Here is a 144179-nt window from a genome sequence, read left to right as displayed (position 1 = left end):
CTGTTGCAGAGGATGACAGTCTAGTGTCAAGAGACATCTACTTCTTGAAGAATACAATGGACTCAGCTCTTCTTACAGCATCTGATGGAAATGCGCTGAGTGACTGGATTATAGACTCAGGGGCATCACTTCATGTATCTCCAAACAAGGAGTGGTTTACCTCTTATGTGACCACTAAAGATCATGTTCAGCTAGGCAATGGGCAGACATGTGAGATCTTAGGTGTTGGAGATGTTCAATTGAAGTTTCAGAATGGCTCTTCTTTCACGCTGAAAAATATGAGACATGTTCCCGCAATTACAAAGAGCTTGATTAGCACAGGTTTACTTGATGATGCTGGCTACGTCACCACTTTTGGACATAACATGTGGAAGATATCCAAGGGTTCTATGACAGTAGCACATGGAGTAAAGTCTGGAGGACTTTACATGATTTATGTATCAAATGTCTCTAAAAATTTAATCAATGTAACCGAGCAGCCGAACGTTTCTTTGTGGCATAGCCGGTTAGGACATATGTCCAAGAAGGGAATGGAAATCTTGTCTCGTTCTGGTTATTTGCCTGGCTTTTCATTTAATGATTTTGAATTCTGTGAACATTGTCTGTATGGTAAGCAAACACAGCAGCCACATAAGCATAGAAGCAGTAGAAGAGATACACAGTTGGCACTTGCTCATAGTGATTTGTGTGGACCTATGCCTAACCTATCTCTAGGGGGAGCTTCTTACTTTATGACATTTATAGATGATTACTCGAGGAAAGTATGGGTTTACTTTCTCAAGCACAAGGATGAAGCAATTAGTGTTTTCAAAACGTTTGTGACACTTTTGGAGAATCAGAGTGGCAAGAAGCTTAAATACTTACGCACTGACAATGGTGGAGAGTATGTTTCAAAGGCCTTTCAGGACTTTTGTGAGTCAAAAGGTATAAAACGTGAACTTACTGCTCCTTACAATCCTCCTCAAAATGGTGTTGCTAAGAGGATGAATAGGACAATACAAGAGAAGGTCAGAAGTATGTTGTCTAATGCACAACTGCCAAATGGGTTTTGGGCTAAAGCTGTATCAACAGTTGCTCATCTTATAAATAGATCTCCTAGCAAGGTTTTGCAGAAGGATTCAGTGGCAGAGACGGTATGGTCAGGCAAGGTGCCCTCATACAAGCATCTCAGAGTCTTTGGCTGTGAGGCATATACTCACGTTCCAAAGGAATTTAGGAACAAACTTGAGTCAAAGAGTAGAAAGTGCATCTTTCTAGGCTATGGTAATTATGGTGAGATGGGGTACAGACTTTGGGATCCCGAATCCATAAAGGTTATCCGCAGCAATGATGTTCACTTTAATGAAGCCAAATATCATTCTAAACTAGAGAGGGTTGAGGAGATTAGAAGAGTTGTCTTCCAAGAAGATGGACATTCACGTGCAAGACAAAATGTCAGGGCTCAAGAGGAGCAAGGACAGGATAGAGTGGAACCACAGGTTGTGGCTGAGTCTCAGCCACCTATTTTGCGTAAATCAGGATGTATCTCAGGACCTCCTGATCGGTTTGTTCCATCTATGAACTATGTCATGTTGACTGATTGCAATGAGCCTTCATGTTACAAGGAAGCAGTGCAAATAAAGGACTCCGGGAATTGGCAATTGGCCATGCAGTCAGAGATGACATCTCTGCATAAAAACCAGACATGGAAGCTAGTTAAATTACCACAGGGCAAAAAGGCTATACCTTGTAATGGGTTTACTGGTATAAGATCACCACTCATGATACTCAGCCAAAGTACAAAGCAAGGCTTGTTGCCAAGGGCTTTAAGCAAGAACAAGGCATTGACTTTGATGAAGTCTTCTCTCCGGTGGTCAAGATGACTACATTGAGATGCTTTCTTGCATTAGTTGCCATATTAGATTTGGTGTTGCACCAAATGGATGTCAAGACAGCGTTCTTGCATGGTGATTTAGATGTGGAAATTTACATGCAGCAGCCAGAAGGGTTTGTTGAGAAAGGCAAGGAAGATTTGGTATGCCAGTTGTTAAAGAGTCTTTATGGCTTAAAACAATCACCGAGGGCATGGTACCATAAGTTCCACAAGTTTATGCTTTCTCAAGGCTACAAATGTAGTGAGTTCGATCACTGTCTATACACAAAGAAGGCTAAGGATGGCAGTTGGTTGATCCTTATTTTGTATGTGGATGACATGTTGATTGTTGGCAAGCACTTGGAAGAAATTTCAGCTTTGAAGTCAAAGATGGCAAAATCGTTTGACATGAAAGACATGGGTGAGGTAAGTCATATTCTTGGTATGCGCATTGAGAGAGACAGATCAAAGAAGTTGATTTGGTTATCTCAAACAGAGTATATTGACAAAGTTTTGCAACGTTTCAATATGGAGAAGGGAAAGGCATTGAGTGTTCCATTGCCACCATATGTGAAACTTAGCAAACAAGATTGTCCTGTGTCTGAGGAAGAACAAGCTGAAATGGATAAAATTCCATATGCGTCTGCAATGGGTAGTTTGATGTATGCAATGATTGCTACTCGCCCAGACATTGAATTTGCAGTGGGAGTAGTAAGTCGATACATGTCAAACCCATGCAAGAAACATTGGGAGGTAGTGAAAGGAATATTGAGATACCTGAAAGCTACAAAGAGTATGCGTATATGCTATGGGAGTCAGGAGCTAAGTGTAAAGGGTTTTACAGACTCAGATTATGCAGGTGACTTAGACAACCGAAGGTCTACTTCAAGGTATGTCTTTACATTGGCTAGTGGAGCAGTATCATGGCGTTCTAGATTACAAGATTGTGTTACTCAGTCTACTACAGAGGCTGAATATGTTTCAGCATCAGAGGCATGCAAAGAATCAATTTGGCTTAATCGACTAGTAACAGATTTGAGAATCAAAGAAGAGATGCATGTGTTATATTGTGATAGTCAGAGTGCTATACAATTGGCTCGCAATCCAGTTTATCACTCAAAGACAAAGCATGTGGATGTGAAGTATCAATTCAGCAGGGAAATGCTCGAGGATAAGCAAATTCAGCTTGTCAAAGTTCACACCACAGAAATTCTTGCTGATCTACTTACAAAAGGACTTCCCTCAGAGAGCTTTGTGCATTTTCGCAAGCAGTTAGGTGTAGGGTAGTACATCACTTCTCTACATCTCTTGTATATTAGCTTGTATAGTAGCTTCTCTCACACTTAAAGTACCACATTGGACTTTAAATGGGAGGTTGTTGGGGTATAAAGCCCAATGTGGTCGCCCAGGTAAGTGGGCAGGCCGCCAGGTATGTACACATATTCTTTTGTAAAAACCTAATAAGAACTCACTATGCTCTACACATTACAGTAGTGCGAGTTCACCATATCGTCGTGCTCTTCTTCTCGCACTCTCTCTCACGTCGCACTTCCGCTCGTACTCCTTCAACAATGTCTATTCACACTTGAATGAATTCAACAGCTTTTTTTGTATACATTTAAGCGTCTCAATTTTAATGATGAAATGAAATCCAATTCCTTGCTTTGTTCTTTGTCATCATGGGACATGTTTAACACTACCATTAGTAACTCTGTTTCTAAGGACAAGCTTGTTTTTAGTGATGATGCTACTAGTGCTTTGCTCACAAAAAATATTAGACATTAAACTCTTAATACTAGTATGAGCATGGTAATTTGTGTACGGCTAGTGATGGTCATCATAGGCAAAGAGGTCATAGTCATAGCCCCATTCAGTCACATGATCATAATAAGTTGTAGATGTGACCGGAAAAATATAGAATTCTATCATTTCCACAAGAAAGGCCATTTGAAGAGAGATTGTCGCATTTTGCAACGTGAAAAGGGTAAATCCACTGTCAAGTCTGACCCTCCTTAGATCAATGTGAAGATTGAGGAGTTGAATCGAGTTGAGTCTCCACTAGCTAATGTGAAGATTGAGGAGCTAAATGTAGTTTTGCGTCTCCAGTAGCTAAGGTTTTTCTTGACATGCCACAACCCTTAAATGTCTTGATATTCACTGTTGACTTGAGTCAGATACATTATTGGCTTCTTAATGAGTGTTATGTGCAAAACTAGATCGTTGACTCAGGCACCAATTTCCATGTTACTCCCCATAGGGAATGGTTCTCTAGTTATGCTTCTATGCATGGTTTAGTCAAGCTAGGTGACTTGTACCATCTTGACATTTGTGGATTTGGAGATGTGAAGCTATGTATGCATAACAACACTTAGTTTATGCTTTGAGGAGTCAAAGACATGTGTCAAAAGTTGATTAAGAGCTTAGTGTCAAAAGCTGGTTAGCTTGATGATTTGGGCTATATTGAAAATCTACTTGGGTGATTTGCAAGGGAAGTTTGGTCATCTTTAAAGGACAAAACTCTAGCTCATTGTACTCTTTGTATGTCTCTTTTGTGAAAGAGAATTTCATTTATGTTGCTAAATTTCCTTCTACTGAGTTGGGGCATAGCCAATTTGGTCATATGAGTCCGAAAGGAATGAATTTACTTCAGCGTTTGGGCTACTTACCTATTTTTAATGATTCTAATTTTAGTTTGTGTGAGTATTGCATTTATGGCAAACAGACTAGGGTTACCACTTTGCCATTGAATTAGAAATTAGGAAATCCTCTAGACTTGGCACATAATGACTTATGTGGTCCTATGCCGCATACATCTCTAGGGGGCATTATATTTCCCAACATTCATAGGTGACTCTACTTGGAGGGTGTGGGTCTATCTCTTCAAGAGGAAAGACATTTTTTTTGCTATGTTTCAAAAATTCCTTGGAATGGTAGAGGCAAGAAGCTAAAAGACTTTGTGCAGTGACAAAATGGAGGAGTGTATGTCTCCATTGTTGGGTGTAAGCACAACTATGGAGGGTGTTGGCGAGGAGCCATGGCGTGCATCAAAAATTGAGAGAGAGAGAGAGAGAGAGAGAGAGAGAGAGAGAGAGAGAGAGAGCTCGACAACTTGAAAAACAAATTACACGTTGTTGTATTCATCTCTTTGTAAACCTTACAAGGTATATAACCAAATTTTCCATGCACACTTCTACAAATAACTGACTCTTAACTGCATGCCTTATGAGGCTTGTTCCCACGGGCTTGGAAACCTAACATTCCCCCCTCAAGCCCGAACTAGACAAACCCTCTCATGATACCTCGAGTTTTTGGTGTACTTGTCAACCGTGAGTTTTAGGTTCTCTCACAACCAAGGATTTCTGGTGTATCCATAACCTGGTGCTATGATAGTAAATCCCCCTTGAACAGATAGGGTGTAGGTCAAAAAATTAGCTGCCAAAAATGGAGTTTTTGGTTCACTTCCAAACCTTCGGTTTAAGGTGTGTTAGTGAGCTCTCGAAACAGGATCAAGCCCGATTTTGGCTGTCATCGTCAACTCCGAGCACTCAAAGGCATACGTAGGTTGGCGGCTGTTGTTGCACAGAGGAATTACTTTTTTTTTTTTTGTGTTTCACACTATCGATTACCAGTTGGCCACCTCATTTGAGCCCTTGGCTTTAATTGAGATCCCATTCACTTTGTGACACCAACAATTTGGTACTCAAGAGCCTTACACCCTCGTTTCAATACATGGTGCTCGATAATCGGTAATAGCACAAGGGGAGCGTTACAAAAGCTTACAGAAAACTGTGAATTCCAAATTTGTAGCATATCGGTAATTCTTTGCTCAAAGTTTAAAATCCACAATCTGTATGGCACCAAAAGTCAACAAGTTCAACGGATCCGGCTTTCATATGTGGCACATAAAAGTGAAGGGATGTCTGATGCGCGAGAATTTGTGGAGCGTCATCAAGCCGCTATCAACCGATGAATCGGGCACATCCACTGCAGTTACTAGAGCGTTATCTGCCAATGAGCAACAACACAAGGACGAGCAAGCATTAGGTATAATTTTGACATCTCTTGAAGATGATTTCTTTCATTATCTGAATGACATGCAATCTGCTAACGCTGCCTGGATACAGCTAGAGAAGGTTTTTGGTGCTAAAGCTAAGTATTCAATGACGAGTCTAAAGATGGATTTGTATTCTCTTGCTATGCATGGTGATGAAAATATTACATCTTTAGTTAACCGGCTAAAGAGTATTAAAACTCAACTTGTTTATGTCGAAGCCCCAGTACTAGAAGAAGATCTCATAGCCGTTTTGTTAAAAAGTTTGCCTGATAAATTTCGTCAGATTGTTACTATTTTAAAGGAGAAAGATCCACTACCCTCCTTGGATGGTATTATCAATTCATTGCAAGAAGAAGAATGAAGGGTACCCCGTGCCAGTTCTCCTATTATTCCTGGTCCATATACAGTCTCCAATGCAGTATCCCCCATCAATTCTTTTGATCCTTCTAGTGCCTATTTGCACACTAATCCCTACAAGGAGGGGGGGAACCCTATAAGAGGGGGGATGAGAGAGAACACACACACACACACTCACACAAGGCATGCTTGGTACAAAGAAAGCAAAAGGGACACTTGTCAAGTTCCTTCTCATGTTGCCCTCATGGTGTGCCTGAAGCCTATTGGTTGGCCACCCAAGGGGTCAAATGATAATTTATCAGATTTAATTAATTGTTTTTACATTTATCAAGTCCTCCCTCTCAAAGGGGAAAGGGGGACGCTTGTCCCAAGGTTACCCTTGTTACCTGATTTACCTCCTGCTCGTGATTGGTTAGGCCTAAAGGGGTCCAATGAGATTCAAGCATGAGCTACAAGGGGGGGTCGACCAAGGAAGCTAGGGGCATGCTTGGGGGGTATACTCTCCCACACACACACACACACACACACACACACACACACACCCTCATTGTGTGAAGTGCAAAGTGCAAGAGCTCCCTCTCCTTCTCCAAGCAAGTAGAGAGGTTGAGAGCCTACACCAACACTCTTGGCTATGGAATGCAAATCCAACCAAGAGCCATGCTTCAATGCTTAATCTTGCCATCTTCTCCATCTTCATTACTATGCTATTATCTATGCTAGCAAGAAGAGTGATGATAATTGAGGAACTAATTCTCTCTCTTATGAAATGTTTCTTCTTCCTCTTCCCTACCCTCATTCCCCGCTAGCTCTCTCCACCTTCAAAGGTGTTTGAGGTCTGGGTACTAAGGCTTGGGATAGTTAATGCTTTCCTCAAAGTTTATGTTATGCTCGTGATGCATGAAGCTTTCCATCTTCATTGCATCACCTAGGTCACAAGAAACACAAAGATTGTATTGTAACAAGTCTCTCTTGATGAGAGAAATCATAATACAAATGCCTATTGGAGGGGGGACCGGCTCCACATACATCTGGTCCTCAACTGTTGTCATGTTCTCTAAATTCTCTCTCTTGTAAAAGTATTGTTCATACCAAGTTAACTAAGTGCTATGTTTATGTTGCTACGATCAATTATGTTCACCCGCTATGCTCACAAAGTAATTTCACAAAAGTACTCTCTCTAATTTTCGCTACTCTAAAGTTAATAGGCCAATTCCATTACAAAGCACCCAATATTGTAGCTAAAGGAGAGAGAGAGAGACAGAGGAAGGGTGAGAGCAAGAGAGAGGAGGAGGGTGACATAGAGAAAGGTCACAATACATGGAAGTGTTAGAGAAAGGGTAGAGAATATGGAGGAAGACAATGGGAGACAATGGTAGTAAATGATCAAAAGTTCTTAAAACCATAGATATGAACTCTCTCTCTCTCTCTCTCTCTCTCTCTCTCTCTCTCTCTCTCTCTCTCTCTCTCTCTCTCTCTCCCCCCCCCCCCCCATCTCTTACCTCTATCATGCAAGCTCTCTCTATACTTAACATGGCTATCAATATCTATGTCTATGCAAACCTTCCTCTCAATCTAAATCTCTTCGCGTATTTATTGAAAGTCATATTGTCGGATGAAGGCCCAACTAACTTTACATAAATGCAATTATCAGTTGAACATTGACACAACTGACAATCAACCAAAGAAAAATGGTTTAATTATCCAATGTACCATTACAACGTATATTCACATCATTGCAAGATGACATTTGACTACATTCGACGGCATTACAAGGTACTTTTGACTATATTATATGATGATAGTTAGACACTCAAAGTAAGTCCTTGTTGGAGAGCTTGCTTTGATGTGTAAACATGCTATGATGCACATCCAGTCCAAAGTACCAAAGGAAGAGAAAGTAAATGTGTTTGCAAGCCATGTATGGTTTGCTTTGTGCTATGTGATCTGTGAAATCCCCACGTGTACAAATCAGACTACTTGCAATGTGAACTTCATAAGACTCTCCATTGACCTGTGAGGTAGATGTTTCCACCACAAATTTTTCATGCAAGTTTGGCTTCACAACAATGTGGTCACCTATTTGAGCCTCCATTGCAATAGCCGAGTCGATTTTCTTTGATGCTGCAATTGACACTCTTGGTGGATAATGCACCTATATTGAATATGTATTTGCACACTTTTTGATTATGTATCCTATAGCCTCCAAATTCATCATTTCAACAGTGGTTAAACTAGTTCCTTTCTTTACGGGCCATACGGTAGGCACTCTAGTAGGACATTGTGTGATTGTGTGTTGCAGATGTGCCAAGTGTGATCCACACTATTATTACAAAACCACATAAACTGAGTCTTTGAGCCTCTTCCATAGACACTATCTGCTCTGCTATCCCAAGTTCTAATCCCCCAAAATGAGGGAATAGTCGTACCTACACCTGTGTTTTTGATGTTTTTTTTGCGCTTTCCATCTTGTGCACCCAACCATCCCTGACATTGCACTCTACTGCCTTTAGGAATCCAATGAATTGGCCACATTGTCTTTTGAATTTTAGATCCTCTGCTACCAATCCCTCTTCATACTCATTGCACGGATGAATTCCCATTCTACAACTTGCTTGTGCACCTCTTAAAATTATTGCAACATTCTGCGTAAGATATTCTGGGTGTTGAGAAGCATTTCCTCCTCATAGCTCACATGTTTGATTTGTTTTCTCTTCTTGAAAACTATAACATTATTCCCTTCAAGAATAGGATGTTGATAGAGAGGAGTCCCTCTGAGATGTTTGGTAACATCTTTTGCAATAGCGGCTAGCGTGTAGGTCGCCCTTGCTCCGCTTGATGAGCCAACTTTTCTATTGAGGGTGCAGCTCCATGATACTTGCCCTCCACAAAAGCTAGCATCTTCACACTTTGAAGCAAGGCATTGGAAATATTAGACATACATGCATTATATAAGCTCAAAATCTCTTTATTGCCCTCTCTTGCTAACCAACTAGCATGCTTGGTCTACCAATTTAGTTGTGGGTACGAACGACAAATCATCCACTACTTGCACCGAAGTGGCACGTCAATTATGATAGAAGTTGTTTCTCTCAAGAAAACAAAGTAAATATTTTCTTTGGCCGTGTTTACCTCTACAAAGTGTTTTCTCCAATGAGGATATCACACATGCCACCTACTTAGCCAATTGTCCATTTGTGACAAATCTGAGTCAACCACTTTGCTCGAGGCCCACCAAGCTCGTATGTTTCTATACAAAGGTGTGGCTCTATCTTCACTTATTGCACAATGCCATAACTCACACAGGCACTTGTGCTTATCTTGAAAATTCTTGTGCATATATTGACTAGTGTGGATCTACAGGCTTTGTTCGCAATGAAAAAGACAAGAATGATCTCTACCTTCCATTATGTTGTTTGGGCCACCGTTAAATACTAGGTGGACTACTGCTCTCTAGATTGCTCATGCCTCATCGTCCATGAATCCTCTAAAATCAGCTACGAGATGTCCATTGTTGAGGAGAATGACATTCATCATTTCCCAAAACATGGTCTATGCTTGGATATCTTCTTCTTTCATCTCACATATAATCATGTTAACATGAGACATACATTCCATATAAGTTGTACTACAAGGGACAATTTGGAACTTGCATACCGACTACTTACACATGATCGTATACATGTCCATCCATTGTTATCCATCCCACAACCCTGCAAACGTGATCAAAAGAAAACCCAACTTTGTCGCAAGTCTCCACTGCCATCTTGTCACATTCTATTGATAAGCTCGACACCAATTGGGGCCCACTAGTAGACATCTTGAATGCATGGCATCTTTAACTTGGATCAGGCCCGAGGAACAATATTCCATGGAAATACCTATACCCGCTGTGTTCTTTAGCCTAAGCAATTGGGGCTCGATACCCACTCCTATTTTTGTAGCACTGGCTTCTTTCATCATATGCTTGAATCTGAATCGATCAATTATGATATCAACACTATATTATATGCATATTAACTCTCCTATTGCAAAAAATTAAAGTTTACCTTTGCATATGGAACAGTGGTTTCATCTCCTCCAAGATCAAAGAAGTTCATTGCCATCTAGTTCTTTCCCGTCTTCACGAACAATTGCTCCCATAACCATTTGTACAGCAATATTCATTTGCAAATGTCTCAAAACACTAGTAGAAGCTTCAGTGACCAAATGGGAAACTAGCTCTCTTGTACGCTGGATCAAAGATCTCAACACCCCTCTAGCTACTGAGTGTCTGTGAGTTTCCAAGTGGATGAACAAGCATGTCCAATTGTTGTCGATGAGCAAATAACAAATAGTGCAAGGATATTCTTGAAGGAGAATTAGAGTTCTTTCACAGTTGAAACACTTAAGGGTTCCGTTTGTTGAGCTCACCATGCCCACTGCAGTAATTGATATCATCAATTTTCCTGTCCATGACGTTTCATTCAGACGATTGTTTATTGCTCTAATTGGACATGTAGTATTAGTGCAAATGAAGTGTCCACTCCATTTTCTAAGCTTGATGATACTTGGATGCTTCATTCTTGTCTATACGGGTTTCATCCAACAATGACCATCATACATCTGCTCCACCCAAACCATTTTGGAGACACCATTTGGAATAGGCTCCACCTCATAAATGTATTTTCCATTATATTCTTGTGGCACTTCATCCACCCTTTTCTTGATGGTGCACCTTGAAATCATTGTGTTCAACTTGGGCTATTGGAGGCCATTGAGTACTATGTGATCGAGTGTGCTATGTCAAACGGTCCTCTTTTGAACTTCTAAGAATGTTTTCCTGAAGGTTCTCTTCCTTTATCCAAATTTCTTCTATAGAATGCTTGCTCTATCATATGGAGGGGTGGAGTCCAAATTCCCTATACTATTGGTTGAGCTCTTGTCCAAGACCATGAGAAATCTAGTTGACAAGGTTAAGTGCAATATGAAATGCATATAATTCCCAAGAGAAACACCATCTTTCACTTGCGTATGTATGTCTCCATCCTGCGTAGACAAGATAGCAAACATCTCCTTGTTACTAATTCCTCCATAATTTACAGGGTTAACAGTAATATATTGTGTCAGACAGTCTACAAGCATTGGATCATTACACAAAGTATCCACAAACAAACTAACCTTGCAAGACAAAGAAGATGCCATGACTCAAGATATGTTGACTAGTTGAAAATTGTTTAATATGTAGGTCTATTATTAGACAAATAACAACATAACTCTCCCTATTTAACTTCTCAAACATACTCCCATCCTACCTCTATTTGACCGTACTATGTCTTTATATCCCTTTCTGTATTTTATGCTCTCTCTAGGCTTCCATTATTTATTTTAAAGTGGAGTTCCTTTGTGCAATAAAATCCCTATCTTCCACCCCTTCCACATTCCTACATCAAAATATCTCCCCGTTTATCTAAATGTTCCTACCAATCCTCTCTCTTCATTTAGTCCCTCTCAATATCTAACACAAAGATATTGTCCTTTTTTTCATTTTCCTAACACCATCGCTCTCGCTTCTTTCTCACCCTCTCTTGCTTTCTTGATCTCTGTAGCTTCCACATAATCCTCCCTCTATCTCACCTAAAGATACGGAAGTCGTCAAGAGAGAAGGTATGAAGAAGGGCAGGAAAAAGTAGACAGAGGTAGATGGATGAGAGAGAGAGAGAGAGAGAGAGAGAGAGAGAGAAAGATTGGGGTATTGAATGGGAAAGATAGAATAAATTAGAAGCCAAAAGGTGGATTTACTAGAGGTTTGACTATTGTTAGGAAAAAGAGCTTAAAAAGACATTCTTTATCCCTCTATCTCACCTATCTCTCTCTTTATCTCACATCACTGAACGTTGATAGAGAGAGAGAGTGGGGGCCATATCCCTCGCCCCCCCCCCTCTCTCTCTCTCTCACACACACACACACACACACACTTCCTCTATATCTGTAACACACACACACACACACTTCCTCTATATATGTACTTGCACTAGAATAGTTGGCAAAATATTTGAAATTTAAAATTTCCAAATATTACCTATCCCTCTCCCTTACTTTTTCTCACTCTAGCAATCTCTCAATCTCACCCACTATTGTAGTGCTATGGGAGATATAGAGGAAGGGAGGGAGAGAGAGAGAGAGAGAGAGAGAGAGAGAGAGAGAGAGAGAGAGAGAGAGAGAGAGAGAGTTAAAACACCATTCCATAAAGAGAGTTAACAAACCATTACATTTAAAATAGCCTATATATTTAAAAAATACACACACTCTGTCAAACCTCTCTCCTACTCTCTCTCTCTCTCTCTCTCTCTCTCTCTCTCTCTCTCCCCTTCTCTCCTTGCACACCTGAGTAGTGCAAGGAGAGAGAGAGAGAGAGAGAGAGAGAGGTTTGAAAGAGAAAGAGAGTGCATATGATTTAATCAACAAATGAGAGTGAAAAAAACATTGCATTCAAGAGAACCTATATATTAAAAGATACTCTCTCTCTCTCTCATCCTCTCTCCCTCTCTCTCTCCCCTTGTACCACTCATGCTGGTACAAGGGGGGGGGGGGGGGGGGGGGGGGAGAGAGATCCAAAGAGAAGGTTTGAAAAAGAGAGAGAAAGAGTCCATTTTAGAGACACCTTTATTTATAAACGAGAGTTAAAAACCATTGAGAGAGAGTCTCTCTCTCATTCCATTTTAAAGACACCCCACCCTTTTTTATTAATGAGAGTTAAAAACCATTTCATTTAAGAGGACCTATATATCAAGAAAATACAATCTCTCTATAATTCAAACTCTCTCTCTCTCTCTCTCTCTCTCTCTCTCTCTCTCTCTCTCTCTCCCTCCCTCCTTGCACCACTTAGGTGGGCACTAAGCGCCCACTTGAGTGGTGGAAGGAGATAGAGAGAGGGAGGATGAGGGGGAAAGAGAGCAAGAGAGAGGGAGTGTAGGTGCTTTAAGTTTTTGTTCGCATAGAAGAATTTATGTGTTTAAATAAATGAGAGTCAAAAAACCATTGCATTTAAGAGAACCTATATATTGAAAAAATACTCTCTCTCTCTCTCTCTCTCTCTCTCTCTCTCTCTCTCTCTCTCTGCAAGGAGATAGAGAGAGGGAGGATGAGAGGGAGAGAGAGTCTCTTTCAATCCATATTAATAAATTAGAGTTAAAAACCATTGAGAGAGACTCTTTTTCTCATTCCATTTTAAAGACACCTTTTTTTAATGAGCGTTAAAAACCATTTCATTTAAGAGTAACTACATATTAAAAAAAATACAATCTCCCTTTTTCAAACCCTCTCTCCTGCTCTCTCTCCCTCTCATCCTCCCTCTCTCTATCTCCTTCTACCACTCAAGTGGGCGCTTAGCAAGAGAGAGGGTTTGGGTTTGAGTTAGAGAGAGAGAGAGAGAGAGAGAGAAAGAGAGAGAGAGCATGTGCTTTAAATTTTGTTCGCATAGAAGAATTTTTGTGCTTTAATCTGTGTAAGTGCTTTAATTTTATTCAAACTTTAAATAGTGTGCTTTACTAAATTTTCCAAGATTTTTAAATGTCTCTCAACCTCTCTTTTGCTCTCTCTCTCTCTCTCTCTCTCTCTCTCTCTCTCGTGCAAGGGGGGGGGGGGGGAGAGAGAGAGAGAGAGAGAGAGAGAGAGAGAGAGAGAGAGAGAGAGAGAGAGAGAGGGAGGGAGAGATAGAGAAAGAAAGAGAGAGGGGTTGAGAGGGAGACAATAAAAGAGTTTGGAATATTTCAAAAATATGGTTATTAATGTATTCGTTTGATGATAATTGCTTTCAAAGCATCATTTCTCATCTACTCAAGCTACTCTCTCTCTCTATCAACCCCTCTCTTGTGCTCTCTCTCTCACACCAACAAGCTCAACCACAAAAATACACCAAGCGGACATGCCATCCTCGAGTTTGAGAACAAAGAAGGACGACTCTGGCTACTCCAACAATCACGGCTCCTCAAAGGCACTAGCTTTTGGATTGCCGAGGAGATCACCACGGCACAACTAAAACACAAAGGTAGCAAACTCAAGAAAGTGCACGCGGCAAGAGCCTAGGGGAAGTGGCCAGTATACCGCAGAGGAAAGGTCCTCATACAAGAGTTTCGGTCTCCCAAGCCTCCTACCACATTGTTGGATACCACCCCCTAGCCCCATAGTTCTCATCTACTCTACTTTATTTTGTAATTTGTATTGCATCCTAAGGTTGTCCTACCTATCCACTAGATCTCACCCTAGCCTTACCGACCCTTTTTTGGTCGCACATGCTAATGTAACAACCATTACCCTCTCCTTGATGAGAGGAGACATCCTTTGTATGCATGTTTTGGTCCCATGGGTCATATTTGACCTCCAAGGATGATAACGATCTGTGTGTGTGTGTGTGTGTGTGTGTGTGTGCTATTCATCTGGGCGCTAAGCACCCAGATGAATAGTGCTAGCTTAGTGCCCAGATGAATAGTGCTAGCTTTAGTGCCCAGATGAATAGTGCTAGCTTAGCGCCCAGATGAATAGTGCTATGAGAGAGAGAGAGAAGAGTACCAGATGAATAGCGCTAGTTTAGCACCCATATGAATAGTGCTACGAGAGAGAGAGAGAGAGAGAGAGAGAGAGAGAGACAGAGACAGAGAACTTAAAAGCTTTATCCAATCTCTATATAAAGGACTTGACTTTTAATGTTTTGACATAATTGTGATTGAATCCCTTTCGTAGTCTTGAAGTAAATAAGGTATGCTCACTCTCAACCTTTCTTGCTTTCTCTCTCTTTCTCTCACCCTCCCTCCCTCTCTCACCTTGCACTACTCATTTGGGCGCTTAGGTGTGTGTGTGTGTGTGTGTGTGTGTGTGTGTGTGTGTGTGTGTGTGTGTGTGTGTGTGTGTGAGAGAGAGAGAGAGAGAGAAAGCAAGAGGAATTGAAAGTGAGAACTAAAAAGCTGGGTCAAAATTATATATGAAGGCATGACAGAGCTCGTTTTTTTGATAATTGTGATTGCATGTAAGATTTTTTAAGGTACTGTCTCTCTCTCTCTCTCTCTCTCTCTCTCTCTCACACACACACACACACACACACACACACACACACACACTCATCCTCTCCATCTCTCATCCTCTCTCTCCCTCTTCGTTCCATTCTTAGGTGGATGCTAAGCGCCCAACTTTGAAGGGCATGAAGAGGGGGAGAAAGGATGAGAGACAAATAAGATGAGATAGAGATAGAGAGTGCTTGAGAGAGAGAGAGAGAGAGAGAGAGAGAGAGAGAGAGAGAGAGAGAGAGAGAGTGATTTGGAAAGGAGAAAAATAATCAAATTTTTAAAATATCAATATTCTAAAAACATTCTCTCAACCCATCTGGCTTTCTCCCTCCCTATCACCCTCCATCTCAATCCTTGTGCCACACATATGGGCGCTCAGCGCCTACATCTCGCCCATATGTGTAGTGCAAGGACAGATGTGGAGGGTGAGAGAGAGAGAGGGAGAAAGTAGGATGGATTGAGAGAGAGATATATAGGTAAAAATGAAGAAGGCTTGAGAGAGAAGAGAGAGGTAGGGAAGGGAAGAGAGATAGAGAGAGTGAGAGGGAGGGATTGGATTTTTAATTTTAAGAGCAATTAGTGCCCACTTCTTTAACGGAGGGGGAGAGAGAGATCGAGGGTGAAAGGTAGGACATTGGGGGGGGGGGGGGGGGAGAGAGAGAGAGAGGATGAGTCCGTAGAGATTATGAAAGAGGAGGCCATGTGGATACAAAGAGAAAAAAGAGAATGTCTTATTTCCTCGCTCTCACCACTATATATCACACCCGTCCTCTTCCGGTCGCTAAAAAAGGTGAGAGAAACTAAAAACCATTCTTAATCTCTATCTCTCACGCATGCTCTTTTATATATCTTTACGAGAGGAAGAGGGTGGGGGTGAGACATAGAGGAGAGGGAAAGAGATTGGGAGTTGGAGAGAGAGGGTTGTTTAGAGATGCAGAGAGAGCGACTAGAGATTGTAGATATTGTTATGTTTTGTAGGTACAAATTTGAAGAGATTCACAATGGCCCCTATAAAGAAAGCTATTGGTGCATTTATGACGATGATGCAGTTGGGCAAGGACAAATTGATAAGACATCCAACTTAGCCCACATGAAGCCGCATGGTTGGAATATATGAGCTCAATGGGCTGCAAAGCTTCTTGACCATAGAGGATGCGGAAGGGTTTGATCTCCGCCTCTTCATTGTAGGTAGTTCGATAAGCCCACAATGCTCCATCTAGGAAGTCATCCCATAGCTTTGTCTTGTTCTTCACCATGTTTTGGATGTTTTGTGCAATGATGCCATTAGCCTTCTTTACCAAAACATTTGATTGAGGATAATAGGGTGTGCTATATCGATGTAGAATGTGAAGCTCTTCACAAACTTAACGTGAGAAAGCCCTTCCTAAATCCCGGACCATTGTCTAAAACAATCTCCAAGGGTGTGCCAAATCTGCACAAAAAATAGTAGACAAACTTGCTAATTGTCTTTTCATTCACCCTTGCTACACTTTGAGCTTCTACCCACCTAGTCGTGTAATCTATGGCCACCAAAATATTACAATTTTTCATTTTTAGTCCTAGGTAGTGGACCCATAGCATCGATGCCCCAGTTTTCAAATGAGCCATTTGCAAGGACTAATTGATGTGGACCATGCAACAAAGCACTTGTTTCCATTGACCAAACAATTGCGACAGCTTTTACACCAATTTTGAACATTAATGTGCAAGCTTTTCCAAACGTAACCATCAAGCAAAATCTTTTTCACAGTGAGTTCTTGTGCAAAATGACCACCACAACCTTCCTCATGTGTCCCTTCTAGAATGGTTGGAATCTCCTGCAAACTTGATCTTTTCCTCTTTGGTAGAGGGCACCTTCTAAGAACAAATACGAACTCGCCTTCTTGATGAGCCTCCGCTTTTGAGCCTTTGTGAAGCGTTGTGAAAACTCGCTCTCTAGGATGTAGCTCACAATGGGATCCAAGGACTCCATCCCTTGGTACCTTGGTTGCTTACCACTATTGTTGCCATGATGACCTGCACTTCTTTGTCAACACATGCAACTGCTTGTTGTGCAAGTAAATTAGTATCCTCATTTTGTTTACTAGGAATATGATACAATCTCACCTCTTCAAATTGATTAAACAACCTATGGATGGCATGGAATTTTGTCCTTAGGCTTTCATTCTTGCATGCCCAAATTCCTAAGATTTGCTTTACGATAATAAGTGCACCCCCTTTTACCATGAGACGTTGTATACCTTGGCTAATGCACATCTTCAAACCGTGAAGTAGTATGTCGTACTCTGCTTCATTGTTGCTAGTAGATCCTAGAAATTGACCTTCTCCTTCATGTATCTCGATGAAAAGAAGGGAGATGATCTCATGAATTTGAGTAAGAGCATCAACTACCACATTATATCGTCCTTTACGATACTGGAGCGTAGTATCATGCTCCTGAATAATCTCAGCCCACCTGGCCTTTCGACCCTTCAAATCAGATTGTTGTGTAAACCATTTGATTACTTTCATGGTTAAACACAATTTCAAATTGTGCCTCATACAAATAATTTCTCCAGGTCTTCAAGGTTGACACTATTGCATAGAGTTCTCTTTCTAAGCATAATAATTCTACTGGGATGAATCAAGCTTATTGCTTTCAAATGCAATTTGCCTTCCCTCCCATAAAAGGACTGCTCTAATAGCAAGGTTATTGGCATCCATTTCTAAAATGAATGGCTTCAAAGGATCAACAACAGCTAAAATAGGACTTGTAGCTAGTGCGTCCTTCAGAGCTTCAAAACTTTTCTATTGAGATGGACCCCACTGAAAAGCATTGGAACTACAATGTGGGCATAGTTTTTAATGCACCTTTGATAAAAACCTGTAAATCCCAAGAAAATCTGAAGCTCTTCTAGATTTTGGGATGTGGCCACTACCGAATGTTGTCCACTTTGGATCGATCCACGTGTAACCTGTTCGCTGAAATAACATGCCCTAAATAGTGAATCTCCTCATTTAGAAAATCGTACTTTGATTCTTTGGCATATAACTTATGTTCTCATAGCAAGTCAAACATCTGCTTGAGATATACGGTAGATGCTCTTCTTCAAAAGCACTGTACAAGAGAATGTCATTGAGGAAAATAATAACAAACTTGCTTAGATATGGTCTCAAGACGTTGTCCATAAGCATCATGAAAGTCGTTGGTACATTGGTCAACCCAAAGGGCATAATTAAAAACTCATAATGTCCAAACCGTGCTTGAAATGTAGTCTTGGGTATATCCGCAAGTTGTATGCGTACTTGATGCTACTATTTTTGTAAGTCTTATCTTTGTAAAGATACGGGCATGAGTGAGCTTATCAAATAGCTCATTCACTTGGTAAAGGGTACTTGTTGTTAACAGTTATCGCATTCAACCCTCGATAGTCTACACACATGCGCATGCTAGCGTCTTTTTTCTTCACCGATAAGATTGGAGAAGCCCTTGGTGAGGAAATTTGGTTGTAAAAAACCTCTATTAAGATAGTAAGCAAGTTGACGTTCCACCTCAGTAACCTCAGAACGGCTCATTCTGTAGGGTAGTTTACATACGGGTTTACTGCCCGCAACCACGTCTATGCCATGTTGCATAGTCCGTGTCGACGATAATCCTGGTGATAAATCATGTGGAAAAAAATCTTTATATTCCATTAATAATTTCTGTAAACTGCTAGCAACATTTGCTTGAGAGAGAGAGAGAGAGAGAGAGAGAGAGAGAGAGAGAGAGAGAGAAGTAGCTCTAGATGGAATAGAAGAGAGAAAAGCATGCGGCATTGAGGAATTGTCAAGTAAAACGTGATCTACATTAGAAAGAAAATGACACATGGAGCAACACAAGAAAACTTCTTCTATTTCATTATTCAAAGTGAGCTTCATCAGCTTTACTATACAAATGAGTGGTGAAGAAGGCACATCCTTCTCTCCTAACAACAACACATATACGCCATTGGATTCGAACATTAAGCTATTGTGCTCATAGCTACACTTAAGTGATGATCCTAAACTATGTAACCACTCTCTACCTAGAACCACATCCGCCCGCTCCATATTTGTGACCTGGAAGTTCAAGGATATGTGATACCCTTGAATTTTTAATGACACGTCTCTTACTTGAGTGTCCCGCACCTCGACATCATGATCGGTCATCATCGCTACCTTGTAACAATGGCTCTCGAAGACTAAGGCAACTTGAGCCGTTTCACTAACGTATAGTTAATGAAATTGTGCAAAGCACCATCATCCACCAAGTTTTGCACCTCGTGCCCTTCGATGGACCCATGCATACACACCAACTTATGTGGACCAAAGGTTGGCTGCCACTTGGAAGCCGTGATACATCATTCATGCACCACCTTGATGTGTGCCACCTCCACATTGGAGAAATGAGAGGAGGACTCAAGAGGCAACATTTACACCATGTACAATGCCTGCTCTTTCCCTTGGTCAACAGATTTCTCCTTGGGACAATCCTTTTTGTCATGCCCACTCTCTAAACATGTAAAACAAAGTTTTTCTTTTTTAGCCTTCTCAAACTCTTCAGTGGAGAGAGGACCCCTAGACCCCTTGGGTTTTTTAGAGGCCTCTGATGCAGCTACCAAGAACTTTCTTTTATTGTGCCCATGTTGTGTGCGTGCATTTGCATCTGTCCTGGCAAGCACATTGAGTATTATGCACTGGTCTCTCGTCGGGATCATCGTGAATATGAGCTTGCACTATTGCCTCCTCAAGTGTCTCGGGATCTTGAGTCTTGACATGCTTCTTAAGCTCTGGAGTCAAACCGCGGATAAACCATGCACCTGTTGAAAGGTATCTAGCCCTTCCAGCTTGGAAATGATACCTTGGTAGTGCAAGATATATTCCAATAGTGTTTTATGCTATTGCATAGAAAAGTTATTCCACGCAGACCAATTTCTATCCGTTTCATTTGTGGACATCAATTCTTTTCTAAATACAGCCTCAAAGGCTGCCCAAGTCTGTGGTATGATGCCGTTCTCCTTGAGAGACATCCACCATTTATAGGCATTGCCTTGCCTTCTAATGTCAAACTTGTTTTGCAGTGCCTTGACTGCATTCGGAGTGCTTCGTAGATCATGAATCCCATCCCACTTACTGAGGAATATATTCACCGCATCTTTATTGCGTTCTCTTTCCTCTTCCTTAAAAGTGGTCAATTTTGTATTTTTAAACAAACCGTCCACCTCTTTTTGGGTTAGAGAGTGCAAAGAATCTAGAGGGGGACCCTGTCCTTGATTGGAGCCTTGCTCTTGCATATGTGTATCAGTAGCTTGATGTTGCATATATTGCACTACTAAGTTTAATAATTTAATAACATTGTCATTCAAAGATGCAAATTTTTTCTTCATCACAGACATACATGTTTCATGGCACGAAACTCTTGTATATCAAGCAATTCATAGCTATCATCTGACCTTGGTGCCGTGCGGTTACTCTCCATGAGAGTATCCGACTACGGGAAACATCATGAAGATTTGACATAGAATGCTCAAAATCAAACGCACGAGTCATATTAATATCCCAATCCATGGCGGTGTGTGTTGTGCTAGCAAGAGAATAGAAGATACCTTATCTTCAACGTGGTTCGGATGATAGCAATTTGAAACTACCTCGATTGGCCGTGCCAAGTAGAAATCACCAGTAGATGAAGTCGAGGCCGAAGAGCAAGTCGCAATCTTCGTCCAAGTGCCTCAGTGCTTTATGAACTTAATACGTCCTTGGTCAACAAAACCCATTGCATGTTCGATCCACAATCCAAGCCGCAAAATTGCACATCTTTGGGGGACTTGCAGTGTTGAAAATCGACCACTTATCGATTATGTTGAAAATCGACAAGTACATGGTCTTTGTGTGTGTAGAACTCGATTCAAAATTGCTAGAACTTTTGCAATTTCTCTAAAATCTGGTTCATCTTCACCATGCTCAGCTTGTGGCCTTGAATTCCTAGGTTTTGTGTGCCCGACTTTGCTTCGCCAAGGCAATAGAGAAGAGGATGGGAAGGGGGGGTTGCCGTGGGCACCCTCCCTTGCTGTAAATTTTTCCCAAAATTTGTTCTTGTCGGCCGGCCAATGTGTAACGACACTCCTTCTTTTGGTTAAGGCTAGCGATGGCGAGCTGCCCAACGAGCCGAAGAGAAAGAGAGAGAGAGGTGTCGCTGTGTTGCTCTGCACGGGTTGCCACCACAGTGGGTTTCACACCCCTCGGGGCCTTCCGCTCTCAACGAGCCGCCCCTCACGTCATTTGGCAGAAGTTGAGCCCGGCTCTCTCTTCAACCTAAACGACCATGCACACGTCAAGAATCTCTCTTTCCTCACCTAGGAAGGCATAGAAGGCCTCCTGCACACGACGACCATCATTCTTAGAAAATAAGACGTAGCTAAATAGATTTTTGAGTAGATTACTTAATGGAGAGAGATAGATTTCACACACAAGAGATTATAGAGTAGAGAGAGAGAGAGAGTACACACGATATACGTGGTTCACCCAATGTGGGATACGTCCACGGGAAAGCATCCACTCAATGGCTTTAGCACTTCAAAAGAAGAAGTAGTTTACAAAGGGATTAAACCTTTGATAGAGCTCCCGCCTTGCTTCACTCTCACCACCTCACACTCACCTTGTTGCATCAACTTCACACTATGAAATGTATGTAGAAATGGCCTCCTTTTATAGACCAAAAGGGCTACCCTCTCTTATGAGAGACAGCCATGTGTAGCCGCCCTTGTGCGAATAAGTCCAAATCGGACCCTTCAATCCGCCCATGTGTGGCCGTCCTTGAGAAGACAAGTCTGCTTTTGAATTCGGCCATCGGCCACCGGCCATTGACTTCCGACCACCGGCCACCGGCCAACCGACCGGTTGTTTTCCGACCACTTTCCGGCCACCGTCCGGCCATAATATTCCGGTGAAAAAAAAAAGTCTCGGGGGCCTCCGCCCCCGAGGCCTCTAAAGCTGCCCCTGATTCTTGTCCGTGAAAATTTTGGTTTCCGGTGAGTGATTTTCCTTCACGCACGATGGCTTCTCCTCATAATGGGGGCCTTACAAATGTGCGCTTTTACCACAGAAAATTACAAGGGTAAATCAAGCTCCATACTTAACAATCTCCCACTTGGAGACTGATCTCCAAACCAAACCTGTGACTGCTTTCCATTCTGGCTTCTTATCCTTGAATGCCGATTGAAGATAAGCAAAAGCTCAACTTCTCCTTGTTGACCACCTTTGTAAACATGTCTGCAGGATTTTCACTTGTATGCACCTTTCCTAGCTTTAGCTGTCCCTCTTCCAAAAGAGTGCGTATGAAGTGATATCTCACCTCAATGTGCTTTGTCCTTGAATGAAAGGCTGAGTTCTTCGCAAGATGGATAGCGCTTTGGCTATCACTGTACAAAACACAATTGTCTTGTTTGAATCCAAGCTCTTCTAAGAATCTGTGAAGCCACAGAATTTCTTTGCTTACCTCCGTCATTGCTACATACTCTGCTTCCGTGGTAGAAAGTGAAACCACTTTCTGCAGCGTTGAAGCCCAGCTTACTGCTGTGCCTCCAATCGTGAACACATAGCCAGTAGTGCTCCTTCGAGTATCTTTGTCACCTGCCATATCTGCATCAGCATACCCTTCTAGAAAAATATCAGCTCCTCCAAAATACAAAGCATTTGTTGTTGTCCCTTTTAGATACCTAAGTATCCACTTCACAGCTTGCCAATGCTCTTTACCTAGGTTGTCCATGAACCTACTCACAACTCCCACTGCCTGTGCAATGTCTGGCCTTGTCCAGACCATAGCATACATTAGAGAATCTATCGCTGCATCATATGGAACTTTAGACATATAGGCTATCTCCTCTTGTGTCTTTGGACACATATCCTTCGTTAGTTTAAAATGACTAGCCAAAGGTGTAGAAACTGGTTTTGCATTTTGCATTGCAAACCTTTCTAGTACCTTCTTGAGATAGATTTATTGTCTTCTTCGTCCTGTCCCTTGATATTTTCATACCAAGTATCCTCTTTGCAGCACCTAAATCTTTCATTGAAAAAGATTTGGACAGCTCCTCTTTTAGGTCTTTGATGTCCTGCATGTTAGCACTTGCAATCAACATGTCATCAACATACAACATTAGGATGATGAATTTCCCATCTCCCAAATTCTTCGTGTAGACGCAGTGATCCAAGTTGCATCTTGTGAATCCATGATCCAACATCCATCGATCAAACTTCAAGTACCATTGTCTTGATGCTTGCTTTAAACCATACAAGCTCTTCTTTAATCTGCAAACCATTTTCTCCTTACCTTTTACTTCATACCCCTTTGGTTGAAGCATGTAGATTTCCTCCTCTAAGTCACCGTGAGGGAATGCCGTATTTACATCCATTTGCTCGAGATTTAGATCATGAGCAGCCACAAGGCTTAAGACAAGTCTAATTGAGTTCATTTTTACAACAAGAGAAAATATTTCATTGAAGTCAATACCTTTCTTTTGAGAAAAACCTTTTACCACAAGCCTAGACTTGTACCTTTTCTTCCCACCTTCTTCTTCCTTCAGCTTGTACACCCATTTGTTTTGAAGTGCCCCCTTACCTTTAGGCAACTCAACCAACTCCCATGTTTGGCTGCGATGTAGTGAGTCCATCTCCACTTGCATGCTCTTCGTCCATTCTTCTTTGGATTCATGTTGCATAGCTTTTTCGTATGATTCCGGCTCTCCAGAATCTGAGATCAAGAGATGGTTGAAGGAAGGAACAAACCTTTCTGGAGGTCTACTTGCTCTTGTAGATCTTCGGGGAATAGGTTGAGGCTCCTCATTTGGTTGACGTTGTTGCACATTGTCACCGTTTACAGTCCTTGAGTCTTCACCGTCCTCAAGCTCCATGTACTCATCACCTGTTTCTTTTGTTTGTTTTCTTCCCAAGTAATCTTTGTACATATTTTGTTCGTTAAAAATTACATCCCTACTCCTTAAGATTTTACCATCTTCAGGATTCCATAGGCGATACCCAAAGTCTCCTTCTCCATAGCCAATGAAGAAACACTTTTTGGACTTTGCATCTAGCTTTGATCTTAGGCTTCTATCTATGTGCATGAAAGCCTCACACCCAAACACTTTGAGAAATGCATAATTCACCGGTTTACCTGTCCATGCCTCTTCTGGAACTCCCCCATCCAATGCCGTTGAGGGTGACCGATTGATTAAGTACACAGACGTACTTACAGCTTCCGCCCAAGGCTCAAGCGGTAGGCCTGCATGTAGCCGCATGCTTCGTGATCGTTCCATGATTGTTCTGTTCATCCTTTCTGAAATCCCATTTTGTTGAGGTGTCCTTGGGGTTGTCCTTTGCCTCCGAATGCCATTGCTAGCACAAAATCTTTCAAAAGCTTGGCTACAATATTCGCTTCCATTGTCGGATCTGAGGCATTTAACCTTGGTACCTTTCATTCTCCACAAAGGCTTTCCACCTTTGAAATATGGAAAATACATCGGATTGATTCTTCATGATATAAACCCATGTTTTTCTAGTCGCATCGTCTATGAATGTTACATAGTACAATGAGCCACCAAGTGATGGTGTACTTGCAGGACCCCAAACATCAGAATGAACCAACTCAAGTTTTTTATTTTTTCTTTCATTTCCTGATTTTTGAAATTTTACCCTTTTTTGTTTACCATAAACACAATCTTCACAGAACTCTAAGTCCACTTCTTTCAAACCTGGTAGAAGCTTCTTTGTTTGAAGGATTTGCATTCCTTTAGCACTCATATGCCCAAGTCGGTAGTGCCACACCGCATTGTCAACTTCTGTAGTTGCTGCACGAGCTGAAGGTTGCGTACTAACAGTACACAAGTAAAGTGTACCGACTTTTTCTCCCTTGGCAACCACCAAAGATCCCTTTGAGATCTTCCACCGTTTGTTTCTGAAGGCAATGTTGTGACCTTCATAGTCCAATTGTCCTGTAGAGATCAAATTTTTGCGAAGAGAAAGAACATGCCTAACATCTTTAAGCTTCCATTCATTTCCGTTAGCAGTTTTGACAAAAACTGTACCTTTGCTGACAATCTCACAAGCTTCATCATCTCCCAAGTATACATACCCAAAATTACCTTTGGGGTAGTATTGGAAATGTTGCTTGTGTGGTGTCGCATGGAATGAAGCCCCGGAATCTACTATCCAGGAATTAGATACATTGTCTAATGAGAGAATTAGAGCATCTTGCTTTACTTTACCTGCCACATTGGCCTCCGATGTTGGCTTGTTGTCTTGAGACTCTGTCTCCTTCTTCTTCTTGGACCAACAATCCTTCTTGACGTGGCCCTTCTTGCCGCAGTTCCAACATTCAAGAACTGACTTTGTGCGTGACTTGCTCCGCCTTGAGCGATCACGACCCTTTTGGTTTTTGAACCTCTCCTTAGGCATTCCTCTTGTTTCCACTGATAGTGCAGCACTTGACGATTCTCCTGTGCTTCTCCTTCGCATTTCATCGCTTAGGAGAACACCCACAACATCATCAAACTTAAGAGTATATGTGCCAGAGATAGAATTACTTACAACCATCACAAGGTTGTCCCAACTATCCGGTAGAGATGATAGTATAAGGAGAGCTCGCACTTCGTCATCGAAATTGATTTTCACTGATCGAAGTTGACTTATGTTTGTGTTAAAGTCATTTAGGTGTTCTGCAACTGAACCATTATCTGCCATCTTTAGATTGAACAAGCGCTTCATAAGAAATACCTTATTGGATGTCGATGGTTTCTCGTAGAAGTCGTCAAGTGACTTCATCAAGTCCTCCGTGGTCTTCATCTCTAAAACATTGAAGGCCACCGTTGACGCCAAGCTTAACCGGATTGTTCCCAGTGCCTTTCGATCAAAGACAATCCATGCTTCATCTGCCATTGTTGCGGGCTTCTTCACAAGACCACCTAGTGGCAAATAGAGGTCCTTCTGGTAGAGATAGTCTTCAATCTGCATCTTCCAATGTTGGTAGTTTTTTCCGTTGAACTTCTCAATCTTGAGCTTCCCTTCCTCCGCCATAACTCCCACTCAATTCAAGGAATCATTTCCTTGAGATAATTTAGCTACGAGCAAACCTTGCTCTGATACCACTTGTTAGAAAATAAGACGTAGCTAAATAGATTTTTGAGTAGATTACTTAATGGAGAGAGATAGATTTCACACACAAGAGATTAGAGAGAGAGAGAGAGAGAGAGAGAGAGAGAGAGTACACACGATATACGTGGTTCTTCCAATGTGGGCTACGTCCACGGGAAAGCAGCCACTCAATGGCTTTAGCACATCAAAAGAAGAAGTAGTTTACAAAGGGATTAAACCCTTGATAGAGCTCCCGCCTTGCTTCACTCTCATCACCTCACACTCACCTTGTTGCATCAACTTCACACTATGAAATGTGTGTAGAAATGGCCTCCTTTTATAGGCCAAAAGGGCTGCCCTCTCTTATGAGAGACAGCCATGTGTAGCCGCCCTTGTGCGAATAAGTCCAAATCGGACCCGCCAATCCGCCCATGTGTGACCGTCCTTGAGAAGACAAGTCGGCTTTTGAATCCGGCCACCGGCCATTGAATTCGGCCACCGGCCACTGGCCATTGACTTCCGACCACCGGCTACCGGCCATTGACTTCCGACCACCGGCCATCGGCCATTGACTACCGGCCACCGGCCAACCGACCGGTTGTTTTCCGACTACTTTCCGGTCGCCGTCCGGCCATAATATTCCGGCGGAAAAAAAAAGTCTCGGAGGCCTCCGCCCCCGAGGCCTCTAAAGTTGCCCCTGATTCTTGTCCGTGAAAATTTTGGTTTCCGGTGAGTGATTTTCCTTCACGCACGATGGCTTCTCCTCATAATGGGGGCCTTACAAATGTGCGCTTTTACCACAAAAAATTACAAGGGTAAATCAAGCTCCATACTTAACAATCATCCCTCCCAAAAATTGCATGAGCATGCAGTGATGAGAGATGACCACGCCCTCTTTCCCCCAAAATTAACCTTACTCTCGTTACCAATGTAAGGACCGAGGAGACTGCTTGGGAGATCCTCCTACCTACCACCCTATAAATAAACATTAAACTCATAGTCTTTGTCCGTTTGGATCCCCCGTCCGCATTCCAAGCCATCTAGGCCCTTGGCCTAGGTCCATGACCCCTTGGGTTGCCCTTGGCCTTAACACTATGAGCATTTAGAGGAGGTGAGGGATGAGGTGGTGGAATTTCAGAACCATAATTTGGGGGTCTAAACATGAAGGGAGATTTAAGAGAGATGGAGAGAGTTCAACATGGCTTGGTGGCCGTGAAGTGGCATGTGAAAGAAGGATGGGGGTATGGATAGAAAGTAGATTGAGAGAAAAGAGATTGGGAGAGAATAGGGTCGTCATCCTCCCATTGAGAATCGAAAAAATGATTTGTGTTGGGGTCCATTGTACCAACATCGCAAAAGAAAAAAAAGGGTAAGGATGTGCACACAACATTTCAATTTTTAAGTGAATGTATGAATCACTTAAGTGAATGTGAACTTAATGAGCTGAATTTGCAGCCCCGTTGCTTGCTTGACGCTTTAGCCCTGACATAACACCATAAAAATAGACATTAGTATACATAGAGCATGCCAAACAATTTGCAAAAAATTAGCAAAGAATGGACAATAAAAACTAAGGAAAAGAATTGGCATAACCCTTTCTCCTTGAAGTTGCTGCCAAGTATAAAGGGACATGACCTCCTTCTTTGTGTTAATTTTGATAGGGCTCACAAAAGTGTAGTAGCCATTTTAGGAAAGGGAAGAAGAAGGACATGGAAATTGAGCCGTTTATTTGTGTGTGTGTGTGTGTGTGGGTGGGGTGGGGGGGGGATGGGTTTCGGAAGTCATGCGAGCCTTTTCTTCCGTGCGTTGGCACCCGCCTTGCAGCGTTGTCGCCATGCGATGTGAACACGTCGTCTGACGTGTAGGGATGTGATTCGCTATAGAGGGCGTGCATTTCCTATCGTCGCCTACTGTGAACCCGACCTAGATTGCAGTGGTATGATGACGTTGGTAGTTTTTGGCCATTTATGTGAAATGAATGCTTTCACAAGTTTAACTTTGCTAAAAACGGCAGAGTTGGTTGAAGCAAGGCTCCGTTGAGTCAGAAGACGATAAGAAACATGTTGGCGCTCAATCTACTTAAGGACAAAGAGACACGACCGCTCTCATTAGCTTTACCCCCGCACTTCACTCTTGGACATCTGTTCTAAAATTTTGGCTCAAAGAGTGAGAGAGGACTCAACTTGTCCTCTCTCTCTCTCTCTCACACACACACACACACACACACACACACACCACAGCTCCACAAGCCCCACATGATTTGCTTCTTTTGGTCCCATAGGTCATATTTGATTGACCTTGAAATCTCTCTCTCTCTCTCTCTCTCTCTCTCTCTCTCTCAAGCAAACTTAATCATTCATTCAACATTTGTCTGTGTCCTCTCTCTTTTACTTATGTGGCCTTACCTTAGGGCTCGCAGTCATGGCGGAAGCGCTTACTGCCGGCGAGTTGCCTGCAGACGATCAAAAGCACTTTGCTGCAGGCGATCAAACGGTCTGGATCGACGCTTCTCCCTTCATTTCTCAAGTTTGCAAAGGTAGGGTCTCTTCCCACTGCAGTGTTCTAGCAAGTTGTTTTTTTGTAAGGGTTTTCTTCACGGAACAAGTTGCATGTGTTTGTGCACGCGCTTGTATATGTGAGCATGGAGGTGGGAACTCACACTTCTCCTAGCCATTTGAATTTTATGCCCTCTGGCCAACATGTCTTCTGACACCCAGTACAGCTTAAATACACAAGTGGAGAGCTCGATGACATTGTCTTAACCTACTGAAAGAATTGAAGACTTTGACAATGGAGACATTGGACACAAATGATGGTTGTATTATACACAAGGAGACAATCTTGCATACACCATTCTTGTATGCTCTTTGCGGAACCTTATGGCCGAATTTTAGCTTATTGTTTTCTCTCCAAGTCCCTCATTCAATACGTTCTCCTCTTTTTAAATCGATTTGCATCAACAACGGAAGGAAGGCATCTTGACTATCCCTTGGCTCTTTCAAATTTGAGTATACTTGTATTTTATCTTTCTACTTTTAATGTTGGAGATGTCCTGTTTTTCGCGATCTAATCATTATTAAATAAGTTTTGATAGTATTTGAACAGGGTCCAAACAGTTTCAACAAGAGCTGACAAGTTGAGACAAGTTGCAAACAATATTATTTGACAAAGTGTGCAATGGAAGACAAACCCAGAGAGAGAGAGAGAGAGAGAGAGAGAGAGAGAGAGAGAGAGAGAGAGAGAGAGAGATGGATGTGAAGCTGGCAACTCAATAAATCCAGAGGCTAAGGACCCTAGTAGCAATGATATCGTGTGCCAGGTCTAAGTCGGGAAAAGCCTTAAAAAATACCCAACATAGAAGATCTACAAAATGGGAATAAAATATACTTTTTAAAATGTCTGGTGCAAACTCTATATGTGTCTAAAATCCCTACTTATAGGGTGAAAGGATGGCCAACCCACGACCAAGGGCTTGTTTGCATGTGAGAAGCTGTAAGTAGGAGCGAAATCATTTGAAAGGTAAATGTAAAGCTCTAATATCCCCCCTCAACAACAGATGTTGAGAAGTTATGGAGGAAAATGCTGGAGTCCTAACAAAATCTAGAGAACCCTAGATGACCATAGTGGAGGCTGCATTAATCAAGTCAACATGGAAGTTAATACTAACAAGTAAAAAACGGAACAAGTTGTGGGAGAGGATGAAATGGAAGTGCCAAAGATGAGCGCATCGTAGCCCATCAGCTAATGGTGAAGTAGGTAGAGGGAGGTGGAGAAGTGGTGCCCCTGAAGCAAATTACTGTGAGCAAAGGAGAAAGGTTGCCGAGGTCGAAAAGAAACCAACAATACTTTAAATCCAAAGGAACTGACATAGGAGTAGGGGAAAGGGGCAAATGACAAGGCTAGAGAGAAATGCTGGTAGCTGATATCTGTGGAGGCATTTAAGAGCAGTAGGGGAAGCTGCCTCGGTCCTAGAAGAACCATTACCATCTACATCTTTGCAACGTTCACGTTGTCTCCAAAACCATCTAGCTGTTGTATGTGCGTGTCTTCCACAGTAGGTAAAGGTAACATTAGGTCGATTTTGTTGGGTAGTAGTACTGGGCTATCCTTGCTGAGTAGTAGCTCCACTACAGCGAGCTGCTAAAGTGGTGTCACCCGCAATAGGGTCTAGGGAATCTCGTTCCTGAAGATGCCAAAAAATCTGTTGTAAAACAGATACAAGATTCTTTTGTTTGTAGTGATTACCTTGCCATGAAGAGAGAGCTCATCTCAAAGCTGATGCATGCAAGAAATAAGAGCTTGAAGAGAGGGAAATTATGAGTACTCTAGGTTGAGCAAAGTCTTCTTGAGAGCAAGATTCGTGCGGGGCTAACTACCTCATATAGGTTACAAAGGTAGTCCCAAACCTTATGTGCTTATTGCAATGTGAAATCACAGAATCCGCACAATTGATGCAAGAATAGGAAAACACCTTGCGGATGGTCTCATTTTAGGTGAGTAGATTGTGATTTAGTAGTTTTGGGTAGATCGTGTAATGTGAAGTCTATTGTCAACACACGTTACTTTATGGGCAAAAAGTGGCCATTATGCTAATTGTGCCCGAAAGATTCCTTAGAGTTCTTGGCCGGAAACTTTTTGCTGTTTTATGGCTTGCTTGAAATAAATCTGGAGTTTGAGATGAAAACTTTGTGGCCGTTGAATTTTTTTTTGTCTGCAGCAGCGAAAAAAAACTACATTGTGCAAATTCTTTCCAGTTGATCTTGCTTATCTTACCTCGCTAAGCTCTATTTTTTTTTTGTGGCAGACTTGGATGTTGGCCAATTAGTAAATGGGGAAAACTTCTCTCTTTTTGAGGCCATGTCTGCTTTGGAGGTAGTCCAGAAACATGCTGCTCATAGAATTGTCTTTGCAGTATAGCCCTTGGGCCTTAGTACATTGCTTACCTTGTGCAATCTTATGTACAGATTATGGACCCGAAGATGGATGCTGGAATGGCAGGGTCTGGTGTAATTACACTCGAGGATGCTATTGATAGTGGAAAGGCTCCCGTCAATATTAATATCCCCGAATTAGTAGATGTGATGGATCACCTTTTAGCATGTGAGGTAATTACTTTCCTTCCAGGCACTAGCAGTCGTGTGCGGTTTCTATCGCTGTACATTGACGATCATTTAAGCCTGGATATCATCCATTAAATGCACATGCAAGTAAATCTGCACATTTGTAGGGATTGTTTGAACAGAATTTAATGTTGGTGTTTTGGTGTATGCAGGCATCATGGCACAGGGGTCACTCATTGGCACAGACGGTGTTCTCTTGTCTTTATCTGCTAAACCTGGACAGGACTTCCTCGAATGCTTTGTTATATTCTTATTGTAGAACTGTTCGAGCAGTTTGTAGTATGATTCGGACAGCTATTTCTACTGTCCTTTCCAATGAGGTAGTTATTCCATTGCCAAACAAGAGATCACAAGTGAATGAACAAGTAAACATTTTGTGGGTATCATTCATGCAGGAGGAGGATCTTTTTACTTTAGCATTTGGACTTCCTTTAGAAGCAGAGGGTGATGGAAAGTGCTTGTCTGCGCTGCATGCTGTAGATGAAGTAGTAACACGGAAATTGAAAGGCAGCAAAGGTCTCATGGCAAAGAAACAGCCTGCCGAAGGTTTGTCTTCTTTTTGCCTTTCTATCTAGGAGAGTTTGCAATCCAAAGCAAAGTTTTGTGGTGCCCATTCCTCTGTTTTGGCCTGATTTTTACTGGTATCAAGAGAATGCTAAAAGCATGCGTTTGAGACTTTCTTAGCTTTATCATTCGATTTTTTTATTGACATTGCATTAAGTCTATGTTGCTGAAACCTAACTGCATATTGCTGTACCAGAAATGGAGCCTTTGCAAGATGATCCAACCTTGGAGGAAGGGTACTGTCAAGCTGTTCTATGCCGCTTGCGATTCCGAAAGGTCACAGATTCGCCTTTTCAAATCTTGTGTAGGCATAAGTGCTTGACCTTTGCATCCTATCAACTTAGGATTAGCTGTGAAAGCAGTATGTATTAAACCTAAATAAACATCATTTGTTGCCTTTTCTATGTGTGTAGGCTTTTTATCATGTTGTTGCAAACATGAACAAGGCTCAAGGACGCGGTTTGGAGATGGCACGCAAGCACATTGCCGTAGCTCTCTTGGAATTGAAAAGCGTTCAAAAGTCAACTGAATTTCTATCGCGTTGTGAAGTTGAAAGAGTTTCACAAATTGAGAAGACCACTGCTTCTGGTCGACAAGCTGTTGGGTTTGACCCAAAAGTGAATAGACGAGTATCTGCTCCCACTCCACCGCGCTCCATCAGTCTACTTAGCTGGGAAGAGGTATTTTGAAGGGTTTTTGCATGTAGTATGTGTTTAGGTTTTGTTTGAAATTTTGTCAGCAGTTTACATTTTCCTTCGAGGAAACAAATTTGCTCATTAGCATTGTTTGTGTGTTGGGAATAAGTGATGGATGTTGTGGTGCCATGCTCGCACACAACAGTAACATAGAAACCTATCTCTCACTAAAGCTCTACAAGGCTTCAAGGAATTCCTCAAAAACGAAAGACTAGGGGATTTCTAAGATTCTCACTTTAGCTTGGATGGTTTAAGTTGCCACATGGTGGTGACTTAAGCATTTCATGAGTGAGTGCATAAGTGGGCTATAAATTGTGTGTGCATAAATATATTTATGGGATGAATGTCCAGATGGATAGTGTGTGTATACAAACAGTACAGTGTGATATCGTACTAAAAAATGTGGGACTATTAAGTACTTTGAGAGAGGTGTTGTTAGGAAATCGAAAATGACACAACATTATAAATAAATATTAGTGCGATTAAATAGGAGCAACATGCAAAACGTGCGATACACGCAAGCCACAAGATGAGCTCAAGTACAACTGTGCAAAATACAAGAAAGTAGATGAGGGGAGGGATGAGGCTAAAGGAATGAGTGTGCAGCATTATCATCCTCTTCGTCTCCACCAACACCACCATCGGAGCCTTGGTCGAGTCATCCTCATTCTCTTGCTCACTGAGTAGGTTCCATTATCATCGAACTTTGCATCTCTGGGCAGTGCCACTTGGATATTGCATGTGCTGCCTACATACAATCAGGGTTGAACTTAAATGTGGCCAGCATAGAAGTCTGGCACATGCCCTTGAGGCCTCCTAGATAGTAAAGACTTGTTAGCGCACATAGTTTGAGCCTTGTTTCATTGTTGCACTTGTGTTTTATTGTGTTCTCCATGTTGTGTGGTTTGTATTTTTCTCTGCATCGGGCATCAAAGATAGCCTATTGTCATTGGCTGCCTAACGGATGGTGAATGCATTCTGTTGACTGCCGCCCGAGTTGTTCCTCTGATAAGAAGAGTCCATGGTTTTAAAGGTTTCTGGTTTTTTGGCAGACCTTAAATTATTTCATTAAACTGTTGGAAGATTTGGAGACCATTACTTCATTTTCTACAAATCTCAGCTTGGACGAGCTATTTCAAACTCTGGTGGACTTCCAAAAGCGTGAGCCTGATCTTGTACCTAGGGCATTTCTTCAGGTGTGCTTCTATTTTGGATTTAATAAATTGTTGCCACTTTTTGTTTTTTTGGTCAGTTGATCGTATTCTTTCCTTCACAGCTTCTCCTCACACAAGACGGAAAGCTTTTTGGGCGGGATAATATGTGTCATGTCCTGCATAGGACCTTCAGCTTGCCCGAAAGTGTGAATAATGAAGTTTTTCATTCGGACAATTTTGTTTCAAAATCTGGTCAGGTAAGGTGGCTTTCTTTGAGTTCTGTACTGTCTTTGATATTGACTTCGTATTTCAGGGCATCTCATTGTTTCAAAAATTTACAGCTGACCTTATATTTAGTGAGAGTTCTGTGCACCAACATGTCATGGCAACACCGGAAGCTTGGGAAACTCCTGTCAGAGTGGGGGGTTTTATTGCAGCAGGTATTCTTGTTTCCTCAAGGTCATAGTATTATGAGGCTTTCAATTATGTTTTGTGATACTAATTACCTGTTTGTAGGGTGATACATTATTTGACAGCTTAATGCATAAAACTTTGGGGTCCTTGGAAGACAAGGTGAAGAAATTATTGGTTGATTGACAACTATTCAATGTAGTTTGCGAATTTAAATGTTCATGAAGACCAAGATGTATTCCAGGAATTATGGGAAAGTGTTATTATGGGATGGACTGCCGAACAAACTTGCTGGATATCTACTCACCTTCTGATGTTAGGCTTTCAACTCCATCTGTATGCACCTGCAGAATACTGTATGATTTATTGGTGAGCTCTCTTTCATGGTCTCCACATGCGGCTGTTAAATCAGCATTGATAAGTTTTGTAGGGTTTTTGTGATGTCAGGTATCTTGATCATGCTCTACTTACAGAACTGCATTACAAGCAATTGAAGGAGAGGAAGCATCCAACAAGTGTGGAATTGAAGGAGAGGAAACATTCTACCAATGTGGAAACACAAGATGCAAGTGAGTTCTCTGTCCAGGGACATGCTTCTGATGGTGCCACATGTAAACAAAATAGTAGCATGCATTAGGGTCGAAATTAAGAACTTTTTGCGTTTCTTTCAGTAGGCTCACACCGAAGGCATCACATTCTCTGTTGTTATCATCATCAGCCAAAAAGAAGAAGAAAAGCAAGAAGAAGGGATCGATGAAGGTCACAGAGGAGGAGCTTCACCTCACTCCCCAGGGGCTTTTGCTGCAATGCTATGTTGATACATGCAAAGCTCTGTCATGGGTAAGATGATATTTTTAATTCTCACTAGTAGTATCTGGAACCTTCCATTGTTCAGTCTTTTCAAGAAGAGATTGTGTGGGTTTGTGAAAATTGTGCCAGATGATAGCAGCTTTGACAGCAGATAGGAAGTTCTCGGAGAAGAGTCAAACCATTTTCAACACAGAGCAGGAGGTGTTGCGTCATTATACATTCTCGTCTTTGAAAGAGACAGTTTTTGGTGTAGAGTGACGCTACTGAACTTGTTATTTTCTGTTCCAGAGATTCATACAGAGGTTTGACTTATTCCAGAAGGTTCCGATCCCCCAGCCATTATCATATGTTCATTACAAGAAGTTTACTAGCCAGAGGAATATACCGGTAAGATTAACAGTTTTTTGATGTCAATTAAGTGACTGATGTTCATGGCCGTGCATGTGCGCAGTGCTGGAAATGTTGTATGTATGAATTGCTTTGTTGTGTGGATCGTTTTGTTTGCGAGGCTACATTTCATGGATTCATCTAGGTGTCGTATAGCGGAGTTGCAGACTCCACATTGTGACGTTTTTGTCCAAGTTATGACCAGTTGATATTGTGTTAATCCTTTGTCTTTCATGGTGCACATGCCCTATCGACTACCTATTTTTGTGCTAATTTTTCCTATTTAATGTTTATTTTAGTGCTAGGCTTCATTATGGCTGAGTCTGCCTTGCATCTAGAGTTATGACACAGAAACTCAGTATGCAGATCTTTGTATTGATGTATGCTCTTGTGTGTGTGTGTGTGTGTGTGTGTGTGTGGTGTAGGTGTGTGAGCATACATTAGTACCTAGTTTTACACCCTATTGAGCATTGAGGAGTTAGTGGAGACGTCCTAGTATTTAGTCAATACTATGCATGATGGAGCTGATGGTTATATTGGCTTGTGGATTACTACCGTGAGTCTATACCTTACAAGGCATATCTTGGATTCATCTAGGTCTATATATACTATCTCATTATGCTAGTGGCTCTGTTTTAACATGATATTCATTGCCATGAACAGATAAAAGAGCAGTACTTTTGGTCTAGCCAATACTTCATGACCCTTCAACAGCATTTGCAAGACCTTGGACATTGTCTTGCTAAGTCTACAACGATCTCTCCCTTCAGCCGGTTGCAGCGAACAAGGGAAATTAACCAGTTGAAACATGTAGCATCGAGGAACCTCATTGTTTTAAAAATTGTGGATGATGCTGAACCGGGGGATAACCTTATGGTATCTTTTGATTTCCCTCAACACCCTTTCTTTGCTGTTGCGTCAGTGAAAAAGCTGTAGTCACATATTCAGAGGCTTTTATTAAGCCGCCAAATTTTGTGTTTTGAAATCTATTAATTAAAGTGACTTTCTTGAAAGAGAATGGGTTGTAAAGCTCATTGGCATTCTTAGTCCATGTATCAAATTGCTTCCCATCCTCTTTGTCGATCCAAATTACACGGGTGTACCATTTCAATGGCATGGTCAGCACATTGTTGCACCTTAACAGACAGGGATGCAAGAGCTGCCAACTTTTACATGCACAAATTTCGTGCTCACACCATGGACACATCAGGAACCTGGCTGTTCCTCTTTAATTGAATAAGCATGGAGAACGTGTAAATTTTTATTTTAAATCATGTACATATGTTTTCCCTTTTTGAGTCTTTATAGGTGTCTTATCGGCTTTAGGTGGTAATAGTCTCCCCCCCCCCCCCCCCCCTCCCCTCCCTCCCCTGCTTTTCCCCTTCACCCCAAATTTCTTGTTTACACCTTGGACACATCCGGGGCCTTGCTAATCCTTTGTAAGTGAATAAGCATGGAAAACTTGTAAATTCCTGCATATAATTCTGTCTTAATGTTACCCTTTGGTGTCTTTTTAAAATGTGTGTGTTTGAGAGAGAGAGAGAGACAAAAATCAAGGTAAAAATTCACTATGGCCTACATAAAAGGTTATTATAAGATCATTCTCTATGGGAGAAAATGACACTAGCATTTTGAAACATTTGTTGTCACAATAAAGTATCAGCTTATTGAACTATTTAGATCACAATATATTCCAAAAGTTTACAAAATGATGGATGGAAAAACACTTGAGGCACTATAAGAGATTAAGAGAATGTGAAATTGAATGGGAAAGATCGTGTGACCCAATACCCAATGCCCCTTTTTGAAGAGGGAGGTAAACAAATGTCGTCACCCTCTCATAAGGACCTACAAAAAATTCTTAAAAAGGAAATTTGTCATCATTAGCTTGCCATGTGGCACTAATTTGCGAGCTTTTTGAAACAATCTAGAGATGCGCCAAAAATCCAACCCTTCACTAAAGACTACTTAGGTTGGGTTCACATAAGGTGACGAAACGAATTGGAAAAGCTTGTAAACCAACAAGAAAGTGCCATGTGGACCTTGTTCACATAAGGTGGTAGAAAAGTGAGATGGAGAGTGCTACATTGTGGAAGAGAAAAAGGGGATTTGTTTTGACCCTTCCCCCTTGGAAGGTCTTTCTTCCACCCTCCACCTCGGCAAAAAGTGTCATGTTGGCACCAATCACATTTAACTAAACCTCCCCCCCTTTTGTCCACACTTGTCTCCTCTTTTTTCCACCGTCGCCCAACGTTCACATAAGACGGTGGTAGAAAAGTGCCTTACATTTTCCTCCACCAGCAATGTGAAAACATGGTTGGTAGAAGAGAACGTTTGCATGCTTTTCCACTCGGAAGAGCTCATAAAGTGTCATGTTTTTCATCGCCTCGATGTGAACCTAGCCTTATGTAGTCCAAATAGTTGTGTGCGTGCTCGTATGTGAAACAGAAGAGACCACTGAAAATAACTTTTCGTCATTGACTCGGTCCCCTCTTGGGTCGTAGGTCTTCAGTTCAAGCCTTGTTGGATAAATCTTGATGTCTCTTGGGATTGTTCCTAAGACAAAAACCTCTGTGTGTGTGTGTGTACAGCGTGTGCATGTGAGTTTAATTCCGGGAAGAGACCATGCTTTTGAGACCGAAGTCATAGTTCTACCCTTGTATTGATCGCTCTCACCAGGAGAATATCCCATCCCCTTCTTCCCCTTTCCCCTTTTCTTCTTTGCATATGCTCTCTTATTTGATGTGTTTCTCAATATGTTGTATAGTAGCCATCAATAATCGCCTCTTCAAGGATTTTCATCCTTTGTTGTCAGGACACACCTCACTTTCCATGTACAACCTGATAGTAGTAGGCTTACAATGTTTTTTTGGGAGATAGTCCTGAAGATCTTTCCAAATCTAATGCCCGATCAATGTCCTCCCAAAAGTGTCCCAGTTTTGCTTACACGAGGAAATGAAGGTCTCAGTTTCCTTCATGTAGCTTTTTTGATCTTAAAAAGATCACACTGATCAACCACAAGTATACAATTTGCTCCTTTACTTTTCATGTTCTTTATATCCTCTTGCGAGGTAGAAGTTACACTTCTATCTAAAATTTGAAATGGATGGAGCTGAAGCACTCAACTCTTGGTTCTTACCATTTGGCTTGTGCTTCCCATCATTCTCATTTGTCTCATTTGTCTGAATGTTTAATGTCAAGGCTACTACAAAGCATTGAACATACATATTACCTAGCTCCAAAAGAGAACTATTGCATGAATGATGGACTTACAAGAGTTAGTTATGAGAATTTGTTGATGCTTCAATGTATGAAAAGTAGATATTTCAAAATGTAAATTCTATTTTTCTTTGCACGGATAATTAAAAGACACATCATTGGAAACTTTGTATTGCATTGAATGTTAATCAAACGTATCCGTTGCGTTTTTAATCTTGTTAATCTTGTGACCTTTGGTAATTCAACGTTGGTAGAATCAAATTGCGAAAAAGTGAGATTCTTTTAGACAATGAGAAGGGCAAACTCTTCTATATTGCAAATCTCCAAATTAATGATCCAACCCTGAAGCCAAAAAGGAAAATCTCTAGAATAAACTAAAAAGTATTTAAGTAATAAGAAAACTATGTAAAATGAACTTACTTTATTTTCATTTTAAATAACAAATTCATATCTAGAATGCTCGAAAGAGCACCCTTTATGCTTGTTAATTGGTTCCCCTTCAACAAAAGCAAAACAAAGCTCTTCTTGCTTCTCAACATTAAGCCAAGAGCCTCACAAAGGATTCTCTATGAAGCTTGAAAACCTTTATAAGGGGTGACCAAGAACCGTTTGAGAGAGGCATTGAAATCAATTACGGTTTTTAACATTTTTCTAATGACCAAGGGAGGTTTCCAATTATGCACATTCCTTCTTTAGCATACCCTCCATTGTGTCGATAGTTGGCTCTAAAATAGGAAAAGACGATGCAAAAATGGGCCCCATTAGATATAAATTATGATTTTGGCAAGAATTGACATCATTCTTGCTTTTTGCTATCAAGAATAGTTTATTACCTTTTTTTCACTATTTTAAAATTGAAGTGGTATCCTCATTCGTCACTTTTTGGTTAACACCACCATGGCTAACTTGTGATCTTCAATATAGATGTAAGATTCTTCTGTAAGGGGTTTCCTTTTCTCTTTCAAAATTTTTGAGCGAAGTATTTTCTTATTTTGATACCATCAAGGCATCGAAAACTTTGCTTTGTATCTGCATGTCCACTTTTAGACCTTTTTTTGGCCTATTAGGCAATAAACAAGCCAATCAAGGTCCAAAAATGGACGTGAACATAGAAAGCGAAATTGAGGGTCTACCTGTTTTTTGCTTGGTACCATCAAGTTTTTTGTTTGTGGACTAGTGTCCAGGAAAAATCATTTTCACAACCAAACATGATTCCTTCTATGGATTTTCCAAGAGGAAATATTGAAAGATAGAGCAAATTTGTACTATTTTTCTCAAAATCTAAGGGAGATTTTTCCTTACTCTCAATAGGCATTTTTGAATTTTAAAGCGGCACGATTATAAGCTGAGACACACTTCTCCCAAACACTCTTGTGGACCTTCCTTTGCCCATTGTGGCCTCTCTAGACATTTGGTTCACGTGCTTGAAGACATAAGCCTCATTTTTTTGGGGGGCATTCTCTAAAACTCCACATGAAAAGACAACTGACCTAAATTGTGTCTAGAAGTTTGACAACGTTAAGGATTTTGGGCTCTTCTTTGTTTTTGCTTTGTTTTAGACATATATTTTGTTATATGAATTGAAGGCATAGCTCTTATGTTGGTTTTCTTTGTGAACATCTTGAGTGGTCTCTTTAGCTAAGTTTTGTGTTGGACTTGTAGTGGCATTGAATTTCTTCAAGTCTACTTGATAGACTAACAAACGATGTACTTCGTGAATCCTTCGGCTTATGTACGATTTTTCTTCTTCAAGATCTACATTTTACAATACATCTAGATAATCGAAGGATGAGCAAAAAAAATACAGAGAGACATGATGGATGCAAATTCCATTAGATAAGCTTTAAAAATATAGAGACATAGAAAAGCCAATTTCACCATTGTATGGAATCGCCGCGTGTTTGAGGGGGATCTGGCTGTGGCGAGCTTTTGTGAAATTATACAAGAGAGCAGAGTGACGATCCACATGATCGGAGGCAAACAAGCATCAGAGGATTGGTCTAGAACAATACATGTCATGATGACATCTTGTAATAAGTAAAGCCTAGGAGTAGCTGTGGTTTCTTTGTCAAGCAAAAAACTTGTAATCCTTTGACCCTCTATTTTGTAGATTGAATCAAGAAATTTGAAACATCTCTATAGAAGGCATTCATAAGAAGGTTTCTAGGCTCTTTCTACTTATCCACATTGCTCTCTATAGCAAGCATTCATAGGAAGGTTTCTCGGCTCTTTCTACTTATCCACATTGCTCTGCCTTGTATAACTTTGCAGACCTAGACACAAACATCTGAAAGGAGAAAACCATTCTTATCTTCTAATTTTTATCATTTTAGGTCACCTTGCCATGTTTATATCCTCCAACATTCTTTCATGGAAGTTCAATTGCAAATTCAATGTATTGAGATGAAAATTTCAATATAGCAACGTTCACTATATCAACAAGAATCAATTCCTTATGGTGCCCTTCTTTTGCACTTTTTGCCCTGATGTATCTGTAGCTTGCAATTGGAGCAGCAATTCAAAGCTATGTGTCGAACTTTTGCATATATGACAAAAGCCTTTTGGGAGCCCTTATAAAGTTAGTGACCCAAACACAAGAAGATTTAGAAATTTTCTCATGTAGGAAAACGGGGTCTCTCTCATTGTTTTTCATACAATGCATAACATCATGAGCTTCTGCTCGAGAGGCACCGCATACCTAGCTAGGTATGCGGCGCCTCCCTCACAGAAGCTCATGATGTTGAGGTAAGTCACAATGTGGGAAATATTGTGAGAATTTGTCCAAAACTTGTTGTGAAATTCTTCATCCCTTCTGCAATTTTCCTACCCAACTCATCTTCTCTTCTTGTAGAGCTATCTTCTTACCTTTCTCTCTCTATTCCTTTATTCATTCTCTCGATCCTTTAGTCCACTCTTCTTCCTCAAAGGAGTCAAAAAGTTAATCCTCTTGAAATTTAACTCCTCAACGTCTAAAACTTTCTCTTCTTCTTTCTTTCTTGGACCATTGAAATCCCCTACAATGCTTTTGAGGTATGAATGAAAACTTGATAATAATTGTTTGGTTGGCTAATAGTTAGCAATATATGTAGTTGCAGTCCTAGTCTTCAAACAAACAAACTTTGATTCAATTCTTTTAGGTTTTCCAAAATATTTTTGTTTCCCGAATTTTGCTAAAAAAAGTCTCTTTATGGAGCTTCATGATAATAAAAAAAATACCCCTTATTGGGTACATTGACTTACCAATTTGCATTCTAGTGTGATTACAAAATGCTTCGACTAGCTACGTTAATCTTTGGGTTTCCAAGGGCTAGTAGAAGATGTGCCTTGGCTCAAAGTCTACTCAACCTCATCAGTGACAAAACTAGAAGGGACCTCCACACGCGGGGGATGGGGATGGGGGTGGGGGTGGTTAACTGTTTTGAGTTACCCCCTCCCCCTTCCACATAACTTCACCTCTTTGAGGTGCAATTGCAAAACAAATGTAAAAGGCCAACCCGATGGCTATGTGTGTATGAGACTTGAATAGTCACATCAATCAATTCAACGTCTCTTTTACGATTTACCCCCCTCCGCGTGAGGTGAGGACTACCTAAGATATGTAAGAATATAAATGTATTGTCTATTTATGCTATTGTGGATTTGTGAATGTTGTGGAGTTTGTATATTGTGAAGATGCTTCACTAACCTATCGATTTTCAAATTTATTAAATAGATTCACATTTTGGGCCCATGTCTTCACTAGCTCTTGGAAGAGCAAGAAAGCGTGTGCATGTGTAAGTGTGCATCTAAATGGCATCAAGTCAAATTAGAAAGTTCTTCTTGCCATACTAAACTATTCAATACAAGCTAATTATTAGCTCAAGGGACGAGCATGGTATTACATTCTTATTCTTTATAGACATTTCTTTTGTGGCTTTATTTTCATTGAACGCTATCTTCTCTTGTTACCTTCTTTGCTAGTAGGATTAATGGTAAATTATTTTAACAAGTAATTGCATATATTTATTGTAGATTTTGAGATAGATACAAGGCAAAAAGCAAGGTGATCGATGGAGGCCGAGAGTCACAGGGAGCATGGATTGTGGAAAAAGGTCAATCAACGACCTTTCTCAACCATCAATGGTCGGTGGGAGGGGGGCCAGAACGGTCAAGTTACCTCCACCATGATGTGCCTTGCTGTGTGTTGGCTACAACTTGCAACATGGTACAGTTGATGAGTACGTGCACATCGGTGTCAAAGCACACATGCCAACGTAGAGAAGATCTCGCTTGCTGATTTGGCATGTTCCTATTGCTAGAACGGGTGCTGACGAGACATATAGCATTGGCAATGATTGGGTGTTGGATGATGGGTTTATTATGGGTGCTGATGGGGCTTACAATCATTGGCAATGATTGGAAAATTTCCATGCGCTGACTTGGCAAGGAATCCACAAGACTTGTCTAGAATTCTTTTTGCCAGTTTAACCTCAACGCCTTTGGAAGAGGATTGAGGGGAAAATTTTATCCTCGCAAACCCTAAGAGGCCATCATGGACTCTCTAAGGTGGGACCTAGCAAGAACATGTCTGACACAGGACACTTGTCTTGCCTTTTTAGTACGTTCATGTCTCCTATCCCTATGGTTGTTATAGTCACAACAAGATAGTTAAGGATGACATTGAAAGTCATGATCTATCCCTTTACACATGGAGGTATTGTGGTATATGCCGTATGATATGGAGTGCTTTTCTATGCTTTATAATTATAACTCTTTTTTTGAGCTTTAAATTTTTTTTTATTCTAGTGCAAATTAGTTCCCCAACGTATTGTAATGGTCCTATATGATCTTTAACACATTGGAGAGGGGGGAATGAGGAACACACCCAACACATACACAAATGCTTCTCTATAGTCCAAGGTATTCATATCACTTTTATCCTCTCGAAAAACACCTTCAAAAGATATAACACACACTACTAGACCACCGTTTGCACACTTCTCAACGCGCACGCGCTTAGCAAGACCTTCATTCAACACAACACACTGCCAATGATCGTTTCATCACTTGACACATACCACAATTCAATTTCACACTCTTTACACCACAAACTGTTACTCGGGCACACACCTCCATCGGCACCAACACACGCACAAAGAGTAAGAGAACAGAGAAAGGAAGGAGAGGACGGCGCCACTAACGGGGTGAATGGTTTTATATAGCTTAGTAAAGTGCTCTTACAATATCACCGCAACATCAAAATGACGAGCTCCAACAAAAAACAGCCCTTAAGGCTTTTCTTTGGCTTTTTCGATCGTTCACACTGCAAAAAGCTGAAAAAAGCCCTTAAAGAGATTAAAAAAAGGATTTTATGGGAGCCCCCGCCCTTTTTTGGAAATTTCGATTTGATTGGACCTCTTTGGCTCCAAATTTGGCAATTTATATAAGCCTCAAGGTCCTTGGATCGACTTCTCAACACACTTTCTCGCTGTCACCCTGCTACCACACGATCGAGGAGGCATTAGCACTAGCGCTAGTTCTCCCTCTTCTTCAATTAAAAAGGGAGGTCCCATAGGGGACCCTGCAAGAACAGAGGCCTATCAGGCCCATTGGCCACAGTCAGCTGCATCATTGGAGCCGCTAACAACACTGACACATGCACGGTCCGCCACGTGCGCATCCAGAGCACCTACTTCCGTCGCCCATTGGCCAAAGGCTGCTCACACAGCACTGCCATGAGCGGGATAGTGGGGACGCCATCGCTCAGAGCTCCAAAGAGGCCACACCTCTCATGTGATATCCTTAGAGGGGGATAACATGGTACCCTGAGACCCATCCCCTGAACTTCGCCTATGGGTTTTTTGCTAGCCACATGGCATGCCCACATTAGTCAGCCCCTCCAACGTTCCCCTTGAGCTCTAAGAAAGTTAAAAAAACTCCTATTTTTTCCACCCCCTTGAAAGTGTTTCCATCTCCTGCTCACTCATCGGGCCTCCGAGCCGCAAAGACCATCTGGAACTTCACCTCACCGCCTCCGAACCATGCAAGCCTTACCGCCTTTTGATTTTGCCACGACCTCAAACCGAGAGCCCCAAAACAGAAAATACCATCTAGAACTTCACCTCACTGCCTCCGAACCATGCAAGCCTTACCGCCTTCTGACTTCGTCGCGGCCTCGAATCAAGAGCCCAAAGACGGAAAAAAACATATGACACCTTCTCCAACTTCCACCTGACATATCTCGGCCACCGTGCCTCCTTTTGACGAGATGTAAGACTCGGTCAACTCCATATGATGCACTTGACCTCCTGAATCCGTGGCAAGGAAAAAAACCACAAGACGACACGTCTACCAATGTGATCTATCTGCCACATAACTAGCCCCGCGAGAAGCTTTCAATTGACCATAACATGTTCGAATAAGCTCTGATTTGACAATCTAAGAAGACTGGCATGCTCCACAACATGAGCACTTCAATCCTAGCCCCATACATCACCTCTAGGTCTCTGTCCCCAATTGCACTATTTGTCGGGAATTTGCAATGCATTCCATACTTAGGCAGCCATAACTTTCACACTGTGGCTCCATTTGAGAAGTCGTCTAAACTGACTTCTAGAGCACCTAAACAACCACATTCCAAAGAAAAATCCTGGTCCTTTTGAACACCTGGATTGCCATCCCAAATGCCCCCCTATGGAGACCTTTTGGCATGGAAAATCGCTTTAACAATACATTTCAACACCCACTTGCTTGCCCAGGGCCTTCATACCTACTTTAACAGTTCGCCATACACATGTAGATGCCCATAACACTTCTAGCCTCAACCAACTTTGGTTGCGCCATCATTGCCCAACCCCCTTATTGAACATTTATGTTCAACCAAAAGAACATTTATTGAACTTGAAAACTACCACAACACACTAATAACCAAAAGCACTCATAAACCACAAGCATATGTACAAGATATATACAAAACCTGATCTCCTCCACACACTGTTGTTCTTAGGTGGGTTGCCCACCGCCCTTGGCTACAATTTGATGCACATCGGCACCAAACCTCTGTCAAAGTACAGTTTGAGCCACACACCATTCACCCTGTGCCTAAGAAGCTTACCATTTGCTCTCACCAGCTGATAGGTCCCATTAGGAAAGGCTTTTCGCACTTTATACGGACATGTCTACTTCTTCTTAAACATCTTCTGAAAAGTAAAATCCAAGTAGCTCTCATACTTCATCACCAAGTCTCCTTCCTATATCTTTTTGTGACAGACTTTGATTGACCTTTGTAACCCGCTTTTCTCGCTGCTTCACATAGTAGTCCGCTGCTGCCTCATTGTCCATCTGCAAGGCCTCAAGGTTGACAATCCAATCTTGCAAGACCTCCTACTGAGTGGCATTGATGTGCCACATGCCCTTCAAAGCTTCTAGCTATGCATGCACTTGCAACACAACCTCTTTACCATAAACCAATTCGAATGGAGTGAAATTGGTAGCCACTTTATAGGACGTCCTCTACGCCCATAAGCACTTCTCTAGATAGCCTCCCACTCTGTCTCCTGCTTGTATACATACTTCGTCACCATTTTGATAATCTGCCCATTGGCACTCTCCACTAAACCATTGTGTTGGGGGTGATAGGGCAAAGAAAATCGATGCTGAATGGCCACCTTCTCGACCAATGCCCGCATTAGTTTGCTTCTAAACCCCTGGCCTCTATAAAAAACGAGTACCGAAGGCACTCTAAAATGGCAACAATGCAATTAAAGACAAATAGAGCCACCACATATGCATTTACCTCCTTAACGGCCTTGGCCTCAACCCACCTAGTGAGGTAGTCAATGGATACCACAATGTACTTATCGGTTGTAAACTTAGGGAGTGGACCGATGGCATTCAAACCCCACTTCTTGAATGCATTTTGAGCAATGTTGGTCCCTTGCTACTCAGCCCCTAGTCGTCTCTCACCCATGGTCTTGCATCTGTGACAAGTCTTGCACCAATAATGTACATCCCGCACTATATATGGCCACCAAAAACCTGCTCTCAAGACACGAAACAATACTTGGTCCTTACCCCGATGTCCGTTTTCTTCATGGCATTTCTCCAACACCATACCAATCTCCTCTTTGTAGAGCACTCTCCTCAACACTCCGTCTTGACCATGAATCATCGTGTCTCCACCTGCCAATGTAAACTTGCAAGCCTTTTGCACTACCCTTCTCCTTTTCAGCTTGGACAGACCCTCTAGACACTTGTCCGTGCTCAAGAAATCTTTTATCTCCTTTAATGATTCTCTACCTATGTAAGTGACTGGGACCACACATAAACCGACAACATACACCTGTACCCTGCTACTAGCTAGCTGGTCCGCCTCTCGATTTTGCTCTCTCTGGACATGCTTAAACTGGACCTCTTCAAAGGACTTCAACAACTTCTTAATGGCAAAAAACCAATGCTTCAAGGAATCCCGCTTACCTATCATTGACCTAGCAATTGCTTGAAGACTAATAACGCATTACCTTTCACCATCAATGTGGAAATGCCGAACTCCATTCACTACTTCAAACCTAAATGAAGCGCGAGGTACTCTACCTCATTGTTGGTGTGGACATCCTCCAGATCATAGGCCTTTGAGAAGATTACTTTGCCCTGCGGGTCCTGTATCACCACACCGCCTCTTTCTTTCTACATCACTCTCCTATATGCACCATCAAACCACATAGTGAACACATCTTCAAGGTTTGGCTCCTCTCTAGCTTCATCTTGCACCACCCTTGGATAAACCGGAAAATCAACAACCTTGCTAACCAATATATATGCCAAGTGAGATCGACTAGTGTGGTTGATCTTAAACTCAAATTTGGACTCCTGTAGCTCTATCAACCACTTCATTATCTGCTTCCCTAGCTTTAAATGCAAGTCCACTTTTGGTAATAGATTGTTAGATGTCAACACATAGAATTTACATACACTGAGATGCACGTTGAACTTCCTGCAAGCAAAAACTAATGCCATCACTCACTGCTCCACTTTGATGTAGGTCACCTGCCCAGGACTCATCACCCTGCTTTCGAAGTAGATAAGCTTGTAGGTTCTCCCTACCTTCTGCAACAACACTGCTCCAATAGCCACCGTACCTACCGTCATGGCAATATAGAAATCGTCCTCATGGTTGGGAGGACATACTATCGACAACTAACACAAGATTTCTTTTGCCCTGTCAAAAGCCTCTTGAGCTTCTTCATCCCACTTGAAACCATGCACTCGCTGAGTCCTCTTTTGGAGAGGATATACATACTACGACAACATCCAAAAAAACCACGACAAATACTTGAACTTATGCACAAATGAGGCCAAAACCTTGAGCAATTGAGGGAGGCTCCATCAAAACTAGATCCTTAACCTTCTCCGGATCCACTTCAATTCCATTTTGCGACACCACGTGACCCAATAGCTGTGCTGGTTCAACTGACCTCCTTCTTCATCAAGCCTTCAGAAACATAACAACAACTTCGATAAGTGCTCCGCCCTAGAGCTATAACAACCGATATCGTCCATAAACAGCCTGCTGAATGTGCCCACATACGGCCCAATTATCTTGCTCATCTAATCTTAGAAAGTAGCATAGGCATTTACCAACTTGAACGGCATCCTGTGGTAGGCAAAACATCCCCATGGAGAGATAAATTTCATATTTAGTTGTTCTTCAAATGCGACTCCTATCTGGAAATACCCTGAAAATCCATCCATGATTGAGTACCTTTCATGTCCAGCTACTTGGTTTAAGATCTCGTCCTGGAATGGCAATGGTAGCCACATTCAATGGCTTGTAGTCGACACACACTCTCCGCTTCCCATTCTTCTTTGGAGTGAAAACCACTGGAGAAACCCACTCCGACTCTTTTACAGGATAGATGATACCTTCATCCAACAGATGGTTGATCTCCTGCCATCTGTTGATCTCCTGCCAAAGGGCTTCCTTCTGAATCTCCACTAAACTCCTTAGCTTGTGTGCTTTCGACATGCCCCCTCAAGACACATGTAGTGCTTGAGGTTGTTTGTGTATTCTTCTTTTAATCAATATAACATCTCTACTCACAATTGTGAGTATGGTAAAAAAAAGGTTTTCATTTTGAACGTAAAGTGACTATTCCTCAAAATCAAGGTGAAAAGGCACAATGGCCCACATAATAGGATGAGAAAGAGTGTGCTCGATCCAGTAGTCAATGTCCCTCTTTATAAAAATAGAAAAATGATGTCAACTGTCACTCATAGTGGCATGCCTGCATATACAAATGACATTGTGTAGGTTGCTATGATTTTGGAATGATTTCTTTAAGGAAAATATAGAGAGATTCTTCAAGGGGAGTGAGAGAAAAGCGAATGAAAATGAAAGAGAGGCACCGGGGATAGGTGCCAGGTGGTGAGCTTTCATCGCAGATGCACATGGAAAGTTGGGGCTCAAGGTGATGTTGAAAGGTGGGGGCCATTTAAATGGTTAAAATAAATAAATTTAGTTCATACATAGTGCAAGGAAACTCTAGAGAGGATAACTTGAGCATAATCTTGTGCTCTACACTCTTTGCTCCTCGCAGATCATCTCTATACTCTGTCACAAACAAATTTGGTTAGGACGCACACAATTGGACATAGCCTTCTTTTTCTTGCTTGGTCAAATCCTCCCTCAACATACTGCCATTTCCTCCGCACCTATGCCATGAACCTGTGGTTGCATCTCCTCTTTCGCATGAGAGCCTTCTACGATGACACCAAACAAATCAGCATCAATCTTTAACATGTCGTCCTTGATCTCCTCCTCCTCGGTATCTGTGTAGCCTTCATCATATGCCGTGTCGGTCTCATACTCATAGCTTGTCGTCGTATCGTTGTCATTCTTGATCGCCATAGGATGGAAACGGCTCTCTTTGGTCTTCAAATCTAGCACTACTTGTCTCCCCTTCTCCTTGTCAAGCAAGGTGCTCTCCCAATCTTGCTTGGCTCCAATTGCTAGCAACCATGGCCTCCTTAAGATGATAGGAATAAGCATTATCACCTGCTTTCATCACAAAAAAATCGATCAAGTACTCAATGCCCACCACCTTCACTCTTACATCCTGAGCCACACCCAAACACCTAGCTTTAGTATGGTTAACCATCTTCATGCGCACATTTGATCTATCTATTGCCTTGACACATGTCTCCCTCATGGATGCTTCCATCACGACGCATACATGTGTTCCACCGTCTATACAAGCCTGCACCTGCATCCTCTTCTCGATGACATCATCCACAAGAGAAAGGAGATCAGCTGGATTCTCCACCCTCAAGGCCATGTTTTGCACAGCATGCACATTGCCCTTAGCTTTGGCAATCTCACGCTAACACTTGTAGACCAATGTCTCCTCGGGTTGGGATTCAAAACAAACAATTGGCCAAAAGTAATGTTAGCTCTTTGGATTTGCACATCACTTACTAGGTCATACTCGAGGTGACCACGCCCTAGCTGGAAGTATGCCTGTTAATCTTGCGGTGCCTCCTCCTCTTGCTAGCTCCGGTTGCTCTCTACCTTTGTATACCTTCTTCTTACCCTTGCAAGCTCTAGTCTCCCACTCAATCTCTGTTCCCACTTCAACTCTTGCCCTTTTATTGGTCAGAACCTCAACATCCTGCTTATCCACTCTAATAATATTGACTCTGGAAACCTCATAGTCATCTGGCGGAGCCGGCTGCACTGGATCCTTGACTGCATGCTCTCTTTGATCATTGAACTGTCCTTGCCCTCTTCCTCTACCAAACAACGGGTAAATGCCTCCACTTTCTCTCAACGGTGCGGGCAATCCTATGCATAATGACATTCTTCTCCACAATTGTAACACATACCTGGCAACGGCCTCACGTTGCCTCTTGATTGTCCTCTATCCATTACAACTCCTCCATATGCTCAAACAAATCCTACACAATAGGCACCCAATTCTGTGGCACAACTACTACTTCTTGGTTCCCATGGTTCTCCTCATGAACAACCTCTTTAGGACCCTAGGGTTGGGTAGGAATTACCACTTTGTAGCCCAACACACCCTGCTCAAGCTTCTTTTTAATCTTCTTGCTCTTTGCCCTAGCCATCGCCACTACACCATTGCTACTCTCTGGACTTTCAAAGTTGACCTTCTCCCTCTCTTTAGGATGCAGGCACACCATGAACTTTTCCAGCTTGAAATAGTCGCCATTAGCCAACTGCATGAACGCCGCTAATTCTACCCAACATACTTCAAAACGGTCTAAAAATAGATTTAAATCCTCACTTACATCTTGCATGAGAGGTTTAAGCTTCCCATCCATCTCGACTGGGGACGCCTCCTTGCAAAAATCGTGTAGAAAACGCGCCTATAGAGCTGGCCGCCTCGGCTCACCCTCCAATGCTTTGTACCATACGTTAGCTTTTCCACGCATCACCAACGGAAAATTCTGCATCTTATTGTCCTCGTTAGGCATACGCAATGGCATCATATATAACTTAAAGTCTGCAATCCACTCGTCTGGATTCTTTTCACCCGTGAAAATTGGCCCATAGCTTTGAGACGCCATGTCCACGAATGCAAAAACCTATGCCTTCGTGTCTACCTTGGAGCAATTAATGTGCTCCTCTGTAAGAGCACTAAAAGATGGAGAGATGTACAATCTGACTACTTGAAAAGGATTGTTGGTGCATATGCAAGATGCTATTTTGATTGAACACATCAAGGGTATTGCCTAGATCTTCTTCTTTTTGTAAGGCTCATCTACACAATTAGTGCATCGTGGGTTGAATGACCTACATGGCTAACATATCGAGTATCTTTCCTTGAATTTGGGCACTAAAGAGGCATCACACCTAAATTGGTATGATTGGTGTTGATTTCCTACCACTTGTTGGTACTTAGAATCCTTTTAGAGCTCAGGTTCATAGAAGGAGGTGAAGTGGCCTTGGCTTAGGTCTGGCTTGGGTAAGTTGGAGGTGTTCTGGCTCGCTCCCTACCAAGTGAAATTCTCTTTGTTCATAGTAGGAGCAAAAGTGGATGCGTGGACATATCGATCTCTAACACGTTTTGACACTTCCACTAGTTATTTATATTTTTGAAGCTGACCGCCTTCCTTCACTCTCACCACCTCACATACACCTTGTTTCATCAACTTCACAATGCACTTTGTGTGTAGCAGAGGCCTCCTTTTATAGGCCAAAAGGGCTGTCCTCTCTCATGAGAGATAACCGTGTGTAGCTGCCCTTGTTTAGACAAGCCCGAGTTGAATTCTTCCATGCATGTGTGGCCGCCCTTGAGAAGACAAGTCCACCTAGAAATATTGTCACTCTTCGTGTTCTCATGGAGGAAAGCCGAGTGGTTGTATTGTTGCTCTTTTGTGGAGTTCAAAAAAGTATGATAGTATTCTACATATAATTGTTAGAGAAGTACCAAGTGACTTTATGCTTGTGATTTTTTCAATCTATGAGATGGTGATATGTCAATTACAAATGCAAAGAGGTATTTTTATTTTTTTCGCAAACACTATTGAAGTTAAACAAGAACTTTCTTTGATCTATAAATTGAAATTGGAACAGATGGTACTTTACTTTATGCAACAAGAAGGCATTGAAGAGTTACTATTTGCAATGCGGTGATCATGCTTTTGTTGTATGCAGATGATGTAGTGCTTTTAGCACATACTTTAAATGATGCACAAGCTTATTGTTATCCTTGATGCCTTAGGGAGATGATTGTGAATGAATTCAAAACAAAAGTTACGCTTGTAAAAACCAACCATAAGGAGAAGTTATGCATTATGTACAAAAATCAGACACTCGAAGTGGTTGAGAGCTTTGATTACATTGGCTTTGAGGTTCTGAAAAATCACGTGGCATGAATGTGCTATGCATCATTTGGAAGTTACGAAGGGACTATATTATGCATTTGAGAATGGGTGTAATGCTATTCATGCCATGCTTCGTTTGGAAGTTACGAAGGGACTATATTATGCATTTGAGAATGGGTGTAATGCAAGGGATGTCAAATGTTGAGTTCTCCAAAAATACCTTTTTGACACATTTGTGATACTCTGGAGTTGAAGTGTGGGGTGGGAGCATCTCAAACTCTACTTGGAACAAGTTTGAGAATATCCAAAAGCGCTTTCTTACAAACTTTATCCAAGCACGATAATAAAATATCTCTCTCTCTCTCTCTCTCTTTCCTCTCATCCTCTTGCATTCTTTCTTCTTTTGCCTCTCTCTACGCCCCCATCCCCCCCCCCCCCCCCCCCCCCCCCCCTCTCTCTCTCTCACACACACACAAACACATTTTATTTTTTTTAGTAATGGCAGATTGAATTACTAATGGGAAACCTCAAAACGAGGAAAACCCATAGAACACGCGCGCGCGCGCACACATACACACACTTCCTCTCTTATCTCTCTTTCTTTTGTGCTCACCGTTTCTCTCTCTTGCACACCGTCTCTCTCTCTCTCTCTCTCTCTCTCTCTCTCTCTCTCTCTCTCTCTCTCTCTCTCTACGAGTTAATGTTAACAAGAAGCTCGACACTAAACTTTCTAAACATCCAATGGTTGAAGAAATAAACAAGCCATAGATTAATGGACCTTTAAGACGCAATCATATTTCTTTGTCCTTGATTTGCCAAAGCATTAAAAAGACGCCTTAACTTCAGATCTTCTCAAGAATACAGCCTTCCTATGTGTTCACACTTGCAAAATGGGAATTTGGAGGTGTGCTTTTCTCTTCTTGGCTAAATTCTTGACCATGTATACACAAGAAGATTTAGAAATTTTTTCATGTAGGAAAAGGGAGCCTTTTTCAGTGTTTTTCATACAAGACATAACATCATGAGGCACCGCATACCTAGCTAGGTACGATTGGGGACAAGGGACCACTGGCCCCCCCGCTGGGCCGGCGATCCCCTGCCCCCAATCATACCTAGCTAGGTATGCCGTGCCTCCCGAACAGAAGCTCATGATGTTGAGGTAAGTCATAATGTGGGAATTATTGTGAGAATCTGTCCAAAACTTCTTGTGATACCTCCCAATTTCAGAAGCTGCCTATGAAAAAGATAATCATGCAATCAATCTTACAATGATCACTCTTCTAGCCGTGATACCAAAGATCTTATCTTAATATCTTAGTCGAGATACCACCTCTAAAGTGCAACATTCATAGTTTTAGGCAGCAATCATGATCGTTAAAAGACAACAAAACATCCCTACGACATGGAACTAGCATATGGATCAATTTGAGCTTGGGAATTGATAATTCAAGAATTTCAATTTATTATTCAATGCTACCAAGATAAGTTCGATTTTTGAGCTACATCTTTGTTAAGTCTGTGATTTGATTCTTTATCTAGAATTAAATATTCCAATATGATCCATTTATTGATTTTTGAGGCCATACCATGAATCTATCCAAAGATGGGCGTGATTTGAATTCACAAGGATTTCATAGCTTTAAGCTATCAAAGCCTCATCTTTTTAAATCAATCAACCTAATGCAACCAAGTCATGCAATTGATCTAATTTGAAGGGCAAATAAAAATTCCATCATAAATGAACTCTTCAAATGCCAATCTTCTTTATAAAGATCCAATTTGGGTGCACAAAGATGGAGGAACATTGGCATGTTTCTCAAGTGATGTTCTGGTGAGGGATAAAGATGTTGCAAATTCTAAATCAGAATTCTTTGATTCCTTGATTAATGATTGATCAAATGTATCAATTGCCAATTCTTTAGTTTTAGTTTCTAAAGACGATTCTGAAGAATTTTGGGACACGTTATCTTATCAAGATACTTCGCAACTGTAGATGTTGAGCCTGCATTTTTCCATCCCATGGCTATTCAAGCTGAAATACCTTCTCACAGCCAATTGCATGAAGCTAAATTTTGCAAAGAAGCCTTCGAATGATGTGATGCCATTGGATTTGCAATCAAAGCTAAGTGGTTCAATTAGAAGCAAAAGTTCAACTACAGGCCTAGCTTTCCTAATGATGTGCACTAGGCAGCTCATTTGGCGCCCATAGGTGCACATTGCTTTTGCAACCACAGAATCTACTAGTCTTAGCGTACTTTGTCAAGCGTCAGGGCTCAGTTAACTAACCACAACCAGTAGTTGGGAACACCCACTGGCACAATTTTCGATAACATATTCTAGTTTTACACTTCTGAAGAATGTCCAAGACGATATCATACAACAATAATGGTGGAAGAATTGCAAAGCTGAGGATAAGTCCCTTCCTTGTAGAGCAAGAAGGGAAAATTGACATTTAATTCTAGCATGGCCTCTGGCTTAGGTTGAGGCTCTGTACGATCTGTCACATGTAAGGACGACATCCACTCATAAGATTGAAATGCTTAGGACAGGCCAGCAGAGGATAATCACTTAACAACTAGGCCAGCAGAGGAATAATCACATCGCATTTGAGAATTAGTGGCCAAGAGTATACACAGATAAGAGCTCGAGGTATACATGTGAAAGAGACTAAATGCACAGGAGCAACTTGGAACCCCTCCTTACCAGTGAGACGAAATGCTAACTTCATTGGTTGATGTACAGGTACCACCTCAAGAGCTCCATAGATGATTCAGTGGGGGCGTATTTGCCTTGAACCTATCAATGACAAAAATCATCAAGCCTTACCATACAAGAGAAGAAAAAAAGATTGAAATCTCAGCAACTAATCTCATTAAATACCCACCAGCAAAACCTACTACTTAGGCAACAATCATTTGCATTTTGAATCACCCACGCTGCACCGTCATAGCATTTAGCAGAAGCTTCTTTAACTCCATGACAGAATTGCAGCTCACATGTTGACATAGGTGTGCATGAGCAAGTCCAACAAATTCTGCTTCTAGCCATGGCTTTGGGCTGATGATTTAAATTCTGCACCAAACTGCTCATCCATTTCCTCTTCGTAATTTGCAGACGGTGAATGCCAGCTGGTATCTGAGGCAATGTCCTCATCAAATGCATCATCAATGTCTTGTGGACTATGCCATCTCTTATCTGAAATCTCCTCCTCATCAAACAGCTCATCTGTCTCGTCTTCAACGTCAGATGTACCATCCCAGCTAGAATCTGACATGTCCGATCCAGCTGACGCTTCTGGCCAACTTGGTTCAGAAGTAACCTCCACATCCATTCCAGCAGAAGCATCTAGGAAACTGACTTCTAGTCCAGCCTCGTCGGCCTCCAGCACTTCATGCCTCCTTTCTGCCTCATCTGTCTCTTGTTCATCTAAACTCTGCATAAAGTCTTCATCTGTGCAGGCTAGCATTTTCCTGAGACAGTATTTCAACCCTCTCTTCTGAAGGGTTTTGTACCTCGGAAGTATCCTCAACTCTAGAGAGTAGCTAAACAGCCTGTCAGCATAGAGCCCCATCCAGATCAGCACAACTGTATCAGCACTAGATGCTCAAAAAAAAGAAGAAAGAAAAGAGATATGACAAAGGGTGTAGGTTTTACCTGGGGAATTTCACGACCTCTTCCACTGGCAGCTTCATCACCCTCAGAGCAAAGCTCAATTTCGGTTTCATAGAAGACAGGCTGTACCTCAGTACCATGGGGAACTCTGTGACCATCAGGCCTACCTGCTCTCGACTAAAACCATGATAATAAAAAAACCTTACTGCAATATCAAGCCGCTTTTTTATGCTGCAACCAAACAAATCTGGTTGCTGGGCAAGAACTTTCCCCACTTTATTTATTGGGACTGCCGCCTTTTCAAGAAGGAATATAACCTAAAGTACAAAGATGTGCAGTTAAAGAGAAATATTACCTTCAAACGTCACAAAACAAAGGATAAAGTTGGTACTAAGAAAGTGCAATTAATCTTACACAAGGCCTGATTTTGTCATCCAAACTGTAGCTTAAAAAAGCTGGAAACTTCACAAGCACGTCGCCGATTGCTGCTTCCTGAACGCCCACATCACGCAAAAAGCGAATCTGACACAACAGATTCGTGCTATCCAGTTATTGCACCCCCAGAGGAAGAAAGGAACTGTAGTAACAATCTATACAGAACCGTTACCTTTGGAGCTATGTTGTTGCTAATACTCAGACAAAAAACTGATGGCTTCACCTTAAGTATTTTTCTCAGACCATACCCATCAATTCCTAGGAAGTAGAACAGCTTAACAAGTGGTTTCCAGTCTTCTTCAATGCTGCAAGCTATAAGTTGAGGCCTGGATGCAAGTACTTCCCCTACAGTCAAGTCATCTAAGCCAAAGCTTTTCAGATAGTCGACCTGCAAAAATAAAAAAACTCGCAAAACATCGCGGACATTAATCTAAAACAAAGGTCTCCACACCACATACTTCAGTTGGAATTTCGAAACAGACACAAAAATAGACTTTATACACATTAGCCTCCGCTGCACAGCTGACTCTATGCGAGGATTGCAGCAAAGGCTAAGGTGAATTGGGTAGGTAAGGCAGGGACGAGGAGGGCGATGCAGGCAAGCAGGTCGTGCTCAAAAGCTTAGGGTTCAGTTTTCTCTCTGTCAATTTGTAATCTCTAACCTTGCAGGGTGTGATGTCATTTTGGGCATAGAGTGGTTTCGCACGTTAAACCCATTGTCGCTTGGGATAAGCTAACACTTTTCATCAAAGTTGTACTCAGTCTATCGCTCATTCGAGACGAGAGCTGGATTCCCTCTCATCTCTGACATTTAGACAAAGAGAGAGTTACATCAAGGAGCCCAAGTGGCAATCATCTATGTCACCCCCACATCAAAGAACTTTGGTATTTTTGACACACTTAGTGAGTTGTTTGCAAAGTTTGAGCTTCCTCCCGAACAATATAAGGATCATGTCATAGACATGTAAGTAAGTAACCACATCATTTGAACAAGGCTAATGAAGAGAACCTAGAGCGCCAACCTAGGTGAGTTGTTCGATGGGGGTTTTATGCGTCCCCATGTAAATCTTTTTGCTGCTGCGCTTTTGTTTGCTCATAAGAAGCGTATGAATAGGCGAAGGTATTTGATCGACTTGAAGAGTGGCTACCACTTCTCACAAGTTTGACGACATAGCCTAACCTATTAAGGGAAGGCGGGGGGGGGGGGGGGTTAGGGTCCATTGAAGTGGGCAAGCTGGACAAAAGACCAAGCCCTAAAACCTACGCGTGCTGCTGACATGGAAAATTTTCGGCGTTGATGACATGGCAGATGTACGGCTAAGTTGGGCCAGTTTTTGGGTGGCAGCTTTTGAGAAGTCACAGATTTTAGACTTGCAGCTTTTGGGGGCGCGGGGCCAGTTTTTGGGTGGCAGCTTTTGAGAAGTCGCAGATTTTAGACTTGCAGCTTTTGGGGGCGCCCAATTTTCACGGCCCCCTCGTATCTTTATGTATGTGGACAGGGCTCCCTCTTCCGTGGATAAGCTTGGGAGCATCGCGGAGAAGGAGACCCTTGACAGCTATATACAATCAAGAAAGAAATACCGAAAAGGGCGCTAGTTCTTGGGGCCAGTGCATCTAAAAGCGGAACTCCGCCGCTTAGTGTTCACTCTCCTCTTCTCTCAAATCTTTGAAAGTTCAGTTGTTGCAGTTTCTCTCGTGTGTTGCTATTGATTTCTTGCTTGGGTGCCATGCCTATTACATAGGCATCAGAGCCCAGAAGAATCCGATCCATCTTCTTTAGCACACATGGGTTCTAGCAATGAATATGATAGCGAGGACAATGTTCCACTTGGCAAATGAAAAGCACTCCAATTTCACCAAGGGAACAGAGCGAACGAATGGAGATTCCAACAGGAGCAAGCCGGAGAGGGGAACGGCAAGTCCCCAACCGAGGATCTCAACAAGGAGTACAAGCATCAACTCCTAATGTGCAAAACGATTGATCAAGTGCTCCAAGGACTTGAACTACGTGAAGTATTTGAAGATCAATCACTTGATGAGGTTCACTCTCGATGGCAAGGCGCCATCCACTTACCTCTCAAGCCGGCCATGAAGACCAAAGCAAAGCTGGGTACAAAAACGCAGAAACTCTACTCACAAGAAGAGTTTGACGATGCTCTTGAATAAAAAGTCAGTCAGCTGATGGAAAGAAAAGCACTCTCGGAAGAAAAGCAAGTCAGAGGACTATCCTGGCTACCTAGGCTAGAAATTGACTTTTGAGGCGGCTAGTGAATCCAAGAAGCGTGCTAGCATCTCAGATGACCGCAATTGTTCTTTGTCTTCGTCTTCAAACAGTTCAGACAGTGCCTCTTCCTCTAGAAAACAGCCCGGAAAGAGGAAAAACGAAGTAGGACCAGCACGTGCTATATAGCACAACCCAAAGAAGATTGTAAGGGACCTGTCCTACCGACAGAAATTCTGCACAAAAGGACAAAATTGCCATACTGCCTATAGTGGAAACAAAGGCCAAAATGAGCCCAAATCGAAATTCTGAGCAAACCAAGCTCTACGAGTATTCTCTAAGTATTTGTCAACCGGCTGACGCTCACCAAAGCTCACCCGAATGGAGAAAGTGAGCATGCGGGTGCTGGTGACATTGGGGACTATGCTTGGGAGGACGCAACCTGATGTGATACCAATTGTTGGAATTAGGGTTGTGGGGAAACACACACAGCTTGGAGAAGATGAAGAAGCTCAAGGAACACAACAAAGAGTGTCTTGCTTAGTGCACAATAAAAAAATAAGTGACCCTAGAGTGATGGGCGTATGTACAATGCATGGGGGAGAAAACCTCCTAGTGAGGGAAAAAATGCCCCGACGGTCCTAAGTGTGTTAACAATCATCACTACCACATACATGGTAACAAGAGGGGGACACCTCATCTTCTTCAAAAAGTTCGGACAATGATTCCCACAATTTTTGATACTATCTATGGTACGAAGCAGAACCACCTTATGAGACCGACTCAATATGACTATTTGGAAAAGAAGAAGAAGACCAAAGAGTTCAAAGATGGGGGTCAAGCCATACGGTTTGACACTTTTTCAATCTTCAAGGATGCTCATCAAGCTCTTGCCTACATACAGCAAATCGACACCGCTTTCTCTGGAGGTTGCTTCTCAAAAGCCTCCAAGGTAGGAACGACGACATCTTTTCTTAAAGATAACGCTCAGACATGGTGGTCAACCCTACCCTTGCATAAGATCCGAAAACATGGGTAAAGTTCAAAAGACTGTTCACTTCGGCATGGTTGACTGAGGAGTATGAACAAGACATCATTATGGCTTGGAACCATCTGAGGACGACAAAAGAAGACACCTTGGCTTCTTATTGTAAACGGTTTTGGGATACCTTTTTACTAGTTGCTTCTTGTCGGAAGATGAAGCAGGTAAAATGATTTTGTTGAGCTTTACCAAAAGAGATCCAATGGGACTGTTTGAAGCAAAAGTCCAAGAGCATCCAGAAGCTCATGGAACACACAAATGATAGTTTTGCCATGCATTCAAGCTCCTTGACTATCCATCAAACAAGCTAGTGTCCAAGTCAACAGGAAAGAGTCTTCCGACAAGAAACAGAAGAACAGTAAGAAGTAGAAAAAGAAACACACATGCCCTCAATTCACAGTAGAGCAGCATGCAGAGTACTTCAAAGAGGGCAAGTGCTATGGTTTTTGTGAACATAGGGGCACATTCTTGCTAAGTGTCACAAAATGATGACCTGGTGTAACAGACTTGGACACTCCAAGTCAAGAATCAATCGCGATAGCACCAAATAACCACTTCAAAACAATTCACGGATTACAATGGATTTACAGTGGCCCGGCGGAGTTCCGTGCCTAGAGATATTGGCCCCAAAGAATGGCGCCCCTTTCGGTATTTCTTTATGTATTAAAATCAATGTCAGAGTACAAAGAGCGGTTAGGGTTTCACTCTCAAACTCTGCGTCCAGATGCTCTGAGAAGTGAGGCCCTCACCGCATATTTAAATGTTACAAGGGATGCCCAAAAGCAGAGCCCCAAAAGCTTGAAAGCAATAGCAGATTCTCTCTCTCTCTCAATGAGAGTAAAAATAAAGCATATTCTCTCTTCCAATTTCCTTGCAAAGCCAAAAAGCAGGGATTTACATCGCTCAAAAAAAAAAAACCACCTCTGCGATTTTCGGAAATTAGGGTTTGCAAGAATTTTAGGGTTTCTGGCAAAAATAAGGGTTTCTGTTGTCGGTAGCCACATCATCACTTTGTGACATACCCCCCTCTTGAAAGCATTGTAATCGACCCCGATTACGCCTGCAAAACCGACAAAAGCCATAAACCATCTTAGCAGACAATGACTGTTAGTACCTACGTACTAGGGACACACATCTAGCACATGTACCAAATCGACAGTCACATCACACGACATCACAGGACATCACTAGACATCACATGACATCACATGACATTCAACATTCATTCGTATCTTAGACCATGATTTATCGGCAATGTAGCTAGCAATCACATCTAGGTCCAATCAAGACCTCATCGATGTCCGATTGACTAACCCCTTTTGCAACCATGTCTATTCGAGATCAATCAGGCCAAAATGCTGCAGTCATTTCATCTATCAGTTTCTGCACTCAAAAGAAGTCAAGAACAAATCAGTATCATTATCAGGAATTCCATTACATAAAGTCATCTAGTAGAATACTGTCAGCTCTCAATATCCCTGAAGCTCAAAGAGACATCAGTGACTTTAGTATCAAAATCAAGGCATCTGTTGACAAAGGAGCGGAGCGACTCCCCTCTTGTGCATCCCACTGCACCAGAAGGTCCGTAGTATCGCATACTAAGCTTTGGAAAAAGCCTCTCCTTTCCCTTTTTCTTTCTTAGGCGTGCCTTCTCAAAACGTAAGAGCACCCAATCATCCTCCTTCAATTTCAAGTCGCAACGATGGCGATCCGCTGGCTTTTTTCTGTCGTTCTTGAGACTTCTGCAAAGTCTCGCGAACTTTGGCAAAAGCCGTATCCAAATCTCGCGAATACTCATCCACTTCAAATATCTAATCTTTCGTGCTCAGGAAGGATGGAACATTTGCAGCACTTTCAATAATCTCAAATGGCGTCTTGCCCGTCGAAGAGTGTATCGTGTTATTGTAGGCAAATTCCACCAAAGGTAAGTTCTTTTCCCATTGAGTCTTCTGATCTGAGATACAAGACTTCAATAAATCTAAAACCACTGAATTGGCAATCTCAGATTACCTGTCAGCCTGCAAGTGGAACGATGACGAGATGTCACAAAACGAGAGCGTACACGAGCACTTGAAAATCTGAAAATTAAAATACTTTGCAAATGTGAGAGAAGGGAGAAGATCGACACAGTATTGGGGACCAGAAGATGGGCTGGTCCCCCCCCGTTAAGAGTAATCTTTTATTCAGGGAGAATTCGTATACAAGCACGAGAACCCGAGGAAACCCCTCCGTTCTCTAATCTTAGACCCGAAGGTTGTGCTTTCCTGTAAAGGGCTTGGGCACAAGGCCGTTCCTTCCCGTAAGGGACTTAGGCACGAAGCCGTACTTTCCCGTAAGGGACTTAGGCGTGAAGCCGTACTTCTCGTGAAGGGCCTTCCCGGAAGACGGGAGATTCCTGCAAAACAAACCACACAAACACGCGACAACAATTCGTATGGCGAATCCACAATAGATACCTGTCGCTCTTGCGCGGGAAAAGCGGCTTCCATGCTTCGTAGTCTCGCGATCTCTTGCGGCAGAGTCTTCTCTTGCTGATGTTGGTACCTCCCGTGAGTGAGGGCATGTGGTGCTTTTATAGCTCCCTGGCCACGGCACAAATAACTGCTCGCGTAGAGATCGCGACCGGTTTTGTTTGTTTTGTTTTTTTGTTTTTTTGTTTTTTTTTTGTTTTTTTTTTGTTTTTCTTTTTTTGCGTTGTTCTACCCGAAATAGGGAGAGAGAATTCGTTGGCTGGTTTTGTTGCTTTATCTTCTAAGTGGCTGCCCACTTATTAAGCGGGCGGCCGGCATATTTTAAAATTGGTATGAACCTGCCCAAAAACTCAATAAAACCTTATAAGTTAAAACCAATGCATTTAACAACACTTCCCAGGCGTCCCTGGATGCAACCACATGCACGAATGCAATGCAAACATAGATTCCTCGCGAGAAAGCGTCTGCCTTCCCGCGATTGTTCCTGCTTTTCGTAAAAAGCTTCATTGAACCCATCTTTATTCTTGTGCTTGCGTTCTTACGCGAATTTTCTTACTCAGTTCGGATTTCCTCCTTAGCCTATGGGATGCCCCTTACTGATGCACCCGTCACCCATCATGTGACACATCAGGGGCACTCGTAACCCGGCCCTTTCCACCGAACTTACGAAAACTCCTTCGCGATGTTTACCGTCACCCATCAAATGACACATCAGAGTTGTCCGTTCTTGATGGCAGTTCCTGTAGCTACAATCTTTTAACAGTTCTCAGTGCACACAATAAAATATCCTAAAAAAGAGATTAATCATTAAAAATAAGAAAATAGTCCAATTAGCAACATCCCTCTGGCTTCTAAACAGTTGACCTCAATTGTAGTGCTTGGACATATACCTCCAGTATCCTCGGGATAAGCTACTAATTCCTCCTGCGTCATCCACTGAGCACCTAGATTCGAATAGTTCTTAAACTTAACCAAATACTTCCGTGTTATCTTTCCGGATTTGAGAGACCACTCCTGATGACTTACTATCTGCTCCGGTTGAAGTATTTCTTCCGTTTCCTCAACCTCAGGAGGTTCCTCAACACTAGGCTGGCTTGGAGGCGGTCCCACATATGGCCGGAGTAAACTGACATGGAAAGCATTATGGATCTTCCAATTAGGCGGTAGCGCTAATCGGAACGTGACATCATTTACTCGCTCAGTGATCTTAAACGGCCCATAATAACGGGTAGAAAGTTTTACCACCTTCCCCTTATGAGACGCTTGTTTCTTAAGTCTTGCCTTCTCAAACTTGAGCAAGACTAATTGTCCGATTGTTAAGTCTAGATTCCTTCTGTGCTTGTCTGCAGCTTTCTTATGCTTTTCCTAAGAGCGTAGAATAGCTCTCCTAACTTGCCCGTAGGTGTGTCCAAGTCCCGGACAAATTCATTGCTGCAATGATCTTATCCTTAGTTAAAAGGATGGGTGGAAGCAAAGGCTTACCATATAGAATCTCAAAAGGTGCTTTCCCTGTCGATGAGTGTATGGTATTGTTATACGCATACTCGACAAGAGGCAAATATTTCTCCCAGTCAGATTGCCGGTCTGACACATAAGCTTTTAACATATCCAATACTGTGGAATTGGCTATCTCACTTTGCCCGTTCGTTTGAGGATGGTAGGCAGATGAAAAATTTAGATTTGTACCAAGATTATCCATCAAGGCACGCCAAAAATTTCCTGTCATACGAGGATCTCGATCGCTCACAATAGACTTAGGCATTCCATGATGCTTAAAGATCTGTGCTAGAAAAACCCCAGCCATATGATCTGCTTTGATCGTTTTCTTGACTGGTATAAAGTGTGCTTGCTTGCTAAACCTGTCCACAACGGTCTAGATCGCGTCATTTCCAGTCTGAGTTCTAGGGAGGTCCATGATGAAGTCCATGGCAATACTTTCCCAAGGTTCATTAGGCACAGGCAAAGGTTCTAGCAACCCAGGCATCTTATGCCGATCATACTTCACTTTTTGGCAAACCAAGCATTCCCTGACATACTTATCAATGTCTGCTTTAAGGCTAGGCCAAAAGAAATATCTTTCCATTGCTAAGGTCGTAGGGAGAATACCCCGATGACCCGCATAAGGCGAAGCGTGTGCTTCATCCATGATCTTCTTTCTTAATGGTTCCGCCACACATATGGCCTGATGGTGGTAGAGATAACCGTCCCGAATGGAATAGAGAAACTCATTCTCTCCACGATGTAGCTTTCCCCAAACGGTGGAGAAGTCTGGATCATTCGGATACAAATCCGGTAGTGCTTCTAATTCTTGATGATACACCGAAGTGATAGCGTTCACCCTTGGCCGCCTAGACAATGCGTCCGCGACCACATTCTTACTCCCAGCCGTGTGAAGGATCTAGAAGTGAAACATAGACAAAAAGTTTGCCCATCTCATCTGCTTCTCAGATAGTTTCCTTTGCGTAAGAAAATTTCGCAAACTCTGGTGATCAGTCTTGATCACAAAATCCGCTCCTAGAAGATAGTGCTTCCAGTTGGATAAGGCGTGAATCACAGCCATGAGTTCCTTTTCGTAGATTGATGCATGCAACTCTGCATCCTTAAGCCGTCTGCTTTCGTAGGCCACTGCATGGCCTTCTTGGTTTAACACTGCTCTGATGCAATCGCCTGAAGCATCGCAGTGAACCTCAAATGGTTTTCTTAAGTCAGGCACTATCAAAATAGGTCCATGGCTTAGCAAGTACTTGAGCCGATCAAAAGCTCCTTGTTGTCTCCATCCCCATCTGAAAGGAATCTTCTTCTTTGTCAAGTCATAAAGTGGTCCTGCTACATGAGCAAATCCTCGAACAAACCTTCGATAATACGAACATAATCCCAGGAAACTACGTACATCATGTACCGTAGTGGGAATAGGCCAATCTTCTACCACTCAGATCTTGGCAGGATCCATACTCACTTGATTGTGAGAGACTATATGGCCGAGATAGTGTATCTCTGAGAGAAAGAACTCGCTCTCCTTTGCATTCACATGCAACTCATGCTTTTGCAATTCTTGAAACACTAAGTCCAAGTGCTTCCGATGTTCCTCTTCTGACTTAGAGAAGATGAGTATGTCGTCAAAGAATACTCCCGTAAAAGCTCGATACGGGCTGAAAATGCGGTCCATCATGCGATTGAACGTCGCAGGAGCATTTGTCAAGCCAAAAGGCATTACCAAAATTCATATAGTCCAAAGGTTGTGCAGAAAGCAGTCTTGTGGACATCCTCAGGGGCGATCCGTATCTGATGATACCCACTCTTTAAGTCTATGCGACTAAAGACACTTGCACCCTGCAACTTATCAAGTATATCATCAATCCGAGGGATCGGAAAGCCTACGGGATGCCCCCTTACTGATGCACCCGTCACCCATCATGTGACGCATCAGGGGCACTCGTAACCCGGCCCTTTCCACCGAACTTAAGGAAACTCCTACGCAATGTTTACCGTCACCCATCAAATGACACATCATAGTTGTCCGTTCTTGATGGCAGTTCCTGTAGCTACAATCTTTTAACAGTTCTTAGTGCACACAATAAAATATCCTAAAAAAGAGATTAATCATTAAAAATAAGAAAATAGTCCAATTAGCAACACGAGAACTGCAACCGCATGCCAATGTTCTCCCAAATTGCAGTCCAAAACAAACTCATAAATCTGGGGTCTCTGTCGGAGACAATCTAAGACGTGCCATGTAATCGGAAAATCATCGTGATCATTCTGTGTTCTCGGGAGATCAAAAATGAAATCCATTGGAATACTTTCCCAGGGGCGGGTGGGTATGGGTAAAGGCTGTAACAATCCCTGTGCCTTATGCCTGTCAAACTTGACCTTCTGGCATACTAAGCAACTGCGCACAAACTCTTCCACATCCTTTTTGAGTCTCGGCCAAAAGAAGTATCTCTCTACCCCCTTCATGGTGGTATCAATGCCATGGTGACCCGTAAAAGGTGGACAATGCCATTCAGTCATAACCTTTTCCCTCAACGGCTATGTAACGCACAACATGGTTTTTCTCATCAAGTAGCCTTCCCGAAGAGAGTATCCGGCTACTGTCTCCCCATCCCGTATCCGTGTGAAAATAAATCTGCAAAATCTGTATCTTTCTCATAAATCTGTGCTGTCATTTCCGGCCTAGAGAACAATCGGCTCTCGTAAGCAATGACATGGCCTTCTTGCATTAAGACCGCACCCAGACTACGACCACAAGCATCACAAAATACTTCAAATGACTTTTGCAAGTCCGGCAAAGTCAAATCTAGTCTTGTAGTAAATTTCTCTTTCAATGTCTGAAAGGCAGTCACCTCTGTGGATCCCCACGAAAAAGGGACTCCTTTCTGTATCAAGAATATGCAAAGGGGAAGCAACCTCTGCAAACTTTCAAATGAACCGTCTGTAGTACGAACACAGTCCCAAGAAGCTTTCAACTTCATGGACATTCTTCAAATCGGGCCAATCACGGATAGTGTCTATCTTGGCCGGATCCATTTGCACTCCTGTTGTGCTGAGACAAAGTGTCCCAAAAAAAATGTATCTCTGAAGCATATGATCTCTGTGTTCTGCTTCATTCTTGGAGAAAACAATGGTATCATCAGAGAAAGTGCCAACAAATAGCCTGTACTCTTGAAAAATCCTGTCCATCATCGGGTTTAAATGTCGCAGGAGCATTGGTTAAGCCAAAAGGCATCACCCAAAAAAAACTCAAATTACCCATAAGTCGTCCGAAAGGCTGTCTTATAGACGTCTCCCGACGCGATTCGGATTTGATGATATCCACTCTTCAAGTCAATCCTGCTAAAGCACGAGGATCCCTGTAACCTCTCGAGTATATCATCGATCCTAGGAATCGGAAATCTGTTCTTGATCAGGATTTTGTTGAGAGCGCTATAATCGATGCTTATTCTCCAAGAGCCGTCTTTCTTCAAATCCAACAGTGGAGAGCAATACGGTGAAGTACTATGCTGGACAAGACCCTTTTCCAAGAGGTCTTTCATTGGGTTCATAATCTTTTCATTTTGTACTCGACTCACACGGTTCGGTGGCCGGTTCGGTGGCGTGCTTTTAAGTATCAAGTCAATGGTCTGATCTTCAAGCCCTCTGAAAAACAATCGGCATGAGTGTGGAGAAAAATCTTGGCGTTCTTTTGATCAGGTCAAAACATATTCAACCTTTATGCATCGTTCAATTCTCTCCCAAAAGAATCACTAAGAAACTGAAGTTCATCAAGTACAATCTCTAAGCCCTTCATTTATCAAAGTTGCTTTCTCGGCCCGGTAGTCAACCACGGCGTAGCTCTTGTGGTACCAAGGGATCCTGAGTAGAACGTCACTCGCATGCCCTGAAAACCCCTGTCATTGCAAACGAAGTTTGCCAATGCTCGGTGTAATGGCAACATCCCATCCAGGTGCCAGTCGAACTACCTCCGCCTGTGGCGTCAGTCTGTCGGGCGTAATTCCAAATCGAACCGCCAATTCCAAGTGAAAAGAAGTTGGCCTTGGCTCCTTCAAAAGAGCTTCCTAATTCTTCACTTTACCCAAAGAGCGGCAAAGTTTGTACTTTCAGTCATTTGATTCGGTGCAGGTCCCACGCTATGTGCTACCAGTTCTGCCTTTTCTGCCACGTTCCTCAGCTGCTCTCGAACTCTCAGGCCAGTCATCGTCTTTATCATTCTGTTCTTTCTGTGCCTTTTTAGGACACTTCGCAGAGATATGTCCATGTTCCCCGCATCCAAAGCACTTCCCCTCTCTGATGAAGCGAGCTCCCTCCTCAGGAGTAAGCTTGGGTCGTGCATCCTTTTTCTCTGGGTTGCTCTTTTTCTTTCTACTTTCATTCCCAGAAGTCTATTCGGCTCGTTGTGTCATGGCCTCATCTGTGGGTAGGTCAGACTGCCAGAGTGAACGGCAAAGCCCCGCTTCGCATGACTCATCAACTCCTGAATAGAAGTTGACTTCTGTTCCAAGAAGTGATCTTGGATTTCTGTAGGTAGACCCAAGGTCAACCGCTCAATCTGTTCTCTGAACGAGATCTTCTTGAATGAAGAGGCGGGTAGAAAAGAGCTCCAGAATCTTTCACAGTAAGCATTGATTGTATCTTTCTTGGTCATCCGAAGATGGTTCCAAGCAGCTCGTATATCTCGTTCATATTCTTGCGTCAACCAAGAAGAAATAAAAAGATTCTTAAATTTCAGCCATTTAACTAGCGCAGTCTTGTTTAAAAGAAGCGTGGACTACCAAGTACGAGCATTCCCCTTAGAGTAAGAGGCAGCTCTCCGAATCTTGGAGTGCTCTGAATAGCGTCCTCCCGCGAAAGCGATGTCAAACTGCTGTATAAAAGACAAAGCCTTCGAAGTATCTCTGAATAGCGTCCTCCCGCGAAAGCAATGTCAAACTGCTGTATAAAAGACAAAGCCTTCGAGTATCTGAGTATCCTGAAAAAGTATCAAACTTGATCGAGTGGCCACCTTCCTTAAACTCTCGGACTTTCTTGCTTTTATCTTCGAGAAAGTCATACCGGTTGGCTTTGTAAAAATTCTTCTTGTTGGCATAGAAGTTTCCATCATCAGAATCTGAGCTGTCTGTAGACGAGTCCTCAGTAGAACTGCCAGGCTCTGGGTGAGATTTAGCCTTCTTTGCCTTTTTCTTGCCCTTTCCGAAGCTTTGTTTCTTGCTTCACTTTTTACCTTTTCTGTCTTCTTCGCTCAAATCTGAAGAGCTAGAAGAACTGTCAGAAGAAGAAGAAGAAGAACTGGGTACTCCTTCAAATCGGACATGCTTCTTCTGTTTCTTTGCCTTGTCAAAAGTCAACTGACGACCCAAATATCCCGGGAAGTCAGTGCTTTCTTCTGCTTTTTGCAGTGCTTTTAGGCTCTCTTTTGCGCGTCAAAAAGCTGAGCGATCCGTGCATCAACAACTTCTTATAATTCCTTCTCTAAATACTGTTTGTGATCAAAACGTTTCTTGAGAGCGGGTTTCAGGGGTGGTGTAGTGGTTTTCTGCCACTGCGTATGTACTTCTTGAAAAGAAGTCTCGCTCATATATTTTACCAATTTCGGATCCTTCGCAAAACTGAGCATCATCTTTGTTGCATCGCCGATTAATTGACGACGCTACATCTCTTTTTGCTCTGCCTGAGAAGGCCGAGGTGGGCCATACTCTTTGCCGGAATCTTCGTTGTGATCCCTGCCCGCATCTCCAGATGCAGAGGGAGTCGACTGATCCTTGCGTAAGCCATAGGTGCCGCGGAAAAAAAATTGGGGATCGGATTTCCCGTAGAAGAGAAATCGGCCGTGCTCTGATACCACTGTAACAGACTTGGACACTCCAAGTCAAGAATCAATCGCGACAGCACCAAATAACCACTTCAAAACGATTCACAAATCACAATGGATTTACACTGGCCCGGCGGAGTTCCGTGCCTAGAGATATTGGCCCCAAAGACTGGCGCCCCTTTCGGTATTTCTTTATGTATTAAAATCAATGTCAGAGTACAAAGAGCGGTTTAGGGTTTCACTCTCTGACTCTACGTCTAGATGCTCTGAGAAGTGAGGCCCTCACCGCATATTTAAATGTTACAAAGGATGCCCAAAAGCTTGAAAGCAAAAGCAGATTCTCTCTCTCTCTCTCTCAATGAGAGTAAAAATAAAGCATATTCTCTCTTCCAATTTCCTTGCAAAGCCAAAAAGCAAGGATTTGCGTCGCTCAAAAAAAACACCCAAAACAAACTGAACAAAAAAAAAAATCACCTCCGCGATTTCGGGAAATTAGGGTTTCTGGCAGAAATTAGGGTTTGCAGAAATTTTAGGGTTTCTGGCAGAAATTAGGGTTTTTGCTGTCGATAGCCACTTCATCACTTTGTGACACCTGGCATGACAAACTTGATGACATGGCACTTGGATTTTGTGTTGACTGCTGACGTGGCAGAACAGTACGAATTTTTGTGATTTGCGATGGCATTGTTGACGTGGCAGTCTGTACGGATTTTCGCAAATTGCATTGGTGGCTTTTTTGCCGGACCAGTTGCTTTTGAATCTATTTGTTTTTAAGTTTATTCCTTTTGGACCAATTGCTTTTGAGTTTAACAGCTTTTGGCATCCCTTGTAAGAATAAAAGGAGCCCAAGGGCTTCACTCTCCAGAACATCTGGACGTAGAGTCTCAGAGCCGATGACCTGCAAAAGTTGTACTGTGATTAAGCATTAATTATAAAGAAATACCAAAAGGGGCGCCAATCTTTGGGGCCAATCTCTCTAGGCACGAAACTACGCAAGTGAACTGTGATGTTAAAGTTATGAAGTATTTTAAGTGATTCTCTCGTGTGTCGTGTCTGGTTCTCTGTTTGAATTGCCAAAGCCTGTGACAGTAGTATCAAAGCATCAGGCGTGTGCTTTTCTCAGAGTATACCGGTCCTATTTGTTTTGTTTTGTTTTCGGAGTCGTGTCACGTGCACATCTGACCCTATGTGCATGTGGACAAGCTACTTCAGGTCTAGGGTTCAGGTCAGCTTAGGAAGTGTTCTGGCAACTTTGTAAGTCTGTTCGCAGGCCGTGCATGTCTAGGCACTTAAGAGTAGTTGCATATCCTCTAGTTGCACACAGCATGATCAACAGCATTACAGTCAGTACCCATCAGGAGCATTTTACAGTGCACAGAACCCATTTTCCCTATTTTAGCCATTTTTCGCTTATTATTAATAAGTGACTTTATTGGGAAAGTGAGTAGGGCAAATTTGCTAGTCTCTTTAAAAGAAACCTAACGCTAGCACTTTATGGCAAAAGAAGTATTTACACTTGCAGTGCACCTTCTCAACAAGACCGGTAGGACTACCTAGCATTTTCCAGCCATCAAGACCAGACAGTGTTTTTCTACAGCAGATTAGCCTTGGCGTTTTCGACAGTACCACATCAGCCGGGCGTTTTTGCAAGTTGCAGATTGCCCTAGTATTTTGCAGTTTCTCAGCGTTAGAACATCCATTGCATCGGCGATTTCTGTTTTCAGCAGTTAGACTACCCAAGTACAGCCCTAAACCTCGCAGATCCCACCTTCCCGCAGCAGATCCTCGCCGCACGGTCAGATCAACCCGCTGTTCACAGATTTCAGCATCTGCGTTTTCAGCGCATCGCCGTCGCATCGTTGCCATAACCGTCCTCACCGGCACAGCGTCAGAATTCAGCAAATTTGCAAATTTCAGTCCCTAGTATCACAAATTGGTGACGTAACATGCTCGGACGCACAGGCAACAGGGGGCAGAATCCCGAAAATTGCGCTACATTGCTGACGTGGCAGAATCTCAGAAATCACGCTGACATACTGCTTGAGTGGAATGATTGACGAAATGACTGCAACATTTCGGTCTTGATAACCTCTATAGACATGATCGCAATAAGGATTACTTAATTCGACATCAGTGAGGTCCGGGATGGATCCAGATGTGATTACTAAATACACTGCTCGTGTAACTAACTTGGACACCCCAAGTCAAGATTCTGCCACGTCAGCCTGTCGGTGCATTTTTCGATGGCTGCCACGTCAGCAGTTTATGTGTGTGTGTGTGTGTGTTCGGGTGGCTCTGCCATGTCACTAGTTTGTGACATACCCCCCTCTTGAAAGAATTGTAATTGCCCTCGATTACGCCTGCAAAACAGACAGAGGCCATAAACTGTCTTAGTAGACACTGACTGTTAGTACCGACGCACTAGACATGACACATCTAGCACTTGTACAAAACGACAATCACATCACAGGACATCACTTGACATCACAAGACAAATCACAGAAAAATTCATTCCAAATCTCAGACCATGACCATCGGCAACGTATTTAGAAATCGCATCTAGATCCATTCCGGACCTCACTAATGCCCGATTAACTAATCCTTATTGCAATCATGTTTATAGAGATTTATGAGACCGAAATGCTGCAGTCATTTCGTCTTTCAATTCTTGCACTCAAACAAGTCTAAGTACAAATCAATCATATTCATTTTCGGGAATTCCTGTCATAAAGGCATACAGCAGAATACTAGTCAGCCCATTAGTATCCTGAAACCCAAAGGGGACATCAGTGACCTTATTCAAAAATCGGGGTAATCTGTTGACAAAGGAGCAGAGTAACTCCCCTCTTGTGCAAACCCATTGCACTAGATTCACCCTTGCTGAATTCGGGGTTCTATCAGAGTAGACTATGCTAAACCGAATGCTTCAAGGTAAAGTTCCAATCTGAGGAGTATCTGCTAGGTCCTCCTCCTCCATCCACTACGCATCCAATGCAGGATAGATCTTGAATTTAACCAAGAACCGCCTAATCGCTTTACCTTTTATCTTTTTGTCCTTGTGGTGCCAAAATCTGTTCTAGAACGAGTATCTGTCACAAGACGGGCACAACGTGCCAACGGAAAAGAACAGACTGAACAGACTTTTAGCACTTCAATAACAACTGAACTGAAAGAGAGCGACGATACGCGACACGGAGTGGCGGGAAGTCCACCCAAAGAGTATTGGCCCCAAACCTTGGCGCCCCTTTTGGTATTTCTTTATATTGCATCATTAAAGTACAAGCCGGTACTCCATCCTCTGCACCTTCGTCTAGAAGCATGCCCAAGAATGAGCCCATGGCCTCATATTTAAAGGCCCTAGGCCCAAAAGCAATTTACATGAAAAGCCTTCAAACTTAAAAGCATCTGGTCCAAAAGCAATGCCCCAAAGCTGTCAACACGATTTACGAAATCCATACAACTGCCACATCAGCAACACAAATCGAGGAAATCTATACAAGCTGCTACGTCAGCATGTCAACGCAATTTCCAGGCTATCCGTACAACTACCACGTTATCAGTTCCTATGTTGTCTTTTGTGTGTGTGAGGGTCCAACTTTATTTTAATTCCTTTATGTCACTTGGGCCCCTCGGACAGGGTCCCATAAGTTGGTAGGACTTCTTCTTCTGTTGTTGCTTGTTCTTCTTAGGATTTAGGCCCCTCGGCCGGTGATCTGCACAGTGGCTCCGTTCTTCAGTGGCTTGACACGTCAGCAGTTTGTGACATCCCCCCTTCTTGAAAGAGAGTAATCGTCTGCGATTACTGTATATCTGCAAAACAACTCAAGTTAGCTCAAAAATTTTCAAGGCTCATTCCGAGGGATAATCAGTTTGCTTTTTTTCTTGTTAAGGAGTTGGCTTCTCCTTTCGTCCAGGTCGGAACTCTTGATATTCCGGCGTAGTAAAATTAGCCATCACAGAAAGACCACACTGATCTTTCACGGGTGTCTTGATGTACTAAAATTACATACCCAAGCAATCTCATCCAATTAGGAATATTTAGTGGTTGGCACATCACAATGGAACACAAATGCTCAAATATGCATGTTACAAGACATATAAACATAAAGTCGCCGATGAACACTCCCCCCGCAAATAACCATCCAAGTCTGGGCCATGAGCTGTTCAATGACTCCCTCGTCACTCCTACCGCAAATAACCTAAAAAGGTTCAGGCCATGAGATATAGAGGCCTTTTACAATCAAACGCCCCCCAGACCGCAGCCTGCGTCGTTTGGAGGTGCTGAGAGTAACCACTACTCAAACTACTTGATACCCCCCCCCCCCCCCCCCCCCCGTAAATAACCATGCAGGTCCGGGCCATGAGTAACAACAACAATACTCCCCCCGTAAATAACCACAAGGGTCCGGGCCATGACTTTTCAATCATTCAATATTAGCCAAGAAATCCCGTCATTTTAGGAAGGATATGAAGAAGGTCGCTAGACCTGAGAACACTCCAGTCAAATTTGACGGAAGGGGAGATATCCCGAAAGCTACCATTTTCATCCGACAATTGCCTTTGCAAACGGCAATTTCTCAGAAGAATCAAAGATGAGACAAGTGACCAAACACCTCAAGCGGGTTGCGAGTACTTGGTGGTATACCAAAGTTCTATAAGGAATTCAAAACAAGACTTGGATTCAATTCAAGGCTGAATTTTCCGACAAATTTTTTTTCTCTACACTTCAAGGAAGGCATCTAAGAAGATTGGGATCAGTTTGCGCAATAGAAGCACGAGCAAGTTATGGATTACGTGAACAGGTATTGGTTTACTCTCTCAACGGTGGCTGTAACAGACTTGGACACTCCAAGTCAAGAATCAACCGCGACAGCACCAAATAACCACTGCAAAACAAGTCACAGATCACAATAGATGTACACTGGCCCAGCGGAGTTCCGTGCCTAGAGATATTGGCCCCAAAGACTGGCGCCCCTTTCGGTATTTCTTTTTATATTAATCAGATCAAAGTACAAGAGAGTGGCTAGGGTTTCACTCTCAGACTCTGCGTCCAGATGCTCTGAGAAGTGAGACCCTCACCACTTATTTAAAGGTTACAAGGGATGCCCAAAAGCAGAGCCCCAAAAGCTTGAAAGCAAAAGCAGATTCTCTCTCTCTCTCTCTCAATGAGAGCCAGTAAAAAGCAAGTTCTCTTTTTCTCTCTCTTTCTCCCAAATCATAGCAAAAAGCAGAGATTTGCGTCGCTCAAAATTTCCCCAGTAAAAAAAAAAAATATATATATATATATATATATACCTCCGCGATTTTCGGAAATTAGGGTTTGTGGCAGAAATTAGGGTTTGCAGGTTTTTTAAGGGTTTCTGGCAGAAATTAGGGTTTGCAGGTTTTTTAAGGGTTTCTGGCAGAAATTAGGGTTTCTGTTGTCCGCCACGTCATCACTTTGTGGCATACCCCCCTCTTGAAAGCATTGTAATCGACCACGATTACGCCTGCAAAACCGACAAAAGCCATAAACCGTCACAGGCTGTTAGTACCTACGTACTAGGGACACACATCTAGCACATGTACCAAATCGACAGTCACATCACACGACATCACAGGACATCACATGACATTCAACATTCATTCGGATCTTAGACCATGATTTATCGGCAATGTAGCTAGCAATCACATCTAGGTCCAATCGGGACCTCATCAATGTCCGATTGACTAACCCCTATTGCAACCATGTCTATTCGAGATCAAGTAGACCAAAATGCTGCAGTCATTTTAGCTATCAGTTCCTGCACTCAAAAGAAGTCGAGAACAAATCAGTATCATTATCAGGAATTCCATTTCATAAAGTCATCCAACGGAATACTGTCAGCTCTTAGTATCCCTGAAGCTCAAAGAGACATTTGTGACTTTAGTATCAAAATCAAGGCATCTGTTGACAAGGGAGCGGAGTGACTCCCCTCTTGTGCATCCCACTGCACCAGATCTCCGACCAAGCTGAATTCTGGGTTCCGTTTGGAGTAGACTATGCTAAACCAAAACATCGAGGTAAAGTTTCACAATCCGAGGAGTATCTGCTAGGTCCTCCTCCTCCATCCACTTCGCATCAAATGCAAGAAAGTTCTTGAACTTAACCAAGAACCGCCTTCGGACGTTACATTTCTTCGTATCGTTATGTGCCAAAATCTGTTCAGGAACAAGGATCTCCTCGTTTTCTTCCACTTCGAGTTGCTCATCAGGCTCCCCATCATCAGGCAAATCACCCTTAACAGGTTTCAAGAGACTCACATGCAATGCATTGTGAATCCTCCAAGTATCTGGCAGTTTTAATCGGAAGGAGACATCATTTATCTTGTCAGTGATCTAGAAAGGTCCGTAGTATCGCATACTAAGCTTGGAAAAGCCTCTCCTTTCCCTTTTTCTTTCGTAGGCGTGCCTTCTCAAAACGTAAGAGCACCCAATCATCCTCCTTCAATTTCAAGTCGCGACGATGGCGAACCGCTGCCTTTTTCTGTCGTTCTTGAGACTCCTGCAAAGTCTCGCGATCCTTGGCAAAAGCCGTATCCAAATCTCGCGAATATTCATCCGCTTCAAATATCTAATCTTTCGTGCTCAGGAAGGATGAAACCTTCGCAGCACTTTCAACAATCTCACATGACGTCTTCCCCGTCGAAGAGTGTATCGTGTTATTGTAGGCAAATTCCACCAAAGGTAAGTTCTTTTCCCATTGAGTCTTCTGATCCGAGATACAAGACTTCAATAAATCTAAAATCATTGAATTGGCAATCTCAAATTGCCCGTCAGTCTGCAAGTGGAACGATGACGAGAACTGCACCTGCATGCCAATGTTCTCCCAAATTGCCTTCCAAAACAAACTCATAAATCTGGGGTCTCTGTCGGAGACAATCGTCTCAGACGTGCCATGTAATCGGAAAATCATCGTGATCATTCTGTGTTCTCGGGAGATCAAAAATGAAATCCATTTCAATATTTTCCCAGGGGCAGGTGGGTATGGGTAAAGGCTGTAACAATTCTTGTGCCTTATGCCTGTCAAACTTGACCTTCTGGTATACTGCACACAAACTCTTCCACATCCTTTTTGAGTCTCGGCCAAAAGAAGTATCTCTCTATCCCTTCATGGTGGTAGCAATGCCGCGGTGACCCGTAAAAGGTGGACAGTGGCATTCAGTATAACCTTTTCCCGCAACGGCTGTGTAACGCACAACATAGTCTTTCTCATCAAGTAGCCTTCCCAAAGGGAGTATCCAGCTAATGTCTCCCCATTCTGTATCCGTGTGAAAATATCTGCAAAATCCGTATTTGTGGCATACTGATCGACCATATCCTTGAAGCTCCTATGATGTATCGCAGAAATAGCCAGATCCAACGACTTCCGAGACAAAGCATCTGCCACCACATTCTTTTGTCCCTGCTCATGGACAATCTGAAAGTGAAACTCTGACAAGATGTTCGCCCACCGCATCTGCTTTTCCGAAAGCTGCTTCTGTGACAAGAAGTAGCGCAAACTCTGATGGTCTGTAAAGACAGTAAAATGTGCTCCGAGTAGGTAATGCCACCACTGAGTAAGAGCATGGATAACAACCAAAAGCTCTTTCTAATAAATCTGTGTTGTCATCTCCGGCCTAGAGAACAATCGGCTCTCGTAAGCAATGACATGGCCTTCTTGCATCAAGACCGCACCCAGACTACGACCACAAGCATCACAATATACTTCAAATAACTTTTGCAAGTCCAGCAAAGTCAAAACTGGTCCCGTAGTCAATTTCTCTTTCAATGTCTGAAAGGCAATCACTTCTATGGATCCCCATGAGAAAGAGACTCCTTTCTGTGTCAAGATATGCAAAGGGGAAGCAACCTCTGCAAACTTTCGTATGAACCGCCTGTAGTACGAACACAGTCCCAAGAAGCTTCCAACTTCATGGACATTCTTCCAATCGGGCCAATCACGTATAGTCTCTATCTTGGCCGAATCCACTTGCACTCCTGCTCTGCTGAGACAAAGTGTCCCAAAAAGTGTATCTCTGAAGCAGATGATCTCTGTGTTCTGCCTCATTCTTGGAGAAAACAATGATATCATCAAAGAAAGTGTCAACAAATAGCCTGTGCTCTCAAAAAATCATGTCCATCATCCGGTTAAATGTCGCAGGAGCATTCGTTAAACCAAAAGGCATCACCAAAAAAACTCAAATAACCTAGACGTCTTCCGGCGCAATTCGGATCTGATGATATCCACTCTTCAAGTCAATCCTGCTAAAGCACGAGGATCCCTGTAACCTCTCGAGTATATCATCGATCCTAGGAATCGGAAATCTGTTCTTGATGGTGATTTTGTTGAGAGCTCTATAATCGATGCACATTCTCCAAGATCCGTCTTTCTTCAAATCCAACAACAGTGGAGAGCAGTACGGTAAAGTATCAGACTGGACAAGACCCTTTTCCAACGGTCTTTCACTAGGTTCATAATCTTTTCATTCTGTACTCGGCTCACACGGTAAGGTGGCCAATTCGGTGGCGTGCTTCCTAGTATCAGGTCAATGGTCTGATCTTCAGGCCCTCTGAAAAGCAATCGGCATGAGTGTGGAGAAAAATCTTGGCGTTCTTTTGATCAGGTCAAAACATATTCAACCTTTATGCATCGTTCAATTCTCTCCCAAAAGAATCAGTAAGAAACTGAAGTTCATCAAGTACAATCTCTAAGCCCTTCATTTATCAAAGTCGCTTTCTCGGCCCGGTAGTCAACCACGGCATAGTTCTTGTGGTACCAAGGGATCCTGAGTAGAACGTCACTCGCGTGCCCTGAATACCCCTATCATTGCAAACGAAGTTTGCCAATGCTCGGTGTAATGGCAACATCCCATCGGGTGCCAGTCGAACTACCTCCGCCTGTGGCGTTAGTCTGTCGGGCGTAATTTCTAATCGAGCCGCCAATTCCAATTGAAAAGAAGTTGGCCTTGGCTCCTTTAAAAGAGCTTCCTAATCCTTCACTTTGCCCCAAAAAAGCGGCAAAGTTTGTACTTTCATTCATTTGATTCGGTGCAAGTCCCACGCCATGTGGTACCAGTTCTGCTTTTCTATCTGCCTTTTCTGCCACACTCCTCAGCTGCTCTCGAACTCTCAAGCCTATCGTCGTTCTTATCATTCTGTTCTTTCTGTGCCTTTTTAGGGCACTTCGCGGAGATATGTCTATGTTCCCCGCATCCAAAGCACTTCCCCTCTCTAATGAAGCAAGCTCTCTCTCCTCAGGAGTAAGCTTGGGTCGTGCATCCTTTTTCTCTGGGTTGCTCTTTTTCTTTCTACTTTTATTCCCAGAAGTCTGTTCGGCTCGTTTTGTCATGGCCTCATCTGTGGGTAGGTCAGACTGCTAGAGTGAACGGCAAAGCCCCGCTTCGCATGACTCATCAACTCCTGAATAGAAGCTGACTTCTGTTCCAAGCAATGATCTCGGATCTCTGTAGGTAGACCCAAGGTAAACCGCTCAATCTGTTCTCTGAACGAGATCTTCTTGAATGAAGAGGCGGGTAGAAAAGAGCTCCAGAATCTTTCACAATAAGCATTGATTATATCTTTCTTGGTCATCCAAAGATGGTTCCAAGCAGCTCGTATATCTCTTTCATATTCTTCCGTCAACCAAGAAGAATCAAAAAGCTTCTTAAATTTCATCCATTTAACTGGCGCAGTCTTGTTTAAAAGAAGCGTGGATCACCAAGTACGAGCATTCCCCTTAAAGTAAGAGGCAGCTCTCCGAATCTTGGAGTGCTTTGAATAGCGTCCTCCCGCGAAAGCGATGTGAAACTGCTGTATAAAAGACAAAGCCTTCGAAGCATCTGAGTATCCTGAAAAAGTATCAAACTTGATCGAGTGGCCACCTTCCTTAAACTCTCGGACTTTCTTGCTTTTATCTTCGAGAAAGTCATACTGGTTAGCTTTGTAAAAAAAAATTCTTCTTGTTCGCATAAAAGTTTCCGTCATCGGAATCAGAGCTGTCTGTAGACGAGTCCTCAATAGAACTGTCAGCCTCTCGACGAGATGTAGCTTTCTTTGCCTTTTTCTTGCCCTTTCCAAAGCTTTGTTTCTTGCTTCGCTTTTTGCTTTTTCTGTCTTCTTCGCTCAGGTCTAAGAGCTAGAAGAACTGTCAGAAGAAGAAGAACTGGGTAAGCCTTCAAACTTGACACGCTTCTTCTGTTTCTTTGCCTTGTCGAATGTCGACCGACGACCCAAATATCCCGGGAAGTCAGTGACTTTCTTTTGCTTTTTGCTGTGCTTTTTGTTTTGCACGTCGAAAAGCTGAGCAATCCGTGCATCAACCACGTTCTCCAGTTCCTTCTTCGTAGATTTCTTGGAGGCAGAAGGTTTCTTGAGAGCGGTTTTCGGGAGTGGTGTTGTGGTTCTTTGCCACTCCGTCTGTACCTGGTCTGGTTCATATATTTTGCCATCTTCGGGTCCCTGGCAAAATTGAGCATCATCTTTGTTGCATCATCAATCAATTTACGATGCTCCATCTCTCGCTGCTCCGCCAGAGTAGGCCTAGGCGGGCAATACTCCGTGCCTGAATCTTCGTTGTGATCCCAATCCGCATCTCCAGATGTAGAGGGAGTCGACTGGTCCTTGCGTGAAGCCATAGGTACCGCGGGAAAAAAAATTGGGGATCGAATTTCCCATAGAAGAGAAATCGGTCGTGCTCTGATACCACTGTAACAGACTTGGACACTCCAAGTCAAGAATCAACCGCGATAGCACCAAATAACCACTTCAAAACAAGTCACAGATCACAATAGATGTACATTGGCCCGGCGGAGTTCGTGCCTAGAGATATTGGCCCCAAAGACTGGCGCCCCTTTCGGTATTTCTTTTTATATTAATCAAATCAAAGTACAAGAGAGTAGCTAGGGTTTCACTCTCAGACTCTGCGTCCAGATGCTCTGAGAAGTGAGACCCTCACCACTTATTTAAAGGATACAAGGGATGCCCAAAAGCTTGAAAGCAATAGCAGATTCTCTCTCTCTCTCTCTCAATGAGAGCCAATAAAAAGCAAGTTCTCTTTTTCTCTCTCTTTCTCCCAAATCATAGCAAAAAGCAGAGATTTGCGTCACTCAAATTTCCCCCCCCCCCCCCCCCCAAAAAAAAAAAAAAAAAAAAAGACTTCTGCGATTTCCGAAAATTAGGGTTTCTGGCAAAAATTAGGGTTTGCAGGTTTTTTTAGGGTTTTTGGTAGAAATTAGGGTTTCTGTTGTCCGCCACGTCATCACTTTGTGACAGTGGCTCCATGAGTCCATTCTTGAGTCTCTCTGAGAAAGAAATTGAACGAAGGACCTTTCCCCGAACTTCGTAGATGCATGCACATATATCCGCAAGATACGTTGCAACGGATGGTGGAGTCAACCATGCAAGCTGAAATTGTATACTTCAATTGTACGAAGAATCTAATCCCCATAGTGGGATGGGAACCATAGAACACGAAAACAACAAAATTTTGTTCTCTCTCCTCAAAGGATACATGGCTATCCGGAGAAAGTTTTGGCGTAAGAAAATTCACTCTAAATCCCAAGAATTTTGAACAGAAGACCCTCAACATTAAGTGAGAGGGCAAGTCTTTCATCCAAGTTAAATCTTTGAGGAAATCATAAAGCGTGTTTTGCTTTTTCGCACTAGGTATGCATATGTCTAACTAGGTCCGATCATTTTTGAGTGTTTATGAGAGTAGAGTCAAGTTGAAACATTGTTTTATCTGATCAATTGGTTTGCTCAACCAGCTGGAAGATCACTAATCAATCTGGTAGCTGGAGGATCACTAATCAATCTGGTATCTGGTAAATCTCCACCAGATTACTTGCTATTGCGTGTAGGACATTACGAAGAAGGAACCATTCCAAGCTTTCAAGTAGATAAAATTTTTCACTAAGCTTAAGTACCCTATGAGCCCTCACCCCCTACCTGGTAAGGGAAGATATGGAAATGCTTTTCACACAAGTGAATGAACACTCTCATTATGAGGGAAGGAGCAAGAGCCAGCTACGACCTGTGCTCGAGGAATTCCACGATTGAAATCCCAACTTACTTGATGAGCGGGTTTGCTCTCAGATCGAGTCGAGGGATTATCACATTGAGCGTTTTCGCTCTAAGGATCTTCAAAAGCAGAGAAATCTTTCGAGTTAGCAAAAGCTCTAACACAGCATGAGTATTATGCACACCTTCGGGTACATGGATAATGCATGAAGATTGAAATCCCAACTTACTTAATAAGCGGGTTTGCTCTTAGATCGAGTCGAGGGATTATCACATTGAGCGTTTTCGCTCTTAAGGATCTTCAAAAGGAGAGAAACCTTCCGAGTTAGCAAAAGCTCTAACACGGCATGAGTATTATGTACACCTTCGGGTACATGTGAAGATGTAGACCTTGCTGTCAAGGTGGGTCGACTGTAACAAACTGCTAACGTGTCGAAACCCTAATTCTGTTGAAACCCTAACCCTAAAATCAAAAACGCTAATTTTGTCCGAAACCAAAATTTTATTGAAACCCTAACCCTAAAATCAAAAACCCTAATTATGCCCAAAACCCTAATTCTGTTGAAAACCTAACCCTAAAATCAAAACCCTAATTCTGCCCGAAACCCTAACCCTAACCCTAATCCTGATTTGCTGATGTGGCGCGCTGACACGTGGCTTGCTGTACGGACACCATCACTATTTTCGAAAAGCTGGCAACTTTTGGCATTGCTTTTTGGACCAGGAGCTTTTGAGTTTTGAAGGTGCAGAGTTTGGAGTACCGGCTTGTATTGTGTTGATGCAATATAAAGAAATACCGAAAGGGGCGCCAAGGTTTGGGGCCAATACTCTCTGGGGTGGAATTCCGCCACTCCGTGTCGCGTGTCGTCTCTCTCTCTTTCAGTTCAATTGTTATTGAAGTGCTAAAAGTCTGTTCAATCTGCTCTTTTCTATTGGCACGTGGTGCCCGTCTTGTAACAGTGTTATCAGAGCATCAGGCGTGCGCTTTTCTGAAAGCATACCGGTCCTACAAAAGAGCAGACAAAGCTATTGGAATTTTATTTGAGATATCTTCACCCTCCAACCCAAACTTATTAGCCACTCCCACACTTACTTCATCGCGCATCGGGCGCGCTTTTGTCTTCACCGCTCATGTCTTACAGGACATAAGCCATTAAGATCACTTGCAAGAGAAGGATCCAAGATTTGTTTCGAGCTGCTGTTTTTCTCAGAAGCAGTGCCATGCAGATGTTGATATCTACAGCTACCAAGCAGCACACTCCAAGGACTTGGCAAGCTTTCAAGAAAATTTTTGCCCGAAGTTATATGGTTTCTGACATCTTCCTTCAGAGTGCAACTTTTGGAAGAGTGGGGTATCCTGAAATGCTTGCCATGGAACCCTAGCAGATTATAACTTGAAATTTCTCGATATCTCTCAGTAGATGTTTCTTCTCGAGCATAATCTTGGTGGTTCGGTGCGATTGCTATCTTGGGACTACCATCGCCGCCAAAGAAACACTGTTTGTCCAAGAGCTGATGGACCATGTTGTGCTCGGCTACGACCTTATGAAAGAAACCTAACCCTAATTTTTGGTGCACATTTCAAGATGGAAAGTCAATCGACTTATGTCGAGATTGCTTTTTTAAGTTTGAGTTCTGTTTGATCTTGTTTGGTGATCCTGTTTGGAATTTGTTTGAAATGGATGGTAACTGTTTTGAACCTGTTTTGGTGTCGATTTGAATTGTTTGACTCTGGTTTGATACTGGTTTCAATGATTGGTGATTTTACTCCCGGGTGGAGAAGTGAGAAATATTGTTTTGGTATTGTTTGAACCTCAGAACGACGCAGGCCGATGCCTGGGGAGCGTTTCGTTGTATGTTTGAAAACCTCCGAACGACGCAGGCCGATGCCTGGCGAGCGTTTGGTTGTATGCTTGTAAAATAATTGTTGTTGTGACTCCCGGCCCGGACCTGGATGGTTATGCGGGAGGAGTATTAAGAAGTCTGAGCAATGGTTACTCTCAGCACCTCCAAACGACGCAAGTTGCGGTTTGGGGTACGTTTGGTTGTAAAAGGCCTCTATATTCCCGGCCCGGACCTTTTTAGGTTATGCGGGAGGAGTGATGAGGGAGTCGTTGAATATCTCCCGGCCCGGACCTTGTTAGGTTATGCGGGAGGAGTGTTCATCGGTGGCTTTATGTTTCTATGTCTTGTAACATGGATATGTAAGCATTTGTGTTGCATTGTGATGTGTCAACCACTGAATATTCCTAATTGGATGAGATTGCCTAGGTATGTAATTTTAGTGCATCGAGAAACCCGTGGAAGATCAGTACGGTCTGGGTGTGATGGCTAATTTTACTACGCCGGAATATCAAAAGTTCCGATCTGGACGAAAGGAGAAGGTAACTCCTTGATCAAAACAGCAGAAAGGAGAAGCTAACTCCTTGATCGAAACAGCCGAAAGGAGAAGCTAACTCCTTGATCGAAACAGCAGAAAGGAGAAGGAAACTCCTTAATAAAAAGAGCAAACCGATTGTCCCTCGGAATGACCCTCGAAAATTTTTGAGCTAACTTGAGTTGTTTTGCAGATATACTGTAATCGCGGATGATTACTCTCTTTGAAGAAGGGGAGATGTAACAAACTGCTAACGTGTCGAAACCCTAATTCTGCTGAAACCCTAACCCTAAAATCAGAAATCCTACTTTTGCCAAAAACCCTAATTTTGCTGAACCCTAACCCTAAAATCAGAAACCCTAATTCTGCCCGAAACCCTAATTCTGTTGAAATCCTAACCCTAAAATCAAAAACCCTAATTTTTCCCGAAACCCTAACCCTAAAATCAGAAACCCTAACCCTGATTTGCTGACGTGGCGGGCTGACACGTGGCCTACTGTAAGGACACCAACGCTATTTTCGAAAAGCTGGCAGCTTTTGGCATTGCTTTGTGGACCAGGAGCTTTTGAGTTTTGAAGGCTTTTCGCTGTAATTGCTTTTTAGGCCAAGGGCCTTTAAATATGAGGTTAGGGCTCATTCTCTGGCATGCTTCCTGGCGAAGGTGCAGAGTTTGGAGTACCGGCTTGTACTGTGTCGATGCAATATAAAGAAATACCGAAAGGGGCACCAAGGTTTGGGGCCAATACTCTCTGGGGTGGAATTCTGCCACTCCGTGTCGCGTGTCGTCTCTCTCTCTTTCAGTTCAGTTGTTATTGAAGTGCTAAAAGTCTGTTCAATCTGCTCTTTTCTATTGGCACGTGGTCCCCGTCTTGTGACATCGACTATCAATCGAATTTTTTTCTGCTAACCAGAATGGGATGAGCCAATGAGACAATTTCCTTTTCAAGACGTGGAATGGCTTTTCAAATACCTCTCTTGAGCGCCTTTTTGCGAGCTATGATATTTCGACATGAGAATCTCTTTGTGAGATGTGTTCGGTTGCTCTCAGTTTCTCTACTGAGAAGGGGTTTTCTAATGGTCATTGATCATCGAGTACGCCACGGGGATTGACCACTAAAGTAGCAAGTTATGGTTGTAGCATCCGCTTCTCCATAAGCCGTCAAGTACCATTGGCATACTGTTAGTATGAGCATGAACTCTTATGTTTGTGAGTTCCAAGATGAAAGAATTGCCTTAACCATATATGGGAGAACATCCTTGAGATTCAAAGTAGGTTCGCTCTACTATGAACCAAGTTCGAACATACATTCCGAGAATGCTATGGCTAGAAATTTATCTACCTAAGATTTTGCAAGCCGTCATTGATGCTTGCAAGGTGAAACATTTTTTATAACCTCCACGAGGAACAGACGAAGATAAGCATCAAGAAGACATTGCGATCTTCATATTGGACTAAATCGGTGTCACAAATTGATGACATGGCAGTACTGCCCGGACACACGTGGATTGACTGATGACGTGGCAACATGTACGGATCTTCCATGAAACGCGCTGACCAGCTGGTAGTACGGACGCTTACAGGCTGCACGGATTACTGACGTGGCAACAATAGGGATGCCCGCTTTTTTTTCTGGCATGCTGACGTGTCAACTGTACGAAATTCCGCAATTTGCACCAGTGCTTTTTGTTGGCAGACTTTTGGAACAAGTGTTTTTGGGACTAATTGCTTTTGAGTTTATTGCTTTCGGGGCTCTGCTTTTGGCATCCCTTGTAAGAATTAAAAAGCCCTAAGGGTCTCACTTCTCAGAGCATATGGACGCAGAGTCTGAGAGCGGAGGTTCCCGACGGGAAGTAACTTTGCTCAAGATTTAATATAAAAAGAAATACAGAAAGGGGCGCCAATACCTCTGGGCACGGAACTACGCCAGGTCGTGGTGCCTCAAATTGAACTATGATTTAAAGTTTTGAAGTGTTTTCAGTGAATCTCTCGTGTCGCGATAGCATCTAGACTTGGAGTGCCCAAGTTGGTTACAGTGGTATCAGAGCATGGTCGATTTCTCTTCTACCAGCAAATCCGATCCTTCTCCTCGCGACACCTATGGATTCCAAAAAGAATCAGTCGACCTCTTTTGCCACGATTGAGGTGGGAGGAGGCTATAAGGAAAATTTAAGCGGCTTAGCAGAGAACGAGTACGGGCCACCTCGGCCCACACAATATGAACTCTTGGAGATGCAACGTCGACAGCATGTTGACGAGTACACAAAGCAGATGCTTCAGTTTGCTAAGGATCCCCAGTATGCAAAATTTTTGACCCAGCAGTCGATGGCTGAAGTGCATACTGGCAGAAAGCCATCGAGCCACCAATCAAACCGGCAATCAAGAAACCTCCTATTCCGAGAATGTTTACTGAAGAAGAACTCCATGATGCGGTCCAGACCCATATCAATCAGCTTCAAGACACAAAGCCGTCAAAAAAGCAATTGAAGAAACGTACCAAGGGAATTGATTTCCCCGGTTACTCGGGACAAAAATCCACTTTTGAAAACGCCGGAAAACAGAAGAAGCATGTGCGCTTCGAAGGATTGTCCAAAACTTCCTCGTCTTCTTCTGATAGCTCGGACAACTCATCTTCTTCTGGCTCGAGCAATGAGGACAGAAAGGACAAGAAACAACGGAAAGATCATATATTTTATGCAAAAAGAAAGCACTTTTACGAAGCCAATCAAAATGATTTCCTTCGACGACAAGGGAAAAAAGGCCAAAGAATTCAAAGAGGGAGGACAGGCAGTAAAGTTTGAGCACTTTTCAAGGTTTCGAGATGCTCCCAAGGCTTTAGCCTTTATCCAACAGTTTGACATAGCATTTTCTGGAGGCCGCTATACAGAGCACTCCAAGTTCAAATGGGCAGCATCCTTTCTGAAAAGCAATGCACGGACATGGTGGTCCACTCTTTTGTTAAGGAAACAAGCGCCGACAAAGTGGTTGAAATTCAAGAAATTCTTTATTTCTTCATGGCTCACACAAGAATACGAATGAGACGTGATTATTGATTGGAACCATATTCGGATGGTCAAGACAAAATCTTTGGATTCTTACTGTCAAAGATTTTGGGAAACTTTCCTACCTACTTCATCCTTTGAGAAGATCAGTTTTAAGGAGCAGATTGAGCAGTTTTGTTATGGACTTCCCAAAGAAATTCAAAACTACTGTCTTGAAAGGCGAGTCCATACAACAGTTGATGGGACATGCAAAGGGGGGATTTGCTATACATTCGGGTAACTTGACTTACCGATGAGATAACTTTCAAAAAGTCATAGCAGAAACAAACAATAGAGAGATAGACGACCTCCACTGACAAAGACCAAAGAGATGAATATTTCAAAGCAGGAAAGTGTTTTGAATGTGGAGAACAAGGACGTATCGTTACAGGGTTCCCCCAAAAGGCACAAGAATCAAACGACTAACAGATTGGAAGGACAACAGGACGAGGCGATACTCGTTCCAAAATAGATTTTAGATAGAAAATTATAGATGAACTAGCATTATTTTGCTTTATGAATTTATGAAAATAAGACTTTTTGGAAGATGATTTTGAACTTTGAATAAAACTAACGTCTGATGAAAGAATCTGTTATTTCTAGACAGAGAACATAATTAAGAATGAGATGATGATTTTGGAGCAGTGACAGCTCCCGAATGAACCTGATAAATGAATCACTACCAATTCTATGGAGCTGTTGTGCGCACATCAAGAGTTCCTGCGGTATGAGATGGCCACACAGCTGGAACAGAATGATTGGACCACCTTGTTCAATATGAACTTAGTGATGGATTGGGATCCCCGGAAATGATTAGTCGCACACGATAGTGCTTGAGGCGAATGATTCTTGCACACGACAGTGCTTGAGGCGAATGATTACTCGCACACGACAGTGCTTGAGTCGAAAATCTCAATAGAAATGATCACAATATGGGGTTAGTTAGTCCGACATCAGTGAGGTCCGGAGCGGATCTAGATGTTGTTACTAATACGTTGTTGGCAGTCATGTTCTGAGATTTGGAATGAATCTATGTGATGTGATCTGAATGTGATCTAGATGTGATGTCATGTCAGGTGACTGTCGTCTTTGTACAAGTGCTGGATTTGTGTCGTCTAGTGCATCGGTACTTAAGAGTCAGTGTCTACTGAATTGGTTTATGGCCTCTGTCTATTTTGCAGGTGTAATCGAGGGCGATTATAATTGACGTGGCAGTACTGCACGGACACACACACATGGACTGATTGATGATGTGGCAGCATGTACGGATCTGTCGTGAAACGCGTTGACAGGCTGGCAGTACAGACTGTTTACGTGGCCACTGTACGGACGCTCGCTTTTAGCGATGACATGCTCACATGGTAGCTGTACGGAATTCCGCAATTTGCATTGGTGCTTTTTGCTAGCAGATTTTTGGAACAAGTGTTTTTGGGACTTATTGCTTTTGAGTTTACTGCATTTGGGGCTCTGCTTTTGGCATCCCTTGTAAGAATAAATAAGCCCTAAGGGCATCACTTCTCATAGCATCTGGATGCAAAGTCTGAGAGCGGAGGTTCCCGACGGGAGTTGTAACTTTGCTCAAGATTTAATATGAAAAGAAATACCTAAAGGGGCGCCAGGTTTTGGAATACCTCTGGGCACGGAACTACGCCAGGCCGTGTAGCCTTGAATTGAACTGCGATTTAAAGTTTTGAAGTGTTTTTAGTGAATCTGTAACAAACTGTTGACGTGTCGACCTACTGACGAACGGAGCTACCGGCCGAGGGGCCTAAACCCTAAGAAGAACAAGTAACAGAAGAAGTGTCACAAAGTGATGACGTGGTTGCCCGAGAGCAGAAACCCTATCCCTAATTTTTGCCAAAAACCCTAACTGCTGAAACCCTAATTCTGGAAACCATAACCCTAAAACCTGCAAACCCTAATTTCTTCCAAAACCCCTAACTGCTGAAACCCTAATTTTGGAAACCCTAACCCTAAAACCTGCAAACCCTAATTCCACTGCCAAAAACCCTAAAATTGCAAAAACCCTAACCCTAACCCTAAGGGTAGATTTCCGCGTTTTGCATTGGCTGATGACGTGGCAAGCTGTATGGATTTCCGTGATTTACGCTGGCAGTTTTTGGCTTTGCTTTTGGACCAGAAGCTTTTGAGTTTTAAAAGCTTTCTACTGTAACTGCTTTTTAGGCGAAGGGCCTTTAAATATGAGGCTAAGGCTCATTCTCTGGCATGCTTCCTGGAGAAGGTGCAGAGTCTGGAGTACCGGCTTGTACTTTGATGATGCAATATAAAGAAATACCGAAAGGGGCGCCAAGGTTTGGGACCAATACTCTCTGGGGTGGAATTCCGCCACTCCGTGTCGCATGTCGTCTCTCTCTTTCAGTTCAATTGTTATTGAAGTGCTAAAAGTCTGTTCGGTCATTTCTTTTCTATTGGCACCTGGTGTCCGCCTTGTGACATAATCTCTCTCTCATGTCGCGACAACATCTAGACTTGGGGTACCCAAGTTGGTTACAATCAGCCTACCTTGAGTAAAGGCAAGGAACAAAAACTTTCTACTAGTGAGATGTTGCCAAGGAAGACATCCTCACATCAAATTAATGCTCTATGATTTGGGAATTCCTATGTAGGAGGACACAAGAGGTTTGTTATCCTCAGGACTAATAGCGCAAGATTACGCACAAGTACAAATACCTAGATTGATTTCTAGAAAGATTATTCTTCTCGAGGTTGAGAAGGCGGAATTATGTTAACAGATTCTCAGATAAGGAAACTTCTGATCTGTTGGAAAGATGTGAATGACAAGTGCCTATGTAACTCGTAAGATTGATGATTGGTGAAGGATATCCTCGATGTACTAGAGGAAGGATATGAACTGGTAAGGTAAGTATTGAATTATTGTATTTTTGTTTAATTTGATTTTAAGTTCTCTTTTGACAAAGGACAAGCTCAACTCACCACTCACCATTGAGCAAGATCTATAAAAAATTTGGTTTCTGTCACAAACTGCTGACGTGTCAACCCTAAAGAATGGAGCCAACTTGCAGATGTTGGCCGGGAGGCCTAAACCCTAAGAAGAACAAGTAACAGAAGAAGAAGTCCTACCAACTTATAGGGACCCCGTTCAATGGGGCCCAAGTGACAAAGGATTAAAATACAGCAAGACCTGCGCGCACGCACACACAAACTGATGACGTGGCAGGCTGTACGGATTTCCGTGATTTACACTGGCAGCTTTTTGGCATTGCTTTTGGATCAGAAGCTTTTGAGTTTTGAAGGCTTTTCACTGTAACTGCTTTTCAGGCCAAGGGCCTTTAAATATGAGGTTAGGGCTCATTCTCTGGCATGCTTCCTGGAGAAGGTGTAGAGTCTGGAGTACCGACTTGTACTGTGTTGATGCAATATAAAGAAATACCGAAAGGGGCACCAAGGTTTGGGGCCAATACTCTCTCGAGTGGAATTCCGCCACTCCGTGTCGCTCTCTCTCTCTCTCTCTCTCTCTCTCTCTCTCAGTTCAATTGTTATTGAAGTGCTAAAAGTCTGTTCAGTCTGCTCTTTTCTATTGGCACGTGGTGCCCGTCTTGTGACAGTTTCTCCCCGGGAAATTCAGTTGAGGACAACAGTTTATGAGTGAGAGGAATGTTGCTCAATCAGCTTTATCTAACAGAAAAATAATCCTAAATGAATCAGCCGCCCGCCTAATAAGTGGGCAGCTTCAATATAAATAAAGCAACAGAAAAGCTGGGGCGTCCCCCCTTTGGCCAAAAACAGCCAGTTATCTCTCCCTCCTCTCTCTAGAATTGGCGCAAGCTCTCTCTCCCCTCTGTCTACTTTTCTAGCCCTCCCTTGCCTGCTATTGTTGCAGAAGGTCATTTAGCTATTCCTGCTATCCCAGGGGCTTATAAAAGCCATCTCGGTGCCCCCTCTCCCACAAATGTGCCAATGCTAAGGAACATAGATTGTGCCACTCCCGAAGCAAGAGAAAGAGGCCAGCGCTCGCAAGGAGGAGAAGCTGCTGCAGATTTTAATCATGAAATCGACGCCGCAGGTTATGCCCCAAGCGCTCTGAGGAACGAGAGCCAGATCAGCCCAACGGCTTCGCACCCCAAGTTTGGGAGTAGATCCACGGATCTCAGAGTGATAGGCTCTCCAATTGGGATCCGGAAGTTGAAATTTCCAAGGAAGGACTTCGCGTCCAGGAAAGCATAGTTATTGTGCAACAAGAGGACTCTAGAAACAGAGTCGAAAAGAGTTGCACGGAATGCCACGGATGCCATGCCCTAAGTCTGAAAGGTGAAATCCAGAGGCAAGAACTTTGATTCTCGAGGATTCGGGATAAGGAACAGAAGTTCCTTGGATTAGGGTTCTGCCCTAGGAATAGGAAGCCGAGGCTTCCAAGAACCATCGAGTCTTATTCTAGAATAAGCGTGGTAATGCGTTCGGTTCAAGTGCTTGTATAGACTTCTCCCCGATAATAAAGATACTTTTATGCGGGGGACCAGCCCATCTTCTAATCCCAGTATTGTGTCCATCTTCTTACTCTCTTTCTCTCTCTACTTCTCTCTATATCCTCTGGCTTCGGTAATAAGTGATAAATTCTCTTTATCCGAGTATCTTTTATATTGTTATGCGCTCCCATTTGTGACATTCCCTCTCCACCAATAGTCTTCAGGAGCCACCTTAAGCAAGTGGATTGTTCTCTCTTCTAGGTGAAAGCTCCCTGTTAGCTCCGGTGCAGTGCTCTGTAACCCACGTGTATCTTGGTGATGTTAGTTGCCTCTTCACCCTCATCTTCGCTACCAACTGCTCTTCACCTTCTGTTCCTCCATTACCTCTTGATGTCAGATTTTACTAGTTGGCGCCGGGCGGGCATCTGCCCCACGCCAAGCTTCTCCTAACTCCTCACGAGTCACTGTCATCTTCACCGCTGGTGGCTTTGTGGCTTGGGTTCTTGTTTTACAATTGTCGAACCGAAGTACATACGTTCCAGAGGCTACTTATATCCTCTCTCCACTTAGCTTGCCAAGGCACTTTTTACTCTCCTTAGGAAAGTTTTTTACCCTAGCGCTCAGTCTTTTTCAGTTTGGCCATGTGCCTAGTTGTAGCTGGTTTCACAGTTTTTCCGTGTGCTACCTACGGGCCTGCTATGTAAACAGTGATGTACTTGCTCTTAAAAGAGGCACCAATTGGGGGTTCTGAGAGATTTTCAAGTAATAGAATCAGCCTCCTTTCCTGTGTGTGTGTGTGTGTGTGTGTGTGTGTGAGAGAGAGAGAGAGAGAGAGAGAGAGAGAGAGAGAGAGAAGTGCCCCCATCATAGAATTGCCCTACCCAGAATCTTGTCAAATAAGTAGGATGAATACCTAAAGACACAATAAATATTGGAATCACATCGGGCTATTCACTTGAGATGCTATATCTTTAACAAGAAGCAATATTATGAGATTAATGCACAAGCAAAAATGTACCAAAAAGGTTATATGGTGAATGAAAGAAGACCATACCTTGCTGTACATTTCGTCCAATGGAAAATGACCAAGACATGCTGGAAAATTATACACCATCTTTCCAAAATTATCTCCTTGAATACCTAGCCGAGTGTAAAAATCAATCCGCCCTTGCAGCTCTTCCTTACGACATGTCAAGACTCTTGAAGATCTTCTAATGACCCACCCAATCCAATCATCTCTAACACCAGCACTTTTCATCAACTCCACACTCTCACTTAATTCAGGAATAGTCTTCTCTAATATAATTGGATCCCTTGTCAATGCTGCACCAAGGTCTCTTCCAGTCACGTTAATGCTTTTAAGCCACTTGATTTTTGGCTGCAGAATCCCTTCATGATCCTCCACCAAGAACACTAATCGTGCAATTTTGGAAAATGTGAACCTGTGGTTTCTCAGCCATCTGCAGATGCAGAGATTGTAATTAAAGTTTGAATTGAGAGATTCACCAAGAGGCAAAGGTACTAAAGCCCAGGTCATCAAATGTGCTACATCCCAACATTAAAAAGCGCTTTAAAGCAAAATATGCCCCAGAAAAGACTCAGAAAGATGTAAAGTCAGCTTTAATGAAGGAGAGTTGATAAGCCTATACCTTACTTTTTTCCCTACCCCAGCTTGTTCTATGTAAAGACGAGCCCGATACGAAAATGGTGCATTTACATGCTCTGGCACCTTCTTCATAGCAGCAGCTTTGATCATGACAAGATCTACAAAGTCTGGCATGCTCTTGATAATGGCCCTGGAGATGGTGGGCCTCATCCGGACGGCCTTCAGAGAGCCCATTAAAAGCTCCTTGACAATTTCCCGCCTGTGCTTGAGAGTTTTTATGAGCCACTCCTCCCTTTCTGACAATCGAGGGCGATTCTGTCCCAAGATCAGGGTTTGCAGAGCTTCATGAGCAGTAGTAATCTTTTCCGGATTCCCAAAATATGCAGCAAGATCAAGGGCTGAGTTTTCTGCAAAGCTCTGACTCTCACCTGCTACTGGAGATGATAATGATAAGGAAGATGACGACGATGGTAATGGTGAACATGGAGCTTCTAATGTTGATTGGTCTTCTGCGAGATGTCTCTCCGCCAACTTCAAACTTGGGTTTCGAACAAATGCTAATGGGTCTTCGCTCAGATAGATATCTCGTGACTCTAAATACGTGTTCTGCCCAAATGCAGGAGTTATAGGATTCTGTGTTACTGAAACTATAACTCTTGGCTTCTGCAGCTTTTGCAGGCTGAGAGCACCTCTCTGAAGAGAAAGTGGAGAGGGAGGTAGAAGCAATGCAGCCAATTTTGCCGGGAAAAACGTGTCTAAGCAATCCATGCAGGCGAAAAACGATGAGGCCTAGGACGGCGTTCCTTCTCAGGCAAAGAGCTGTAGAATGAGCTCGGCGTAATTCTCAGATTGGGGGAAACAGGTTGGATAAATGAGCACCGTAGATCGCAAGCAATAACCTTTGCCTCCAAATCTCCAACTTGTTAAAAAGTAATTAATGTCACCTTAAAAATGTTATCATTTTAAAGTGCAATCCCATAAAACTAGTCTAAGCAAAGCTTCGAACAGCTTTTTTTTATAATTAAGTTGTTGCTTTTGCTTTTTGAAAAAAAAAGTTATAACTTACTGGTAAACCAAAGTAACTTACCGGTACACCTAACTATAGAATGGGACAATTGGCTATACTTGCTACCTACTGCTCTGCTTACATTTTATTCATAAGTTCGGAATATTCCTCCTTCCCATCATCAAGTAACACGTTCAAGTGCCAATGTTGAAACCTCCCTCTCTCATCCTCTGCAAGGTAGCACAAAGGATTTGATCATGCACGGACACAGACCTCAGCCCTCAAATCGTTTGCATAACCAACCCACCATCCACCTAATACTGTCAAGCTCTGCAAACCACAAAGAAATTATACTTCCGTCAATAGCAGGTCGTTGGGCATCATCCAAGCACTTTTTGTGCTTTCTGATGTCGGCCAAGGCAGTGCCAAGCACAACATATTTTTTCTCTCTCTCTCTCTCTCTCTCTCTCTCTCTCTCTCTCTCTCTCTCTCTCTCTCTCTCTCTCTGCACTGCAATCGGCACCTCCACAGCCAATCTCACTATTTTTTGCATATGCCAAGATTTGCCATCATTTTCTTTTTCAAAAATCGTAGCACCTACTGGGTTAAAACTATAGTGATTTTATCTCAAGTATCCACCAATATACCTAACTGTGTACTTGAGATAAAACTTTCATTTCAAAGAAAAAGTATGCCCTTTCCTTTTCCCTTTCTCCTAGGCCCAAGGGATCTTTCAATATTCCCCTTAATGATAACTTTTGGTGTCATAATAACTAATATATAATTCTCCTAAATGATTTTCTCATGTTCAAATGATCATTTAATATGGGGAAGTACCAGGGGAGAAAAAGCTAGAATATTGGTTAGGTTGGCACACCGATCACAATAGGGATCCAAAGGAGAGAAGATAGGGATCCAAAGAGGGGGCCATCTGCAAAAGAGCAATGTGCATTAATGGGCTTCAAAGACCCTAAGATTCACCCCATTAAGACTTCCAAAATGCTAAGGTTCCAAAATTCAAAGGTAATGTCCAATGGCCAAAGTGTGGGGGTCATGGGGAAGACTAAAAAGTCTTCCCACATCCCTATGAAGGAGGGGGCGAGCCATATTAGTAGGGGATGAGAGAGAAACACACACACACTCTTTCAAGCTCCCTTTACACAAAGAGCATAGTGGACACATGTCAGCTTCCTAGCCCAGTTGCCCCCAAGGTGCATTCAAATCCTATCGGATGGCCATAGAGGTGGACCAATGAGAATTAGACTATAGTAAATTTAGTTTAATTCATTTAAAAACACTTGATAAAAGAACCAATAGAAATTAAGCTCTCTACAAGACTATTGGACAGTCTCCCAAGGGGTCCAATGAGCATTCATCAGTCAAATGGCTTGCCTTATTCCTATTGGCCAAAAGACTAAGAGGTCCAATGAGAGTTTAATTACATTATTTAAATACCTAAAGCTCTCACAAAAGGGGAAAGGGGGACACATGTCACAAGGCTATTACTTATGCTTCTTAATTGTCGTTGGCTAAGCTTTGCAAGGGCCGCCATCATGTGCAAATAGCAAGAGGGGTCGATCAAGAGAGAAAAGGGGCTGATCTTTGCAAAGCATTATCACACACACACACACACACAATCTCATGTGTGAAGAAAAGAAGATTATCTCCTTCTCAAGCTTTAATGGAAAGCTCATCATCTACTCCAAGCTTGTGAGAAGGGAGGCCTACACCAACAACTCTTGGCTTTGTGATGCAAATCCAACCAAGAGCCAAGCTCCAATGCATGCTCATCTCCTCTACCATGCTAATTACTAAGCTATGCTAAGCTATTAAGAGTGATTATGTGAGGAGATATACTTCTTTCTCGTAAGAATACTCCTTCTTTCTCTCAATCTACTCTCCTACCCCGCTAACTCTCACCATCTTCGAAGGTGTGTCAGGTCTTGGGTCTGAGACCGTGAGGGAATTGATGTTGTGTTTTCAAGTGTAAGCTTGACGCTTGAAGCTTCCAACTTCATTGCACCAGCAAGTTATTGAAGAAACACAAATATTGTATTGTAAAATGTCTCTCTTGATGGGGGAAACCTATAATACAAAGCCTTTTGGAGGGGGGACCGGCTCCATGTAAATCCGGTCCTCAACTGTTGTCAATAGCTTAATTTCTCTCTCTTTTGAAGTATTGTTCATGCCTATCTAACTAGGTGTTATGCTTTTATTGCTCTCTCCATCCAAGCACTCTTGCTATGCTCATTAGGAATCTAATCTTAATGAAATGCTCACTATGTCAATCTTATTTTCCGCTACACACAAGTTACTAGACCATTAAATGTTACATTGGTATCAGAGCACAAGGTTTCTCCTTTCTTGCTCAAGAAGAGAGGTCCTCAAGCTAACTATAAATGGTTGGTATTATTAATTGCAATTAAGTAAGTAGAATAGGGATTTTTCAGCCTTGCAGTGCACCTGCTTCATGCAGATAACGGGGCATCACCGTCAAGACCTATGGTCTTAATAGTGGAGTCCTACGGGGCTTGCCTACGGCTTAACCACTATTGAGCTATTAGAAGCTTGATATGAGCCGGTAGTGTTTTAGTGGTGAAAGACCCTCTCTTCTATTCCTTGCAATTAATGATATTCGAGCCACGGATACAGGAGCTTGAATGCTTTTCTAAATGGGTTAAGAGGAGTAGCAACCAGGGCTTGAAGTGCCAAAGTACACTTAAAACTTTTACACCTAAAAGTTGTTAGAATGACTGACAATAGTAAAGAGAGTGAAATTAATGTTGATAGCTTTGATTTTGCTAATGAACAGGCTACTAATGATGCCCCTATGCTTGTTAATTACCTTGTTACTAGCTTCAACAAGCCATCGGCAATCCATCCCTCCAAAGTGAAGTGCAACGGCAGCTACGTGCTCATAGGATTCTCCAAACTCCCCACCAAGTACCTAGGAAGCCTCCTTGTGAGACTTCCAAAAGAGGCCTCTCTCCGATAATGGAAGAAGAAGAGGATCTGTATGAAGGGCTCAAAAATCTACTACTTGACGACGCGTCTCCTTCCCAAAGGAAAAATCAAGTTTCAATGGTAGAGCCCCCACCAAAAGAACAAGAAAGAAGTGGGTCTCCTGCCACCTCGATGGAGATGGTTCCACGAAGACGGCGGGCAAAACGCTCTCCAACACCCCCTAAACGGAGAAGACCATCACACACTTCTCTACACTATAATTCAAAGAGGGACGACAGTAAACAAGAGAAGAAAAAGGCGAGAAAGAGGTCACCCTCTTCTCCATCTTCTTTATCCTCTTCCTCTTATGAAGAAAGTGATGGTGCAGACAAGGAGGAACAAGGGAAGAAAAAGGCAAGAAAGAGGTCACCCTCTTCTCCATCCTCCTCAAATTCTTCCTCTTATGAAGAAAGTGATGGTGCAGCTTTCGAACCACCAAAAAGAAGAGGCCATAGGAAATCCTATGCCGCACGGAAGAGATCGTCCAAGCTCAAAAAGTTCAAAGAGGGAGGAAAGAACATCTCTTTCCTTACCTACGATGGCACCTTTGGTGCTATGGACAAAGTTTTGGCCTTCATCCAACAATTCGATGCAGTGTTTGGAGATGAGGGCTTCACGAAGTCCGCTAAGCTATGCCATGTAGCTATGCATTTTCAAAAGTTCGCCAGGCAATGGTGGTCTAGCCTACCGACAAACGGTGAAGCTCCATGAACATGGAAATCTTTAAGAGCTTCCATCATGAAGCAGTTTTTGGCTACCGATGCCAAAGACAAAGTACTCACCAAATGGTGAAGCTTGAAGCTCTCTCCCTACAAATCTATTCACAATATATGTAGACAAGTTTTGGGACTTACATCTCAAAGCCACTGTCTTCAAAAAGATGGATGTTGGAGAGCAAAAACAACAATTTTGTGCGGGTTTAAATGAAGATATGACGGAGTATGTCAACTCCCAAAGGCCACACACGATATATGTGGTCATACACCATACCATGGTGGCTTCACGAATCAATTTCCAACAAGGGGCTAAGAGAAATCTTAAGCCCACGGAAAACAAGGACCGTAATAACAAGCCCAAGGGGAAGGCCAATGTCCAAAAAGTCTCCTAAAGGCAACGCCAAAGCTAAGGAGGAGGGAGTTTATAAAGGCAAAAATAAACTCTCTCATGAAGAACTTGAGCACTATCATAAAGATAACCGTTGTTTCAAGTGCGGGGAGCAAGGGCATGCCTATTGTGCTTGTCCCCACAAGAATACATGAAATGAGCCTCCCAGAGCTACCTTGGCCGAAATCCAAGAAGAGGATGCTCACCACAAAGGATCTCCTCTATGCCATGCTTGGGGAAAGGTAAGAGAACATGATGCTTTTATTCTCTTTGACCCTGGTTCTACTCACAATTTCATATCCACAGAGTTGGCCACCAAGCTAGGCATCCAAGTTTATGAGATGGGTGTTACCATATACATGTGGTAGTGATGTGTGTGAACACACTAGGACCACCGGGGCATTTTTTCCCTCTTTAGGAGGTTTTTTTCCCCGTGCATTGTATATACGCCCATCACTCTAGGGCTATCTATCTTTTCCATTGCACACTAAGTAACACACTCTCTATTGTGTGCCTTGAGCTTCCTTCGTCTTCTCCAAGCTGTGTGTGTCTCTCTGCAACCCTAATTCCAACAATTGGTATTAGAGCAGGTTGCGTTCTCCCGGGCTTAGCCACCAGCTACTCCAGTACACACATGCTCACTTTCTCCGATTTCAGTGAGCTTTGGCGAGCGTTCGCAGGTCGACAAATACTTCCAGAGGGCTCGTGGAGCTTGGCCTGCTCAGATTTTTGATTCGGGCTCATTTCGGCCTCCGTTTCCACTACAAGCAGTGCTGCACATGCTATTTCGTCATTTTGTGCACAGTTTCTGTCAGTGCTATTTTCTGCATAACAGGTGCCTTACAGTCTTCTACGGTTTGTGCTATATAGCACGTGTTGTTCCCGCTCTGTTTCTCCTATTTTCGGGCAGTTCTCACATCAGGTGTAGCATTTACCATGGCTGACAACAACAACACAGATGTGTTCAAGATGTTTGCTGCTGCCGAGGACAGGTTGGATGGGGACAATTATCCTTTGTGGGCTTATATGATGCAACACGTTCTTGTGTCAAAGGGCATTTGGAATATTGTGCAGGGCGTTGATGTACATCCTGGTTCTCAGGATGTAGGCGATGTTGAGGATGCTGCAGGTCTTGCTGCAAGGATTGCTCCTATGACAGTTGTATGCCTACGACAAAACAAGCTTGTTGGGATGTTAAGGATGCGCAGGCTCATGCATTGATTGCGTTTTCTGTGAAGCGCACCATTGCTCCTCACATCTGCTCAGCGAAATCTGCAAAACAGGCTTGGGATATTTTGGCTGGTCTTTATGCAAGTCGCAATGAGGTTAAAATTGCTTTGCTGCGTAAAGAGCTGGAATCGAAGATTATGCATAAGGAAGATAATATGGACACTTTCCTTGCTAGTGTCAAGGATATCGATGAGCAACTTATTTCTGCTGGAGAAGTCATTTCAGATAGTTCCTTTGTGCAGACTATTCTTGATGCCTTACCAAATTCTTACCAGAGATTTGCTTGTACTTGGAGACTTATGACCCAAGGAAATCTAGAAGTTGTCAAGTTCGATGTATTATGCACATTGATGTTGCAAGAGTCACTTTTCAGAAAAAACAGGACTAGACAACGTGCAGTTGAATAGGCTTTTATTGCTTCTCAAAGAAAGGATGGTAACAACAATGCAACCACTTCTTATGGTTCTGCTGTGAGTGGCAAAACTTCTGTTCCTAATGCTTCTACTGGCAGCACTTCGTCTGGCAATTCTGGTGATAAGGGCAAAAAGAAGATGCGTTGCCATTATTGTAAAGCTAATGATCACTTGATCAAGTTGTGTCCTAAGTTGAAGGCCAAAGAGGCTAAGAAGAAAGAGGGTGGTTCCACTGCAAATGCTGGTTCCACTACAAATGCAGCCATTGTTGAGTCTTCTGTGAAAGGAGACTGTGTTGTTGATGTTGATGCAGAATGGGCTTTTAGCACAAAGTGTACTTACAATCCTACTGTCCATGATGCATGTTTGTCAGTTGCTGCAGATTCAGATGTGTGGTATTTTGACAGTGGTGCTACAAAGCACATTACCTCACATCGTGAATTGTTCACCTCTCTTGAGTCTGTCCCTCATGGGAATTCTATCACTTATGTCAACAATGCCTCTTATCCAGTTCAGGGAGTTGGAAAGATTGTGCTTACTGCTGCTAATGGTAGTTCTTTCACACTTGTTGATGCACTTTATGTACTTGGGATCAAGAAGAATCTCTTGTTTGTATCCGCACTTGCTAGACTTGAACTTGTAGTCAAATTTATGGATGACAGATGTACAGTTCATGATCTCGGTTTTGGTGATGAAAATGTTGCATCTGGCCTCTTGTGCCGTGGGCTGTATAAGCTCACTTTGTATGACAAGTGTGGACAAAATTTTGCAAATGTTATTGCAGATTCAAGGGCTATTTCAGATGCAAAACTTTGGCATGCACGTTTTGGTCATCTGAATTTTGCCAGTTTGCTGCGTTTGTAGAAATTTGATATGGTTGCTTCTTTGCCGCCTCTTGAAGCACCTGTCAAACATGTTTGTGAAGGCTGTATTTTGGGTAAAATGCAGCGTTCTAAGTTTCCAAAGGATGGTTCAGTTCGGACCACATGCAGGCTGCAGCTTGTGCATAGTGATGTTTTGTGGGCCCATGCAAACTCCGTCCTTGGGCAATTACCTGTACCTCGTGACTTTCATTGATGATTACTCCAGGCATGCATGGGTATTTTCGCTTAAAGCGAAGTCTGAAGTTTTATGTGCTTCAAACAATTTCTGGCTATGGCTGAAAATGTCTCGAAATGTACTATAGACACCCTCCGTTCCGATCGAGGGGGGGAGTATATGTCTCATGAATTTAATGCATTTCTGGCTAGTCGTGGGATAAAACACCAATGTACATTGCCTTATACACCTCAACAAAATGGTGTTGCTGAGAGGAAAAACATGTCACTTACGGAAATGGCACAATGTATGGTCAAAAGTCAAGCTTTGCCGCATTCTTTTTGGCTTGAAGCCATCATGTGTGCCATTTATGTACTTAATAGGTGTCCTACGAAAGCTTTTTTTGCAGTCTATTACTCCATATGAAGCATGGCATGATAGAAAGCCTTCTATTGAACACGTGCGTGTTTTTGTTGTTTGGCATATGCTTTGGTGCCACAAACACAACACAGAAAATTGGATGATAAGGCTGTCAAATGTATTTTTGTTGGTTATAGTGCTGAAAGAAAAGGTTCCAGGTTGTATCATCCGCAAACAAAACGTATTATGGTTTCACGGGATGTAGTGTTTGTGGAAGATTCTGTTCAGCCCTTACTGTCATGTACTAGAGACAGTAATGTAAGCTCACAGGACATTTATGACACTTTGTTGCCTCTTTTCAGTGGTGGAAATACGAATGTAAGTTCCAATGAGGCAAATGTATAACCTATGGGGGTTTTTGAAAATGTTATACATTAGCCTATTACTGATGCAGATGTATATGATGTACTTGATGAGGAAAGGGCTGAAAATGAGCAGGCTAGAGGTATGCCAAAATGGTTGGTGCACACTTTGCGTGACAGTAAATTGGATGCACCTTTGTCTAGCTGTATTCATTCAGGCTCTTGCCATGCATCTTATGCATCAGATTGTTATGCTTTGGCTGTGTCTAGCTTACATGATGTTGAGGAGCCTCTGTCTTTTGAAGAAGCACATAATTCAAAAAATTGGATGGCTGCCATGCAATCAGAATATGATGCACTTATAGAAAATGACACATGGACTTTATGTGATTTGCCTCCTGGCAAAAAGACCATTAATACGAAGTGGGTTTACAAGTTGAAACACAAGCCGGATGGTGAGATTGATCACCATAATGCTCGACTTGTTGCAAAGGGTTATGCACAACAAAAAGGCATAGATTATGAAGAGACTTTTGCTCCCACTTGTCGTATGACTACTGTGCGTTTTCTATGTGCATTGGCAGCTCATTTTGGTTGGGATGTACATCAATCAGACATTGTTACTGCTTTCTTGAATGGTGACATATTTGAGGAAGTTTATGTAACGCAGCCTCGCGGTTTTGTCATAAAAGGACAAGAGGACAAAGTGTGCAAATGTAAGAAGGCTTTGTATGGGTTCAAGCAATCTCCTCGTGCTTGGTATGAGAAAGCTGACACTCATTTGGTTAAACGAGGCTTTTGTAACAATCCAACAAAAAGCACATTGTATTTAAAGCGTGAGGGTGATGTACTTCTCATTGTGGTTCTTTATGTTGATGATTTGTTGGTCACTGGACCAAATGAGTGATCAAGACATTGTAAAGACCGCATTTTGCACTACATTTGGTCTTTATGAATATATTGTCATGCCTTTTGGCTTGACCAATGCACCAGCCACATTCAACCGCTTGATGAAGAAGCTATTCAGGCCTCACCAAACCTTTAGTGGAGTGTTCTTTACTGTCAATCGGATTTATGCAAAAAGAAGACGGCTACCAAAAGGAAATAACATTGCAAAGCAAAAGTGTAGATGACTCTTGATGAGTTTTTTTGCTTACTTGGCAATGCTTACTTGACAAGAAAGAATGGATAGACAAAAAAAACATGAGATTAGAGCTAGCCCTTCAAGATTTCTAATAAAAGTATGCGAGATGCATGGAGTACTCAAAGCATTACCAACCACGTGGTAATTCATAGCTTTCTTCTTACAACCTATTTGATTTGTATAAATATAATTATTATGGCATGCAACATATTTTACACGATCATATGCCTTGGTTCACAAAGAAATATGGATCATATGCCCTAGTTCACGATCATATTTCTGGTTCACAAAGCAATGTGGATGTCTTGCAATATGGTCCACTCAAGGAATGGAAAATCCCATTATCAAGCTCGTGGAGCATACTGTCCGCTCAACACTGCTGATGTCACTCTTTACCAAACTGTTGTTGGCTGCCTCATTTATGTACGCAACACGAGACCGGATATTCACTTTGCAGTCTTACAGGTCAACAAATTTATGCATAGCCCAAGGTCTAAGCATTGGCAGGCTGTCAAGAGAATTTTCCGCTACCTTAGTGGCACTTTACATCTTGGCTTGTTTTATCCCAAGGGGGGATCATTGCCGCCAAACTTACATGCTTTTTCGGACTCAGATTGGGCTGGTTGTTTTGATGCATGAGTGTCCACAAGTGGTTTTTGTTTCATGCTTGGCAGTTCATGTATATCATGGTTGAGCAAGAAGCAACCTATTGTGGCCACTTCGAGTTGTGAGGTTGAGTACAAGGCAGTCTTCACAGCTACGGTTGAGTGTGTATGGCATAGGCGCCTTATGGCTGATTTGGGTGTTGGACAGGACACTGCCAACACTATCTACACTGACAGTCAGAGCGCATTGGCAGTTGCGAGGAACCCAATTTTTCATGCTCGCACAAAGCACATTGAGGTGCATTACCACTATGTCAGGGAGAGGCTCTCAGTAGGAGAGATTAGCTTGGCTTATGTGCCAACACAGGACAACCTTGCAAATCTTTTCACAAAGGCATTGTCTCGTGAGAAGCTTGAAGCTTTCCACAAAGCTTTGGGCTTACTCCCCTTTGTGGACTGATCATGTCCTCAGGGCATGGCACTTCCCTTTGAAGGAGTACGAGCGGAAGTGCGACGCGAGATTTGGGGCCGTGTCTTTGCCTGTCGAATTTCACTCCAATCTGAGTTGGTGACTCTAGCCTCCTGCAGTGCTGCCCCGAGCCTCGATCTGAGCTCTGATACCAATTGAAGGAGTACGAGCGGAAGTGCGAAGCGAGAGAGAGTGCGAGAAGAAATGCACGACGATATGGTGAACTCGCTCTACTGTAATGTGTAGAGCATAGTGAGTTCTTATTAGGTTTTTACAAAAGAATATGTGTACATACTTGGCGGCCCGCCCACTTACCTGGGCGACCACATTGGGCTTTATACCCCAACACCCTTTACTCATGTGCCAGCTCTCATTCACCGCATCACTCCAGGGGGGATTTGTTACCATATACATGTGGTAGTGATGTGTGTGAACACACTAGGACCGCCGGGGCATTTTTTCCCTCTTTAGGAGGTTTTTTCCCCAATGCATTGTATATACGCCCATCACTCTAGGGCTATCTATCTTTTCCATTGCACACTAAGTAACACACTCTCTATTGTGTGCCTTGAGCTTCCTTCGTCTTCTCCAAGATGTGTGTGTCTCTCTGCAACCCTAAATCCAACAATGGGAGATGTCCTACCCAAGGGACAAGAAGCCTCAATCATTCCCTTAATTGGGAAATTGAGGCTCTATGTCCAAGGCTATGTGGACAAGGAGGACTTCTTTATCTCTCCTCTCAAGCACGAGGATGTAATCCTAGGGGCACCATGGTTTGATCGCATGGCTGCCAATGTTAAATTCCCTGAAAGGAAATCTATTTTAGGTTCAAGGAAAAATATATGTACATAGATGCTAAGGAGTTGGGTAACACCATACCCATTGTACATACGCAAGCTTTCAATAAGTCAATAAAGAGCTCTATTTTCGTGTACATGATTTTTGTTAAAGATTCTCAAAATAAACCTTATGCTCTAGCAAAAGAAAATATAAACAATCACAAAGAATCAGAGATCCAGTTTTCTCAAGGGATTTCAAGATGTTTTTATTGATGACATCCCTTGTGAACGACCTCCTAAACGAGGCAATGATGACAATGCAATTTATCTTCTTCCAAGAAGTTCACCGCCTAATAAACCTCCTTATGGAGTTTCTCAAGCTCAACAAGAGGAGATTATGCGGCAAGTGCATGAGTTAGTTGAGAAGGGCATGGTTAGGCCTAGCTCATCTCCATTTTGTTCACCCATGTTATTAATGCAAAAGAAAGACGGCACATATCGTATGTGTGTCGACTATAGAGCACTAAATAGGATCACTATCAAGAATAGGTTTCCCATTCCACGGGTAGAAGACCTATTTGATAAGCTACAAGGGTCGACCTACTTCAGTAGGATTGACCTAAAAAGTGGCTACCATGAAATAAGGATAGTTGATCAAGACATTGTAAAGACCGCATTTCGCACTACGTTTGGTCTTTACAAATACGTTGTCATGCCTTTTGGCTTTACCAGTGCACCAACCACATTTAACCGCTTGATGGAGAAGCTATTTAGGCCTCACCGAACCTTTACTGGAGTGCTCTTTGATGATATAATCATCTACTCTAATTCACTAGACGAACACAAGCATCATCTCCAGGTAATATTTCAAGTCTTACGAGAGAATAAACTTCATATTAATCGAAAGAAAAGTGAGTTTTTCTTACAAGAGATTTAGTATTTAGGTCACATTATCTCTCAAGATGGCATCCAAATGGATCCATCAAAGCTAGAGGTAATAAAAGGATGGCCTAATCCAAGGAATCTACATGAACTAAGAAGATTTATAGGTATGTGTGCATACTATAGATGCTTCATAGAAAAGTTCTCACAAATCGCGGGACCATTACATGACCTAACAAAGAAAAATGTTAGGTATACATGGTCTTCCAAGGAGAACAATGCTTTTGAAAAGCTTATCTCTCAACCTGTGCTTACATTGCCGGATCTCTCAAAGACATTTGAGGTCCAATGTGACGCTTGTGGTGATTGCCTTGGACCTGTTTTGCTCCAAGAAGGGCACGCCATAGCCTATGAAAGTCGAAGGCTCGACCCTATTGAGCAAGCTCTAAGCATATATGAAAAGGAACTCCTCGCAGTTCTACATGCCTTAGACTCGTGGAAGCACTATTTATTGGGGACTCCTTTCATTCTGCAAACGGATCACCAAAGCCTTAAGTACTCTATGACGTAGACCAAGCTCTCCGGCAAACAAATGAGGTGGGAAAATTTTCTTTCACAATTTCATTTTCATATTGCTCACATTGCTGGCAAGCATAATCAAGTAGCCGATGCTTGCCAGCAATGTGAGAGTGAATGCGGTTTCCATAGCAACTCACAAATGATCTATCTTCTATGATAATGAGTATGCTATTGATCCCGATTTTAGAGATATGGTTTCAGCCCTTGCACTAGGGAAGAAAGAGGAACCATTTACCTTACAAGATGGTTATCTTCTCTATGGCAATAGACTATGCGTACTAACTCACTACGTGAGAAAGTAATGTATGAATCTCATGCTCCTCCTTTTGCGGGGCATAGAGGGATTCAGTCTACCCTAAAAGGGATAGAAACATATTTCTATTGGGGTGTGAGTATGAAGCAAGCCACGCGTAGTGAGCAGGGAGTAGAGTGCAAATCACTTTTTAAGACAACAATAAAATAGGTGATCAGTTATCATACAAGATTTGGTGTTGTAGAGGGTGTTATAGTGCAAGACATCATCCACACAATGTAAAGAGACAAATTGACAAGGCCATGAATAATTGGTTAAACCAAAGGTAAAAGTGCCCAAAGTATAGCAACTCCCCCAAAAAAACAAACCCTGAACTTTCTCCATTTGTTTCCTTGCAGTGTGTATGCAAAACAGAGAGATGATTTTGCACTTTGTTTGCAAAGGTCGGGTTGCGGGTTCGTATCCTTGTGGAAGTGGGGTTGCACGAATTCATAATCGAATTGAAAATATTCTTGCTAGTGTGAGATAACGGGTGTTGGGCAGGCAGCAAAACGGCTCAAAGTTTCAAAGAAGGCAGCAAAGGAAGATCTTATGAAGTAATTTGTCTTGCAGTTAAAACATCAAAAGGCTGTCATTCGACGCAAAGGACAAGTGCGGGAAATCAAACGGCCGAATGCATCCTATGGAGGAGAAACAACTGGAATTCATACAACAATCACTCGCAGTGTGAGGTTCCACAATTGAGATAGGTGAGGTTGGCTACATAATCAACAAACATGTAGGAGTCGGCTGAAGTTTAAAAGCTAGTGTTTTGTTTGTGATGTTTTGTCAGGTAGTATTTTATTCTTCTCGAGTCTTAGTGAAGGGGCGAGGAAAGGACAAGTCCAACCAATTCCTTCTGCTTCCTAGGTGAGGATAGGAAGCTAACGTTCCCCAGCCATCGTTGGATGAAGGGCCAAGTTTTGCATTGACAAGAATATGCATGTATGCAGGCATCAGCGAGCCTCTAATCGTGACCCATTTTCATCAAAGAGGAGCTACAACTTGATGCTTCAAATAGCCACACCATTGTTCAACAGGAAACCAATTGCATTAACCTTGAGCAACCTGATGCACAACACTAAAATTTTCAAAAAAAATCTCAACCAAATGCACAAAGTAGACTCAATCCAACATTGCAATCTACATATAGCCTTATGTGAACACAAAATTTTAAGCAAACACCAATGCAAAACATACAGCATGTCAGCTATAGTTCAATAGTCCGATAAGGAAGGAGTCTAGAACAAATCCGGTGCATATAGCCTTATGTGTACACAACAATTTCAACCATATACCAATGAAAAACATTTCCAACATGTCAACTACAATTCAATACTCCGATAAGGAAGAAGGAGTCTAGAATAGATTCGGTCATCTCCTTCAAACATCAAAACATGGCGACCCATGAAGGCAGCAACAACCCAAACGTTCCCGTGCCTGCAAAAAGATCGAGCACTATGTCTTCAATGCAACTAAACAAGGATATTATGTACTTTGCCAACTTCTCACCATGATGAGTCCCACCTCGCCAAGTCTTTCCCTTGCGTACTGAAATATCCTCAAGGGGAACCCTGCATGATAGAGCAGCCATAAAATTACACATTGTTACCTTCATGCACATTCTTTCAAGATTAAAAGTCTTATGCATAGATTCAAAGCATATCATATATTATGTCCTTTGCTAGTTGAAAACCCTCCCCTAGGTCCATCTTTGCTAGCTGGTCCTCATGTACATCAAGAGTTGTGATTGGGGTGGATGATCTCACAAAGACCGATAGCATTAAACAAGACACCTAAAAGCACAACCACTCCAGATCATAAGTAGATATATTACTCAATACTTGGCCATAAACAACAACCCAAACCAAATGGAGGGAGACTCACATGCATGACATGTGCCCGATTTTGGTTCAAATTGGTGGAGTGCAATGGACAATCTGTCGTCAGAACATTGCAAACCCCAATCTGGTGGCTATGCTTCCTCCAGTGGATACAAGCAAACTAGATTTCCCAAGTCAAAAAGGTAGAGGTCTGCCAGCTTGAAAGTGCTCTCAAATGTCATTGGACCAAGCCTGTTCCACCCCGGAACCTTCTTCTGGGAAAATCCTTCCACCGCTACATTAGAAGGAAAGTCGGTAATTATTAGATCAACATAGTTGTCTACTTGCTTCCCTTTAATCCTCCCTATGTTGCAGACAATAGTGAGTGCCTCAGATACACTAGAGGTCAACTCCTTGCTCTCGACTAGGTTAGTCATTACCTTCCATAAGTCCTCCACCTGAACATGAAAGCAAAACACAGTGCTTGCACGCAACTCTTCTTTTAGACGCCATCACATATTTGATAGTGCCAAAGACATTTCTATCGTTTAGCCTTACCTGCTGGTTTCAATTCAGGTGGAACATAAGTGCCCTTGCTGTTGGATGCTCCTAAGGTGGTTGTCCTTTCCCTTTCAGACTGTTGTTGTGCTGCCAAGTATCTATTAACTATTTCTTTGCCGAGGTTTACTGGCATTGGAGGCCTCTTGCCACTACTCTTAGATACTGCTGACCCAGTGGAGGCAAAGTGAGATATTGAGTTCCCCCCTCGCTCTTGATGTTCTGTTGTCCCCATCTGCAATTGTGTCTTGTGCAAGCCATACAACTCTAACTCATCCTCTGGTGCCCATTGACCAAGCAAGTCTAGCCACCAAGGGCAGTGCCTTGTCTCCACCTCACTCAGAGGCTACATTAAATGTGTACTTGTCATGGGCCATGACAACATTATTTGCAAGAGGAGCTCATTGAATCATCAAAGAGCTATACTTACCCGACCAAGTTTCACATCTTGGTACATGTATACCAGCTGGTCCACCTGTTTCCAAATGTACTCCATGGCAGGTATTTCTGCTATATGTTTCTCAGCATGCTCTTTTCGGAGCCATCTATAAGAGATCAAACAGATGAAATGAGCCTCTACACCAATATAGTAAATCGAAGAAATAAGAAAAGAAAGGAGTTGCACCTGTAAAGCACCCGTGTTGCAGCTATCTTCAGGCCTCCGGGCTGAAGATCAGGCTCATTAGAAAACTTTATTCCCCCCTCATTAGTCTTGAAAGCCTTTCGAAAGAACCTCATTTTGCATAGCTGTACGTATGAGTTCCAACGAGATTCAGGAGGTGGAGGCACATGATCAACTTCCCTTATCTCTTGTATGAGTATACGACCATGGTTTGCCAATTGCAACCAAAATCAATACTTATGCAGCCAATCACGGACCTTAGCTTTGTCATTTGGAAGTCCCTCCAAAGTTCTCTGGTTTGCATTGTGGTTGTCCAGCATGCGCACAATCTGAGCTTTATCAGCATCGCTAATCATTGATGATCCTATCATGTTCAGTTTCTCCTCAGTGGCAATGTGGGTGGATGGCTCATGCCAAGGCAGTGGTAGCACAATGTTCCAATACTGCTCCCCATTTCTTGGGTCTGCAATCCTTGCATACTTTGATGTCTTACCTTGATAAAGTGTCTCCACGTTCCTTATAATCTTGTCACGGCTAACTTTGTCATCAATAAGAAGCCCGTTTGACTGCTCTTCAATTTTTTGTTCCATGTCATCCTTGAAGATTAGTCAGGTCATGATTTGAATGGGCAATGAAAACCAGCTCTTCTTACCCTGACCACCTTGAATCCTCATCTCTGATTCCACCCATGCTTTGTCCTCTTCTTCCAGGTAGGACAAAAGTGTGCTCTTGTCAGACTCACCTACCTTCCTAAGCTGGAAGAGTCTATCCCCAAATGTGGTTGGCACAAAGGCAAACTCGTTTATCCTATGGCAGACAAACACCAAAGTAAAAGAAATTTATTAATGGCAATTCACTCACGGTAAATAAGAAGCATGATAAAAGATCAATGGAGCTTACTTGTTTAAGCGTGACAGGGAGAAAAGTAATTCTCCAACATCTTGCTTCCTAAACTCTAGAAAATTGCATAAAACACTACAGTGCTTGCTTGTTCCAGAGGATTGTGCTGAGGACAAATCAATACAAGTTTTATAATCAGCTATGCAGGGAATTCAAAATGGCTAAATATGATCTTACCCTCAGCTATGCAAGCCATCCATGCTCGATGTCTGTTGTTTCCATCCAAGATATGCAACATTCTGCCTGTAGGGTAGGGACCCCACTCCTCGCTTTGAAGCAATTCCTCCTTGTACCTCTGGTTCAATTCATTCCACCCATCATCCCAGCTCTCATGCATTGCATCTATTAACAAAGTTTGTTCTCCCTCTAAATCATAGATACTGACGGTGAAGGCCCCTTTTTTGGGAATATAGCCACCCATTTTCTTGAAGCTCCTTGACACGGTCCTCTATGTAAGTGGGCTAATCTTCCTAATTGCCTCGGTTGGAAGCATTCTGCACAGTGGGACCATAGGGGGTGGCTAGACGTGCTTCACTTTGATCCTCTCCAAAAATGCATGTGGCATTGAAGTGTCCATAAATTTTCCATAGATCTCTATCTTTTTCTTTCCTGTGGTAGCCGTGTCTAAGGTAGTGGTCTAGGTGGAGACACTCTCAGACTGACCATCGTCATCCGCCTGGTCAAGCCTAGCTACACTGGCAGCTACTAATTCTTGGGCTTCTTCGGCAAATTCATCATGATCCCTTGAGCCATCTTCAGTTCCAACAACAAGTTGGTCTAGGATCCCAACACCCACAGCTTGGTCTGGGTTAGGAATCTCTTCCATGACAACATCAATAGAGTCGGCATGCTTCTCTGGGGACACTTCAGCTTCGTGGTCAGGACTGCTTCCTTGGAGGGATGTGGTAGCTCGATCTAGTGTACTGAGCAAATCACCCCTTCTTGCGAAGGTCCTTGAGGTACCTGCTTTGCTAGCAGCCTGTAAAAATTTTCTATTTTAACCATTGGAAGTTCGGATTCAACAACTAAGCAACATGCAAACTGACCTTGTCACCCATGACATCTAGTTAGTATAACACGACAATACCAAAGCTAACCAAAGCTAAACACATAGTGCTTGTCAAGTCATTCATGACCATTGGCCCACACACACAAGTGATTGTCACAAAGTCATTGCCCCCCACACACAAGTGCCTGTCAAAAAGTCGAGGCTTACCCGTCATCACGAAAAAGGTGGATCCACTGTAAATATAGTTAAAACAAGGCGGCTTTTAGAGAACTGCGTCTCCACTATAGTTAAAACAGGCGGCTCCACTCCACTGTAAATACAGTCAAAACAGGGTGTCTTTTTGAGATAGGGTGGAATTTTGAGAACTAGTCCATTGTAGCCGGCCCATTCAAATTCGTACAATTGGTAATAGATGCATCGATACGAGCAAAAGAAAACTACGACCACAAAACACAGATCATCAAACACTCAAGCACCCAAGCTCCTTTTCATCGGCATCAAACCTCCAAGTCATCAAGGCATCAAGACAATGGAAGAGGGTCACAGGTAAAACCTAATTGTTTTTTGTGCATTAGGAGCTTAGAATGTCTTTGATTGTTCAAATACGCTCAATGCACTTGAACAATCAAAGATTATTCACTAGTCGCTTCACTAATCACAACTCAAAAATTGAAAAAACTCAAAAAACTAAGAACCTCAGAAACTAACAAATCCTCCACTGTGAAGGCCGACTCAGAACCTCAAAGCATCGAGCACTTTCAAAAACTGATTAGTGATTGAAGGCTGAGTTTGATTGAAGGCCGACATGCACTTTCAAAAACCGAGCATGCTGAGTTTGCTGAGTTTTAAGGTAAAAAAATTGAGCATGAGTTTCTTTGCTTGTCCCTGACACAACCCTATCAGAGTGCGAATTGACAGCCTTATTGTTAGACTTTTGATAGCAACAAAAAATACCAAAAGCTTCTTTCACCAAATTTAAGAGGCATGTAGTGAATTTTGTGTATTTTTTGGAGCACTGGCCTGTTGCTGGTTTTTCTAAAATTATTTTATCATTTTTATGCAAAAAATTAAATATTTGATTATAGGTGCACTGCCAAAATCTTCTTGGAAGACCTCAATGGTGCTGCAGTTGAAGTCCCTTTTCTCGATGGGGTAGCAATTGTTTCTACCTCATCTATGCATCAAAATCTGGTCTCTCGAGCAAGCTCCAATGAAATTGGAACGGTTCAGTTGTAGGTATTGGCAGAGTGTGATGGGGTTATGCAACCAATGTCTGTTTTGCAAAGGAGACTAGGGCTTGATGATGACAGCTACTTTCTTCTCATATGTGATTTGTCACAATACTATATTGCAAGCTTGCATTCTACCAAAGTAGAGTCCGAGCTTGGTGCTTCCAATCTTTCTCCAATGTGAGTTGGTACACACTTGTTATTCCATGATTTATTGGATTTCTTGTTGACCTATTTCTTCCGTTTGGTGCAGTATTTTGGAGGAGGAAATTAGAGACAACACTCCTTCAAGCAAACTTTTTAACAATCCGACCCTAGGTAGTGCAGAGCCAATTGAAGTGGAGGATGTGATTGTCATTTAATATATCATCCTTCGAGATTGTCAGACGGTTGACTCCAAATGACATTCTTCATAGAGTTATAGCAAAGTGCACGCTGCTGGGGAGGGTGCATGAGCTGCCTGCAAAAATCCCAAATAGCACAATCTTTGAATTGGTGGATGGATGTCAAATGGTGGGCATGGAGCAGAAGTACGACGATAACCTTTGGACCAAACCTCAAACTCAGACAAGGGCCCTCAATGACGTGACTCTTCACAAAAGCATGTGTGGTGGTTCACTGAAATGTGTGAATGAGCGTTGTCCATTCTTTGCAAGGACAGGGTCAGCCAACAAGCTTCATTGGTGTGGTCAGGTTCTTAAGCCTCCCATAGTTGGTAGCTATGCTTGCAGGAGCTTTGGTAATATAGAGTGTTTCTTTTGCAAGCATACCCCTCTTTGCATTGGGACATGTCCTGCCATTGCTTACTACTTTATGCCCAAAGGCACATCACATTCTCGACTTTTTATCCACTATGGGGAACACTCTCATGATGTTCGCAAAGGAATGTGCAGGAGTTCACTCAGGAATGTTCGTAAGCTTGTGTCTCAGGTTGTTAGCATGGATCATAGTGCGGGGCCAAGGAGAGTACAAATGATAATTGGAAAGGAAATGGTACTTCATGCTTTCACAGATCAGGAAAAGGGACCATCTGAGTTTATGTCTGAGCAGGAGTTGAGAGAGATGTAAAGAGAAATGGACGCATTGGTGAACCTTAAGAAGTAAGTTCAACTAATTGTACTACTCTTGAGAACTTGACATTGATTTGTGCTAATCTATCATGGTTCTACTTGACAGGTTGAAACAAATGGTAGTGCAAAACAGACGAGCAAATAGACCTGCAAGTGATGGGTTTGAGGCAATTCTTGAGTTGAAGAGAAAATGTCATTTTGAATTCTTTCATGGTTCTCGATTCCCACTACAAGCAAATTTAGGGGACGAGAGATGATTTCTATTCAAAATGTCCACAACTGGTGAAGGATCAGGGGTTAGCATAGTGAAAAGGATGGACACTGCTGGTACCGGTGATCTTAGGCAATCTTGGGTCTGTTTTGATCACGTGCACAGAATTGAGGGTGGCTGGCATACCATGGGGGCGCACGTCTATGATCACTTGTAAGTATTGATTTGACCTAGCTCAGTGATGTAAATTTTGTGGCTAATTTCCATTTCACCCTTGTTTGTGCAGTGTTGCAGAGTTGCTATTGATTGCCACTTGTGAGTTTAGAGAGGAGGACGAGGTGGTGCAGATTATGTTCTGGGAGAACTTAGTAAGGGTGGTGATAGAGCATGGTGGTAGAAAACCTCAATTTGCAGGGTTCATGGTTGATGAAGCAGGTGCAAATTGGCATGCAGTGAGAGTTGTGTTCAACGATGGAAAGGAGATGGTCGGTCGAGAGAGATCTTGCCCTCCATTGGAAGGAAAGCCTCAGAATTCATATAGATCGATGTATTGCATCACCCTTTAGGGCCACCCATCTAGACATGTGTGAGAGTTGGAGAAATGCATCTACTAGGTCTGATGCACTTGAGCATTTTAGGCGAATAAGGGCATGGTGGACAACAGGGAAGGCATTGGATAGCTCAATTCGGAAGCTTGGGAGTTGGCTTGGTTGGTGGCATCATAGGGCTAGTCGTTGGGGCAACTTTGTGCTTGTGAACAATGAGCCCATAGCCAATGCACTGGTGCCAAGGACTAATCTTTCAGAATCTAAGCATGGTTCATGGCTTGATGGAGAGGGGTATAAACATAAAATTAGTTTGTACAATGCATGCATCACCAACCTTGTCAATGCATACTTTCAATGTGCAAGGCAGCTTGCTTTCTTTGAGGGGAAACTGATTGGAACGGGGCCCACTCTAGAGGTGTTGGTCGATAGAGCAATATCACGACAGGCCAAAACACCATCACCGGTTGAAACTACAAAGGTAGTGGATGATGCAATTTCTGGGACTCCAATGTTTTCGCAACGAATCAACTTTAAAGGTGAAAGAAGACCCTTTGGGTCAAGAGGTCATTGGATAAAGAGGACATCGTAGATGAAGCAAGGTGCAGCCATCGTCCGGAGTATAACTATGTCACAGTAGACAGACAAGAAGCTATCCTTCATGGAAAGGGCAAAGTAGGAGACAATGCTAAAAGCCTATTGCATGGTCTTGAGGCATGTGAGGTGGAAGTGCATCCCACGATGTGGACATTGAGGAGAGTGCCGATGGCGAGTAGGATCAAGTGTAGCAACTGGGCATCTGGAAAGAAATGTGATGCACTTGTTCGCGGGGGTGAGATAGCACCGTGCTTCTGGAGTGACTGCCAGATGGTCCAATGGAAGAAGGAGAAGTTTTGCTACTTTTGCAACACAGATGTCAGACATTGTTGGAACATTAGTAACGTTGTGCTACATGCTCCTAGTAGTCTTCCCACAATTTGGCAGATTGAAAAAGGGACACACATGAAGATAGTAGAGGCAAAGAAGTTAGTGGTTGGAGGATTTGACTTTGGTTTTCCATTGACACAAATTTAGGCAGTCATTGATGCCACAACCCCACTGACAAGTGACCCAAATGTAGAGGAGAGGCAGCGCCTTCTTTACAGACCAGGTGTGTCAAAGCTTGCATATACACAAGTAACTTATGCATTGACTCGAAGAATGCATGTGGAAGATACTATGGTGAAGAAGATTGGCATTGAAGAGGTGTTCAAGTTGAAGGTGTGGAACTCAGTGGATTCAGATCCAGAGCTGATTGATGTTGTGGTTCGGAAGAATCCATCGTGCTCGTGCAAGGAATGTCAAGAACATGTTTCTTTGAAGAAAAGATATCTTGCATTTTCACACTTATACTATGTATTCCTGATAACTCTTGGTCAAAATGTGCACGTTAGCATGCATATTCACCAAAGCAAAATAGCTCCCAATATTGTGCATGATATGCTCACACAGGCCAAACGAACCTAAGCAGGTTCAAGGCTCAAAGGTTTTTGTGACGATTATTTATGTCCATCTCGCAAGGGTTTAAAACTAAGAATATCTTAGTTCTTCAATGCGTCTATTATTTATGTCCATCTTGCAAGGGTTTAAAATTAAGAATATCTTTGTTCTTCAATGTGTTGACCCAAAGCAATATTTTTATGAAAAAAAAATTTATCTAATTTTAATTCATTTTGACATCTACATAGCAACATTTTTGTGAAAAAGATATGATTTCATCTAATTTTATTTTATTTCAACTCTGAACTTCTCTTTCTCTCTCTCTCTCTCTCTCTCTCTCTCTCTCTCTCTCTCTCTCTCTCTCTCTCTCTCAAAGAACCTTAAGGGCCTTGCTCACCGGCTTTGTTGCAAACTTGCAAAATTGGTCATTCGCTCATTTTTATGAAAAAATATAATTTCATCTAATTTCATTTCATTTTGACATCTACAGAGCAACATTTTTGTGAAAAAGGTATAATTTCATCTAGTTTTATTTCATTTCAACTTAAACATTCTGTGTGTGTGTGTGTGTGTGTGAAAGAACCTTAAGGGCTTTGCTCGCTGGCTTTGTTGCAAACTTGCAAAATTGATCATTTGCTCGCCTGGTTGTGCTCGCTTCACGGCCATCCCCTTTCTATTCGCATGCCATGAAAGCAAACATACAAGAGTATGTTTCTAAATGTGTGGTATGCCAAAAGACGAAGTTTGATAGAGGGAAGCAACTTGGATTGCTTCAACCTTTGCCAATCCTTAATTCACCATGGGAGAGCATATCCATGGATTTTATCTTTGGGGAGTACGAGAATATGGATGATAGTAGACAGGTTCAGCAAACAAGCTCATTTTATACCTGTCAAAAAGACTATCAAAGCCCATCAAATGGCAACCCTCCTCATATCACAAATCTTCAAGTACCATGGCTTGGCAATCTCCATAGTGTCGGATAGAGATCCTAGAATGAACAGTAATTTCTGGAAGGGTCTCTTTGAGAATTTAGGGACAAGGCTAAACTTCTCTTCGGCCTATCACCCTCAAATGGATGGCCAAAGTGAAATAGCTAACCTAACAATTCTTGATCTAATAAAAGCCTACGTAATGAAGTAGATCAAAGGTCCCAATGGGAGAAGTACTTACTATTAGTGGAGTATGCCTACAATAACTCTATACATGCCTCCATCAGAAAATCACCTTTGAGGTAATTGAGGGAAGATCTAAAAGTCCCCTGCTACTTAAGGTACACGGGAAGATCTTTGCTGCAGATGAGTATAGCTGAGACCTACAAGAATATTTCCATAAGATTAAGGATGCTATCTCTATCTCACAGCAAAGGCAAAAGGCTACTGCTGATAAGCACAGAAGAGCTCAAGCCTTTAAACAAAATGATTGGGTCTTACTTAAATTTCCCAAGGCTCGATTAAGGCACACAATGGGCAAGAATCCTACGGGACACCAAAAGTACTATGCTAAATTAGCAAAAAGGTACTATGGTCCCTTCCAAATTCTTAGACCAATCAATGAGATGGCCTATCAACTCAAGTTGCCCAGTCATTGGCTCATACACAATGCTTTCCATGTGAACCTATTAAAGCCTTACAAAGGAGACCCACCTCAAGAACCAACTATTGAAGATCCACCAGAGATCGAGGACCAAGAAGAGGTGCTACAGCTCGAGTCCATTCTTTGACATGAAGACAAGGTATTGAGAGGCGGTAAGATTATCCAACGGTATCTTATTAAGTTTAAGAACTATCCTTGTGATGAAGGTGGCAAGTCAAAAGACATACGAAGGTGGAAATTCAAAAGACCTTTTGTGTCCACATAAAGAGGTGTTTCTCTTCTCTTTTATTTTCTCTCTGGAGTTTTCTTCTCTTTAAAGTGTCCTTGCTCTCTCTCTCTCTCTCTCTCTCTCTCTCTCTCTCTCTCTCTCTCGATATTGCGATATTGTATCTGTCCTTCTCAGCTAATTCTATTGCAAACTTACGTCCTTCATCATTTGCCCATTGCTTCATGCTATAGACTAGAGCATCGTTTTGTTGTTGTTGAGGGAATCTTTGAATTAGGAATGAGTATCTGCTATCTCTTCCATCCAATAACAAAAAGTTCCTTTAAAAAAAAAAAAAACTATTTTTCATTAGCAAAAAGGGGAGGCATCACTAAGGCCTCACCCCTTTAAGGCATACCAAAAAGAAATCTCCTGTCACCTCTCCCCCCCAACAGCAACACATTCACATGCCAAAAAACCTAACGAAACACCTACACGCTTGGCATGCGAATGCGTTGGCGGGGTGGAGGGGATGGGGGAAATTAATCTCGAGTACCCAAGCTACTTTTGAGTACCCAAGATTTATTTTGTGACAAAATCTACGGTGCTGAATTGATGTCGATGCCCTAGATGGATACGAGTTCTTGATCCCATCTCCCCAGGCATGAGTGAACTATGTGTGGGGGTCCCAAGGTTACTTTTGCATGTATCATGTATGAGTTTATCATATAAAGGTGTGGTTTTCCCTTTGGAACAAATGAACGTACAAGATGGATACTACAATAGGCCAATTGAGTGAGGGTGTTGTTTTGAATCGTGTAGAGGAGCTAGCTTTTGTACCATCCATCAACCTTGGGTTCTGTGTGAGCTGTACCTATCATCAATCTAATGGCTTGGATAGCCCGTTTTGTGAATGTTAGCTCATTGGAGGAGCATCAAAGCACGCATACTTATTGGATCAATCAATTGGCTAGAATGGCTTGCACCTAGATCATTTATGCGAGTGGCTAGCCAAAAAGCACGTGCCAGGTCACCCCTTTCTTGAATCCCTTTAGGGCTACAATACTCATGTGCTAACCTACTAATATTTGCAAAACAGGACTACATCAAGTAGGGAGGGGGACCATTCATTTGTGCTTTCAAATTTCCTCTCTGATGTAGCAAGCACATGAAGAAAGACCAACCGAACAGCTATCTCTCTACAATGGGTGTTTGTTGAGGTGGCACTATGGTTTAGCATTTTCTAGCCAACAATTAAAATCTTGAGCACTCCACAGCCAATAGACAACAAGCGTGCTTCTCACCATCACTTGAGCTTCTTCATGGATCGTTGTTGCTATGTGCTCAATGTTAGTGTATTTTAGCCGATATAGTAAAGCAAGCATAGCTTCACCTATCTCCAAGGATCGACCATGGAAAACTTATAGTACCATCTTACTGTAAGAGAGGGAGATTACTAAAAAAGCTAGATAACAAGCGTGCTTCTATTCATCACTTGAGCTTCTTCATGGATCGTCGTTGCTATGTGCTCAATGTTAGTGTATTTTAGTCGATTGTGCGCTTTGCCACACGTGTCGAAGGTTGAGAACTTGCCTGTGCACTCTGTGCGAGCCTCGAAAGGCTACAAGCACACAACTAGATAGTCCTAGTAAGCTTAAAGAAACAATGGTGTGTCACTCACCGCTCAATGCTTCCATTGTGAAAGATCCTGTGCTGCAAAGAAGAAGGAGCCACCGCCGATGGCGTGCTCAACCGCCTCGCCGCCACAATGCTCGATTACACTCTCTCTCTCTCTCTCTCTCTCTCTCTCTCTCTCTCTCTCTCTCTCTCTCTCTCTCTCTCTCTCTCTCAAGCATACCCACACACACATACACACGAGAGCACATGAAGGAGAAGGAGACAGAGATGGAGCAAGAGCATTTCTTAGCTTACACCTCCAAGAATGAGGATCTTTAGGTCAAATGGACCTTTTATAAGAGGTTGACCCATTCACACATGGACGCCCACAGTGACCGATCGTTGCAAAACTACTGTAAAAATAAGATAAGTGGTGCGCCTCTCACTGGAGATCACCTACACACCTATTGGACAGACAACCTGGTCAATGACTCAGTCAAATAAATAATATGCGTCCGTCAAAGGTGATAGGATGTCCGTGAGGGTTAACGTGCCCCCCTTCCTGATGTAGATTCCGTCCTCGAAAGCTATTGAGATGAAGCCCGTTCGTCGAGGTGGAAGAGCATCCAAGATTGAGTGTCCTTAGCCTCCTTCATCATTGCAAAATCAACCAAAATTGGCACAATAATTGCATTCTCATATACGATTAAAAATCATATGCAGTTATAGGCACACAAATTGATTGGTAGTAGAATATTAAACAATTTGTTAGCAATAAGACATTAAACTGTAATATAATCAAATGCATAAGCATTTGTAAAGGTAAAAAATTAAACAAGTATGGGGTCTCTAATTTAACGATCGAAAGGCACTAGAGGTCAACTATTAATACCATGGGTAAGGTTCTCAAAATTTTCTCTGGTCAATTAAGCTGTTTAATTGCGAGAGCCAAGTATTTCATGTCCAAGGACTGACTGGAGGCTATACCAAGAAGACCTTGTAATTAAGCTATGATAAAAGGAGTTGCTCATGAAATCATCACTTGACTTATTTTATTTTCTTTGACCCCCCAAAGTCTTTTCACATTGATTCAATTCTAATGTGTGTGCTTATTTTGTATGCCTTGGGTTTTTTGCTTTTCAAGGAAAAGCACCCACACTGGGAACCTCTAGGGCTCTAGTACCATAGGTGATACATGTGAGTGAAGTGATTTGCCTCCTGGAAAAAAGGCCATTGGTACGAAGTGGGTTTACAAGTTGAAACGCAAGCCGGATGGTGAGATCGATGGCCATAAGGCTCGACTTGTTGCAAAGGGTTACGCACAACAAAAAGGCATAGATTTTGAAGAGACTTTTGCTCCCACTTGTCATATGACTACTGTGCATTTTCTATGTGCATTGGTAGCTCATTTTGGTTGGGATGTACATCAATTAGACATTGTTACTACTTTCTTGAATGGTGACATATTTGAGGAAGTTTATGTAACGCAGCCTCGCGATTTTGTCAAGAAAGGACAAGAGGACAAAGTGTGCAAATGTAACAAGGATTTGTATGGGTTGAAGCAATCTCCTCGTGCTTGGTATGAGAAAGCTGACACCAGGGCTTTCATAACAGTCCAATAGAAAGCACACTGTATGTAAAGCGTGAGGGTGATGTACTTCTCATTGTGGTTCTTTATGTAGATGATTTGCTGATCACTGGACCAAATGAGAGACATATTGCTGAATTTAAGGCTGATTTGAATGCTACTTTCAAGATGAAAGATTTGGGGCTGTTGCATCATTACTTGGGCATATAGTTTAAGTAGTGTGATGCTGGTATGGCCTTGTGTCAGAAAAATTACATATAGACATTGCTATGTAAGTTTGGACTTGAGGATTGCAAACCTGTTGCCACTCCCATGGAAACCGGTTTGAAATTGAGTCTACATGATGTTGGTGATCCTGCAGATGTCACTCTTTACCAAATTGCTGTTGGATGCCTCATTTATGTATGCAACACGAGGCGAGATATTCAGTTTGCAGTCTCACAGGTCAACAAATTTATGCATAGCCCAGGGTCTAAGCATTGGCAGGTTGTCAAGAGGATTTTTTGCTACCTTAGTGGCACTTTACATCTTGGCTTGTTTTATCCCAAGGGGGATCATTGCCGCCAGACTTGCATGCTTTTTCAAGCTCAGATTGGACTGATTGTTTTGACACGCGAGTGTCCACAAGTGGTTTTTGTTTCATGTTTGGCAGTTCATGTATATCATGGTTGAACAAGAAGCAACCTACTGTGGCCACTTCCAGTTGTGAGGCTGAGTACAAGGTAGTCTTCATAGCTACGGTTGAGTGTGTATGGCTCAGACGCCTTATGGCTGATTTGGGTGTTGGACATGACACTACCAACACTATCTACACTGACAGTGAGAGCGCATTGGTAGTTGCGAGGAATCCTGTTTTTCATGCTCACACAAAGCACATTGAGGTGCACTACCACTATGTCAGGAAGAGGCTCTCAACAGGAGAGATCAGCTTGGCTTATGTGCGAACACAGGACAACCTTGCAGATCTTTTCACAAAGGCATTGTCTCGTGAGAAGCTTGAAGCTTTCCGCAAATCTTTGGGTTTACTCCCCTTTGTGGATATATCATGTCCTCAAGGCATGGCACTTCCCTTTACTCATGTGCCAGCTCTCGTTCACCGCATCACTCCAGGCGGTGTTGTTACCATATACATGTTTAGTGATGTGTGTGAACACACTAGGACCGCCGTGACGTTTTTTCTCTCTTTAGGGGGGTTTTTCCCCCGAGCATTGTATATACGCCCATCACTCTAGGGCTATCAATCTTTCCGTTGCACACTAAGTAACACAACTCTCTATTGTGTGCCTTGAGCTTCCTTTGTGTTCTCCAAGCTATGTGCGTTTCTCTGCAACCCTAATTCCAACATCTGCTTGGCTTAACAAACCCTTCGATATGTTATAGGTACCCATCTTCCTTGAGATCTACATGAAGGAAAGCTATCTTCATGTCAATTTGGCCTAGCATCACGTCCTTTGTAGCTACTATTCTAAGCACCATATGGAAAGTGGTAATCTTGACCACAGGTGAGGAGATTTTATCAAAGTCTACACCTTTTTTCTACTTGAAACATTTAGTTATGATTCTAGCCTTGTACTTAGGCTTTGGATCTCCTTATGTATACCTCTTCTTGTAAACCCATTTACAAGTTAACGATGTCTTTCCTTGAGCCAATTAGATTAATTCCCGAGCCTCATGACTACTAATCAAATCGTATTCAGATTGCATTGCTTGCTCCCACTTGTCCTTACCGTCCATTTGCAGGGCTTCTTGAAAATAGAATGGTTCCCTAGATTTAGTCAGCATAAGATAATTTAGACTTGGCTAAAAACACTTATACAGATTTAAGGCTCGACTGAAGCATCTCAATCCTTCACTATTGCTCTTTGCTCTCTCTAGTGGAAGGCTCCTCACTAACTTTAAAGTTTTGACCAAATCTGTAGCAACATCCTCAAATGTGAATCTCTTGTAATCTACCTCTTTGATAGGCTTATTATGCATCTTGAATATGACATCTTAACTTCTAATGATGCTATGAGATTTCGGGTGCTAGCGATGATAGCAAATCTCTCTATCTGCACCATAACCAATGAAGATACATTTTTTTGCCTAACCACAACTCCTCTAGAATCTGGTAGTTCAAATGGTGTACTTGGTGATCAATATACAATGTGAACCATCATTAAAATAGCATCGGCCCAAAATCCTTGAGTCAAGTTTTCCATAGAAACATAGTTGTGACCCTTTCTTGAATTGTGTGATTCATCCTTTCAGGTACTCCATTTTGGGTAGGTATGTAAGGTGTAGTAAATTGAAGCCAAATACCTCTTCTAGCACAAAATTCAGCAAACTCTTAGGAAATATATTCTCCCCCATTATTGGTCCTTAAGCCCTTGAGCTTCTTGCATGACTGTTTTTTGACTAATATGAGAAACTTAAGAAATACATAGAAGAACGCGTCCTTATGTATCAAAGGATATACCTACACCTTCTTAGTAGCTTCATTTATGAATTTCACAAAATATCTAGTTCCCCCCCCCCCAAGAGACTTGGTTGGCATAGGACCACATACATCACTATGTATAAATTCTAGTGGCTCAAGACGCTTCCTACCCAATGGCAAGTGTATAAACCTAGTTTGTTTGCCAGAAATGCAATGCTCACGTGCAAAAAAATAACTAAAACTCAACACATGTAAATAACCAAAATGAACTAGCTCCTTCATTTCATTGTGGCCCATATGGCCTCATTGACTATGCCAACTCAATAGATGGAAGCTCGGTATAGAGATAAAATCATCTTTGACATAAGACACATGCATGGAGTAAAGAGTACCATGCTTATGACCTTTGAGAACCACGATACTATCCTTCTTGATTATTAAAAGTCTATTTTCAAAGACTATAGTGTACCCCAAATCATCTAGCTATCCAATGGATATCAAGCTCTTTGCTAGCACGGGTACATGTCAAAGAATACATGCTAAGATCTACTATGAATATCAATTATTTTGAAACATTCCTTGGGAGACTCAACCATGTAACATTTAATGCACTAGTAACTTGTGTGTAGTGGAAATTGATAACATAGTGAGCATTTAATTAAGAACAAGTTCCTAATGAGCATAGAGAGAGTACTTAATTCGAGAAAGCAACATAGAAATTTACACCTAGTGTCCCTAGCCTCAGTCCCAAGACCTCACACACCTTCAAAAATGGTGAGAGCTAGCAAGGAATGAGGATGATTGAGAGGAAGAAGATGTATCTTACGAGAAATAAGTATTCTCCTCACATAATCACTCTAATAACATAGCTTAGCTTAGTAATTAGCATGGTAGAGGAGATGAGCATGCCATTGAAGATTGGCTCTTGGTTGGATTTGCATTCCATAGCCAAGAGTTGTTGGTGTAGGCTTGATTCTCATTGGTCCACCTCTATGGCCATCCGATAGGATTGAAGGGAAGATTGGGGGCAACTGGGCTAGGAGTCTGCCATGTGTCCAGTATTCCCTTTGGGGGAAGCTTTGGTGTGTGTGTGTGTGTGTGTGTTTCTCTCTCCTCCCCTACTCTTAGGGCTCGCCCCCTCCTTGATAGCGATGTGGGAAGACTTTTGAGTCTTCCCACCACCATCCAATTTTCCTAGCTTTGACCATTTGGACTTTTTAATTAAAATTTTGGAACCTTATTCTATGGAAGTCTTAATGAAGCTAAACCTTAGGTCTTTTAAGCTCCATTGATGCACATTGTTCTTTTGCGGACTGTCCCCCTTTGGATCCCTATTTTCCCTCCTTTGAATCCCTACTGAGACCAATCTAGCAGCCTTACCAATATTGTAGCTTTTACTCCCCTGGTACCTCCCCATGTCAAATGATCAGTTTAACATGAGAAAATCATTTGGGAGAATTAGATATTAATTTTTATGACATTACCTCTCTTTTGACCTCATGGTCATCCTCGACTATGAGGTAGAGAGGATAAATCCTAATCGTTCGTCCGTTTGCTAGCGGGTAGAGGATCCCTATTTACCCTACGACACCATTCCAGAATGGATGTCTAGTCCATTTGGTGCCTGAGAGTCTTAGCTGCCGCAAGCATGTCTGCACATTAGTCCGTAATAATCTTCCATAGTAAAACTCTACTTGGTGTTCGGGAGACGAACGTGATCCTAAGCATGCATAATTATTTACATTTGTGCACAATAAAGAAAAAGAGAGTCTTATCCTTTGTTCATTTAAACATATTTACATTTGCTTACTCTGGGGAATCATTGTAAGCATCAACAAGGTTTAGGTTATCCTTTAATTGTATGCCTTGCATCCATCTAGCATCTTCAAAAGGATAATTTTTAAACTTGATAAGATATTGTTGGATAGTCTTACCGCCTTGTAATACCTTGTCTTTGTGTCGGAGAATGGACTCAGGCTGTAACACTTCTTCTTGGTCCTTGATCTCCGGTGGGTCTTCAATGGTTGCTTCTTGAGGTGGTTGTCCTTTGTAAGGCTTCAATAGGCTCACATGGAAATCATTGTGTATGAGCCAATGGTTGGGAAACTTGAGTTGATAGGTCATCTCATTGATTTGCCTAAGAATCTAAAAGCGGCCATAATACCTTTTTGATAACTTAGCATAGTACTTTTGGTGTCCCATAGGATCCTTGCCCGTCGTGTGCCTTAATCAAGCCTTGGGAAACTTAAAAGAGACCCAATCATTTTGTTTAAAGGCTAGGGCTCTATTGTGCTTATGTGTAGCAGCCTTTTGCCTTTGCTGAGAGATGGATATAGCATCCTTAATCTTTTGAAAAGATTCTTGCAGGTCTCGGCTATATTCATATGTAGCGAAGATCTTCCCATGTACCTTGAGTAGCAGGGGACTTTTAGATCTTTCGTCCATCACCTCAAAAGGTGCTTTTCCCGTGGAAGTATGTACAGTGTTATTGTAAGCATACTCCACTAAAGGTAAGTACTTCTCCCATTGGGACTTTTGATCTACTTTTGTGACATAAGCTTTTAGTAGATCAAGAATTGTTAGGTTAGCTATTGCACTTTGGCCATCCGTTTGTGAGTGATAGGCCAAAGAGACGTTTAGCCTTGTACCTAAATTCTCAAAGAGATCCTTCCAAAACTTACTGGTCATTCTAGGATCTCTATTCGACACCATAGACATTAGCAAGCCATGGTACTTGAAGATTTGTGATATAAAGAGGGTTGCCATTTGATGGGCCTTAATAGTCTTTTTGACAGTTATGAAATGTACTTCTTTGCTAAACCTGTCTACTATCGTCCATATTCCTGTATTCCCATGGATAGACTTGGGCAATCCAAAGATAAAATCCATGGATATGCTCTCCCACAATGAATTAGGGATTGAAAAGATTGAAGCAATCCAGGTTGCTTCCCTCACATACCACACATGCTTCTATCCCTTTTAGGGAAGACTGAATCCCTCTATGCCCCGCATAGGAGGAGAATGAGATTCATACATTACTTTCACGTAGTGAGTTAGTGACGCATAGTCTATTGTTATAGAGAAGATAACCATCTTGTAGGATAAATGTAACTCTTCCTTCTTCCCTAGTGCAAGGGCTGAAATCACATCTCTAAAATCAGGATCGAAAGCATACTCATCTATCATAGAAGATAGATCATTGTGACTTTCTATTGATACTACATTCACTCTCGGTCATCTTGAGAGTGCATCGTCCACTTGATTATGCTTGGCAGCTGTGAGTAATATGAAATGAAATTGCGAAAGGAAATTTGCCCACCTCATTTGTTTGTCAGAGAGCTTGGTCTACTTCATGAAGCACTTAAGGCTTTACTCATCCATTCGCAGAATGAAAGGAGTCCCCATTAAATAATGCTTCCACGAGTCTAGAGCATGTAGAATTGCTAAGAGTTCCTTCTCATATATCCCTAGAGCTTGCTCAACAGGGTCGAGCCTTAGACTTTCGTAGGCTATGGCGTGACCTTCTTGTAGCAAAACAGCTCCAAGGCAATCACCACAGGCGTCGCATTGGACCTCAAATGGCTTTGAAAGATCCGGTAGTGTAAGCAGAGGTTGAGAGGTAAGCTTCTCTTTAAGCTTTTTGAAAGAAATGTTCTCCTTGGTGGACCATATATACCTAACATTTTTCTTTGTTATGTCATGTAATGGTCCCGCAGTTTGTGAGAACTTTTCTATGAAGCATCTATAGTATGCACACATACCTATAAAGCTTCTTAGTTCATGCAGATTCCTTGGATTAGGCCGTCCTTTTATTACCTCTAGCTTTGATGGATCCATTTGGATGCCATCTTGAGAGATAATGTGACCTAAATACTGAATCTCTTGTAAGAAAAATTCACTTTTTTTTTTCCGATTAGTATAAAGTTTATTCTCTCGTAAAACTTGAAAAAGGTGTTGCTTGTGTTCGTCTAATGAATTAGAGTAGATGATTATATCATCAAAGAACGCTCCCGTAAAGGTTCGGTGAGGCCTGAATAGCTTCTCCATCAAACGATTAAATGTGGCTGGTGCATTGGTCAAGCCAAAAGGAATGACAATGTACTCGTAAAGTCCAAACGTAGTGTGAAATGCGGTCTTTACAATGTCTTGATCAACTATCCTAATTTGATGATAGTCACTTTTTAAGTCAGTCCTACTGAAGTAGGTCGACCCCTATAGCTTATCAAATAGGTCTTCTACCCATGGAACGGGAAACCTATTCTTGATAGTAATCCTATTTAGTGCTCTATAGTCGACACACATACTATATGTGCCATCTTTCTTTTGCACTAATAATACTGGTGGTGAACAAAATGGAGATGAGCTAGGCCTAACCATGCCTTTCTCAACCAACTCATGCACTTGCCGCATAATCTCCTCTTGTTGAGCTTGAGAAACTCAATAAGGAGGTTTATTAGGCGGTGAGCTTCTTGGAAGAAGTTCAATTGCATGGTCATCACCCCCTCATTTGGGAGGTAGCTCACAAGGGATGTCGTCAATAAAAACATCTTGGAATCCCTTGAGGAAATTGGATAACTCTAATTCCTTTTGATTTTTTATATCTTCTTTTGCTAAAACATTAGGTTCATTTTGAGAATCTTTAACAAAAATCATCTACACAGAAATAGATCTCTTTATTGAATTATTGAAAGCTTGCTTATGTACAATGGGTATGGTGCTACCCAACTCCTTAGCATCTATGTACATATCTTTTTCCGTGAACCTAAAGTAGATTTGCCTTTTAGAGAATTTAACATTGGCAGCCATGTGATCAAACCATGGTGCCCATAGGTTTACATCCTCATGCTTGAGAGGAGAGATGAAGAGATCCTCCTTGTCCACATAGCTTTGGACATGGAGCCTCAATTTCCCAATTATGGGATTGACTGAGGCTTCTTGCCCCTTGAAAGCACCTTTGATAGGTAGGAAATCTCCCATCTCATAGGCTTGGATGCCTAGCTTGGTGGCCAGCTCTGTGGATATAAAATTGTGAGTAGAACCAACATGAAAGAGAATGAAAGCATCATGTTTTCTTACCTTTCCCAAGCATGACATAGAGGAGATCCTTTTGATGAGCATCCTCTTCTTGAATTTCGATCAGCATAGGTCTAGGAGGCTCGTTACGTGTATTCTTGTGGGGGCAAGCACGATAGGCATGCCCTTGCTCCTCGCACTTGAAACAACGGTTATCTTTTTGATAGCACTCTAGCTCTTCAAGAGAGAGTTCATTTTGCCTTTATAAACTCCCTTCTCCTTAGTTTTGTTGTTGTTGGAGTTGCCTTGGGGAGACTTTTGGACATTGTCCTTCCCCTAAGGCTTGTTACGGACCTTGTTTTCCATGGGCTTAAGATTTCTCTTAGCCCCTTGTTGGAAGTTGATTCTTGAAGCCACCATGGTATGGTGTATCACCGCAGATATGGTGTGTGGACTTTGGGAGTTAACATACACCGCCATATCCTCAGATAAACCCGCACAAAATTGTTGTTTTTGCTCTCCAAAATCCATCTTTTTGTAGATAGTGGCTTTGAGATGTAAATCCCAAGACTTTTCTACATATTTGTAAATAGATTTGTAGGGAGAGAGCTTCAAGCTTCTCCATTCAGTGAGTACTTTTTCTTTGGCATCGGTAGCCAAAAACTGCTTCATGATGGAAGCTCTTAAAGCTTTCCATGTTTGTGGAGCTTCACCGTTTGCTCGTAGGCTAGACCACCATTTCCTGGTGGACATTTGAAAATGCATAGCTGCATGACATAGCTTAGAGGACTCCGAGAAGCCCTCATCTCCATATGTCGCATCGAATTGTTGGATAAAGGCCAAGACTTTGTCCGTAGCACCAAAGGTGCCATCGTAGGTAAGGAAAGAGACGTTCTTTCCTCCCTCTTTGAACTTTTGAGCTTGGACGACCTTTTCCAGGCAGCATAGGATTTCCTATGGCCTCTTATTTTGGGTAGTTCAAGAGCACCATCACTTTCGTCAGAAGAGGAATAAGAGGTGGTTCGAGAGCACCATCACTTTCGTCAAAAGAGAAAGAGTATGAGGAGGATGGAGAAGAGGGTAACCTCTTTCTTGCCTTTTTCTTCCCTTGTTCCTCCTTGTCTGCACCATCACTTTCTTCAAAAGAGGAAGAGGATGAAGAAGATGAAGAAGAGGGTGACCTCTTTCTCGCCTTTTTCTTCTCTTGTTTTCTCTCTTCCCTCTTTGAATTATGGTGAAGAGGGGTATGCAATGGTCTTCTCCATTTAGGGGGTGTTGGAGAGCGTTTTGCCTGCCGTCTTTGTGGAGCCATCTCTGTCGAGGTGGCAGGAGACTCACTTATTTCTCGTTCTTTTGGTGGGGACTCTACCGTGGCTCAAATATACCTGTGGCTCAAATATTATTAATGGAAAGGAATGGAAGAGAGGATTCAACAATGCATCCCTCTCTCTCTTCTTGCTTGACCCCTCTTGCCAATTACTCTTGCTAGCATCCCATTGGCTCCTGCAAAGCTTAGTCAATCACAAATTAGAAGCATGATTGATAGCCTTGTGATATGTGTCCCCCTTTCCCCTTTTGTGAGAGCTTTAGGTAATTAAAATAATTTATTAAACTCTCATTGGACCTTTTAGTCTTTTGGCCAATAGGAATCAGGCAAGCCATTGTGCTGCTTGATGCTCATTGGACCCCTTGGTAGACTGTCCAATAGTCTTTTGGGGAGCTTAATTCCTATAAGTTCTTTTATCAAGAATTTTAGAAATAATTAGACTAATTTTACTCTAGCCTAATTCTCATTGGTCCACCTCTATGGCCATCCAATAGGATTTGAGGGAAGATTGGGGGCAACTGGGCTAGTAGTCTGCCATGTGTCCAGTATTCCCTTTGGGGGAAGCGTTGGAGTGTGTGTGTGTGTTTCTTTCCCCTCCCCTACTCTTAGGGCTTGCCCCCTCCTTGATAGGGATGTGGGAAGACTTTTGAGTCTTCCCACCACCATCCGATTTTCCCAACTTTGACCATTTGGACTTTTTAATTGAAATTTTGGAACCTTAGCCTATGGAAGTATTAATGAAGCAAAACCTTAGGTCTTTTAAGCTCCATTGATGCACATTTCTGTTTTGCGGACTGTCCCACTGTGGATCCCTATTTTCCCTCCTTTGGATCCCTACTGAGATTGGTCTGGTAGCCTTACCAATATTCTAGCTTTTACTCACATGGTACCTCCCCATATTAAATGATCAGTTTAACATGAGAAAATCATTTGGGAGAATTAGATATTAGTTTTTATGACAACCATGTTGATCTCCTCAAGCTTAGCCTTTCCCTTTGTGTCACTGTCAGCATCCTGAGATGCTTTCATGTCTCTTTGTCATGATCTACAATCCTTCATCACACGCCTAATAGTAGCATTCTACATTTTGCATGGAACCATGAGATTTTTTGCAAAATTTTTATGATCCTTAGACTTGGCACAATAAAACATGCAACCTCGGTGCTTTTGTGAGCTAGCAACATATGCATCACCACCCTTGGTAGGCTTAACAAATTGAATCTCTTCAATGAATAGATTACCGACTAAATCATTGTAGACCAACTTGCCCTTAGGCATAGGATTACTTATGGCTCTATATAAAGTGTCCCATGAGGAAGGCAGAGAGCATCACAAGAAAATAGACTACACCTCTTCATAAGTCCCTGTGACATTAACTTACTGAAGATTACATTAAAGTCATTTAAGTTTCCAAAAATTGTGCCACCTTCTCTCATATGAAGTTCAAACTTGGGGGGGTCACTAAAATAAGAATGCCTATCACGTGGGTTTAGTAGCAGAGATTATTTTATTCTATGTTTTCTCACATTTTCACATACACAAGGGGGTTGAAAAAATGATCCTAAAAAGAAAATTATAGATTGAATAGGAGATTGTTCCCTTTTATTGGCATAAATTTCATAGCTAAGGGGTTTTATAAATATTCTCGGAACGTACATGCTATGTAGGTTTTACATATAGTGACCCTCCCCCTCTGAGAGATCAAATAGCTTCTTTATCAAGTAAGCCTTATTATTTGCACTCTTGCTCTTATATATATTGCATAATTTATCCCATAAGGCTTTAGAAATTAGTTTCAATAACAATAGTAAAATACACTATCTCTGCAAGATGTACACAAATGGTGGATCTAGCTTTGGCATCAAGAACTTTCCACTCGCTCTCTTGGAGTGTATGCATGCAACTATATCCGCCCTAGTGATAGCCACAAATATGCGCATTGTTGCTAGAGCCTGCATGCATATCATGTACGTATCCTATAAGAACCTACATAGCTCCACTAGAGTATATGAATCGTGATCCATGAACCCCTGGCACATAAATTTCCCAGATTGGTAGCAGTGATACCACTAGTCATTGAGAGCATAGTGGTGTTGTCAAAATTCATTTTGGAGTTGGATTGTGCAAATTACAAGTAAAATAGGAGTTGTGTCAAAAGTTCTAATTCTGGTAGATTTTGACTAACCCAATGGTTGTAAAGCTACAACCCCCAACTGAATGTTGTACATGTTTTATGGATCATAGTTGCGGTGAGCCACTTTTGGTCGGAGGACTAAATGCACGATAAAAGGTAACAGGTCAGGGTTTTGCAAGCTTTGTTTTCTTGATGTATTTTTGGTTAGGCAAACTTTATCAAAGTAGAAACCCTAGTAATAGAGACCAATCATCCATATTTCAATCGAGGGTAGTGTCAATCAAGGGACCATATCCACCTTAGAGCCAATCTTGGAGGAGAGTCTTTCTGATACCTCTTCAAAAAGGTCATACACCTATATGACTGAGGGATCCAAAAGAGTGAGTTTTAAAGAAGAAACCGAAATGGGAGCAGACCATCACAACCTGCACCAAACCAAAAAAATTTGCACTTGCAATATCAGTCGAGAATGAGCAAGGTGCTCAAATGGATCGTTATTGTTAAAATTGAAGGGAGGCTAAGTGAGCTTAGTGCCTGTAGATTATAGTGGCAATCGGTATTTTGATGAAGAGGTAAGTATATATATAGTTGTGCTTAACCCTTTTATTGTGGACAAGTGGGTATTAACAGGCACCAAAGAAAAAGTTGATGTAGAGCCTGAAGAGAAGCCGCCTAAGCTGGATATTCCACATGCCAATCTTAAAAGAGTAAATGTGGCTACACGCATCAACATTGAAAACACGCATGTGGGCTTATATAAGTATGATAACGGAGAGAAAATGATCTACTATGTGTGAGGAGCCCAATGTGAGGGAGTTAATTGAGCAGAAATACTTGTACGTATTTACGGTTGAAGTTGAGAGAGATACATAAATAATCATGTTAGACAAGTATGGTCAGAGATATTTGACATTTGTAATGAGCTCAATGAATATACATACTTTGGGGGCCCACTCCATCAGTACTATGTCGCCCTTAGCGTTCTCATACCTGCAGTCTCAGAAACCATAAAATTGAAAACTATGAGAGCAAGTCCTCTGAAATCTCATGTGGAAGACTCATTTAGTTGACTACATGGGATCCCTAGATTCTCGGGTTCCCATGTCTACACATCGAGCTAGTGACATGCAGACACAATTTTCAGCATGAGAGTGCGGGATATCAGAAGTGAAAGCCAGGATTTAAGACCCGAAGGATCGAACTCCTTCTAGAGCACATGTCAGTGGATATGAGACGAGAGATATAATGGTGGGAGAACCTAGAATGTTGAGTATGGTAGTAGAAACTCAAAGAATGCTACCTTCTTAAGTGGCTAAGTGTGTGCCAAATAAGTAAAGTGGATCTAGAGATCCATACGCTCATGTTTTCATCTTTAAGCAAGTCTTAAGAGCAGAGCAAGTGGCATTGCAAAACATACAGTGAGGTAACTGAGGATGTAGAGACCAATACAAGCAGTGCCTCTTCTACAATCAGTAAGTCTACTGCCAAATGTAGTGCTCATGCTTCAATCACACAAAATATGGACTAGTTGGTCGAGGAAGTGGCCCGTAGAATGAATCAGACCTTTAGGCCAATCCGAATATGAGATCGCACCAACCACAAGTAGTCAATGCGCCACGAATGTTGAAGTGGTGTGCCATAGAGAAAAATACACGAACCATGACACTAGTGAGTATTACTACAGTCAAAATTAGGTGAGGGAAAGGCCCTTGGGAACACTGACAGTACAACAATTGCCACCACCTCCAAGGTACCAGATTGGACCTAACAACGCGATACAGGGAGGGGACAAACCGCAACCAGTATTGGGGCAACAACCGTCTTTACCTCATGATAATTGGGCCATTGTGCATTATGCACAGTCAATAGAGTCTCTCATAACTTAGCCATTGATGTCACCAATTGTTTATTATGAAGAGCCAGTTGAAGGTCACATGAGGGAGATTGAGGGTGTAGCATATACCCCTTACGAGAGTCCGCTTTGGGCTAGAGCTAATGAAACTACTGAAACTTCATAGGTGTCTCAAACAAAGAGAAATCAATTCACAATGGACAAAAATACACTCATGTTCATAGCAAACGTGAAGTACAAGCCTAGGGGTTACCTGCTGAGGGCAGGCCAGCCAACGGGGCACCATCAGCAGTTTGTCCCAAGGGCCCATGTTATGAATGTGGAGGTGACCATTGGGTAAGAGAACATCTCCATAAAGGTCAACAAATGAAAATCTTTAGATTTTGTGACAGGTGTGGGAGAGACGACTTGATTCAAAACTGTGCAAAGAACCCTGACAATCTTGGGAAGGCAATTGTAAATGTCATAGGAATTCTACCATGCACGAGCATATTAAAGTATGAGCCAATAGTTCCAATCAAAGTCGTGACTTAAGCTCAATCTCAGGAAGCGGCAAAAAATCACCCTATAGCAAACGTACAAAAAGGCAACAAGTCAAGCATTGACAACAGGAATAGCGACAATCAAAGGATGCAACAAGAACCCAACCCCAACATTGGGAGTAGTCAACTTGAACGTGAATGTTCATGTCCTCATCAGTTTGTATGCTTACCAGATGAACACATGAATGAGATGATGATTCTTGGAATTCCCTGGATGCGAACATAAAAAGCAGTACCAGATTGGGATACAAATCAGCTAAAGCTATCACCTAAAGGCGGGCAACTCAGTGTTCCAATTGCACCAAGCAAGGAGGAATGGAAAAGAAGCAATCAGCAGACCAAACCACGAAGTAGTCAATCTTCTCCATCCCCTCGACAAGCAAATACTACAAGTAGCATGCAAGGAGTCAGGCAAATTTGGGTACCAAAAGCACAACTTAAGGATAAGCCGATTCAAATCTGGGTGCCTAGAACTTCACCGACAAAACAAAAGAAGGTTCCAAGGGTAAAAACACAGAGACGAGTATCTCAGAGCAAGGAACCTAACATGAAGATGGTTTGGAGGAAAAAGGAGCACTTATCTTCTCCACCAACCGTAAAACCAATCAAGCAATGGCGAGTTAAGTCTCAAAAGACTCCACCACACCATATAGCACCAAGCAGACCAAGCTACCAATGGCGAGAAAAAGCTCGACAACAAACAAAAGTGCTACCACCAGCTCAAGCAATCAATGTGTTGAAGCATCCTGATGGTTCAATCAAACAGAGAGCATACAAGCTACAAGATTTGCTCTTTGAAAGACATCAACAGCCAACCTCGACACCAGAAACCCTTGAGTTAATTTCTCAAGACCCAGCTTTTGCACACTATAGTGGTTTGAATTGCATTGATCTTCAAAGCATGGTAGAGCCAACCACAACTATGCATTGACATGATTGTTCAACCCATGCACACAGTCGTCCCGGAGTACACCATCTAGGAGGGGTGGAAGGGCACTAAGTACTAAGTAATTAAGGGCAATGTTTGAAGAGGGAGGAAAAAGTTCGATGTTAACGTGTGATTTTTTTTTGCAAAATTACCTAATAATGCCCATATAATTCATCATCAAGGGAAAATTCATTGATAATATCTTCCCGATGAGTGTAAATAGTGTATATACTATCAGAAATCATCAAAAAATAGTCATTTTTGGGTATTTTTCATCATTTTTATTGATAATGAGACTTAAAAATAGAAAAATCCAACAAAAAACAATAAAGCTGTGTTTTTTAATGGATTTTCTTGATTATTGGATTTTCACTTTACTTTTTTAGAGCATTTTGTTATTTTCAGGTCAAATATTAATAATAAATAGCAAAGAGGCTCGGATGGAAAAACGGAAGACACGATGGCGATCAGAAAGATAAGGTGGATATGCACAAAAATTTTCAATGAAATCAGAAGATGGAAGCGGGAAGCCTAAATTAAGCGGCCAGGCCTACTTTTGTAAAATTCTTGCAGAATGAGCTACGGGAATCCGATCAGGGAAATTTTTTAGTCTAACATAGATTTCATGGCCTAGTAGAACTAACGGGGGAATCTGGGGAAAATTGGTTCAGGAAGTCCGGGTATAGATATCCAAGGTAGGCTAAAACCACCTCATTTCCACTTGCAGCCTTTGCAGAGAGAGCTTCTACCTCTTTCGTGCGTCTTTTCCAGAGTCCACAATTGCCCGTTTTTAGCACCGTCCCACACGAGACATGAGGGGTAAGTTCTTTACTCGTCAATGATCCATTTTGTACGGCCGGTAGCTAGTCTAAACCCCTAGAAAAAACCCTAGAAACCGAGCAGTGCACAAAGACCTACGACCAAAAACTGACCATAGCGGCCTGCCAACTCGACCAAATCAGATGGGATTTGAACTGTAGCATGCCCTAACATAATAGAACCTGTCTATACCATCAATTGACCATTCGGCAAGGGTTGAGGGGGTCCCCATTAGAAAAGCTAGGTTTTTGGCAGATGCCAGAATTCCGATTTGACTCCACAGATAGCTTGCCTACGAGGTTCATATACAATGTATATGATTGGTTTAGTGAAATCAATCAAGCAAAGCCCTCGAAAAGCAGAAAACGGCTTGAAGGTTACAAAGCGTCAAATTCGACTTACGGGATCAAACTGACTCCAAACGAGCCAGAATTGGACAAGTTTCTTCACGACTATGTTGCGGACAAGTCCAAAGCCTCAAAGTTGACTTACCAACCCAACAAGCAGTGTAGTCACAAAAAACGGTGATTTCAAAGTCGACAAAGCACAAAGTGATGCCGGCATGACCATACTTGACCATATTCAATTTAGGACTTGTTTTAGGTGTATAGAATATGTCTAGGTCAAAAGTTGTAAGTTTTGCAAAGAATTTGTCATTGTTGTAAATAATCAGGATTATTTAGTTTTGCATCATTTTTGCTTGAAAATTGTCACATCACCTCACCTATCAGGTGTACACACCTATTACATGCCAAAAATCAAGTATGAGCCAAAATGAGCACCTATAACTTGGAAAATTGCCAGAAAACGCAAAGAAGTCTTTGCAAGCCAATTTTTGGGTTATAAACAACATTTTTTGATCCAAATCACCTCATCTTTCATACATAGGGTCTATACAATGCTAGAACCAAATTCTACCAAAAAATGTTGATTTTGGTAGAAAAGTTAATAATCTTGATTATTTACTTTCTAGCCAAAATTGGGGAGTTTTGATATTTTTCCATCATACATCCAAAGTACATGATTTGTTAAGCCCACTAGCCAAGTTTCAACCAATTTGGAGCTCAAAATCTCAAATTTCCTTTATATCTATTGTTTCAAAGACCTAAAGCCAAAATCTGGTACCATTTTCACCCTATGCATCCAAATGAGCCCATATTTCACTCAGAGTATGTATTTGGTATATACTTTAAGCCTATGAAGCCAAGTTTGCAAAAAGTTGAAAAAAATACTCAGCTGTAAATAATTGCGATTATTTACTTTCGTTGAAAAAATTTGTTTTGACTTTACAGTTTTGTTCCTTGCATGTTTTTATGCATCTATGCTTGTTCAGAAATTGATTTGAAGCAAATGGGACAAAAATTGTCAACGTTTCAAACTAAAGGACATTTCAGAGAAAATTTCGATAAATCTGCTAATTGTGCACTCTATTCACTGAACATGAGCCATGCAAGCAGCAGAGAGGGCCAAGAAAAAGCTCAACTAAAAGGAAAAGTTGCACGAACTGACCGCATATCAACTAGACCCCAATTCAGTCAAAGCAGCCAAGGCAGCTTATCTCTCCAAAGAACAGTTAGAAGAGCATCATACCACAGTCTTCACCGACAGATTCAAGAGTGAAGAGGGACATCAGGTGGAGTTTCAACTCCTACCTAAAGATATATATGATGTTTTCGCAAAGCCCGAGACCAAAGAAGCCAACCGCAGGCTAGGAATTAGAGACTTTTATGAACAGGAGCCTTGCGGAATGGATTTTCAGAAAGCTTACGAGCTTTTATCCGCAATTAAAGAAGATGGAACAGCCTAAATATATGACACTCAAGGAAACAAGGTGGAAGTGGTCATAACTAAAGATATAGTGGCAGAGGCACTCAGACTGCCTACAGAAGGAATGACCATGCGAGCAAGGGATAGGAAAACAACAGGAACTTTTACCAAAGAGACTGTCGCAGCTACTTTTGCAGATTTGATTCACAAACAAGTGGAAGAGCCAACCCGGTTATACCATCAGCACTTCCACTTCTTGGCAAAAAGGCCACCAAGGTACACTCCCAGTACACTACACCAAATCACGCGGTTGCCACTACTTTTACACAAGTTCTCAAGTCAACAACCAGGCAACCGATGCACGCTTAGTATGTCCTGACCACTCTGAAGGGCACCAAGAAAGAAGGAAAAATCACTTACTTGGGTGTGCCAGAAGTCTTGACAAGGATAGCGTACCATGCCATCACCATGGCAGACAATCTACCACCTGCCCCTAACCAAAACACATGGATATTGGCAACACAATCGTCTCCTAAAGCTACAAGGTCGGGAAAGAGATCTTATAAATCAGATGAAGAGTCGGCTGAAAGCTCGTCCGAAAGGCACAACAGCGAGAGTTCAGATAATGAAGAAAAAAGAGCTTGTAGAGAGGAGATGAAGAGAAAATCTGTGGCCGCCCACCAAGAAGAGCCCGTGCAAAAACAAACTTGCTTTGAAAGAGAAAAACACACCTACCAGCATAGTCGACAAGCACAAGGGAAGGACCCTGAGAAATGGGTGTCTAGTGGACTTAAAGGCCCAATAATGAAGCATCACACCACAAAAGAGGCTGAAGATCCAACAGAGACTTTGGAGCAAATGTACCAAGAAGCCGAAGCCCTCAAGCTGAAGGAAACCGAAGAAGCGGGTAGAAAAGCCAAAGAGGTGGAGGAACAAAGACAAGCCGAGGAAACAGCTAGGGAAGAAGCATACGACCAAGGTCAAGGGTCTCCCCGACCCACTTCACCGTCTACTGAAGAACAAGAAAACCCTATGCCAAGCCCACCACCATCACCTGCAGGTAAAGACACCGCAAAAGAGCCAATTAAAGCAGTTGAACCTGAGAAAGAGAAGGCCACAGAATCTGTGTCCACCAAAGAAACGGAATCTGCACAAGAGGCTGATTGGCAAGAGAAGCCAAAAGAGAAAGAAGCAGAGTCGGAACAAGAGAAAGTTGTTGAAGCTACGCAAAATCCTGAAGAGCAAAAGACAGATGAATCGACACAAGAGGCTACCACTACACAAGAGGCTACTACACAAGAGTAGCAACAAGTGAAAGAACCTGAGCCAGAAAAGGAAGCGAGTCCTGCACCTAAAGAGACCATAAAGCCTGAGCAAACACCCTCTACTTCCACTCAGAAGAAATTGCCAAGGCATCCACAAAGCCTCAGGAGGACAAAGAAAAAGAATACAAACCATCTACTTCCACGCAAGAAGAACCAACAGCTACGACACAGCCAAAAGACACACATGAGGCTGCAGCCCCATCAACCCAACTGGCAAGACAGGAGGATTGGCAGTCTAATGATGAGGTCATACTGCAAACTAATGAATATGCAAGGCAGATGCAGGTTATGACGGAGAGAGACTTCGATCAGCAGCACTTAGCCGCAGCTCAAAGGCTAAAGAACTCGAGATGGTGATTGATGCTCTCCAAGGAGAGTTAGAAGACAAAATGAACGTCATCACCGATCTTCGGCGGCAAGTGCAGGAGATGGAAGCCGAAGCTGAACAACATTAGCTAGCAAGAGATCGACATGGAAGAGCTAGGTGATTTGCTCACAAAATTATCAGACGCTTGCAAAGCGAAAGATGAACAGCTGACAGACGTTACAAACGAACTTCTGACGAAAACCCTGTTAGCTCAAAAGATTCAAGTGCAGTTGGATGTTGCCAAAAGCCTCTTTACAATACTCCGAACAGAGAATAAATGACCAGGCAATCTTCTTACGGCAAATCAGAGAGCATCTAGTCGTGGCCTTGATCAAAGGGACATATGAAATATACAAGGCACTAGAGAAAAAGAACAAGGACCTCGAGTTGGAGTTAAAGCTGGAGCAATCACAGCGCAGAGACCTGGCTTTGATGCGGGTCCAGAGAGAAGAAGAGCTCCTAAAAAAAATAGCTGAGCTCAAGAGAGTTAACCAACTCTGAGAGAAGGAAAGCCAAAAATGCAGGAAGAGGCAGGCCCTTCAGAGCGGGCTTTAGAGCAGCCACAAATAGATATACCCTAAGTCTCATTTGCTGAATTTGAGACACAGTCCACAACAGAGCTGAGTGGTGAGGAGGATTTTCATATTAACATTAGAGATGCAAACACAGTGCCTATGGTCCAGCTATCAAAAGCTGAAGAGGACGCATTGAAAGAAAAGATCACATAAGAGGTGGATGAGCAGTGGAAGGCCGCGATGGATTGGGAGTTGAGAGTTCTTCACTCTGTCAACGTCACTCAACTTACTCCCTATCAGATCAATGCGCAATGGCATCAGCAATCCCTGCCATACCCTCTCATAAAAGTGGAATTACAACAAGTAAAAGAGAGGCTCTACAAAGACATGCACGAAGATGGTGCATATAAAGACCACCCAAAGTGGAGGTTGAGCTACTTGAACAAGAATCCGAGGTATTTGATTCTGTTCACAAGAGCACCTGCAACCCTACAAAGAGATCCCACTTTTTGTCATGTATCCAGAGTAAGGACATGGCAAGAGCATGATGCACTAACAAAGAAGAGGCCAACCTGGCTGAACTACCCAAGACTGCTAGCTCCAGAGAAAGGACAAGCAACAGAAGAGTACATGGTGAAAACCCTAACGAGCACCATGTCTTTCTTCAAGAGTCTACCGGATCTCTCTTGCGCAATGTTATATAAGATATGCCGAATGGTGCTCACTTGAATTGAAGTTTTTCATGAGCCAGAGCAAGCAGGCGCCCCGTGGATGTCATTCCTCGAGGGAAATAAAGGGTTAAGCTATGATCTCAGTGGTCACCCTTTCGAAGAAGTACTCTATAACTTCTACGCCCGGTGTATGTTCTTGCCATCACATAATATGTTGGCATTCGAGGAAGCTTCCTACACGGTATTCTTCACTTGGCGAACGAAGATATTTGCGCCAATGATCAGCAACGTCACCTCAAGATTTGTAGGCTACTCAGTGGTGGAGCTGAAGAACAGAGTGACCATGCCGTTTTTGCAAGTGCCAGATAAAGAAAGAAAAATTAGATACCAAAGGCACTGAATGCGCTTAAAGACCGACTCGCCAGCCGCCAGCCTGAAGACTATTTCAGCCCATAAAGCTGTGTCAAGGGACGACACAGGCGAGGAGGGGGGGAATGTTAGCAGCAAGCTAACACGAATATCATTTTTTGGAGTTCTCTTTGTAAAATACTTATTATTTTGATAAATGGGAAATATTGTAACTCCTATTTTCTCGGATAAACTCTGTAATTAATGAGCCGGGGCTACAAACTTCCAGATTGTATCAACCTGTCATTACCCAGCTTTGGTAGAACTCCAGATTATTAGTTTTGACCACCCAAAAACCTTGGCTAAGGTATAAAAGCCAATTTTTGTAAGTTTTTTATAAGTTTCTGGATAAGAAATACACAGCGTGAGCTAACGACACTCACTCCTCTCCTTCTCGTGCTTCCTACTCCCTCCCCGATTGTCACATTGCAGTCATGTTTGTTGCATTGCAACTGCAAGTAAGAGCTCTACGCATTGACGTAAGTAGTTCACAGTAATTCGTAGCTTTTGGCGTCACCGACCCGCGGCCTAATTTCATCATAACTAGGAATTTACACTTTCAAATAAAAACTAAGCATAGGGGGGGTATTGGGGCATCATTGCTAAGCATTTAGATGCATTCTAGGTCGAAAAAGACTAGGTCAAAAATCCACTGCTGTTAATAATCGCGATTTTGGAACTTGACCTAAAGTGGGGTTTGAGACCATAAGCATGTGTGCTCAGGTCTTATATACATGTCCTAGAAGTTTTGTTACGTTTGGATGTCATTTGATGTTGTAACGGATGTGATTTGTTTGCTGATGAGCGATTGGCTTTCGGTGATTTCGGTCACTTGAGTGTAGCTTGAGTTAGATGCGAGTTGTTAGTTGTTTTCCGAGAGATTGACAACCTCTTGTAGCCTCTATGCACTAGTCGAGTCAGCTTCATCCCATGGATTGACAATTTAATCGTGATTCTCGCTAATATTGCAATAAGATAGGATGGTGAGGTTAGACATCCATCCCACAAGGGAGTAGGAAGCGCGAGAAGGAGAGAAGTGAGAGCCGTTAGCTCATGCTATGTTTCTATTATCCAAAACTTATAAAAAACTTACAAAAATTGGCTTTTATACCTTAGCCAAGGTTTTTGGTGGTCAAAACTAATAATCTACGAGCTCTAACTAAAGACAGATTGATACAATCTGGAAGCTTGTAGCCTCGGCTCATCATTTATAGAGTTTATATGGAAAGTAGAAGTTACAATATTCTCGATTCATCAAAATAATAGATGTTTTTACAATGAAAGCTCTGAAAAATTATATCCGAGTTAGCTTGTTGCGAACACTCTCACTCTATCTTCCCCTATTGTAGCCCTACGCTTAACATCACAAAAGCCAGGAGCTTGGTAGGGATTCCAAAACTAAAGCTACAATCCCAAGTAGCAAGAAAGAAGCAAACTCTCACTACCGGTGTAGCAAATAAAATCGAGATTTGTAGCAAATAGAATCAAAATTTTAGCTTTTGCAATCATTACTATGCTTTTTGGAAATACTCATCCTTAGCCAAGTTCTTGTCTAATATAGCTTCATTAAAACCCCATCCATTTTCATCACATATTACAAAGCCATGATAAGATTCTTCACAACATACATCGCTCTGTACCACTAGGATTTTGATGATAACATTCTCACCTTGCACTAGATTTTGATCATGTACAAAAGCATCATAAGAAAGAGGTATACATTCAACCATAGCATCTTCTCTCACCACCTTCTCAGACGTGTATCTATTATACATGAATTCATCTTGCCATCTTTCTTCTTGTCATAAAGTTCATCATCCAAATGATTGTAAACATCCACATCTAGGCTAGCATCAGAGCCATCCCCGTCTCCAATCTTATAAACACTATATATGTTAGTCATAAGAGACTCAACATCAACGTGCTCAAAATCATCACTTATGTTAGCCTTTAGAGTGTTATTGCCATTCTTGATCTTTTCCAATCATAGGACTTTGCAAGAAGTTGACTAGGAATCATAGTCATACACTCAACGACCATTTGAGGCTTCAAAACCATTGTGCATACATGTCAACAATGTGACCATCTTGGCCATGCTTCACTTGCATTGTCTACTTTCTTATACCACTCTCTTGTACTACATCAAGAAAACTTGCTTGACTACATCAAAGCTTACAATGGCTGTTGAATCCCATGATTTTTCATATGCTTCAAATTGCATAAGCCATACTCTTGCTTCATCACGTAAGCATAAACCAAAAATCCATAGCATAATACATGGATCTCAAATCCCTCACAATATGCAACCAACCTCAAACTCATCCACAAATATGCAACCAATCTCAAAATAATCCACAAATCTACATGCATCCTCTTACATATGACCATACATAACTTGCGGCATCTTGGTTTACTCCAAGCATACACCATAACAGGCCTCAAGCTTACCACACGAAAGGTGTAGCATGCATAGACCTCCTCAGTTGAGGTACCAAACACATAGCAAAAGAAGACCAGATCATGCCATTTCGGAATCAATAACTTACCTCAAAACTTACCTATACTCAAAAAATACAAGCACAGCAGATACTATCTCGACATCTGCAATTTAAACCCCGACCATGGATATCCATAGCTAATGCCCACCCGAGCTCTAGGAATCCATTGACATCTTGACATGGGATTATAGCACTCGCCAACCATGCAAATATAGAGACACATGACCATGTTCTTTCCATATTCTTGTCTTGACTCTTGACCACAATCTATGAGCGTACATCCACAAAACTCTTGCTTGAAAATCAAACAATACATTTTTGGACATTATTGATTATACAACCTTGCATACATTGTGATGCAATAGCAAGCACTTTAAGGTAATCCCAATTCATTCAACCACTAATTTTGTGAATCTCCTCAAATTGCACACATTCATAAGCCAAGTTCATAGCTTCCTACTTTCTATCATCACCAAAAATCACAACAACCTCTCCACAATTTAGCCTCTTCTTGGCTTGATACATCACAACTTCAAAGAATACTAGATTTGGTTTGTAAAACACAGAACACATGGTCCGTGTCTATACGGCATGGAGAACAGTCGCAATCACCCCATGTGCATGCAATCACTAGTAAGAACTTTGGAAGATTGAGAAGTCGGCTGATGCTTAGTGCATCAAACCCTAACTCTCAGCTC

General features: G+C 42.3%; 2 protein-coding genes and 2 pseudogenes across 2 annotated transcripts; 2 read left to right on the top strand and 2 right to left on the bottom strand.

The window, feature by feature from the left end:
- Positions 1-28779: 28779 nt before the first annotated feature.
- On the top strand, positions 28780-36856 carry MAK10 (MAK10 homolog). The gene is made up of 17 exons (XM_086509101.1): positions 28780-28958; positions 31227-31294; positions 31387-31527; positions 31695-31862; positions 31938-32088; positions 32303-32382; positions 32520-32786; positions 33854-33997; positions 34078-34212; positions 34297-34395; positions 34472-34528; positions 34611-34735; positions 34814-34935; positions 35085-35206; positions 35306-35377; positions 35465-35563; positions 36227-36856. The coding sequence occupies exons 1-17, from the start codon at positions 28844-28846 to the stop codon at positions 36497-36499; spliced, it is 2238 nt and encodes a 745-aa protein (XP_086365227.1). The 5' UTR covers positions 28780-28843; the 3' UTR covers positions 36500-36856.
- Positions 36857-54858: 18002 nt separating this feature from the next.
- LOC147461601 (transcription termination factor MTERF2, chloroplastic-like) lies at positions 54859-94044 on the bottom strand. Its single transcript, XM_086509100.1, has 7 exons — positions 93222-94044; positions 92627-93032; positions 56826-57041; positions 56633-56740; positions 56261-56535; positions 55491-56157; positions 54859-55402 (listed from the first exon to the last, which is right to left on the bottom strand). Exons 1-6 carry the CDS (start codon positions 93944-93946, stop codon positions 55647-55649), a joined length of 2241 nt encoding a protein of 746 aa, XP_086365226.1. The 5' UTR covers positions 93947-94044; the 3' UTR covers positions 54859-55402; positions 55491-55646.
- Positions 94045-108099: 14055 nt separating this feature from the next.
- On the bottom strand, positions 108100-111410 carry LOC147461600 (uncharacterized; annotated as a pseudogene).
- Positions 111411-115176: 3766 nt separating this feature from the next.
- LOC147461599 (uncharacterized) lies at positions 115177-115917 on the top strand (annotated as a pseudogene).
- Positions 115918-144179: the final 28262 nt, after the last annotated feature.

The sequence above is a fragment of the Adiantum capillus-veneris genome, chromosome 3, assembly GCF_014529385.1.
Source record: "Adiantum capillus-veneris isolate H3 chromosome 3, ASM1452938v2, whole genome shotgun sequence".
NCBI classification, from domain to species: domain Eukaryota; kingdom Viridiplantae; phylum Streptophyta; class Polypodiopsida; order Polypodiales; family Pteridaceae; genus Adiantum; species Adiantum capillus-veneris.
Note: the sequence above shows the minus strand (reverse complement) of the source record. Positions and strands in the feature narration are given on the sequence as shown.

Bases quoted from the DNA above. Each gene is read 5' to 3' on its own strand.
- MAK10 (XM_086509101.1), top strand. From the start codon at position 28,844: ATGGCGGAAGCGCTTACTGCCGGCGAGTTGCCTGCAGACGATCAAAAG. The intron at 28,959-31,226 runs GTAGGGTCTCTT...TTTTTGTGGCAG, and splicing joins CATTTCTCAAGTTTGCAAAG to ACTTGGATGTTGGCCAATTA. The intron at 33,998-34,077 runs GTGTGCTTCTAT...TTTCCTTCACAG, and splicing joins TACCTAGGGCATTTCTTCAG to CTTCTCCTCACACAAGACGG.
- LOC147461601 (XM_086509100.1), bottom strand. From the start codon at position 93,946: ATGGATTGCTTAGACACGTTTTTCCCGGCAAAATTGGCTGCATTGCTT. The intron at 56,536-56,632 runs GTAAGATTAATT...TTTGTACTTTAG, and splicing joins ATGACAAAATCAGGCCTTGT to GTTATATTCCTTCTTGAAAA. The intron at 56,158-56,260 runs GTAAAACCTACA...CTATGCTGACAG, and splicing joins GAGGTCGTGAAATTCCCCAG to GCTGTTTAGCTACTCTCTAG.